The sequence below is a fragment of the Prosopis cineraria genome, unplaced genomic scaffold, assembly GCF_029017545.1.
Source record: "Prosopis cineraria cultivar Desert tree isolate PC_DT_omini unplaced genomic scaffold, ASM2901754v1 PC10, whole genome shotgun sequence".
Taxonomy (NCBI): domain Eukaryota; kingdom Viridiplantae; phylum Streptophyta; class Magnoliopsida; order Fabales; family Fabaceae; genus Prosopis; species Prosopis cineraria.
In genome coordinates, this window is record NW_026555341.1 from 2041303 (window position 1) to 2143242 (window position 101940).

At 33.8% G+C, this 101940-nt stretch overlaps 8 protein-coding genes, 2 long non-coding RNA genes and 1 pseudogene across 12 annotated transcripts; 2 read left to right on the plus strand and 9 right to left on the minus strand.

Moving 5' to 3' along the window:
- Positions 1-4520: 4520 nt before the first annotated feature.
- On the minus strand, positions 4521-7987 carry LOC129322143 (acidic leucine-rich nuclear phosphoprotein 32-related protein). Its single transcript, XM_054968226.1, has 2 exons — positions 6490-7987; positions 4521-5086 (listed from the first exon to the last, which is right to left on the minus strand). Exons 1-2 carry the CDS (start codon positions 7582-7584, stop codon positions 4790-4792), a joined length of 1392 nt encoding a protein of 463 aa, XP_054824201.1. The 5' UTR covers positions 7585-7987; the 3' UTR covers positions 4521-4789.
- Positions 7988-11689: 3702 nt separating this feature from the next.
- LOC129321327 (plant-specific TFIIB-related protein 1) lies at positions 11690-16801 on the minus strand. The gene is made up of 3 exons (XM_054967068.1): positions 16082-16801; positions 13232-13390; positions 11690-12691 (listed from the first exon to the last, which is right to left on the minus strand). The coding sequence occupies exons 1-3, from the start codon at positions 16757-16759 to the stop codon at positions 11963-11965; spliced, it is 1566 nt and encodes a 521-aa protein (XP_054823043.1). The 5' UTR covers positions 16760-16801; the 3' UTR covers positions 11690-11962.
- A 2859-nt stretch (positions 16802-19660) lies between these two features.
- On the minus strand, positions 19661-22768 carry LOC129322821 (uncharacterized). Its single transcript, XM_054969228.1, has 3 exons — positions 22288-22768; positions 21988-22203; positions 19661-20072 (listed from the first exon to the last, which is right to left on the minus strand). The coding sequence occupies exons 1-3, from the start codon at positions 22513-22515 to the stop codon at positions 19998-20000; spliced, it is 519 nt and encodes a 172-aa protein (XP_054825203.1). The 5' UTR covers positions 22516-22768; the 3' UTR covers positions 19661-19997.
- A 669-nt stretch (positions 22769-23437) lies between these two features.
- LOC129322820 (probable polyol transporter 6) lies at positions 23438-25398 on the minus strand. Its single transcript, XM_054969227.1, has 2 exons — positions 25250-25398; positions 23438-25003 (listed from the first exon to the last, which is right to left on the minus strand). Exons 1-2 carry the CDS (start codon positions 25356-25358, stop codon positions 23604-23606), a joined length of 1509 nt encoding a protein of 502 aa, XP_054825202.1. The 5' UTR covers positions 25359-25398; the 3' UTR covers positions 23438-23603.
- A 2228-nt stretch (positions 25399-27626) lies between these two features.
- Positions 27627-29321, minus strand: LOC129321968 (probable polyol transporter 3; annotated as a pseudogene).
- A 2413-nt stretch (positions 29322-31734) lies between these two features.
- On the plus strand, positions 31735-35171 carry LOC129284379 (uncharacterized). The gene is made up of 3 exons (XR_008586852.1): positions 31735-31912; positions 32033-33555; positions 33660-35171. It is a non-coding gene; the product is annotated as an uncharacterized LOC129284379 (long non-coding RNA).
- A 7213-nt stretch (positions 35172-42384) lies between these two features.
- Positions 42385-44356, minus strand: LOC129321970 (probable polyol transporter 6). The gene is made up of 3 exons (XM_054967987.1): positions 44218-44356; positions 43354-44000; positions 42385-43246 (listed from the first exon to the last, which is right to left on the minus strand). The coding sequence occupies exons 1-3, from the start codon at positions 44354-44356 to the stop codon at positions 42506-42508; spliced, it is 1527 nt and encodes a 508-aa protein (XP_054823962.1). The 3' UTR covers positions 42385-42505.
- A 5460-nt stretch (positions 44357-49816) lies between these two features.
- On the plus strand, positions 49817-51201 carry LOC129284640 (transcription repressor OFP7-like). Of its 2 annotated transcripts, none has more exons than XR_008586900.1 (2): positions 49817-50936; positions 51085-51114. XR_008586900.1 is itself a non-coding variant. In XM_054920164.1 (2 exons), exon 1 carries the CDS (start codon positions 49842-49844, stop codon positions 50841-50843), a length of 1002 nt encoding a protein of 333 aa, XP_054776139.1. In that variant the 5' UTR covers positions 49817-49841; the 3' UTR covers positions 50844-50846; positions 51085-51201. The 2 variants fall into 2 exon arrangements, 1 of the variants encoding a protein (XP_054776139.1); XM_054920164.1 differs by having other exon boundaries at positions 49817-50846; positions 51085-51201.
- Positions 51202-61616: 10415 nt separating this feature from the next.
- On the minus strand, positions 61617-63195 carry LOC129322760 (pentatricopeptide repeat-containing protein At4g36680, mitochondrial). The gene has a single exon (XM_054969130.1). It carries the CDS (start codon positions 63113-63115, stop codon positions 61922-61924), a length of 1194 nt encoding a protein of 397 aa, XP_054825105.1. The 5' UTR covers positions 63116-63195; the 3' UTR covers positions 61617-61921.
- A 768-nt stretch (positions 63196-63963) lies between these two features.
- Positions 63964-79459, minus strand: LOC129321352 (uncharacterized). 2 transcript variants are annotated; one of them, XR_008595982.1, is made up of 14 exons: positions 78849-79459; positions 78699-78767; positions 78465-78572; positions 77894-77962; positions 77235-77399; positions 76530-76577; positions 76023-76129; positions 75870-75938; positions 75118-75169; positions 67149-67783; positions 66289-66486; positions 66053-66173; positions 64852-65157; positions 63964-64492 (listed from the first exon to the last, which is right to left on the minus strand). XR_008595982.1 is itself a non-coding variant. In XM_054967090.1 (13 exons), the coding sequence occupies exons 1-13, from the start codon at positions 79206-79208 to the stop codon at positions 64424-64426; spliced, it is 2070 nt and encodes a 689-aa protein (XP_054823065.1). In that variant the 5' UTR covers positions 79209-79458; the 3' UTR covers positions 63964-64423. The 2 variants fall into 2 exon arrangements, 1 of the variants encoding a protein (XP_054823065.1); XM_054967090.1 differs by lacking the exon at positions 64852-65157 and having other exon boundaries at positions 78849-79458.
- A 1083-nt stretch (positions 79460-80542) lies between these two features.
- On the minus strand, positions 80543-81333 carry LOC129321650 (uncharacterized). The gene is made up of 2 exons (XR_008596053.1): positions 81266-81333; positions 80543-80716 (listed from the first exon to the last, which is right to left on the minus strand). It is a non-coding gene; the product is annotated as an uncharacterized LOC129321650 (long non-coding RNA).
- Between the last annotated feature and the right edge of the window lie 20607 nt (positions 81334-101940).

Below are 101940 nucleotides of genomic sequence, written 5' to 3' on the forward strand. Positions count from 1 at the left end.
GACATTTGTGACGGTGGGAGTTCTGTGGGAGAAGATAAAGATGAAGAGACACGAGAGATAGCCATTCATGCTTATAAATAGGGCATGTCATCTATATTGTAAATGTGGAAGAGAATATAGAAAATGCTATCCTTATTTCCGTTATCTCTATTCCTCCCCCTCCTCCTCCTTATCTTCTCATTTCCATTCTCTCTATATTTTATTCACAACATATTTGGCATTTCAAGTTAATGGAATTAAAATTTCTTATGTGAAATTAATTAAGAAAAATAACAATAAAATCTATTTAAATTATGTAAATGATAAATTAATGGATCCCCTGGAGTCTTAAGGGATGTTTTTATTATTAGAGAATTATAAGAAACGATACTTTTGCCCTTTATTTAAATTAAAAAAATTCACAACTTTTTATTTATAACTTTTGTTTATATATTAACAACTTTGGTTTCTAAATTTACAACAACTTAATAGATAATTGTAATTCTTGATCTACGGGTCCTGATATGTATTAGGTGTTAAAAATTTATAATTTTTTATTCACAACTTTTATTCCTATATTAATAACTTTTATTTGTAAATTCATAACAATTCAATAGTCATTCGCAACTCTACATTTACAGGTTCTGATATACATCAGGTGTTGAAAATTCATAACTTTATATTCACAACTTTTGTTCACATATTAATAATTTTTATTTCTAAATTTATGATAATTCAACAGTCATTCATAACTCCGAATATATAGGTTCTAATATGCATCAAATTTTAAAAATTCATAACTTTTCATTCACAACTTTTGTTCCTAAATTAATAATTTTTATCCCTAAATTCGCAACAATATAATAAAGAATTGTAATTTATCAATACCTTATATAAATTGATCAAATTAACAAAAATGAATTACCACTATAATTTAAGAAATAACAACTTTCATTCAGTTAAATGATAAAAAAATTTAAAAAGTGACAACTATTTAAGGTTTTGTTATTAGTTATATGATCTACAACTTGCATCAAAATACAAACAATCCTTTTGACAAAAATATATGAAGGGTTGAATCTTCTAATGTCATCCCAACATGTCAACCATTCTCATGCCAACCTGAAATAATAAAATAATCATTCATCAACATATCTATTTTCCAAACATCATAATCATATATCTGTTATGCTTAATCTAACAATAACTATTCTTTTTTATATTTACGACTTTGTATTAGTCGTTTATAATTTTGGTTTATGCATTTACAACACAACTAAAAATAATATATTATTTATTATTTATCATTTATCCATGAGTAAGCATCCATCCCACGTACAACAAAGAAAATCAGAAAACGAAGATCTTAGTCATGAAGAGAAAATGAAGATCTTAATCATTTATACACATTAACCCACATCAACTTCAACTATCACATATGAGAGGAGAAATTTTTAAAGAGAAAAAGAAATTTATCCACATACTGCACAGCTAATAGAGGAATCCATATATAGAAATTCAAAAAGAAATAAAACAGATGAGAAGGAGAGGGAGAAGAAAGAGAAGGAGGAGAAGGAGAAGGAGGAGGAGGAGGAGAAGAAAGAGACAGACCGGAAGAAGAGAAGAGGAGGAGAACAAGAAGACAAAGCAGATTGATTTACATTCAGGATTGAGATTTTTGTTTTATTTGGGAGTAATTTGGTCATTTTTTTATTCCCTAATGACAGAAAAATTTTATGAAACTCTAAGAAAATTATGCTATTTCATGGGATCAATCTTTATTTATATAATTTAAATAAATTTTTTTGTCATTTTCCCAATTAGTTATGGCAAGTGATAGGTTTTAGTTTTTAATTTATTAATAAATAATAAATTATAAATGAACTAAAATCACCAGTAACAGAATATTGCCTCGAGGAATCCTTTGAGAAGCGTTGACTAATACTTAAGGTGCCTGTGTCGCAAGAAAATTTAAGGTCGTTTTTCGCCCAAAAAAAAAAATCTCTTCAAAATATATAAATAATAATTAGATATCATTTCAATAATTCTTCTCTAATCTTTAAAAGGTTTTTGACATTGATATTTTGAATGGAATGCCTACAATGCCACCCATTTAAAATAAAGAAGGTAACTGATATGATCCTAAGGTCATATTTGCTCGTTACCAAAAAATAAAATCAAATTGATTAAAAATATAAAAGTAAAAATAATATGATTAAAGAAAATATGTGAACACATTTATAAAAAGAAGGAATAATTTAATTCATAAAGTTAAAAATAATGAATTATAAGATTTTTAAAGGGTATGATGACATTTATAATATATATTAATACGTTTTATTATACTTCCTGTAAAAAAAAAGATAATTTAATTTATTTTATTATTAATCATTTTAATCTATTTCATTTTATTCTAACAATCACACCTACTTTATTTTCCTTATTTACCTCCGTGTCTCTCCCTTTCATGGCTGCGTCTCCATCTTCTTCACTCCTCGAGACGAGAGTTGGGATGCACACTTTTGGAGACTGAAAAGTCCGGCCAAGCGAATGGGAATTCAAAAGAACTTGGCATTTACCCAGATGAAAATTTAAGGAATGAGGATCTACTGTGGAAAATATACCATCACTGCAAAGGACAAAGATGAAAATTTCATTACAGTTTCACAAAAATCCGAGAGAATGCATTCACAGAGAAGGAAAGAAAAACCTTGTTGACTGTTGTGAGCCTCCTGGGTTAGACACATCGTCACTGCAAAGGAGGATTTTAATTTCAGTGGCACAGGGGAAATTGAGAGGTATTATTCTTTTGGTTTAAGTCATAGCATCGGATAACTGTCAGGATATTGCTCATCAATTTATAATTAGGAGAATCACATTTAGCCTCCTTCAAAAACATTAATCACAAATAAAGATTAATATGAAATAAATTATTGTTAAAATGAAAAAATAACTTTTTTGTTAATGAGACTTGTTATTAATCCTTATTTGTGATTAATTTTCTTGAGGAAAGTTGGATGCAATATTTCTTTCATAACTTCACTTGAATGTTCGAGCATTGAATTAATAACTCGATGATCAATAAAAGACCTATAACTAAAACCACTTCCTCTGGGTAAATGCCAAGTTTCTTCGAATTCCCATTTGCTTGGCTGGATTTTTCATTCTCAACCAGCGCGCAAACCCTCTTTCCACACTAATCTGGGCACATCCCAAGTTTCGTCTTGAGGAATGAAGATGGAGACGGAGCCCTGAAAGGAAGAGAAACAGTGGAAAACAGGAGATCAGATAAGTTTACCGTCTTTATTTTAAATAAAAGGCATTATAATCATTTCATTCAAAAATTTGATGTCAGTCTCAAGAAATTTAAAAAGAATTATCTAACTATCGTTTGTATATTTCAAAGATTTTTTTTTTATCATTCTTCCTATTTTTAAATTTTTTAAAATCATTTTACTTTATTATTTACAAATCCATGTAGCTTAACAACAGAATATTGTCCAAACTCTTAACAAAAATGGCTAGTCATTTATAATATGATAAATTAAAATTTAAATTTTTGTTGAGAACAATACCCATATTTAATATCCAATTATATTTTGAATAGAATTATTTTCAATAAAAAAAACCTACAAGTAATTTAAAAAATAAAGAATACTGTTCTTACAACTTTTCTCATACTTGCAAATTTTACACATAACTTTGTTTTTTTTTTTTTAATCTTTTTAAGGAAAAGAATCCCCCCAATGCGGGGTCCGCCACTGAAAGGGCCGTGCACGTCCAGGTCTCTCAACAAGGAATACTAATAAAGCAGAAGTAACGGAATGTTCCGTTACCGTGCGATGCCTCCTTCCATCGTTTCCTTGAAGAGAGAGGAGGTAGGGAAAAAAGGCTGGCAGCCAAAAACAGGGGCCGAGGCCGGTGAAGCCGCTCAAGAGAGACAGCGTGGTCCAAGCCCAGCCAACCTCAAAGATTGGCATTATCCATCCTGATCCTCAATTCGTAGTGGCTCCCAACATGAAAATGCCAATCTGCCGTACATCACCGTCCGTTCCAAGCTTAAATGCTTCCTTCCTACCCACGTGGCAAAATCCAAATTCTCCTGAATTATTATATATGCATGCATACCAAGGCATCAGATTCTCGTTTGGGATTTATTTAAAACATAAAAATCCATCAAAGGCGGGTCGGATTAAAAAGATGCCATACCTAGCCGAGGGCCCCATTCGTCACCTGACTTGGCACTCCACCAAGCTCCATGAGTACACTTGAACTCGAAACTCGAAGAAATAATTCTTCGTCAAGTTGCAACAATTTATGGGCGCGCCACGTCATTACTACGGATCACCCGCTTTGATTGATCGAATCATTTCATAAAAACTATCTACAACTGTTTTACACGCTTCAATTCTTCAAGGCGGGACAAATAAATAAAAAACAAAAATGAGAAAACAGGGTGAAAAGGGCTTCCCCCACCCACCCCTACTCGCGGTCTTTCTTCCCCAACAAATCAAGTCCACCCCCATATGCCAACATCTGCATCGAGAAAATGGGCGGCAAAACCCATGTAACTGTCATTTGAATATGAGTAACGGCTATATGTGAAAGGCCAGCGGGAAAACGCTAACGACTTTTTGAACTGAACATGTGCCACCCAACATACAATTCCTTTCCCTAATATATCTTATGTCCAGGAGTTCTAAATCCCTAGAGACTAACCATCATTCTATCCAAAAGGAGAAGTTCCCTGCTTCCAATACTTGGAAGACATCAAAACAACATGAACATTGAGACAAGTTAGAATGGCGCCTCAGTGATGCTTCTTTGATGACTTACTGCATGCCACCCCATCATCATCATCATTGTTCTCGCCATCATCCTCATCCCCATCATCGTCCCTCTTCCTCTTGAGGTTTGAAGAAGCTGGAGGCAACACTTGAACATCCTCGTCGTCGTCGTCAACTTCCTCCTCTTCGCAATCATCGTCATCTACTTCTTCCTCATTCTCACCATCATCATTTCCCCCATCCATCTCACCACTCGCGGTGTTAACTGCCTCAGCCTGTCCCACAGGCTGAACAAGATATCCTGCACCGTAATCTTCTTCCTGAGACTCAAGAAAATTTAACATTCATTAACAAAAGGACATTTTAATATTAATATTCATTATTTATATAATCGGTCATTAAAAAAGTAGCTAAAAATTCTAGTAAAAGCAAAATAACACAGCTTCACGGTTGCATCAATTTCCTATAACAGAGTCAGCAATAACCCAAGTATTCAAGAAACTCTAATTGAGCATTCTTTAATCATCCACTAATTGTGAAAAACAATTAAAAGCCTACATAACAAAATTACAATATTCGGTGATGATTTTCTAGTAAAACCTTCAGAAGACCGAAACTTAAAGGAGACACTTTCAAAAATATAAATAAGGACGGGATACCATAAGCACAGAAAATAAAATAGACAAGAAATTTCCAATTATCACATGACACCACATAACTACCAATTTACCAACAAAATAAATTTACCAAGTTCCAGGACATGCACCCTACGTTACGTTACAATATAAAACATAAAAAAAAGTCACCAGTCACTGGCCCATATCTGATCAGAATAAGAGCATTAATACGACTAAAGCAAATCCCCAGCCTGTGTCCCACCTTATTCCTAGAGACCAGTATACAAGCCAGGTCGCAGGACAACAGGCATATCCTGGAAATTATTGCATTAGGCATGCTCTAAAAACATGCAAGCAGACCAAAAAACTCATCCAGCCAAGGGATAACGAAATAAGAACAAGTATTTAAACTACAATAGCACCATCAACTGCTAGGACGTTTATCTTATTTTCCAAAGTAGATGCTCCCATTTGGATTATCTGAGTCATATGATAGTTTAAGACCAACCCCAAGAAACCACACAATATAGCACCAAAAAAAATTAAAAAAAAAACAAACAAAGAATAAAATACAGAATTTGGAAGGCTTAAGCACACGAAATAAGGTCTACTTTAGCTACTGAGTGACAGGTAAGTCACCGCCTGAAGCAATCTGCGTAGCTATGTATAACTAAGACACACAATACAGCTCTCAAAAAAATACAAAGAAAGAATAAAAACACATAATTTTGAAGGTTAGAGCACCGGAAAAAAGGTCTACTTTATCTGGCGGGTGACCGGGACGAGCTGAAGCAATCTGTAAAGCCATGCATAATCGAAAAAGTCTTCCAAAAACAAAAAAACAAAACAAGAAACAGAAGTTAACAAAACGGTGCTTAAATTTAGTTAGCAGCCAGCAGTCAATACAATTTTATCACAATCAGTGGCAAAAAAACAATCTTCTTCTCTTGAAACAATCAGGCATCAATCATCATCATCAATCAATCAATAAATCCAACAGAGAAACTAGCATCAAGAAAAGATAACCAACCATTCAAGCACATGCAAGTAATAAATAAATAGCATGCACGGTGAGAGAGAAAGTTCAAGCAGAAGGGCTATATTACTTCATCATCATCTTCAAATTCTCCATCATCTTCAACCCCTACCTCGTCTTCACCAGTCTCTCCATTGTCATCTTCATCTCCAACATCCTCCCCTTGCTCATGCCCATCAATCTCCCCTTCCGTGCTAGTCAAGCGGCCAGTACTCTCAGGCACGGCAAAATCCCCATCATCATTGTCCACTTCCTCTTCCTCATCTTCGTCGTCCTCATCGTCCTCATCATATTCAACTCCATCCTCTTCGTCATCACTGTCTTCAATTTCATGAACCTCAACCACATCATCATCATCCCCCTCCTCCTCATCAATCTCTTCCCCTGAATCATTCTCTTCTTCCTCATCACCATCCTCGTCATCCTCCTCAACATCATCACCCACAACCGGTGCAACCCGAAATCCATTAGCTTGATGGCTCAAGCCATTTGTCCTCCTTGAGGTTTCGGTCTCCTCCTCATCAGCGTCACTCTCTTCATCCTCCTCAGCATCCACAACCCCATCAACCCCCTCGCTATGTCCATTGTTTATTCCAAATGGACGATCTTCCCCATCAATTTCTCCACTTCCAGGGTCATCCTCATCGTCCTCATCCTCCTCTTCCTCGTCATCAGACTCGGGTCTCTCGTTCTCTTCTGCATCCATCTTATCCAAGTACTTAAGCGATTTAATCAACCCAAAAACCCTAGATCGGTAATCCTTGACCCGCGTGACAGGACACTCGTACAGATCCAGTGAAACAAGCTTCAGCTGCGCAAGTGGCGCAAGATCTTCAATATATTGAATCCGATTATTCGAAAGATCTAGATCTCGCAGTGAATCAAGCCCTGCTTGAACAAGAAATTCGAGGCCTCCAGCAATTCGGTTGTCGGAAAGGATCAACTTCTGAAGATTCTGAAGCCTTGGGAACTGCTCAAGCGACGAGACGCCTATGTTGGCAATAGAAAGGTGCTGAAGGTTCTGAAATCTCTCTAGCAGGCTCGGAGGCGGCAACCGACCTTGTATGCACTTAACTGCACCGTCAAGGGTTAGGGTTCGAGCAGAGGCGTGGTCCGCCTCCCCCTCTAAAGCTGTCTCCACAGCCCTCTCCCAGATCTCATCCATCAAATAGGAAATCCTCTATCTCATACAAAGCGACAACCACAAATAGAAACGCTTAAATATGGAGCCTCTACACAAATCAACTAAGTAATTCTAATAATCTTAAGAATCGCAGGAATCTAAACTGCAGCTACGAAATTTGTATAAACCAACGAGCTTCCACAGAGCAAAAATCTAAACCAAAGCGGCGGTTCAATAGAAGCCAGAAAAGGGAAACCCTAAATTTTGCAGAGGGTACGGTCTCTACGATGGAAATTCAAATAGTCGGAGAGGAAACACAATAATTTGCATACACAAACCTTCTCTCTCTCTCTCTCTCTCTCTCCCACCCTCCTATTGGCAAAGGAAGACGGGACGGGATAAACCTCTGGGGCAACGGACTCGCGGTTCGGGTCTAGGGTTCTTGGGGACAAAGGCTAGGCCGTGTGGTTCTAGGCGTTAGTGTCTGATTGAAGACCTGTAAGAGCCGATGGATTTTCCATGCCACAGATCGGTGACGTGGAAAACAATGTACGGCTGCGATTCAAGGTTTGTGTGTTTGTTTTCGAGAACGGTGTAGGCTGTGCAAAAGCCGCGGATCAGGGTCGCCTTCGACACGTCATCGAGGATACAAATATCCGTAAAGGTACATAACATATATGCCTCAGCGTCTAACTAAATTTACGATATTGCCATGACCGTCGAAACCAAACTGGACCATACGCTGCGCGTGAATGAAAGCCTGGGGGAAGAAACCGTGACGACTCCACTTTTGAAGGCCACAATCAAAATTTAACATGCGTTTGATTTTTAATTCATCAAAAATTTATTTATTAAAAATTAATTTAGTAAAATTTAATTGTAAAAAATTTTAAGTTTAAATTTATTTTTTAAAAGTAATTTTAATAAATTAAAAATTATTTATATACTTTTGAATGTGAAATGATAAAAAAGAACATTGATTTATAATATTTTATAATTTTTATTATATAAATATATTATATTAGAAATGTTTGAAAAATGTGAACAAAATTTAAAATAATATAAAATTTAATATGTTAAATAATAAGAATAAAAAAATATAAGCATGATGGTCATTTATAAAAGTATGTATAAAATTATTCTCCTCATAATTGCTTTAAATTTCTGTTTGCAATTTAAAATCCACCATAAAATAGAGTTTGCAAATTCACATTTTAAATTCTATCTTAACCTACATTTAAAAATTCATTTTGCTCATTTAAAAATCACCCAAACAGCTTTTAACAATTAAAAAGTTGAAAATTGGATTTCAGATGCTAAATATTGATGACCTAAACGCAACCTTAATTTTTTGCCCGGTAACGAGTCCGCTAAACAAGAACACATATTTATTTTGATTTAATAAAAAAATAATTTATTTAAGAGAAATGACAATGAAGTTGTGTCAAATTATATAAATGATAATTTAATTTTTTAAAATATAATAATTTTATTGAAATCTTTAGAGACTTATGTATCACTAAATTTTAAAGTGAAGAGATCATTTTAATCCTTATTAAATATAATAAACCTCAATCATAACTTTTATTTAAGAAATAATAACTTTTGTTGTGTGAATCATAAGAGTTGAACAAAAAACTACAACTCATAAAATGTAATTTTTATTATTAAAAACAAGTTCTCAAAATATTAAATCTCAATAACAACTTTTGCTTAAGAAATAATCATTTTTAATCTGTAAATTGTAAATGTTGAATTAAAAATTACAACTTATCAAATGTAATTTTTCATATTAAAAAAATAAGTTCTTAAAGTAACAAGTCTCGATTACAACTTTTATTTTAGAAATAACAATTTTTATTCAAAGAATTATAAAAATTGAATAAGAAATCATAACTTTGTAATAAGGATAAAATTATTTTTTTAATTTAAAATTTATTGATATAAAAGTCTGTAAAAATTTCATTTGAATTATGACACTTTGAAGGATTAGATTGTAATTTAGATAATTTAAAAATAATATTATTATTATTATTATTTTTAATCCCAGGAAAAAGATAACATGATGCATAATTTCCTCGGCGAGAAATTAATTCGAAAAATGTGAAATTTGAGAACCCCTGACATGGATGCATATTATTATAGTTTTTAGTAAAATTTCAATCTTAAAGTCTAGAATATGAATAAAATTATAACTCTTCCATTGAAACATATTAACTATTCCAGATAGCAAAATCTGATAAATATAATGTTAATGAATAATTTGTTTAGACTGAAACAACAATAACAATAAGCCTTTATCTCACTAGGTGGGGTCAGCTATATGAATTGCAAGATGTTATTGTGCTCTATCATTTATCAAGCTTTTAGAAATATTATTAATTAAGAGATCGTATTTAATAACTTTTAAGAGTGTTCTCTTAGGCCTTCCTCTACCCCTCTTAATTGAGCTCAAAGTTATATATTTCACTCTTCTCATTGGTCCCTCCCGTGGTCTTCTTTGTATATGCCCAAACCATCTCAGTCGATTTTCTATCATTTTTTTCTCAATAGGTGCTACCCTCATTTTTTCGCATACGTGTTCACTTCGAATTTTATTTTTATGTATATGTCCGCACATCTATCATAACATTCTCATCTCTACTACTTCAATTTTATGTTTTTGCTGTCTTGTTAGAGCCCGACATTTACTACTATATAACATGGCTGGTCTGATAGCAGTACAATAAAACTTTCCTTTAAATTTATTAGGTACTTTACGGTCGCAAATAACTCTTTTAGCTTTTCTTCAATTAAACCACCCAACTCGAATCCTATGTGAAATATCTCCACTGATTTCGTCATCATTTTAAATAATGGCTTCCAAATATATAAACTTTTTCACTTGAGGTATAATTTGATCTCTCAATTTTACTTTCAAATTACTGTCGACTAGTCTCTTATCAAATTTACAATATAAATATTCCGTCTTACTCCTATTCAGACAGAAATCTTTCGACTTTAATGTCTTTCTCCATAACTCAAGTTTATAATTAACCTCTTTTCTTGTCTCTGCTATTTTAAATTTGTTTAGACTGAAACAAACTTAAAATTTAATCTAGTATTCTATCAATCAAACTAAATAGTCTAAAAACTAAATTATATCTATCTATTATATAAGTATAGTATAATAATAAATTTAAAAATCTCACAAAATTATATATGAATAATATAATTTATTATAAACAATCAATATAGCCGACTCACTTTGTGAGATAAAATTTATTGTTATTTTTGTATAATTTATCATGAACAACATGTATTTAAGTCTATTTGTTTTGATTTGTTTTAAATAAAGAATATGTTGGATGTAATGTTTTCGTTGATGACAAATCATTAAGTTGGAGGTACAAACACAGTTTTGCTTACAAACACACACACACACACACACACACACGCATGATTTTCGTCAAATGCTCGTTTGACTGTTTTAACTAAATTAGATTTCTCAGACTGAATTTTCCCAGCACCAATTTCCACGACTCTATTTCAGTTACTAAATTTCTATCATATACAAATGAATAGGTATATTTAACTTGCGTTTGTATAAAATTCGAAATTAATCATACTTATCATACTCATGAAGTGCATAGCTTTTTATATTTTGTATTAATTAATGCTAATTGACAACATTATTCATTATTATTATATTAATGACTAATCCTGACAAAAGGCGCATCCCTAACTAGTGATGCTTTTAATGTAAACTTTTGAGCAAGTGAAATGGGAGAGGAGCAACTCCCTATCTTTTATCTCCTCTCTGAATCCTCACCATTCATCAAATTTGTAATCAAACTAAATTTATTAAATCAAATCAAATCAATAGCGGGGATAGGGAAAAGGGGGAAAAAAGGAGAGAAAATAAAAGGAACCCCTCTCTCTCTCTATCGAGTGAAATTGGGTTCAACTAAAATCTCATTTCAAGTACTATATATTTCAATATTTGCGATGTACTCACGTAATGTATCCAAAAAAAAAAAAATCCGATAAACAATCTATCTTGATAATGGATAAAAGTAATAGCATTGTTTCGCTACTTTTAAAGAACTCTTTATATTTTCTATTGATAATTATTGATGATATTAACTGATGAACGATAGTAATCAAATTTAGAAAAAGTACCTATGCAAAATGAGATTAGAGTCAATTCCATACTCAAGAAGGATCTGCACCGACAACGTGACTTCCTACAACTTCTACAATTATATATAGATAAGGATATAGAGATATCGATTTTAATCAAACAGGTGACAGCCCAGAAATAAATTGAAGGGTTTATACAACATACTATACACCGGAAGAACAATAGCCATTCCATCTTGACAAGGCATCTGCATATCCCAGTTCCTTTGTGCGCAGTATGACAAGGCATCTGCATTGATCAAACATTTGGAGGCGCAGATGAAGGCAAAGCCGAATAGGGCTTCATAACAGGGCCAGCAGACGACGCAGAAGGACTGCTAAGATGGTTGGGATTTTGAAAAGGATTAATATTAATACCATTTGTGTCTTCAGACTTCTGTTCAGGCTGTAGGTGGTTATGCTGCTGTCCCTCAATGTCCATTCCTTGCAAAACATTTCGACCTTTTTCTCCTGTAATTTTATGATTACACGCCCCAATAGGAAGCTGGGATTGCCACGAAGCTGACTGCTGATTCAGTGTCGAGTGGGTCACGCAAGCATTGCTCTTACTTTCAACATCATCTTTCCCCCTGAGCTGATGTACCATGACTGGAACGTCATTCGATTTGCTAGGTTTGATTTCTATTAGCTTGTCTCTGTCCAAAGCAGAATTAACATCTATTGCATCAACCTTAGTTGCTGATGAACGACCTGAAGCAATTACAGTAGTAGGAAATGCCCTCTCGGGAGGAACAGCTGGTGTATAATTAGAGGGAAGCAAATCATCCCAATTCTCTAGAAGTTCCTTGTACACTTTACGAAGAGTGACTTCAGTAAGACCGGTCACCTTGCAGATTTCTGCCTGGGTTTTACGCTTGTCTTCAAGTTGGCAGGCCAGGTATATAGCAGCGGCTGAAATGCTAATAGGATTCCTGCGTGTGCAGAAGCATTTGTTGATCACAACCTCTCCTATGTGAGTAGCCAGTTCCTAAAATGCAACAAGAACACAGTTTCTCATAAGTGCGTTTCCATGTTCATTCTAATATTTTGTTTTCGGGGCGCGGGGATTCCCATATTAGGCCTAAACTGGGAAGTCGCTTCCACAACTTCAGCTAAGAAACTCAGCCCAGAGCCCCACTTTGTCGAACTAAACAAGAGGGAAATGAATGTCAAATACCCTCCTATAAATATATAGTAACAGTATAAAACACGTCAGTGACAGAAAGCTCATTAACGGTCAAGAGAAAAAGCTGCTCTCCGAATAAGAAATTTGATACTGGAGAAAAGGGGGGTGTTCTCTGGAGGAACGAAAACCAATTTGGAGTTGTTATTAAAGTTAAAATTGTCCTTCTTCACCAAAAACAATCCTTATAAGTAACACCAAAAGCACTTCTGACCTTTGTTTAAGAAAAGCTCGTCCAAACAGACAGCTATTCTGCATACTCATGATTCCAACTTTATCAATCTTTTCAATTAACACTATCACGTTAAATGTCTCAATTCTCAAAGTAACGGTATTGATAACTACCTGAGCAGATTTATTAAGCTGTAGAAGGGTACAAAATCTAGGCATATGGACTGAGATAGAATTGCTATTAATAGGTTGACTGAGCTGCAAAGCCTCCCCTAATATCTTGATGTATTTCCCAATTTCCTTTTGTGGCACATTGGCTGCAATTGAAATTTCCTGTCATAGAAAATATACAAAACTTAGAGAAAAACCGAGAACTCATGTGATAACCGTAAAACAAGGTCAGACAGAAAAAACGATGCTTTATACCTAAACTATCCAGTTTCATTTTTTATATCCCGATAGTACAATATTAACTATGGGTAATCTGGAGAACATTCTACCACAAACTAGAGAGCTTATCACAGGGGCGAGTCAGCAACCACAACATTATTGTTTGTGAGTGATGTAAATGCAGGATAACTAGAAAAACATTGCAAAATTTAAATTTGATTTCCTCTAAACGAAAAGTTGTCCAAATTGGTCTCATATAAAATCATAACTTTGTAATAGGCATGGTTATTTAATTGCAATATTTGGCCAAGTTATTAGTAATACTAAGCTTTTGTAAGCATTTACAAATTTCAAATTAAGGAATAAATAGAAAATTTTTCTCTTAAAGGAAATTGAACTGCAGTATCACCCCAAATTCTATCACAAGTAAATAGCTCTTGTAGGGTGTACCTTCGTTATTAAATAATTTGCAGGCAACTTGCTATCTTCTTTAAGTGGTACAATGGTATCATCAGCTTCATTTATGTTTATAGACAAAATGTAAGAGAACAAAATTTTAAGTAGTTACAGAGGAATAGCGTGCTAATATATATCTTTTTGGTGGACGAAAGAAAGGCTAATGCCAAAAGGTACAACAGTGGGTTGGTCAAGGACCCTACAACACCATTGAGCACAAGAGCTCCCACTTTATCCAGAGCTACACCATAACCCCAGATATTAGCCCATGATTGTTCAGTGTTGTTGCCAATCTCTTTCATAAAATTAAGATGAGGCCACCCCTTCAACTTGATGCTTAAAAAAAAAACATATAACCGAGCTGGCTTTATCAAGCTAAGCGAAACCTCCTTCACAAGAAAGAAATCATGCAAAACATGGAGTGTCTTCCTCAAAATCAATACAGCATTAGCAGAAAGAAGGAGATAAAGACCAAGTACTCCTTTTATTTGACAACAACCAAATTCTAAAAGGCAAGCCAGAGAAAAAACTGCAGTTTCTCGAATCTATTCCTCTTCCAGATGGCCTCCTATGGACCCTCTTGAGCTAGGACAGCGTCACTGGTAAGCCATTTATATGCATTAGCAACAGAGACTACCCCGTTACTGTTCATACCCCCACTCTAACAACCTCACCAAATGAGAATCAGGGGGTGCAAGACTCTAATATGATCAATGACAGAAGCCAACAAGCAAGCACACATTCACAAAAAGTTTATTCACCTAAATCATTGACCCTGTCCTTAATTAAGCTTGAGTTGAGGACTTCCCCCTCAACTCCATGGCAAGCATCTAAGTCTTAGGTGCGGTGAAGCCCACTCATCCTAAAAGATGAGAATGGTCCCATCTTTGACGGTCCACCAATTTCCAGCATCAACAAGCGGTTTTTGTTGGCATATGAATCTTCAAAGAGGCGAATCCCCATTCTAATAAGTCGGATTATTTCAAATTCCCTCTTCATTTCACTTTACTCATGTAAGATCCATCTACCCATAAACCATTCCAGGACATATAAGAAATATACTTTAAGGCTTCTTGTTTAGGAAGGTGAGATACTGATAAGGCCCCACGCCATTTACTCACCTATAGCAAGCGTAGAAAGAGGACTAGGGCTCAAGGGGATAGCAGAGATGGGAGATGCAGCATGTGAGAAAGTGGGAGAATAAGGGCAGTTACCTTCAAGTCATTACCCATAGCACCACCTATTATGGTAGTTTATGAGAAGTTATTATGCTGTAATCTAGGTGCAGTTATCAGCAGTTACACTGCATGTATATTTTATAAATAGTAGCATGGGACACGATAGTGTTCAGACTTGTCATTGACCTTTGTATTTGGAGATTCTCCTTAGTGCCTGCTTGGTTCAGCAGCGAAAGCCCATATAACCTTGTTTAAACCCATATAAGTGATTATGAAGCCCATTTGCACCGTATGGGTAATTTTCTGAAAACCCTGATCAATCATGATTTGGATTCTTTGCGTCATGTTGAATAGAAGCTAGTAGGGGGTGCTTCTGTGTCGAAAAATCATGATTGGGTCTTTGCAACTGGAATTTCTCCAATCTACCCCCCGCCCTTGTCTCCTACTCTCTCTCTCTCAACCCATTTTCCTTTAGTCTATTGAAACAACCGCTTTTTTAGACTCTTATTATTTTCTTCAATAGAATCTCTCTATATTTCCCTTTTTTTCGGCCAGACCCCGTCATTTGGTATCAGTGTCCTCTGGTCCAACCATTAGTTCTAGTCACTTACCCATTGTTCCTAAAGAATCCATAACTTCACTAGGCATCTCATCATACACTTCATCCACTGATAATATATGGTTACATTTATCTTATAGCACATCTTGACTTGGCATCACTAATGCTACAATTGCTATACTACAAACCCCTGGAAATAACTCCCAAGCTGGGCAAACTACCACAATAATCCAATCAATCAAAGGCAGAGGTAACCAAATACAACCGCCAATAAAATCTTACTACCGCAAATTTAAACAGAGAATAGATTTTACACTCGGAAAGAATAAACAAACCTTATAAATTTGAAATGTAAAAGACGACGCTAAAGATTTCCGTCGAAGTCGAAACAAGAGGGAAGGGGGAATACAAATATATGAGAGCACAAATTAGAAATCTCACCTGAAGGGTTCGAGGTTCTTGAGCCTCTCTAATTGCCTGAACAAGAGCAGCAGTGGCAAGCGCTTCGACACTCCGATTTCTCAAACAAGTAGCCGAACAACAATCCCTGAATAATTGAAACGCATGGTCCGAGATATCGTAGTCCAACCCAAGTATCGACGCGACATCAATAATCTGCATGTACGCCCTCAAATTGTCAACCACAACCGTCGACGAAGTTGAAGACGATGGTGTCGAGGACGAGGATGAAGACGAGGACGACTCGAGAACCCTCTCAAGCTCGGCGAGGTGACCAGAGAATGAGAGACAGGACTGGAGGTAGAGAGGGCTGGGCTCGAGGGACCAAGTGGAAAATGCAGTGATGAAGCCTGTGGGCTCGAAGGGGTCATCATCGTCCTGGCTCTGATGGAAGGATTGGATGGAGGGGAGGTCCGGAGTGACAAGACAGAGAGGATTGTCTTGTGCGCGGAGGTGGAAGAGATGGTGAGGATGGGATTGTCGCTCTTCAACAACTCGGCCGCAAGATGTGCACTCTGATATGAAGCGGGCAGAGCTGGTGGTGGCGCTACGCCCTTGAGCCGCCGCACAGTAAGGGCACTTCATTTTCTTCCTTTCCTCTTTCTCCAAATGGATCCTCTGAGGCCTGTGCTCTATCTGTGCTGCCAGTGGATTGCGCATTTCAAAGTATAAATGTTTTAATTTCAATTTTTTTTACTGAAATTAATTACTAATACTTTATGATATGGTGATTAATACTTGAATGTTTTTCAAAATTCGTCATACTTTTTGTATGATATCTAAACCGTGCGTTCCGCAGGATTCAGTCTAGTTGTATCTTAATCTTTGTAATCGTTGTGAGGGATCTTCCCCGGACATCGGACCATGTAAGTCTAAAAATTGACTCCCGCTCACAAGTTCTTCTGGTAAGAGAAGAATCTTACCGTTTTCGAATTTAATAGAAGCCATGGAAAATATAAAAAAAAAAAGATATTATGAGATATTAAGAAAAAAGTTGGAAAGATATTAGGAAAATACTCATAGAATATTAAAAGATATCGTAAAATCATTTATTTCGAAAGTAAATGCTTATATTGATTAGTTTGTACGAAATGCATACAGTTTAATCCAACAATTAAGCGTAATAACGAAACCATCTATAAAGCGTATGGCCCTTACGGGCTACGATCTTAATCATGGTCCTATAAGTGTAGATTAATTTATCATCATCGTCATCATCCAACCTCTTATCTTTTTGCACGTAATTCAACTATACGCACATGATACATGTAGTTACTAGCATGAGTGTGTGTAATCAAATTTTGTGCTAATGTGATTGTTGATTTGATTTTCTTTTTTTTAGATCAATTATCATTTCCTCAAGAATAAATAAATTCTCATATTTTTGGCCAATGAGAAAAAATAACTTTCGCAATGGGGAGAATTTTCTCTCTTTTTCATGGAGAGCCTTTGTCTATCTTATTTGCTCTAGCCATCTTCTTTGCCCTTGTCGTTTGTCTTTTGCCAGAGATCAGTTTGTCTCTTTTCTCTTGCTCCATCTCCTTCTATCTTTGGTGTGTTCCTTTTTTTCTTCTTTCCCTGTTTCCTTCTTTTTGGTTTTTCCTTGTTCTTTTTATGTCTCTTCTTTTTCTTTCGTTTTCTTCCCATTGATTCTATTTTCTTTCGCCATAATATCTTTGTTCTAGTTTTTCCTTTTAATCCCTTTTCAATCTTCACCAACCGAATTTATCTTTTGTCGTTCATCTTTTTCCCATATCACTGCCTCAAGATGTATTCTTCTATCCTTCAAACACTGTCATTTTCATCCACCTTTGTTTTACTCTGCCCCTCGTTCCTGACTACTGAGCTGGGTCTTCTCTTGTTGTTGTCCCTTTGGAATCCCAACTTGGAGTTCATTAATTTTCTCAATCCTTTTCTTCTTTTGCTTGACAGTTTCTTTTTATCCATGATATGAGTGACGTCATAGATATGAGCTCTTCGTTCTATGGGAAACATAAAATGGATAGTGCTATGTTTCTCTGTCTCTTTTGTTAGGCTACTCGTTTATGTGTTCCAATAATAGTCAACCCTGTCTTTGGATTCTTGTTCGAGGGAGAAGTTGTGGCCTTAAGACCTCTAGCTGCCTTGTGCAAAGCTCTGGTTTTAATTTGCTACTTTCTGGTTTTATGCCTTCTCGAGAACTTTGAATTCTTTGGTCGGTACCTTTTTGGTACGTTCTCTCTTTAAGACAGCGTTTGAATGCTCACATCTAATACTAGTTGGTCTTCACTTTATGAGCAACTAGTACTCTCTCTCTCTCTCTCTCTCTCTCTCTCTCTCTCTCTCTCTCTCTCTCTCTCTCTCTCTCTCTCTCTCTCACACACACACACACACACACACACACACACACAGACTCACTTTATTTTCATCCTATTAAAAAAATAAAAAAATGAGTAAATTATTTTATACTCTTTTTATTAAAAAATGTAAGGTATTTTTAATTGAATCTTACCCCTTAATAAAGTAATCTTTTTTTAAACTAATTTTATTTTTTATATTTATCCTTATTAAATACCCTATAATAAATATAAAATCATTCATCAATAGAGACACTTGAAAAAAAAAACAATAATTACACATTAAAAAATTAAAAATATCTTACATTTTTTTACATCAGACTCTTTAAAAAATAATTTACATTTTTGAATGAAGAATGCCTTTCAAGATAGTTAAATAACCCTTAAATTCTAAAAATCTCACTACTTTATCATTAGAAAAAACACACACACGGAGGTATATATTCATATATGTTAAAATTCATCTTAGATTGAATTCCAAACCTTGGCACTTAACATATTTTATAAGTACATGTTGCTCGGTCAATTATAAAAAGGTTGCAATTATAATGTATCAAAAAAGTAAATTGAATTGCTATTTCATTTCTCTTTGCTCTCCATGTTCCTTTTTTCCCTTTTTTTTTTGGGTAGTGATGGCCTTAGTTTGCAGGAAAAATGTCAACGAAGGATTATCAGTTAAAATTTATATCAATTAAAAATTATTTATTATCAAAACCAAAATAAATACTTATTAATTTAAGTTAATCTTTTATCAATAAATATCTATTTAAATTTTAACAACCAATTTTAAATTAATAACAGTTCATTAAGACTTTTTTTTCATTTAAATTTTGACAACCAATTATTGATTAATATAAATCTCATTTAATAGTCCTTCATTACTATTTTCCCTAGTTTTTATTATCTCTGTATGATTTAAAGTAAATTATAATTTTCATGTTCAGTTAAATAATGTGTTTAAGACAAATTTCAAATATTAAGATCGTCAAATATATTTTTTTCTTTTTGCTCGCTGAAATATGCATGCACATCCATACTGATAAAAAAACATAATTTTTCAAACAGAGCAAAGTATTAAGTATGATTTAATCATTCACCAAATGCCTCCTCTTATGCTAGCAGCTTGATAAGTATTTTGTGACAGCTACAAGAATCAAGGAACAGTTTTTACCTACAGGAAGGATTAAGAACTAAGAGAGGAAATGTTAATCTGGCAAACAAAAAGTGAAGCAGTAATGATTGATTAAGTATCCAGGAGACTCCTGACCATCTTTTGTCAAAAGAAAATAGAAAATAGTGGAGTTTGCTATGATTTTAACGAGCTGAACCTCGAAAAATATTTTTTGGCATGAAGCAATCTGTCCAAGAGGTCGTGCTTCAATTTACTAACCCTCACATTGTGAAGATGTTGAATGACCGCAAAATTTGGAAAAATACAACCTATAATAATAAAAATGCATAATTTACCCAATCATAGAAGCATTGATAAACGAAGTATGGCTTGGCCGATCACTATCTCTTCACAAACTTCTCACCTTGGATGCTCCACATTCTTCTCACCCTTAAGCACGAGTAATTGTTGCCGCTTCTTTACCTTTTTTATCTTGCTTGAGGCTCTTGCTAAATTCTTGTGCTCTCTGCAGTGGTTATACAAAGTGAAAAAAATATAAGGTCATAACAGAAGCATTAATCAGATCTCAAATTATGTTAGGGCAGCTGAAAAGCTTGTATAAATTAGCATCTTCAAGGTTACAATCACAATGCCTTCTGATATAACATATAAATCAGCAAAACTTGCGGTCTCATCAAGATATGTTAGATTGTCAACACGGGGATGTTTATTATTTATGTAACACATTAACATTCTGATAAACTTCAATTGGAACATCATCTGATTCTCCTTCCCTTCAATGTGATGGACTAACTTTCATCAGGACCTTACCCTCACTGGCTCGCTTCCAAACACAAATACATCAAGGTAATCAAACTTGGAAGAAACAACTTAAATACATCAAGGGACCAGCACAATCATGTGAGCTACACCGTTACAATTACAATCACAACTCAATCTCAACTCATCATGAAGGACTAAAACCTTAAAAAGAGAAATACAAGTCTAGCAAATCACCTTGATAAATTATGGTAATTTTCAGAAATACAAAAAGAAACAATGATCACAAGGTACTTAAAAGTTACAATGAGTTCCTACAGAAAAATAGTGAATCACGCATTAATAAGTGTTTTCAATAGCCAAACGAGTATAAAGCGCATCTTTCTTAGCGTGCTCACTTTTCTGCAGTTACACTCTCATCTGTACAGAAGCATAAATAAATAGCCTTGAGCTGAACCTCTAAAGCTGAGCACCATTTAAAGAATGTTGATGAAAAAATCTCAAGAGGGTTACAATAAAGAAGAGCTGCTGGAAAATTAACAATCTCCAAACGTCATAATAAGAATTTCTTCTTCTCTACTTAATATACTGTTAAAGAATCAATTCACGCACTTATCTGGATGCTACTGATAGTACTTGCACGGGGTAGGAATCACTGAAATGTCAATGTTGAATGTTCACACAACCTTTGGAAAGAGTTTAGCCCAACTCTTCTGAGATAGAAAAATTAATTATCTACAGAACTGTAATTTGTGTGAAGGATTTCAACTTTCTAAACAACCAAACCAAAAAGTGGAAAGGGAGGGGGGTGTGTCTATGTGTTAGAGGGAGTACAAAGAAACCAGGCTTAAACACCAGATAACTAGCATTCCAGTTTCCGAAAAACATAAGACAAAAACCATTACAAGTGCAACATTATTATTATACTGAAACGAAATAATTCACATTCAGTCACTTGGGAAGACATGCACACATATCAAAATTTTATAGATTAAAAAGCGGACTGATGTTTTATGAGATGGTCACACCAACAAACAAGTCCAAATCCAAGATAGCAAAACGTCAGTTCATGACAACTGAATATGATAAAGAAAGATGAAAAAATGGCATAGATCTGTTGTCAATTTGGCATGAATCACTTACTTAAAACTAGCTGTGACAACAGCGCGATAAGTAAAATTAACAACAAGAATAAATGCAATAGTACCCTAGAAATGCTACATAAGTCATATCCTGGCATCAATCTCCTGATCAACCTGCTCTTCCAGCATTTATCAGAAGAACAGAATTCAAGATGGCACTAATAACAAGTTAAGCGAGTTCCATTAAGCCCAACAAAAATTCTGCACAATACAACTCCATACGAACTATATCTGATAAAAGATTCGAGCGGATTTTTTGTTTCTTTTAATGTCACCAAGAATTTTGACGTCCTCCGCGAAAAAAAAAAAAATACTAAGGAAAAAGGAAATCTAAGTAACCCCTCTAGAATTAACTACAATCTATTTACTAATAACGACACGATCGTACAGAGGTTTAAGCTTTTGCCTATAGTATAAGACCATACCACAAAACCAATATTATACAAACAATCCAGTAAAGAAACTTAAAAAGAGGTCCTGCAAAAGAGGTCAACATGAAGGTTACTAAAAAGCACCAACCGTTGATCGGATGGGAGGGGAGTCGAAATCAATGGAGTGCACAGACATCTTGGCGATCTCCGTGATGGCGGCCTCTCTGACCCCAGGCACGTCATTCGCCAACACTTCATAGGCGGCCTCGAGTGCCTCCCGCCAGAATCGCGGTAATCTGATCCGACGGCTGTTGGTATATACATCCCACATGTGTTTCACCACCTTCTCCCTCTCTTCCATTTCCTGGACCACAAACCAAAATTTCAAATAACTCCCTCATATTACGCATGAAATTCATAGAGAGATTCAGAGGGGCGAAAAACTTACAAGGACGTCAAGGTCGTCATGGATGGGAGTATCGAGGTCATTAGACAAACTGTTGAGACTTCCTGACCACCGAAGAGATACAGTGCCGGTGAACATGGACCAAAATGCGAGAATCAAAATGGCAGCCAATGCCCAGAATTTATACTTCCCTTTGCCAAAAAGACCCGAATCGGCACTTTCCTTCTTCGTAAAGGCTGTGGTTGTTGGAAGTGCGTCGTCATCTTGCATTTCTTCGATCCGAAGAGAGATTCGAGGTCGATTTTAATTCAATTCTGATATTAAAGGATGGAAGCTTCCTGCTTCCTCAGATTTGCGAGATGGAAAATGAGTCCGATCTGATATGTGAGCGTGTTTGTTGTTACTGCGATGCACCACTAAACGAGAGAGGCAAAGAATTTATCTGTAGAAGTGGTTCAATAGAGCTTACTCCAATAATGATGCCGCGGAGGACCAAGCGACGTATTTTCAGCCAACATGGACACCGCATTAAAGTGTATGGCTTTTGATTACGACTTCCATCAGACGGGGAATAACAGTGACCCTCGATTTTGGAAGGGCAGCTAACTTTGCCAGACGTCGTAGGGCAGCCGACATCGAACGGCACCGTTTGATAGGCAAGTTTTATTTTTCGTTTTTATCTGGTCAATTCCCATCATGTCTGCGTGCGGCGGTTAGATTGTTAGCCGAGAACTTTACACAAAACCTAAAATAAATTATATATATATATATATATATATAGCAATAAATAGAAATGTGAAATTATAAGTATTTTGACATGGATGGTGACATTCTTCGGGATTTTTAATGCCAAATGGCATTCCCCGAATTTACTGAATTCTTTTGGACAATTTGGTGTCTTGTGGAGTTTTGGTATATTAAAATGTTCAAGTGATGGCATGTTTGGACCAAGAAATCAAAAGTTTTGGCCAAGTTCTTGTTAATTTTATGGTTTAGATGTATTGTATTTAATAATTCATAGCTTTCACTTTGGTAAATTATTTTTTTCAAGGGTGAATTACCGCTGCGCTTTTCTTAAATCAATTTTTCGAAATTTGTATTTGGAAACAGTTCTATTATCAAGAATAACTTTGTTGAAATAAAGACCAGTGGTACTTGGTGTGATTAAAGTGTATACTATTGATACTAATAATATAAAAAGTAATATTATCAAATATCGATACAATCAATGCATATCAAGAGTGGGGAAAAAAACTTCGTTGGAACAATTGCCGTCACAGACCTCTACCCGTGCTTGCCCCCGCTTGCTGTCTCAATTGCAGAAATATTAAAAGGTTCCTTCTCACCAAGGAAACTCGTTAAACATTTTGTGTTGGATCAGTTTCAGAGGCTACATTCCTACAATTATTATTATTATTTTTAGTGAAAAGTTTCTCCATCTCTTCCAATGACCTGCCTTTGGTTTCTGGTAGGAAAAAGAAGAAGAAGGCCCAAGCCAATGCAGATATTCCAGCAAACATGAAGAAGCTCCCACCAATAGTAATTGTCTTGTTAATTGAAATAAAACTCATAGAAACTGTCGCATTCACCACCCTGTTCACGGCTACTCCAATACTCGCCCCTTGTGCCCTCAACTTCAAAGGAAATATCTCTGAGCTGTACACCCAAGTGACCGGCCCAAGCCCAATGTTAAAGAACCCAACTGTAGTGTAAGTGGCCGCTATGCTGAGACCCAAGGCCCATACGAGCATCTCTGCAGCATGATCTGCCATCGTCAAGCTCAGTCCCAGGACTGAAAGTGCACAGATCATTCCCCCCAGACTGATTAACAGGAGGCGTCTTCTTCCGACTTTGTCCAGCAACACTGTCGCTATGATCAAACAGACAACCTTTGTAACACCGATTCCGATCACTGTGAGCAAAAGCTTGTCCTTAGAGGTGACGCCAGCTTGCTTGAAGATTCTTGGGCTATATAACATCACGGCCTCTATGCCAGTCGCGTGCTCAAAAAAGTGAATCCCCACGGCTGTAATCAGCATCCATCGAACGCAAGGCGAAGGCCTTAAGATCAACTCTTTCCAAACACCTTCACCTTGGGACTGTGAAGAAACCTGAACAACGTCCTCTTGGCAAGCCTCGTCAATGCCGGCAGCGACTTTTATATCCTTGAAGCGGAGTTCAGCTTCTTCTGTGGTATTAGAAATCTGCAACAAGACTTTCATGGCTTTTCCTAGATTGCCTCGCATGACCAACCACCTCGGGGATTCTGGCATTCTCAGGATGCCAAGAGCTAGAGCAAGGGAAGGAATGGCTGCGATACCCAGCATCAATCTCCAACCAAGTTTTAAAGGTAATTTGCCGAAGAAGTAGTTTGAGACGTAGCCGAGAAGGATGCCTGCACCGAGACAGAGCTCGGGAAGGGAGGTGAGAAAACCACGGGACGACGCAGAAGAAATTTCTGCAGAGTAAAGAGGGGCCACGAGAAGGGCAAAGCCTACTCCAATACCAGCAGTGCACCTTCCCACCATTAGAACGGAGTAGTTTGGGCCGTAGCCCATGAGAAGTGAACCGAGCAGGAAGAGGATGGAGGCGAGGGCGATGGAGTACCTGCGACCTATGTAATCAGAGGTTCTTCCAGCAGTTAAAGTTCCTACTAATGCGCACAAGTTAAGGATTCCTGCTAGAACCTCCACTTGAGTGTCGCTGATTTTCAGGTCTTCCTTTATGAATATCATAGCTCCACTCATAACACCCGTATCTGAAGTCATGTATCGCAATCTTGCATGAGCTTTTTTTCTTTTTGAAGTGCAAGGGAATGTAACTGATAAAGTCATATTTTAATTGAAGAGTTTAATCACAGATACTTTATACTATAGTAATAACAGAAGGAGTTCTTTTTTCTTTTTTCTTTTTCTTTTTCTTTTGACAAAAATAACAGAAGGAGTTCTAATTGAGGTTAATTCATATTTGAAAGAGAGAAGAGAGGATTGATAGAATTTAATACCATAGCCGAATATAATGGATATCATGGAAGCGACCAAAGCACAGGCAGAAGCATATTTGTTGAAGCTGCTGTCATCTTCTCCGCCACCTTTCTTCATTGCATTCACCATACTTAGGCTTTTTGCTCTCTCTTCCTTTCTGTATCTTGAGTTGCTTCCCATGTGTTTACGTCTTTGCCTGACTTGAGACCGTCGTATATATAGTGGATTGGGTGGATTAAAAAAGTATTTTCTCCTTAATGGGCGAATAGTTCCAGTGGTTCCCACTGTCCCAAGACACGCTATCGGAATATATTATTGAATGAGACACATAATCTCAAATCAGCCAGATTGTACCATTGTATTTGTGGTAAGAAAAAGTGTATAATGACTCTGAAATCTCAATCAATTTTATCATTTAACGATCCTCGTAAATCATAATTAGCATCCCAAATCTTGACGGGTGTAATAAAACTGTTCAAGTATTAATTAGTTCAGATACGACTTGACCAAATCGGACCTGTTTCTTGATCTGATCCGTTTCGCTGGATATGTGCCTCAGCTCAGGAGGCATCCAACTCTGATTTAGGTACGCAAAATGTTAACACTTGAATAATACATTCATCCGTTGGATAAAAACATAAAAAAATATCATTAGCATGCACCATCCTAGATATCATGCTTGGACAATCAAGGGAGCCTCTAGAATTTTTCAGTCCGTGCATGGGAGAGGATGTTATGCGCCGTCATTTTCAATAAAATGGGATTGAACAGTCATGGGCAACAAGAACGGAGTAATACTATCACTATGAACAATTATTTCCATTTTTTTCTCAAACGAGTCGCTCCTGTGCTGATCATTTGACGTGAAAATTAACTCTGATAATGTATTACTTGCTAAATATAGGGAGTTGGTGGATACTACAGAATTACCAGAGACACGCGAAACACGTAATACAAATGCACCTAAAAGTAATTAAACAGGTCATGCATGCGATCTTATCACTATATCTGGCATGTGTTATTGCTCAAATGACTTATAGGAACCAGCCTTGCCCTTTCAGCTTTCCACCATGGATAGTGGAAGCACTAGACAATGGTTCGATGAAGATTTAGGTAGTACCTGGGGGGGTATATAACTAGGGACAATTTCCATGCAATTCATCTGATGAACTTATCAGAAAGAGACTTGACATGCTTGTGTGGAGCCAATTATTATTGTTTTGAACTTAAGTTCCCACTACATAGGCTCCCAATATTAATGTGTGTGTCATAATCTGACATCACTGTTGTGCAGGACACAAAATCGTGAAAGGGAACTACCACAGGAACTACTAAGGGACGAAGCATCGGTTCTTGATTGATTAGGCCTTTGATCGATGAACTCAATGCTGGATAAAACCTTAAAGGAAAGTTCCCGAGTAAAGAGGATGGTTCGGCCGGTGAAGGTTGTTTTCAAAGAGGCTTAGTGCGTTCACAATCCATGATAAAGAGGGGCCGAGAATATAGTGGGCCAACCGCATCATTTATTTCCTGTCTGTGTGAAGTATAAGGGCTATCAAAATTGACTTGTATTGTAATATCTGAATTCAGGAAAACAAATCCATCCAACCTATCAATGCGTGGATGCCACTGACAATAAAAAATTACAACTTTTATCCTCCAATATTGTTTGACGCACGTATTTGATTTGACAAAAAAAATGCCTCCAACCAGCACATGTACCAAGAGCTGACCAGTTTTGTAGACTTCTATTGACCGAATTGATGGACATGGGCGGTTCATCTAACTACCATATTGAGTCCATCATATTGGCAGTGGCTTGGCAATAATCCCCAAAACACGTTGCGAATTTGCAAGAAATATTTGAGACCAATTTCCGAATACATAAGCTTTTGTTATCCAACTTTTCAGTCAAGTCTTTGAATAGTTATTGTACACAATCAAGAACTGGATCGTCCTTACCTGGTTACAATGTAAGATCCTCCTAAATAGCACAAATAAGCTAAGAATCTGAACGATGACAACATCGGTGAAAAACCTCCACACCAACAAAATAACGAACACAGCTAGGCACGCGCGCAGATCAGTTAGAGCACTTTTCTTTGTTTTTTTCTCAATTAAACTCTTAAGTTTATCAAATGGATATATTCAATATGGGGCCGGGAGGAAAATTAAACTAGAGAGAAGGCATATTTCCCAATAATTACAATCCTTTCTTTAATTCCAAAATTGAAGCTTGATATCAGCACAATCACGAAATTGATCATTACGAACCCCTTCATGTTCATGCATTTTAAATATATATGCATTGATATTGGCATAATAATTTGCTCATATGTAGACCAACACACACACAGATGAACCCGCGGTATGCTAAATACTATATATCATCTGTAACTATGGGTCGGTGTTGCACTCTGCTGATATGTTCATTTTATCAACCTCCGACTTACGATGTCTGCCAAAGATGATGCCCATGTCTTCCAACGATCTTCCCTTGATCTCAGGCAAGAAGACATAGCAGAAGCACCAAGTTAACACAGTGATACAAGTAAACATAAAGAAAGTCCCATTCATGGCGGTTATTTTCTTATAAATTGTTACAAAACTCAATCACTGCCACCCTCGAGATTCTGCTCACGACTGCACAGATTCCAATCCCTCGTGACAGGCCCCCACCCAAGAGACATCAAAGCCACAAAGGCATAAACGGAGACGATAATTACTTGTCGGCCACAATAGCTTCACTCTGGAATGCCCAACCACGGTCAAGCAAATACTCAATCCTATCAACCTGACAGCCATACCCCCTGAGCTGATGAGCAGCAGAACCCTTCTCCCTAATCTATCCAACAAGAACCCCGAAATGAATGTAAATATAAGTTTGCTTATTCCCATTCCAAGCGTGGCCAGAAGCAGCTTGCTCTTGCCAGTGATTCCAGCTCTCTCGAGGATTCTGGGACTGTGGAGAACAGTGGCATCGATTCCGCACAGACGCTGGAAAGCGTGGATTACTACGCCTGCAATTAGAATTCTTCGTACTGATGGTGAAAGCTTACACAAGAGTCCTTTTGAAGCTCCTCCTCCACTCCTGGTTATCTTCGCTACCTGGTTAGTGGTTATGCATGAAAACAAACTCGAGTTTTGAATTAATAGTCATATACTTGTCAAATATGAGAACGGATCTCCAAGTACTGTTTATGGTATTAATTACAGGAACAACGTCTGGTCGCAATTTTCATCGAACCCAGCTGCGATTTTTATAGTCCGCAAGCGCTTTTCGTCTGCATGGTCGAAATTAGAGACGAGTAAAAGCACCTTTCTGGCCTCACCAACACGACCTTGCATGGCCAGCCACCTCGGAGACTCCACCGTTTTTAACATGAGAGAGACTAGCGAAGGGATTGCAGCAAGGCCAAGCATCATCCTCCATCCGAGCCTGAGGCTCAGGGTTTTGAAGGAGTAGTTTGAAACGTAGCCAACCAAGAGTCCCACGTTCATGGAGATGCTTTTGAATGACGTCAGAAGCCTCTGGAGGAAGGAGGTGAGATCTCTGCGCAGAAAACAGGTGCTATCACCAATGAAAAGCCCGTCCCAATTCCTGAAGTGCATCTGCCCATTATTAGGATTGGATATGATACGCCGTAGCCCATCAGGATGGAGCCCGACATGGAGATGAGGGAAGCTGCGTTGATAGTGTAGCGCCGACCTATGACGTCAGAGATTCTGCCGGCGGCCAAGGGTCCTGGAAGCGCACAAGCATTTAAGATGCCTGCTAGGAGCTGTACTTGTTGGTCACTGATTTAAAGCTCCTCCTTTATGAATAATTGAACTCCGGACATAACACTCGTCACTGAGAAGAAGATTAATTTGTTATTAGCGAATGTTTGAATTTGGTCGCTGATACTCTCGAGCAAGATAGCGTTGCTTTGCCCGCGCGCGCGCGTGAGAGAGAGAGAGTAATCAGTGGAGAGGGGGAAACTCACTGTAACCACGTATAATTGAGATAATGGTGGCAACTATAACAGGAGCGCAAGCATACTTGTTAAGCTTTTTCAGACCTTGATTATCGACACTGATAACGTTCTCCATTGGTTCTGTGAAGTGTCTTTTGTGTTTCTCTTGCCCCGGACATCTTGCGATCAACTAAATTCTTACATGGAATTACGTTGTCGTTGATTTTTATGCAGGGGAGAGATGTTCTCTAGTTTCACAATAAGACAAAGATTTTTTTTTTTTAGAAGATGGAATGTGAATGAAAATTAATTAATTTTATTTGGGATTAGTCTATTAAGATTGTTTGAATAAGTACACTGAATATCCACTAGATTATTTGGATTTGATTTAGTATTTAGAATTTAATATTATTTGATTTAGTATTTATAATTTATTTTTGACTTTACCAAATAAAATCAAATATCTAGACTAGCTTAATATTTTTTCGCCATCTTTTATATTATGTAAGGTATTGAAAATTGAAATGATTATTAAATCGATAGAGATAAAGGGTCAAGGGTTCAATCAAAAGTTAAATCAAAATTAAATTGATCATAATAAAATAATATAATTCAAATAAAAACTCATTAATCCTCAATACTTTCATCCATATCTTTAATATATCATATGCCATACAATAAAGTTTAACAATGAGAAAAAAAATTCACATGATAATAAAATTAAAGTGACAAAAATAATAATAAAATATAAACATATAATTAAAAAAGAAATAAGAATACAAAATTTACAAGTTAAAACGTAATAAAAATACATGTAAATAATTAAATATATAATTTTAATTAATGAAAAATTAAAATATGTGAATCATGTAGTCAGTAGTGACAACTAGAAAACCCAGGTCAAAAAAAAAAAAGTGACAACTAGAAAACGTGTATTGGGAGATGGGATGAACTTATGAAGTGATGCATCTGACATCTCATTTCAATAAAAAAATTTAATAAAATTATTGTGGTCCGTTATGGGTGGAAACTTTCAATAGCAGTGTAGTGTAATTAGCCTGAGTCGTTCCATCTCTATGTTTGCCTCGATGGAAGGAGGACGCAGAGAGAACCAGTAAACGCTGAAATGAGAACGCTGAAGGAAGGGGGAGAGAGAAGCTGCACCTAAATTGAGTGGGGAAAGAGAGCAGTTTGTCACAATTTATGTTTAGATATAAGAAAACTCATTAAATTATCAAACTTTTGGAGATCTTTAGGATAATGAAAAAAAAATTTCAAAGTTTTTAAGAAGAATTCAGTATATTTTAGAATGTTTTAAAAATATCTAAAATAATCTAGAATTATTTAGAGAAAAAGATTTAAAAGTTTCTGAAAAATTTTAAAAACTTATGGAGGAATGTGAAAATATCTAAAATATTCTATAATGTTTTAGAATATTTCAGACATATTTTAAAGGTTAATCTCTAAAAACATCCTTGCAAAATATTTAAATATTTATTGTAAATATTTTTATAGAACACTTTAGAAGATGTATGTAAATTGTAGGATTAAGTTGATCTCCACCGTCCATTAAGGAGTTAAAAATTTTTTAGAAAAAGAGATAGACTTATAAATATCCCCACAACTTTCATTTATAAACAAGCAAAACAATCAAAGCAAGCATATTAATACAGCTCTCAAGTAAATTGACCTCCTCTCTTTCTTTTTCTTTCCCTTCTCTTTTTCACTTCCAATTTTATATCATTGATACTAGAGTTAGAATACATTTAAAAAAATCCCCATACCCCTAATTTGTCCAAACCATCAAATTTTGTTATCAATGACATTACTACAAAATAGGCCTACTAAAACAGGCATATAGGAGCTCCAATTTTAAAAGGCAGAACATACTAGAACTATTAAAAAAAAAAAACACTTTGATAAGCTTGGCCTATGAGAGCTTTTTAATTAATAAAATTTAAAATAGCACTTCAATAAGCTTGGCCTATGAGAGCTTTTTAGTTAATAAAATGCTCTTGTATGTAATTTTTATGTTATGGGAGCGTTTTTACATGCAACAGCTACTGTTAATTACTTAAATAAAAACAATTAAATAAAAAATTGAGAATTTAAAATACTTATAAAATATAAATGATTATTTTGCAAAGGAAAGTGATATTATCTAATTAAATTTATTTTGAAAAAGTAAATAATTATACTTTCAAAATATTATCTTTGCTATTATATATATAAAAAATAAATGATAATACAAAAATAATATTTATCATAAGATTTTAAATTATAAAATTCATAATAATTGTTAATTTTAAATTATTTATAAAAAATTGAAACATTTTTTAATTGAAAAAGCTCTTTGGGAATGGGAGAATACCGGTGCGCTTTCCCATAAATAGTTCACGCTTGTTGCAGTCTTTTTTTTGTTTTATTTTAAAATTTTTGAATATTTATCAAAGCTTTTCTAATATAAAAAGCCCCCATAGATAAAAGTTAATAGGAGCTATTTCTCTTTAAAAAGCTCCCACATCCTCTTGTTTATTTATTTATTTTAATTTCATTTCTTCAAATACAAACTAGCTCCATCTTCGACCTCATTTGGATATGAGTTTGGGTGCTGCTTGCTTGAGGTTCAATGCTAAAGTTTCAAGCTGGAGGTCCGTCATTAAGATCTGGAAGTCCGTTGTCCATCATCTGCATGATGCTCAAGTCCATGATTCAAGCTCAACCCAGGTATGTTATAAAATCTTACCTCAAATACAGGGTCGAAGATGCATACTGAAGGAGAAGTGAACCCATTTGTGTTTAAGCTCTTTAATATGACTACTTTTGCTGCTCCAATTTTGATTTCAGGCCGATGACCCCTTTATTTCCATTTCCGAGCCTCTCGCTTTACCTGACCCTTTAATTCCTCCCGCATTCAGCTTCATGGAGCCACATTGAGTGCATCTAGGGTATTTCTATCGTGTTGTATGATTTATCTCCTAGATGCCCATTTTGTTTTGATCTTTTGCAAATGAGCTAATTATACAACCATTACTATGGCAGATCTTTAGCTTTAAACTAGAAACATGAGTTAACCCATTTGAGATTGTTGAAGGGTTTGAGGTGAATGCTCAACTTTCCCTTAGTATCTACTCAAAGTTAATTATTATTGTTAAATTGCTTACTGTTAAACTTAATTGAACTGAGATTGAGCATGACACCTAAAAACAAAAGGGGGATAGGAAAACCCAAAGACAGAGATTTCAGCATTAGGAAGCTTAAATTTAAAGCACTGAGATGATCAAGTAAAAAGTTAACAACAGAAATTTAAATTTTTTAGAACAATCTGGAATTATTCGAAAAGCTGTATTAATTTGCACATGCTAAAATCCTGTGAATATTTTTCCTAACTAGTGGACTTCTTAATCTTTAAAACGAGACAAACACCATCTTAAAATGGATATGTATTCAATTAGTTATGAATTTCTAAAGATAGGAAAAATTCCGGAAAAAAATAGTTGTGGTTAGAACAAGGTGTGTTCATTTATTGAATTGTATTGACTGAACAACTATTGGAGGTTTGGATTATTATTTTTATTTCAAACAAGACTTTTAGAGCTAAGACCACACAATCCAATACTCATATCCTTATATCCCTTTAACAACATGTGTCCAAATGCCACACACTGCCTTTGAATATGCCTTGGAAATTAAATGGAATCCATTATTCTCAAATGGAATTTTGAAAAGAGCATTAATTTAGTGGTTTTTTTCTTGCTGTAAGTCAAAGGCTTTGTCTGGGCTTTAGAAAATACATTTTTTTTACCTGTAAAATATAATAAATTATAGAGTAGATGGATTATTGCAATTCCAAAAGAAATGGCACGTAAATAAAAATGGTATTTTGTGGTAGGTTGTGAGTATACTTGGATTAAAATTGTGAAATCTTTTTTACTTTGTTTTCGTTGAATTTGGCTGTTGTTGCATGATTGCAATGTTAATATTTTAGATAGGACTTTGCTGAATTTCTGTCATAATTTATTAGAATTCTAAGTTGTTGAATTGTCTTGACTAGTGTAGAATTGTGAGGAGTTACAATTCTTGGGGTTCTCTAAAATTTTGAAAGTAATTGATTGATATGGATCAAGTATGGATGTCTGCCAATTATTTGTCTAGGGAATATGAAAATGGAGTTAATGGGTTTACTGAATTTGCATTTTGTCATGATGAATACTCTTATGGAGTCATATGCCCTTGTCTAAAATGCTCTCAATGTAATTGTATGAAATCAAGGTTTGGCTGAACATGATATTGATTTTGAAGAGGGCTCTTTGGAAAAGTCACAAGAGATAAGTTAGGCGCAAAACCTATAGTAGATATCCCCACAAAAGGTTGGCTAAATGCCATGATCATTAATATTTATATCAAGTAGGTCTTATTAGTTATAGATTTGGTTTTGATATATGTAGTGACATGGTCTATTCTTTCATTTCAGGTATCTATATAGTGACTTTATGGTGAGGGTTCAATGATGAATAAATTTTAATTCATCAAACATCTATAGCACTTATGAATAAATCACCATTCTGTTCAAATTAGTGATACTGACCAAAAAAAAATTAGAGCAATATTTTATTCTTAGCTCTTCATAATTTGGGGTAAGTTATTGTATTTTTATATCTTGAAATCTAATTGAAATTTGATTTAATATAATATTTTAATTTTTAGGGACCATTAGGTGCTAATATATATCAATCCATACATTCTTGAGTTTTATTATATTAACTCGACTCATAGTAATCCCGATCATTGCAAACCTATGAAGAGATTAAATAATCAATAAGAATCCTAATATTTACTTGTGATATATGTGTAATATAACAATCAAGCATAATTTAAGCTAGCTAATATATCTTTTGTTAGGGTTGTGGAGTGTTTTGAGGAAATAAGGGACTCTTGTACCAAATTAGAAAACCTGATATAGCTGATTACAAGTAGATAAGAAAAAAGGTATTTATCATTTTATTACTTCTAAATGATTGTTTGATGATATTTTAAATATTTTTCTCTCCAACTATGTTATTTTGGGTTGCTGTAGAATTACTGGGATACTGAAATGTCCATCTTCTAAACGGAGACTCTATTGGATTTCTTCCAATTTTTTGTAGGATTTCATAGATAACTTCTCTCTGAATGATCCATCTAGTGTATTAATTAATATTTGTTAAATTTTAATTTGGTTTATAACATGACAAAACTTAAGCATTCATTTTTGTTTTCATTTTTACGGGGCCAAAACAAATTGACTATTGGGAGTGCAAATACTACACCATGAAATTCATGAAAGATGTTATCATGCATGGAGAAATAGTCATTCCAACAAATGTAAGTATTTTAAAATTAGTTTCATTAAATGTAATTAAGTAATTTAATTGATGCATGTTATTTTATCTTATAGTTTGAAAATGTTTGATGCAAGTCTTACAAGATAGGAGAATCAGATGAGTTGATAAAGGAGTAGTCAAAATATGTTATGAGATGTTTATACACATTGCATTCAAAGTAGTTGGAATTTGTAGTATAGGTATAGGTGTAGAAATATTATGAAAACTATATTATTTAGTTGCTTGAGTTTTGGTATGTGAAAAAAAATACTTTGACCTTTAGTTATAGTTGTTCTTTAAAATTGAATGATAATTAATTTGTTAAAGTCTGTATTGTCTTTTTTGTATTGTTGTGCTTCTAGATTTTATCTAAAATATTGGTCATGACATGCAATATAATGATGAAATGGAGAAAAGAAAACAAAAAATATAAAAAATACCTACAAGAACATTTGATGAAAGAAAAGCTCATGTAGGGTAGACCTATGAGAGCTTTTCATAATATGAACATTCTTATAAATCTTCCCTGTCAGAGCAGCTTTTAAACGCTCCCTTACATTGTAAAGGACATCGTAAATTAGAACTTAAATCATTACACTAATTATGGTTAATCAAGGACTAATCTAAAAGGATTATTCAATACAAAAGTAACTTAAATAAATTTTTAATATGTATTTTCATAAACAATTCAAAGCAAAGGAATTTCAAGTCTTTAAAATATTTCAAAAATTCATATTATTCAATTAAATATATGCGAAAGCATGATGAAAGAGATATATCTTAACATAGGAGGAAAGCTTCCCTTTTATTATCTCTCTATGCCTTACTCCACCATATATATATTTACAACATAACATTTGGTCGCTCAAACCTTTCTATAATTAATAGTGGGGGGTTAAGGTCTTAATCACGTTTATCACAATGACTATTACCTTATCATTATATTCTATATATCATCTATTCATCAATAGTCCATCATATGTATGATTTTTTTTTTTCATTCACATATAATTAATATTAACTGCTCACCCTTGGACATCAAAAACATAAGGGGAGACCATAACAACATTCAAGTTCTCAAATTAAATAGATAATAATTATTTTTACTTGCACAAATATTTTGGCCCATTAATATAACACAAGTATCAAATCACATTCTCAAGGGTCTAAAATACATATCCACCCAACACAAAACCCATAATGCAAATAGATCAAGAATATATTATTTTAGTTAGTAATATCATAAACTAAATATACACATCAAAATAAAAAAAGAAAGACCTACAGAAGTGATTATTATCACTTAGCCTAATATTTTTTTCTTTGTTCTTCTCAAATAAGCTAGCTCCTGTAATATGATAAAAGAGAGAGATGAATACAACTATTCAATAATCAAGGTACATTTAAGTTATACAAATGAATGATAATTAATCATGAATGTAAGTGGCTAATAAATTTATCAAGATGACCATGTAAACAATCACATTGATAACATGTTAATCATATTAACATCTAACTCATATGAATAATCTTAAGAATAAAGTCAAGTATAAAATTTGCACAAATGGCTACATATACATTATTCACATAATTACTACATGTTCTCATTTTTACAATTATAATCATATTCTCAACGTAGCCATTAATCACTCAAATGATATAATAATAATAATATGCATGATCAATCTCTTCCTTACATTCTCCTTTATTTTCTCTTACATGAAATTCGTGAGCCAACAAATCAGAAGGGATCGTCTATGTGATGAGACCACTTAAGGCTTTAATCATATTGTGAAGGGCTACCGAGTTAGGGTTACCTTACTCACTTATAAACATAGTTTCCCCCAAATCACATACTATGGGGTGTTATACCAAAACTAGCTTTGCTTAAAACTCTAGGTAGGCTAGTAGGGTCAAACAACTTCATAGGAACAATGTTACAGTATCTTACAAGGTAAGTAGCAACTATAATTTTTAGAATTATTGATTAATAGCCAAGTATCATATGAATTTTGCCTAAACGCTAACTCCTTTACTTAGGCCAACTCCCGCCATATGATTATACTCATGAGAAAAATGCATTTCAAAAACTTAGATACATAATTCACAAGTATCCCATATGCTCATCAACTTTCTTATTCAACAAGCATCAAGAATAATCATTTTTCAATCATGCCTCTTGCATCAAATTTTATATTACCACATAAACCACGTTAGCATCATATAAAGCTCAATATGCTCATATACAATTCACCACTATACATAATTCATAATTTATAATTAAGAGTGTGCACATCATCATCAACCATCAATTCCATTACTCACATCAAGTCATAATTAACTTGGTCACAATTATAAGGTCTCAACAAAGCCACATATGCATTTCAAACAACTATTTCATAATATATATATATATATATATTCTTTTATTTCACCAAAATAAATAATTAATTAATATATAAATGTATAAAATAGAGTTTTCCTGATTACCTCAACCTTTAAGAAGTCAAAAGCCCCTCAAGTTACAACACTTTCAAAGCTTTTTAAAGCTTGAATGGTGTCAAAAAAAATTAATCTATAATTGATCATATCCCAATATATTAATAATATATTAATATAATTTTTACTCATACTCTAACACTTAAGTATTTATTTTATTTTTTTCATTTTTACGACCTTTTTAACGTTTCTTTAGTTTCTTCTTATTTAACTTTATGTTTTTGAACCTATCTATTTAGTTCAATAGTCTCCTTCACAATAATTTCATTGAAGTTTGGCCGAAAACATCACTAAAATAATTTTCAAATATCAAAATCTCCTTTTTTATTCCAAAAATTTGCACCAGAAAAATATTCAAAAATTAAAAACTTGATCTCAAACCTAGAATCATTATTATATATTCATAATAATTTATTTTTCGTCTTAAATAATTATATAAACATTAACAAATCAATTTATATTTTTAGATTTAACCAAAAATTTACCCATAAAGATCTAAAGATAAACTCAAAGGCCTTAAATTCTAATTCTATTAATAAAATAATATTTTAAAATATTTATTACATTATTAACAACCTCAATAATCAGATTTACTCATAAAAAATTCATCCTTCTTTCAAACCCTAAGTTTTCATAATCTGCAAATCAGAAACTTAAGGAAACATCTAACTAAGAAAAATATTTGAGATACTTATATAGTTTTAGAATACTTAAAATCTTAACTGAAATATCCTATTATAGAACTTCACCTTCTAAATCAATCTCCACTGTCGATGACTCCCACACACTTTCGCTCTCTGTTCGGTGTTCAGGCACACAGAGTGAAAAAGGAAGAGAAATGAAAAGGGCAAGAGAAGTGTGTTGGTTTTAAAATAAAGAGTGGGTCTCACATTAAATTCATGCCTCTTTCTCACTTTTGTCTTCTTAAATTTTGCGCATGCACAAATCCGCTCTTTCCTTTTTTTTTGCACTATTTACACATCAGCACACACACAAAAGCAAAAATTACTTCCCTTCTCTTCAAATTTTTTTTTATGTTCATTTTCCTTCTTCATTCTTTCTTCTTTTTTTATAATATTATTATTACTATTTCTTATTTCTATAAAATCATAATTTAAGATTTAAATTTTTGCTAAATTAAATTCAACAATAATTTTCTAACAAAAAATTATTTGTCTCTAAATATTTTTTCAAAATTACTCACTTACTTTTAATTAACTTAATTAATTTTGGATTAAATTTTTAAAATGTTACATACATACCAAAGTTAAAACGCTTTGAAAGCATCAAAACGAAATGCTTCAAAAAGCTTTTTAGTTGTTGATCTTCTTGTAGTGCTACCACCAAATGCTTCCTTATGTGTTACTATCTCTTTCTACGTGTGGATTTCAATTGTAGCACATGTTTTCTCCTTTCTCTCTCTCTCTTGACCTCCTCTCTTTCTCTCTCTTCCCTTTTTTGCTTCTCGTTTTATATCACTTGGTATGCTAGAAAATCTAAGAGTATTACCACCTTATACTCAAACTAATCCAAATCCCTATTGTCTGAGATCATGGTTGCTAATGTTGACGATACGTTAGGAATATCTTGGACACAATTATTTAATGTGATTGTATATTTTAGAACTTGAAATTGAGATCTCAAGATAAGTTAATTCTAATATTTATTTATATAAACTCCAATGGTTTTATGGAGTACCATAATGTAAAAGAAGGCTTTTATTTAAAAAATTGTAACTCTTGTACAGGACTGAAGGCCTATATCGTTATACTCAAGTGTATGAATATTACTCCTCATTTTTCCCTAATTATTTTTTGTGTTCTTCATTTATTTCATCTCAATCTTTTATTTCTCTAGTTTTATTTATAAAGTAAAGATAGAATATTTTCTTTAATCCTATTTATAGGACATCTCAATGATTATTATCTCTTATTTTTAGAGTAGATATATTTAATAGGGGTAAAGTTAAAAATTCATTGAATATTTAGAAAAAATTAATTAGGTTTAAAATTTTTTTAATCCCAATAAAAAATATTAAAAATAACTTTATAAATAGAATTAAAAAAGATATATTCTTATTTTCATAACAAAGAAATCGTCATCTCCAGGTTGTGCAATAGCTCGTTTAATTATTAGAGTCTTTATAATAAATGACTATTCAAGGTGATTGGAGAGGTACTAACTACCGATTGGGGATACTAAATGACAAGATACATTAAACGAAATTTCTAAAAAAGTATCCTGTTTTTCTATCAAATTTATCCAATTGTTTGTTTCAAAAAAGTCACATTACCTGGATTAATTTATGATATTATTATAGCACATTTCATGAATCGAGGTTTCTAATGTCAAAGAATATAAACAATATTGTAGATTTAGCATTTACCTTAATCATTAGTCGCTGATCACCAGTGGTTGAAGAACCTCTAGTATTTTCGTAACTATGAATACACGTATCATTTAACTATATTACTCCTGTGATTTTATTTATAAGGTAGAAAGAAAGAAAAAAAAATTAATCTTATTTATAAGATATTTGTCAATTCTCATTCATGATTTGAAAAACTAAATCGGATCGACCAGTCGAATCTACGAATCGGTGATTCGGCTACATGTCCAGTTCAGTTTACTACATAGATTGGACGAAACTCAACCCAGATTGATTCAAAAAAAACCTAGAGCAACCCATTCAACCCCACGAGTTGGGTGGGTTGAACAGGTCACTTTTTTCTCCTTCCAATGGCTCTAAAACGATGCTGGAAAAGAGCAACGGTGAAGAAGAAGCTAGCGGCGAAGATATGCTACTCCATTCTAGATATAAACGACAAGCAAATATGAGCAACAAGATATTGAGTAGATCTAGAACAAATATAAAGGACAAACAACTACAAGTTGACAAATCAAGGATAGAAAGATAGCAAGAAGCAAATCTAAAAACATAAATATAGAATGCTGAACAGCTAGAAGAAGAAAGAGTGAAACATTGAAACCTGAAAACTCAAGCGGGTGTGGCTTCGACTAGCATTCTAGGAGTGGGAGAGGAAGAGATTTTTTTTTTAATTTTCATTTAAAATAAATGATGGTACATATCTTGTCATTTCTTGACTGACATTGTTTACTGCTGCTACACGTCTGCTTCGCACCTTTCTAAACAATGTTAAAATTCAATTTTTGAAAAAGGTGCTCCTGGCTATTTTATTTTATTTTTATAATCTTGAACTTTATATATGTTAATGGCTTTACGCGCTCTATTATTTTACATTAGATATTTATTTTTTAATTTTAAATGATTATTTATATCTCTTTTTAATTATATCTATATTTTAATTTTTAAAATTGTATTCCTATTATTTTTTAAGAAAATTTTTTACTATTATATTTTCTACCAAATATTATTATCGCTTAAATTATTATTTTATATTACATAAGATATCAAGTCTTGGATATGGCTAAATATATCAAGAATTAAGGTGTTTTTTTAAATTATATTATTTTATTATGACCGGTTTGATTTCAATTTAACTCCTGGTTCAACCTCAGTTGAACCTTTGACCTTTAACCTAGTGTCTCAACCAGTTCAATGACCGATTCAATTTTTAATACCTTGATTCTCAATGCTCATATTTATATTTTTATCCTTATTAAATAATTTAAATAAAAATATAAGTAATGAGATTTAAGAACATTTATTGAGGATAAAAATAAAAACTTGCTAAATTTTAGAACAAAGTTAATGAGGTTTAAAATTTTTTTAAATTTTAGTAAAACATATTGAAAGTAACTTGTAAATAAAATTGGAGAAAGCAATATATAGTATATTTATATAAGTGTAGATTTTCAAAATAGATCTAGCCAGAAAAAATTATAATATTGCTTTTTAATTTTTCATCCCTTCAAATAAACAAAATGCATCTATAAAATTTGAAAATGACAAATAATCAAGACAACAAAGTAGATCCTTTTTTATGGTTGGAATATTTATTTCATTTAATTAATTACCATTAATGTCATCATAATAATGACAATGGCCTGAATGTGTTTGAAATCACGTTGAAAAGTGATTGAAAAACTAAATTTTGGTGTGCAAAAATATAGATTTGAATTTGATGACTGTACTTATTATAGATATTGAATGTCTATATCATATGAATTGTTAAAATATAAATCAACGATTCACATAAACTCGTTCATTCATTAATTTTAAGTGGAATATGAATTTAAAATTATTAATCTAAATTTTAACGGTTTAAATAATATAGACACTCAATACTTGTATTAATTATAGCTACTAAACTCAAATGCCAAAGGCACACAAATCTCAAGGTGAACATGTTTTGCGAACCTGCAAAACAAACATCAATTTTCTTTTAATTAAGTTCTCTGGTTTTTTTTTTTTTTTTACCAGACGTTTAATTAAGCACTTGTCATGAACCTTTCAAGTGGAATGTGTGCGGATCCTTACTCAGGTCCTGTCTGTCATCACAGATCCGAGCTTAAAGAAAAGAGTTTTAGATGCATTTGCACACGCATAGCACAGGCCTCTGACTCACTCAGACGTCAATGAACTGGGTCTATAACTGTCGGCCCACATTTCATGAACTCAACCCAGATACTCGCGCTATAAGGCCATGTAAGATCCCGTCAGGCCTTTGACGTAGGCGTGAAAGTGCGAAACAGATAAGCCAGTCCAAGACGAACAAATAATTTTGCACGGAAAGGGAATAGACTACCCCAAGCAACTACGAAGGCAGCTTGAAGTACGCACAGACTACAAAACAGAGGAAGCAAAATAGGAGTGATTTCCATTTTTCACGCTCGTGCCATGTCATTATTTCATAGAGGGTACAATTTAAATGGTCACTTTTAAAACTTAAATTAATAAGAATCACAGTTATATTATTCAATGAAAATTAAATTATATCCCCCCCTTTAATCCGTCTTTATCTTTAGGCGATGAATTATTCGTGTTCTTTTAAAACTCACTTTATCTAATTGTTTTACCATGTTCACAAAAAGAACAAAGTCTCACGTTATGAAGAATGGCATTGACTTCCCGTGGACGCTGGAACGCGTGGAGTTTCACGGCTGCAATTAGAATTCTTTGTGGGGAATGCGAAGGCTCACGCGGGAGTCCTTTCAAAGAGAAATTCACTCTAGACCGACTCCTCTGCAAGTGGCGTGGGTTGGACTTGACTGCACCATATCAAATAGGAGAAACTACAGGCAGATATCTGATTCCCAATAGTAAAGAGAACTAGTTTTGCCAAAAGGCTAGATTTCATTGTATATCTTTATGTATACAAGCTCAACAGATGCTCTAGGTCTTGTATTCGACAAATAGTCTAATCACCGCCCCTTAAATAATATTCTTAATAAGAAGATGAGAAGAATTATGATGTAAGATTGGTAGTTAGATTCTTATAAGCATGTCTTTAAACATGTCATCTGTAACAAGCAACTATGAATGATTGGAATCAGGTGGTTGAAGCTTGGAGGCAGGACATTTCCCAAAGACGGCCTCCATGTCCTCCAGCGACCTTCCCTTGGTCTCAGGCAAGAAAAGGTAGTAGAACCACCAAGCAGTGGCAGTAGCCCCTGTGAACACACAGAACAACGCACCCATGGTTATCTTTTCATACACTGTTATAAACGTCATCACCACTGCCACCCCCGTAACACTGTTCACCACCGAACAGATTCCAAGCCCCTGCGCTCTCAGCCTCAGGGGGAATATCTCCGAGCCGTAAACCCACGTCACTGGCCCCAATCCTATCCCCATAAAACCCACAAAGCCATAAACGGCCACGATGCTGACGCCCTCTGCCCACTCTTGCTCCTCTCTAGAGTGTTCCACCATTGTCAAGCACACGCTCAATCCTACCAAGCTGACCACTATACCTCCTGAGCTGATGAGCAGCAGAACCCTCCTCCCTGCTCTATCCAGCAAGAACGCCGCCACGAATGTGAATATTAATTTGGTGATTCCCATTCCCACCGTGGCTAGCAGCACCTTGCTCTTATCGGACATGCCTGCTTTCCCGAATATTCTTGGAGTGTATACCAAAAACGCATGGAATCCACTTAGCTGCAGAAATAAGTGTACTCCTACTGCTGCAATAAGAATTCTCCGTACTGAATGTGAAGGCCTATACAATAGCGCTTTCAAAGCTCCTGCTCCACCCCCCGTCTTCTTTGGCACCTGAAAATCAAGCAACACATTTTCTAATAAAGATAAACACGATCATTAAGCATTTAAATGAAAACTTTTCTGTATCGGTAAACCAAAAGGCATGTGGTATCCATTACCGGAACAGTGTCTTGGTCGCAATTTTCATCGATACCAGCAGCGATTTTGATACCCCGCAAGCGCTCTGTGGCTTCAAGGTCAGAATTAGAGACGAGTAAAAGCACCTTTCTGGCCTCACCCACACGGCCTTGCATGACCAGCCACCTCAGAGACTCCACCATTTTTAACATGAGAATGGCCAGACCTAGCGAAGGGATCGCTGTAACACCTACCATCAACTTCCATCCGAGTCTGAGGCTCAGCTTTCCGAAACAGTAGTTTGAAGCGTGGCCGAGCAGGAGTCCCACGTTGATGGACAATTCTGGAACGGACGTTAGTAAGCCTCTGGAAGAAGGTGGCGAGATCTCTGCACAGTAAACAGGTGCTGTCAGCAATGCAAAGCCCGCCCCAAATCCTGAAACGCATCTTCCGATCATTAGGATTGGATATGATGGGCCGTAGCCCATCAAGATGGAGCCCGCCAAGAATAAGAGGGAAGCCACAATAATGGTGTAGCGCCGCCCCATGACGTCGGAGATTCTGCCGGAGGCCAACGATCCTAGAAGTGCGCAAGCGTTTAAGATGCCTGCCAGAAGCTGTACTTGCGGGTCACTGATTTTAAGATCCTCCTTTATGAATAATAGAGCTCCGGACATTACTGCGATGGCTGAAAAGACGCCATGGAGTTAGCAAATTTTTGTATTCGGTTTCCAGTGTTATTCTCGAGCACTGTCGGCAAAAATTTTCAATTCCGTAATAAATTCATTGAAACGATATCGATGCTCTCATGGTTTCTTTTTTGTTTCGACTTATTTTTTAATTCAAAGTATGGGGTGTGAACTTGTTGGTCATATAATAATAATGATGATATAATGAGAACTTACTGTAGCCATATATCATGGAGATGATAGAGGCAACTACCACAGAAGCGCAAGCATGCTTGTTGAGCTTCTTCGGACTTTCTTCAGTTTCATTGATACCAGGCGTCTGGAATTGTACGGCCTTCTCTTTTGCCGCTGACATTATTTGTTGCCGTTGTGCTTTTGTGATCTCTTTAACATTACAGTCATATATGATCTTTATATAGAGTTAATTTTGCCATCTGGGCAGTCTTAATCTCTAGAAGAAATCGTTTATTGTTTAATATGTAGTAAAAGTTATCGATCCAATATCTGAGAGATTATTTATAAACAAGAGAAGTATGCATGTGAGCTGCCTCTTCTACCATACGTGATTATTTTCCCCCCTGAAATTCTCTTGGTGGGATGACTCTTCAAGGTAATTAAAGAGCTATTCGTGCTGGCCATTCTAACCAATTTTGTGATAAAAATTTTAGATGTTTTCCCCTTTGGAACCATACCAAACTGCTACTAAAAAAAAAATATAAAACTATATTTAACCAGACCGAATGAAATCAAATATTAATTTCACGCACGCATGTATGAATAGTGTTTTTTTTAAAAGATGGTACATGTTATATAAATATAGAAAAAAATTAATATTTTAATCTTTTGACTTTTTAACTCATTTATAATTCACTCATTTAAGTATGACTTGTTGCGAATTAATTTTTCAATTTTTGACTTATTTATAACTAAATTCCTCAATTTTTATTAGTTTTCTTTTTTCATACTAGCTTAGATTTCATATCGAAGAATGAGAGAAAAATATTTTAGAGTAAGATATAAGCATTTTTTTCCCTTTATTTGATAAGGATAATTTTAAAAAAAATTAAAAAATAACGATAGAGTTATAAGTGAGTCAAAAATTGATGAATTAAATTTCAACAAGTCATAGTTGAGGCACTTATCAATTGCAACGAGTTATAATTGAGGGATTGAGTTATAAGTGAGTTAAAAATTGAAGGATTATATTAAAAAATTAATTTTCCTTATAAATAAAGTATTCAATGATGTCATCTAATTTTACATCGCAGCACGCGCTTCATTTAAGTGTGTTTATATAAGTTTAGTCTTTCATGGATAGATTCTTCCACTGTTTATATATAGCTTCAAATATCCAAAATTTCGTTAACTTATAACTTATTTGCAACGGAGTTCTCCTATTTACAACTTATCTTGGACCATTTATAATTAAATTATGTGTCAATTATATTGGAGCATTTTTTTTACTATTTACTTCTTTTTAAAAAATTTGACCCTTCTCTAAAATTTTAAGAAAATGACTTTCTTGCATGGTCCTATGGTGTCTTTCTCCCTGTGGAAACAGACACGCAAAGTCGATATTGTTCCCCTGGATCCCCACCTCCATCTGCTTCGAGGGCAGCTTCTAATTTTAATTTCGTTTTTTATTTTTATTAATATAATTAATATATATTAATTAAATTAAATAAAAAATAAAATAAATAATGATAATGATAATTACTTTTTTAATTAATTAATAATATTAAGAAGAAATGAAAAAAGAAATCACAAAAAATATATGGATCGCCTTTTCTATTGCTTGGCCAATAATATATCCAGAGGTTCAATGCACAACCCACGATGCCAGGTCCCACGCACGCTTTGAACAAAGGGGCTTGTTTTGCCCTTGAACATAGAAAATATAATTATTAATATTTATAATTTTATCAAATTTTATTTTTTTAATTCTTATAGTTTTTATTTTTTGTAGTGTTTTTAGTCTCCAACACCAAAACTATGAGGATTTGAGTAATAAGTGTCATCAAATTTTGTAGAAATTATAAATATTGAAAATACTAAAAATATCATAAGGATTAAAAACAAGACTCAATAAAACTATGAGAAACAATGATTATGTTTTCCTTTAAAAATATCAATATAATATATATATATATATATATATTTATATATCAAAAATTCTATAACTATTATATATAATCTACGATACACATCTAACTTTTTCATACTTTTTAATTTTTATTTGTTAATTTTTTAAATATGATATGGTAAAAAAAAGTAAAGAACTGTTATAAAAAAAAAGTGAAGAATACTACGAGCATAGCAGTAAAAGAGGTATATATAAGATCTATAAAAAAAAAATTGTTAACATGAAACTTGTAATTGAAAGAGAATAAAATATTCTGACCTCCTCTTTATTTTATCTTAATTAATTAATGATACTTTTTTTATTTTTAAAATCTATACAAACCTTTTTTAATATGTTTAGTTACAAAAACACAAAGATTCCTTTCATTTTAAGATTTTATTTTCATCCATCTAACTATTAGTTAATCTTTATGTTATATGTGTCAGATTAAAATATTCTTTTTAAATATAAATATTTTCTAAAAATCATTTAAATTAAAAAAATTATTTTTTATTATTTAAATGTATTTATTTTGTAATTTTTTTAAAAATTAAATATATAAATTGGATAAAATAACATTCAAACGAGCAGTTAATGGACTCAAAAAGAGAAAAATAAAATAAAATATTATTTCACAATTGATATGGTTAAATTGGCTTGAATAAACCCAAAAGTGAGAAATATAAAGTCAAGGTCTAGCTCAGCTCTAAATTTTTTACATATTTAAGTATTTTAAACTCAATATAAATTGATGCTCTAAAGGGAAAGAAGAGAATGATAAATTTTAATAAATTTGATTTTAAAAAATAGGAGTAGGGTGGTTTAAAATTTTTTAATTAATTTTATGGCAAAAATTTTTAATTAATTTCACTTAAGTTTTCCTTTACAATTTGTTTATATTAAAAATTTTCAATCTCGTTTATCTTTTTTTTTTTCAAAAAAATTCGATTGATTAAAATATGTTTTCTTTATTTTATGTTATCTAATTTGATTAATATTTCGGCGTATTGAGTATAAAATCTAGTTAATTAGTAAACAAGTTCATGATGGACGGTCCAGAGGTGCTTTTGCTTTCCCACATGACTGTCTTCTTTAAGACTTCTTATCATCTACTCTCTCTTGTGTGGTTATTGTATAACATTTTCAATTATTTTATATATTTTTTTAAAAAATAATTTATTCATATTATACATTTATTTTTATTTTTATTTTTAAATTATAATATAATTATATTAAATATTTTTATGTTAATCAATAGAGAGTAAAATTAAAAAAATAATTTAATTATTTTAAACTAAAAACTGTTAATATAAGACAGAAAGGAGTATGGCCCATGCACAGATAACGATAATTGTGCATTGAACGAAAAGCAGTGAAACAGTGCAGGATGAGTATTACAGCTTGGGTGTTTATAATATTTAGGCACGTGACACCATGCTGCGCTGCGTTTAACTAATAGCACGTACATCTTAAGTAACTCAAGCTAATAACCTAGTTACCACGGCAATTGGCAAGTTATCCCGAGCACTGGTATAAAAATTTACAATGGCGTTAGAAAGTTTGAAATTGGTTGTGGCCACTTAAATACAAAGTCCTGATTTAAGTCCATGTAATATTTTTGGAGAGCTATTTTTAATTAAATTTGATAATATTTAAATCTAAAACTAAAACTTATGGAGATAGTCTCGCCGAGGAATCGGCGTGGGCTATGAACAGACCAATCGGAAAATGACATATTTTAATTAATTATTTTTTTTAAAAAATAAGGCTAGCTCTAAATGTTGAAAATGAAAAGCCTAAAACTTTGTCAAACAAACGAAGACTAGATGTCTCTTAAAAGCACAAATAACAAAAAAGACGTGCAGAGATGATTTTGTTCCCTTGGATCCCCACCTCCATGTGCTTTGGAAGAGGTGCTTCTTTGGATTGACTTTTCTTCTGTCCAGCCAACATCTTCAACATTCTACAAACCACAAAGCTATGTAGGCCCCAAGTTTTGAATGAAGGCCTGGATTTTTCTTTGCACAATATTATCATCATTTATCAGTATTCATTCCGGTTACAATGATGAAATAAGGACGAGAAGTGCTTTTGCTTTCCCTTGGGAAAACATTATGAATGAACTGCGAGATTTTCAAGCATCATGAAGGCGACCACTCTTGCGACTTCTGATCAATTTTATGGTTCAGGTGCTTTCAGAGTTCTGAGCTTTCCATTGACGGCCCCCACTGCGTATCCATACATATATATTTACCAGTGTGCCTTCACTTTCAACCCTCCCTTCTTAGCCTCAGCTGATAATTAGCCTTTCTTCGCCACTTTAAAACATCCAAAAATATGACGTCAATTATTAAATTAATAACTGATTCGTGTGTTGGAATGGATATTTTGAGGCATGCTAGCTAATACATTTATACTTGTAGGGGCCCCGTTAACTTCTAGATCTTGTGGAATCATGGTTGCTCTGCACAGCAATGATGTTCTGTCCAATAATTCCCAGCCTCCTGGCATTTACCGCCCTAGTTCTGTTTTGCCTTTTCCTTCAAAATTAAACCCGGGAAAGGAAAAAAAGAAAACTGAGAACGATTGAATTGGACCGGAAAAAAATAAGTGAATGAAAGTGTTAAGTGACTTGTGTGTGTCATGTTCGGAGCTCTGGCAGCGTTCGCTGGAAAGTGATCCAAAACGTGGAATTCTGTTGAAGAAATAAATCAAGATTTGTCGCGACATTATTGACTTAAGCAATTACGTTCAGTAACATATAGTGAAGAAACCAATATATATAATACGTGGCTGGATAAACAGAAGCAAAAATTGCAGGCTCTGAATTTTAATTTGTTGGACAACGACGACAAAAGGGAAGGCCCCAGACGCAGAATGGGAGTACAACAGATCATGTTTTATTCTCTGTTTTTCTTTCACCAGCCAAAGAATCCTTCCGAGTACGGCTTGATGCATGCGCTCTTAAATTTAGAGCATAGATCGTCTTCATCACTACAATAATCTCTCTCCTTTCAACCCCGCCTTTGAAAATCCTCTTATTTTTGCGTTAAATAAAATTTTAATTTTTTCTTCATTTGAATATTATAATTTGGCCGTCAAATGAACATATTTTCCATACCCATGACAAATAAAAGGAATGTGATCAACATGCTGAAATAGAAGCCTGCAGCTAATTATTCTTCATGCATGATATATGCTATAGCTTATAAACTACATGCACATATATAAACACATGCAATCCCATTTTGACGCTAATTCATGTGATGAAGGGTCGAATAGAGTATGACAAATAGCTCGATCGGGGTTCAAATGCATTTCATTAACAGATGCATGTCCAACTCAACCATTCAAGCTAACTATATATAAGTTTAATATTTATCGATCAAGTTTCATTACTTTGCAGATGCTGTCATGCGGTAAATATTCAATTATTCATATTGAAGACCTTGATTCTTTCTTCTTCCCCAACATTTCTTTAGTTCATTTTGTTAGCATCATTTATTCTATTCAGCCTATCAGTGTACAAAAATTAGCCATGAGATATATATGACACCCACACCTCTCGCGCCGCGCCGACACCACTACCCCCTCCCCAGAGTTAGAGTTTTCATTTTCATTTTTGGGGACAAATTTATAAAGGCGGCACGAAATGGGTCAGCCTCTACTATATAAGAGAGGAATCTCCTTTTCACAGGAAAAGAGCTCAGAGAGAAAAATGGCGAAACGTTTCAAGTTTCGAATCTGCCGCGTCTTTCAATCTTGCCGATCCAAAGACCCCTCCGCGCTTCCCTCAAACCCAGTCCCCTCCTTCCTGCCACCCACACCTCCCAAACCCCCTCGCTCCTCCCTCAAGCGCCACGTTACTTATGCGTTTGAATCTGTCGGCTGCGTCTTCAGATCAAGGCCCACCCTCTCCGACGCCGATGACTGTCATCACGAACCCCAAGTCTTCCGCTGGGAACAGCAAGACAAATGGCACGTGGTCGCCAAGGTCTGCGCCCCCGACAACTGTACAACACCTCGCCGCAAAATCTACAGTTCCTCGGTCTCCGGTGCCTCCGATGACGATGACGACGTCTTGCCTCTCCCGCCGCCACCTCGTGTGAGGAAGAAGAAAGGACGGGTCAAGAAGAAGAAAACAACGCCCAGGTTTCGCATGAGCACCTCCTCCGCTGACAGCTGTGGATTGTTTAGCAGCGATGGCTACGACGATATGGACGAAGAAGAAACAGAAACCCTAGTTTCGTCTTCTAGGAGCTTCTCCACGGACTCTTCTTCCTTCGAGTTGAACCCTCAGTTGGAGAGCATTTGCGAGACGCCAAGTCAGCACCATCGAGTTATGAAGATCAAGCCAAATTCAAAAAAGAAGAAGAACAAGAAGAAGAACAAGAAGAACAAGAAAGACAGAAGAGCGAGCTGTTCATCGTCGCCGGCGAGGGTGTCGATGTTATTACGGCTGGTACCATGCAGCGTGGAGGGGAAGGTGAGGGACAGCTTTGCGGTGGTGAAGAGATCGGAGGATCCTTACGAGGATTTCAGGAGGTCGATGATGGAGATGATTTTGGAGAAGCAGATTTTTGAGGACACGGATTTGGAGCAGCTCTTACATTGCTTCTTGTCTCTTAATTCCAGCGAACATCATGGGGTTATTGTCCAGGTTTTCGCTGAGATTTGGCAGGCTTTGTTCACTGCTGCACCAGCAACATTTAGAGAATGAAATGTAACTCCCACGTTCTACAGCAGTATTTTAAGTTTCATTATCATTTTATTATTGTAACTTCTCGTCCAAGGATGAAACCGATTATCGGAGGTAGGAGTACTCTTAACTTTTGGTAAAGTTTCACTACTCAAGAAATCTCCATCTTTGCGTTTTCATCCTTAATATATATCACGATTATAAATGGGAACTGAACGACAAAATAGTGTGCTGAATCCAGATATCGTTAAATTTTCTCTAGGACTCGACGAAGATTATGGAGCATGGGGTAAGCAGAGGGGTTGACCCAACAGTGGTGAGTGACTGCTCAATCTATTAAATCGATCGTGAATTTTCTTCACATTAAAGATCCCATCACATAGGAACCTATATATAAAATTAGGTTATATCACCTGTCTCTGAACTAAGTATAGTGTCTATATGTACTATAATGATAAAAATGCTAGTCTCCGTTTTATCATATATTTAGTATAGTGTAATCATGCATATAGGAAGATATTTGTTTTTTTTTTTTTTTTGCCCCCTCTTTTCGCGAGAGAGAGACGCGTGAACGAGGGCCAGAGACAGCGCGAGGTCAGTTGGATCCCAGATCTACCTCCACTTTTGTTCGAGACTAATATTCATTTCGTTCTTTTTTCAAGGTCGGTTCACCTTGATGATAGGTTCTCGTTTTAAGTCCAAACTCTGCCACTGATGATCGCTGGGAGTCATTTAATTTGTTTGGTTACTTCCATTTTTTGGGCCCTGATTGACCTAGATCTTCATTTTACATACTCTCTTTTTAGCGGGCCTCTTCATCTTGACTAATCCACATGATTTCGGATCAATCATCAAATGCTCCCAGGTCCCAGTAGATCCCCTCACGCGCGCACATATATAAAGTATATATATCTTTTCATATATAGAGATTCATCGGCAACAAACATGATCTACAATACATGTAAAACCCGTGCAAGCTTGGGGCTTTGAGCTGGCCATTCCCCTAGCTAGAGGTTTCCTTCCTCGATACTTCATCGTTGCTGGGTGGTCGGATGTATCGTACGCCGTGCATATCTATCACTGTCCCTTTACCTTCTGTACAAAAAAAAAAAAAAGCAATCTAAAAGATCATCTCCACCTCTAATCAGTTTTTCGTGAAGTTCACGTCATCGAAACAAAACAAAACATCAAAGCATGCCATTGATGCACCTTACTGGAAGAAGTAAAATTCAGTGAATTCCTCGCTCCCACGGTATCAGACGTTTCTTGCTATGAGAACAATAAATGGCGCACTTATTCCCGAATAAACGACAAGTTTCTTTACAGTCCGCGACGAGCATGAGATTAGAGCATGGGAAGAGAGAGATAGACACTGATGATGTTATTGGAGATCAGAGATGGCTGTTTTGCGTCATGCGTACGACGGTGTGCCTGGTGGATTCTTTGTCGCATCAGACAGCATGCGGTTTCCTTCTCTCTTCTTATTGTTCAATCAATGGGCCTACGAGTCAGTGGTGAGTCACAGTATCCTGGAGATTCAGTCCTCTTTCCACCCTTCGATGCAACCTAACACACCTACGCATCGGGATTTGTCTCTGTCATGAATTTCGTTTCGAGTTGAGGGAATCAGAAGGAGAAGCTTTATTAATTTTCTTGTGGTGGACGGCTTCTCTTTCGCAGGCTCGCTTGCTGAGCCAAAAATGGGAACTTTGAGTTGATGTTATTTTGTAGGGAAAATCTCTGGAACATTTTATTTATAAAGAAGAATTAAATGATTCTGAATTCATGTTGTTAGATTAAGGCATTAAAATTTTTAATGTGAAAAGATAAAATTATTACTCATTTAAGAAAAAGTTAAACTGTATTTTTATCCTTAAAATATTTTCTTAAGAACACCCAACACTTTAATATTTTTGTTGGAATAATTTTACCTTTTAAGTTTTAAAATAGAGCATTTTTGTATTTTTTTTCAAAATTTTAATATTAATTTCAAATGTTGACTGTTAAAAAATTTGATAAAAAAAACAAAAATATTTCGTTTTAATAATTTTATAGGCAAAATTACTCTAATAAAAATGTTAAGATGCTAGGTGCTCTTCAAAAAATACTTTAAGAGTAAAAATATACTTTTGCCCTTTAAGGAAAAAAAAAAAATCTCCTAACTATCATTAGCCTCCAAAACTTTGGCACTAATGAGGCAAGAGAGATAGAACCCACATCTTTTTGGCCATCAAAAGGATAGGTATCTACTAAGCTAATAGTTCCTTTTAATCATATAATGTAAATTTTTACACACACACATATCTAACTTTGTTTTTACTTTTCATGTCAATATTTATCAGGAGTTTAATAATTGTATGTCATTTTATAAATAATTACTTATTAAACTATTAATGAAACTTGTTAAAAAATTTAATATGCGCTGATTTTTATAAATGTTTACCTATTTGTATTATCAGGAATGGTAAGTCTCCATAAGTAATTTAATAAGTAATTATTTGTGAAATAAAAAGTCCCATTACTAGCTTTTAATTTTTTTTTGATAATTTGATGAGTAAATTTTAGTGAAATAACAAATTTATATGAACTTTTGATATGTAAAATTTTAGTAATAAAAAAAAGTAAAAAATTACAAAAATTACTTTATATTAAAATTTCTTAACAAGTCCCCTTTGATAATTTAATAAGTAATGATTTGTGAAATGACAGGTCCTTATTGCTGGCTTTGAAAATTTCTCTTAAAAATTTGACAAGTAAATTTTAGCAAAAATAATAAGTTCATGTGAGCTTTTGACATGTAAAATTTTAGTAATAAAAATAAGAAAATATTTATAAAAATGAGTCCATATTAAATTTTTTTAACAAGTCCTCATTAATAATTTAATAAATAACCTTTTGTAAAATGACAAATCCTGTTACTAGCTTTTAAATTTTTTGTTGATAATTTGACGTGTAAATTTTAATAAAATAAAAAGTTCACATAAGCTTTTAACATGTAAAATTTCAGTAATAAAAATAAGTAAACATTTATAAAAATTATTTTATATTAAATTTCTTCAACAAGTCCTCATTGATAATTTAATAGGTAACTATTTGTAAAATGATAAGTTTTGTTATTGGCTTTAAAAATTACTCTTGATAATTTGATGAGTAAATTTGCAAAATAACAAGCTTATATGATCTTTTGACATGTAAGCTTTTAGTGATAAAAATAAGTAAACATTTATGAAAAAATCATTCCATATGAAATTTATTTAATAAGTTCTCATTAATAATTTAACAAGTAACCATTTATGAAATAACAAATCTCATTGTTAGCTCTTAAAATTTTTCTTGATAACTTAAGAAGTAAATTTTAGCCAATAACAAGTTCACATGAGCTTTTGACAAGTAAAATTTGAGTAATAAAAATAAGTAAACAATTATAAAAATCACTTCATATTAAATTTTCTTAACGAGTCCGCTTTGATAATTTAACAGGCAATGATTTGTGAAATAACAAGTTCTGTTATTGGTTTTGAAAATGTCTCTTAATAATTTGACAAGTAAATTTTAGCAAAATAATAAGTTCACATAAACTTTTAACATATAAAATTTTAGTAATAAAAACAAGTAAATATTTATAAAACCACTCAATATTAAATTTCTTTAACAAGTCCCTATTAATAATTTAATAAGTGGTCATTTGTGAAATAACAAGTCCCATTACAAGCTTTCAAAATTTCTCTTAATAATTTGACGTGTAAATTTTAGTAAAATATCAAATTTATATGAGCTTTTGACATATAAAATTTTAACAATAAAAAATTAAATATTTATAAAAATTACTCTATATTAAATTTTTTCAACAAGTCTCGATTGATAATTTAACATGTAATGATTTGGAAAATGACTAGTTCCATTTTTGGCTTTGAAAAGCTCATGTGGTGAAGTTAAGAAGTACAACTTAGAGACAACTTTTTGTTTAGTGATTAAAAGACCAGGCATAGATAGGCCACCTAAGTTTAAGAGAATATATGAGCGCATAAGAGCTATGAAGTATGGTTTTATAACTGGTTGTAGACCTGTTATTGACTCAGATGGATATTTTTTGAAGGGTCCATATGGAGGAATGTTACTTATGGCTGTTGTATATGATCCTAATGACCAATACTTCCCTTTAGCTTGGGCAATAGTTGAGAGAGAGAATAAAGATTCATGGATCTGCTTTTAAAAAATTATCTTTGATGACATTGGAAGTGTTCAACAAAAAAGATGGTTGTTCATATATGGTCAATAAAAGGTATTTTATTCTACATGTATTTATTTATTTTATTCCCCTATTTGCTTTTTTTTAATTTCATCTTATTGTCATTATTCATTGATCAATTATGTGTAGGGCCTAGTTCTTGCTTTTAAAGAGTTACTTGAAGGTGTAGAGCATTGCTTTTGTGTGTGCTATTTATATGCAAATATCAAGGCAAAATATGGAGGAGCCACCATAGTTCGTGACTTAGTACTTCATGTGATAAAAGCCACATATGAAGCAAAAAGGAAGTAGTGAATGGATGAGTTGAGAGTAGTTTCAAAGGAAGCCCATGATAATTTAATGGGATTTCCTCTTAGCTGTTAGACCAAGTCTCATTTTAGAGAACATTGCAAATGTGATGCAGTCACTAACAATATTTTAGAGTTATTCAATGGGAGATTGTTGAAGGCAAGATAACTTCCATTTGTCAACATGCTTGATTAGATTTGAACATATCTCATGACACAATCTATTAAAAATTGTATAAAGGTTGAAAAGTATCGAGACAAGGGGACTATGTGTCCAAGACCCCACAAAAGGTTAGACAAAGAGGTGCAAGAATCAAGGAAGTGGATGGTTAGATATGCAGAGCATAATCAATATAAGGCTTTATATCTCTCATAAAAGTTCAAGGTTGATCTAACTAATAAAGGTGTACTTACAATTAGTGGCAATTGAATGGTATTCCTTGTAGGTAATTTTAACAAAACTTTGCATTATAAGCAACTCCCTCCATTTCTATTTGTAGGAGAAAAAAATTTTATCACACAATTTAATAAAATTAATTAATTATATTAATTGTGTCTGAAAATAAAATAATTAAACTATAATACCCTTCATTAATTGTATTAATCAAGTATTCATTAATTATTTTTTATGACTATGAATGATAATATTGTAAGGGGTAATTTAGAAAGTTTGTAATAATTGTTTATTGAAAAATGTGATTTTACTTATATAAAAAAAACTAAGTGTTAATTTTTCTTATAAATAAAAACAGGGGGAGTATTTTTTTTAAATCTTTTCTATCTTTCATTAATACTTGTGATGCAAACATGTAGTTATGTAATATCCTCCTTCTCTAACCATGATTGACTCTAAATCTCAAGTAATTAAAAGATTTGATTAAGATAAAAAAACAAGTTTATCAATTTTGTAAGTCAATAGTAAAGTTGAGATTCTAAGTTTTCAAAACCAAAACCATTCCCAATGTCTTTAAAAAAAAAACAAATCAAAGTTCATATTTATGCAAAAGCATGAGATCATTTCAAATATTAGTGCATTTGTAAAAGAATAATAAAAAACAAAGTGATTCTGTAAAAATTGGTGCGTGCACCGTGGCTCGTTAAACATACACTGTGGCATGTTCGCCTTTATGCCATACACTGTGGCTCATGGTACCACACGCCGTGGCGCATTGCACATTCTATGACAGTAAACTCTACTATCAATTTTATAGCTTTTAGGGCAACCTTCGTCACGCCCCATTCCTCCGTTCGATGCTTAATTGATGCAAACTAGGTGTCTACGAAAAACTCTTTCTAAGAACTAATTAATAGCTTTGGTTTCATAATCAAATTATCACACATTTAAAAGCCTCACATTCTTCGAACTAGTCTCATGGTGAGAATAAGGAGGTAAGCCTTCATCAGCAGATTGGCTCGCATTGAATACCTTGGTATGGCTTCCTTCTTGTTGGCCATTTCCCTCTCGGTTGTCATTCTCCTTATATTGTCTTTGGACACTCTTTTCAAAACTTGCACCTTTTCAACTTTTTCACAAACTAAGTGTTTAACTCATTTACTAAAAGCCAAAAGCCATTGATATCATTTAGACCACATGCAATATACTAAAACTAACACGTGCAATGCACCACATCATACCAAACACTTATAATGCATAATTTCAATACTCAATTCCTTAATTCAAAAATATAGAAGGGGGAGTTTGATAATTTATTTCATCAAGTATATCATAAACATCACATAGTATGCCCAAAGCTTACTTGCATTAGTATTTTGGCCCTATCACATATATCACATTTTATAAACTGACTCCCTAAAGCCCAAAATACACTCTCAACTCATAAAACACATAATGCAGGTAAAAATCAAAATGGACTATTCTTAGTTGACAATTTCAATTATCATGTATATATAAATACTCAAAAATAAAGAGGCCTATTAAATAGGATCACAATCCTGAGCCTCTAGTTGTTCTCCTCTGTGTGATCTTCTTGAGCTATTTTCTGTAATATTGAAGATAGTGGGATAAGTACAACCGTTTAGTAACCAAATCCAACTAACTTATACTAATGTATGTCAATTAATTTAAATGCAAGTGGAAAGTACAATCAATCTCCAAACCATGTAAAATGCTCAAGAGTATAAATTCACATTTCTAGGGATAATAGCACATGCTCATGAAATAATATTTTTTAACAACTTTCATATAAGAGAGTTTGTCACACAATCAATTGACATATACTCGAAAAGAATTAAGACTTAATTCATGATTTTCATTATTAAGGCCATAATAAAGACAACCAAGTGCCACTTTTTATTATATGCATGATCACACCTCCCTTATATTTTTCTTATTCTTCTGACATGAAATTGTAGGCTATAGCATACCAAGACAGTTTATAATCCGAGACTTCCTTAGCCTAAATACTTGTGAGGGGATTACCTGGCTAAGGTTTATTCAACTCACCTGTGAAACATAGTTTCCCCAATTTTCTCACACTATGAGTTGTCATACTCTCTAAACTAATTTCCTCATTAAACTAGTGGATAACTAGCTAGGTTCGAGTTCTTCGTTGAACCAGTGGGACAATCTCTTGTTGAACAAGTAAGACAATATGAATATAATCAATTCAGGCAAGCCATCAACTCAAATAGAAGTCTTACCAAGTGGATTTAATTCTCTACTTCTTTTCCTAGATAAACTCCTACATTTCATGATCATGTAATGCATAGGTATGCAATAACTTACATTTAACACACATTATGAAACTTCACAATACATATGTCATTAAACTCTTCAAGTACATAGTCATTGTACTCTATCACAATTCACATTGTTGAACTCCAAATAAAACAAGTCATTAAACTCTATATTTTTATAGTCATTGTATCTCACCTATTTACAATCATTGAACTCTATTATTTTACACATCATTGAACTCTTCATAAACACATATCCTCATAGAACTTCATTAACAAGAAATCATTGTATTCCACTAACCACAAAATGATTGAACTTATAATAAATCACAATACAAAAATTCACTAATATTATTTTTAAAAAATTCACATAACAAGTCATTGGACTCACAAAAATTAACCTAGTAGATTCTCAAGCAATTCATGCCACACTTGCATTTCATTTGATTTTTCACATTTCAATGATCAATTATTAATCAATCAATCAATTAACACATAAAAGTATAAGATAAAATTTTACTGGTTACATCAAACCTTTGAGAGGTCAAAAGTTTCACCCCTTAATTACTTACTTTTAAATCTTTTAAGAAGCTTGAATGGTGCCAAAGATAGTCACTTTACAAGCATTCATAATGAAGTTCATCAATATCCACTTTCGGACTAATTTTCACTCAAAATTTAACACTTCTTCATAGTCAAGATTCATTTTCTACTCAGATAAAAATACCCATAAAATTTCTTAGCTTTCTTTTACCCTTATTAACATCATTGAGCTCTTTAACGGTCATTAATGGAATTACATTATTCCCAACCAACACATTTATGGTGAAATTCGCATATTAAATGCTCTCCAACTATCAATCATCATAAATTCATAAATATCAAGTTTCATTAGCTCAATCTACTCCCATTAACTTTATTTATGTCAATGGGTTCGGACCTATAGCATATATGGATCGAAATTCATCACCACCAACTAAACCCTAACTTCTACTACCAAGAAAATGGAAGAAGAGAAGAGGATTTAGGTGTAAGAAGTTTACATTTGATATTTATGAGCTCCAAAACACTCATAATAGTTGAACTCTTCAAGCCTTAACACAGCTCTTTAGATGTTCTTTCAAATTTCTCCCTTTTCTCTCATTTTTGTGAACTGCAGACAGACTTCTTTCTATAAAAAAGTGTCCATGTATCACGGCAAATGCACTATGCACCATGATGCATGGCACAGAGAAAACTTCCCCAAATGTGTCAACATACTTGTGCCGTGGCAACCTGATCCACAAGTTGCGGCACATGGCAGATAACCTTGCCCTTCAGATTTCTTCCTTTTCTCATTCTTAGGTGACTCAATTCTCCTTTGGACCCGCTTTTAGGGCTAGAATTGAAATCAAACATGCCTGTTAGGCTTCTTTGGTCACACACCTCATTAATACACTTAATTAATCTAATTAGGCTTAATTAATTCGATTTAAAAATTGAGGATGCTACAGTTGCTTGTATATGTAATAAAAGGAAGGATTCACGTGAATATGTGGATCATTACTTAAGTTTGTAAGCATTTGTGGCTTGTCACTCACTTGTCATAGAGCCCCTAAATGGAGACAATATATAATAGAAAGCTAATGGAGACCCTATTGATCCCTCAGTGTATCACAAGCATCCTGGTTGGCAAAAAAAGAAATGAAAAGGAGGGGTAGATGAGGATGCAATATCAACAAAGGTAAGGAGAGAAAATCCAAGCATTAAGTGTTTAGGTTGTGAGAAGTATAGAGATAATCAAAGCACTTGCAAGGATCCTAATAAGCAACTTGCAAAAATGAAGAGGCGTGTTAAACTACGTACCAAAAGTACAAAAAAAAAACAACTTATACACAAGAGTCCACTAATGCAACTCCTCCTAAAAGCAGTCAACCTTGATTTAGATTTGAACTTCTTGTAGTTATGAATCTATGGGATTTTCTTTTTAACATGTTTTATACACGGGATTTGACTTCTGTAAGTTTTGGGGATGTGACTTGAATGGTTTTTTGGGATGGCTTTATGTACTGCTCATCACTATATTAAGACAAATTATATGGTAAATATTTTATTTTGACTTGGTGTACTAAAATATGGGATATATGAGCATATTGGGTCCCTTGTTTTGACTTCGTTTATATCAATGGATACAAATATTTTGGCTTGATAGATTATAATCTTTTTGGCATATATTTATGAGCATATGGGGTCCCATGTTTCACATGCAATAAGCAATATGTGGTTCCCTGTTTCTGTTGATGATTTTGCTCTTATTTGTAAGTGCAGGCTTCACTGAGGGACTGTGGTGTCCCCTCCAGATTGGAGATTTTGTGATCCTGAATTATGTACTCATTTTGTGGTCCTAAATTTTAGCTTGTGTGTCTCATGCTGTTTCGAGTTTTTTGAATTGTCTCCCTTTCTAACAACTCGAGCTTCATTACTGCTGTGTCAAGCCTGTGAATGTCTCTCTTATAGGGGAGTATTATCACCTTGTACAAGAGATTTGCTCAGCCCAATCATGTGTCAAGTCCATGGATGTCTCCATTATGGGCTTCATTTCCAGCGTCGTTCAGTTCAAGGTGTCTCTCTTCTCCGGTGTCATGAGGGTCTCTTTGGGCGTCATTTCTGGCGTTGTTCAGTTTAGGGGAGTCGCTCTTCTCCAAGTGAGCACATGATGTGACCTTTTTCGACGTCCTCCAACACCCTGTTCCGATGTCGTGGCTATGGGGTCTCTAGGTCCTTTTGTTTTTCTTGTCCAGATCGTTTTCTTCTGATCATGGAGAAAGGCCCTAAGTCAGGCTTTTCATTTCACATGACGTGGCTTTTTTTTTTATTTAATGGTTATTAAAAAATTCATACCAACACCTAATCACATAATTAACAGTGTTAGAATCATGTCAACATAATTAACATTGTTTATGTCACATCAACATTCCTTTAAAAATAAAAATGTAAGTACTAAAGTTGTAAATGAAAAAAAAAAATTTGAGAACCTAAAATGTAAATAAAAAATGCAAAGATTTATAATTAAACTTGAATAAAGTAAAGAGACTCAAAGTAGTATTTTTCTTTTTAAGAATGAGAATTGGAATGTTTAAATTATGGTCTTCCACCTATTCTTCCATTGATGCTAAATATAACACATTGATAAGTGATAACAAGGAAAGAAACAGGGCCGATGTGACAGTTAAAGATCCAATTGTCAATTTTAAAAATTTAAAGTGAATCAAAAAAAAAAAAAAGTGAATCAAAGAAAATAGGACTCTGCATTTCCCCAACTTATTAACGCGCGCAGGCTGCAGGATTGCTTCAAATTGCAGCGCTTCGAGTAGTCAAGTGCTAAAGCTGATAGTCTCTCCCCTAACTTCATCTACGAAGACAAAGGACCAACAGAGGTAACCTTTGACCTCCAATCTTTCCAACAATCACGATTATGCAAGGTTTGGTAATCGCGTAGTGTGACGCTCGTGAGTCAAGCCTGATTCTGAACCAAAAAGATGCAGAAACTACGGGGACGCAACAGAGAAGACACCGCCAAGATTGAAAATATAAAGCTGTCATGAAAGATTATTAAAGCACAAAACAATTGTCGAAAATATAATACAAAAGAGGAAGATTTGTACGAGTCATGGTGTATTGTATTGAGCTTTCACCCTCTTTCAAGCTCATCATCAATGAAGATTTGCCAGCCCCTAAAATTGATATTTGATTTCCAGAATCAAGATATGGAGAAACATGGCTGCCCGGCGGGTTCCTTAACCCACAATCCAATTAAAGCTGTGGCCCGCGTAGAGACAAGGTTCCCCTTGGTGACCTGTGACTATGATGAGAATCCACAACATACCTTAAGCTAAAGCTTTTTCAGCCTCATCAGACTCGGCACTAGGAGGGGTCAGATTAAGATCTTTCTCAACCTTTCCCCATGCTTTCAACATGTGAGGAGGAAACTTCTTCTTCATAGTTCGAACCAGTCCTTTAGCCTCCTTCTTCCTTCCTTTATTCACTAAGCCTTCCGCCAGAATCTTCAGCGTATTAAAATCTGGAATCTTGTGCATTTCTACGCTCTTCTTAAAAACTTTATATCCCGCCTCGCAATACCCGTTTCTACACAAATGATATACCAGAGATTTAAATGTTGTAGCGTTGGGTTTGCACCCATTATCGCGCAGTCCCTTATAAACGACCATCGCTTCATCCACCATCCCAGACTTAAGATAACAAGTCATCAGGTAATTGTAAGTGATAGTGTCAGCTTTAATGCCAGCATTTGTCATTTCATCGATCGTAGCTTTTACGTCTTCTGGCTTCCCCTTTTGCTCAAACATAAGCCTAACATTATAAGCCGCAGCATCCATACAACCCTTCTTAGCCATCAAATTCCACAGTTTCTCAGCTTCGTCACTTTTCCCCTTCCTGTAGAAAGCATCCAATATTGTAGTATATGTAACTACCGTTATCTCCATGCCCTTCTTGTCCGCCTCTTTCACAAGCTCAAGTGCCTCCTCGGGTTTGCTCACTTCGCAAAATGACTTCACCAAAATGCCATAAGAAATCTTGTCAGGCACCACACCATACTTTTTGGGAATTTCTTCGAACAGTAACGGCACCTTACCAAAGAGTTTCGATTCAACACACGCTGACAAGAGGGTGTTGAAGGAAAGAGCGGACCTTGGAGTGCCCAAATCGTCCATTTGATTATAAGTATTCAATGCATGGTCGAACATACCTGCTCGACCATAGGAACGAATCAAGATGGATAAGAATGGCTCCTGGGTGACTTCGGGGTCATTCTTGCGAGACTCAATGAGATTCTCGACATCAGAGAAGCGGCCAGACTTGGCCAGACAGCGTACCGTGAGATCTTGTGCGTGGCGGGAGGATTCAGGGGAGGCGAATTTTTTGGAAACGGAAGAGAATAATTTGAGAGCCTCGTCTGGGTCATACTCCGGCCGAAGCTTGGATTTTGCTTCCGAGATTGAAGTGCAGAAGGTGGTGGAAAAATGGCAAATGCGGCGGATCATAGCAGCCTTGTGCGACATGTTTAGGGTTTAGCAGCGGAACAATAACGGAACCGGGATGAACAAGGCGTAACAGAGAGGTGTCATGTAGTCGCGTCGCGATGTGAAGATGCTGTTGGGGTTTTACAGCCGAAGTCAGCCAGTGTGCCACTACCCGCTCTCCCGCGGGCCCAGAACAAGTTTTTTTTTTTTTTTTGTTTTTTGGCCAACCAGAAATAGTGTATATGATATATCACATATCAAAGGCCTCAACTTAATATTATTTATTCCATCTTAAATTATAAAATATTTTTAAATAAAATTTTATATATTAATAAATTTTATTTAATACATTTTATAATATTATTTTTTAAAATATAAATATAAATTTTTTAAAAATACCTTCATTTAATATTTCATTACAATCCTTGATAGAGAGAGTATATAATAACAGAAAAACACTTAAATAGACTGAATGCCCCACATTATTTATAATTTATTTAATAAAAATATAACATTTAAATAATATTAAATATAAATTAATTTAATATTAATGATAATAAAAAGAGAAATGCAAGAAATCAATTGTATACTTTGTTGTAAAAATAAAATTAATTAAAAAATATCACACAATTTTAATTGAATAAATTATAAATAATGTGATACACATTATTTAATTTAATGCTCAATACAGTGACAACATTGCTCTTTTTCATTAATTACATCACAATCCTAACTATTTCTTGCGAGTTTTAATAAGATGAAATTTTTCGGGAGCATCCCATAGACAAATAGAGAGCTTATTTGAAAGTGAGTTTTCATAACAATTTTTTTAAATAAATAAATAAATTGCTTGGCTGCCCGCCATGCGTTAAACTTGACACGATGCGTTGCATGCCGCAAGTAAATGATACATGATTATGAATAAACGAATATTTCCATTTCTCGTATTACTAAGCAACTACAGAAATTAAGAAAAACAATGGTATAAATAATGGCTAGTTGGCCATCCATTACCACTAACATATTGCTAGGTTCTGCTGTTTTAATTGATTGACACCAAGGTTTATGAACATTCTAAAGGTTAGTACATCAATGAACAATGAGTTAAGAAGAAGTGCAGGCTTGAGCTCAATGTCTTCACCGTAACTTCAAATCACGCTCGACGCAGCAAACAGATGAAGCAGAAAGTATGACCATATATCACTTGATCAAATTTATCCTGTCAATCGGTGAATATGATCCGTCACCGGGCAGCTATATAATATATTTCAATATGCTTCATCAGGAGGTCCACGCAAGAGCTCGATAATATTTTTCAATATGCTTCATCAGGAGGGCCTACAATTTTTACAAAGTTCGATCGTGTGTTTTCAAGACCCAAACAGAACCCCTTGAGACACATAACTCGGTCATGACCTGAAACAAACGAATAAAACAACTTAATAATAAAACAAGACTTATTATTTTGTTATGACAGTAACTTCTGAAATTAAATGAGATAACACAATTAATTTGAAAGGATAAAGACCTTCTGCAACATTAAAGAAACAGAACAGAAAAGATAGCACAGTAGAAATAAATGAAGGGAAATCCTGAGGTCTTGATATCAATGATCAAAAGAAAACCAATCAATATACAAAGCTCGCATTGATGCTAGCCAAAACCCATTCCCCACTACATCCAACTCAGCAATGATCAAACACAAAATACAAGTAACACAGAAAGACAACACATGAGCACTTTACTGGCATTCAAGAGACCAGAACTCTCCTTACCACACTCAGTATCTATAAGGGAAAGGAAGTGATGGACTAGTGGGACGCTAGGCGCAGTCATGGGGCATGGGCTGTGTATATCTTATCACACAAGACTGGAGCGGACATTGCATTCGCAGCAGGCATGGTCAGCCATCCCAATCTGATAGAGAAATATCATAAAGCGGTGTACAAAATTCTGAGGTATCTGAAAGGCACACTTGGAAGAGGTTGCCATGCAAGAACTAAGAAGTCATGTGAGTCTGGCATAGCTCTCAAGATGATAGCTGATCTATATCAGGGCACTGCACGTTTGTATGGGGCAACCTTGTGACATGTAGAAGCAAGAAACAAAATGTGATATCTAGTAGTTTGAAGTGGACATGCATTTCATCAAAGACAAGATTGAAGGGGGACTGATCTGCATCACCTATATGCCATCAGGAGATCAAACTGCACATATATTCACTAAAGGCCTATGCAAGCAGAAGTTTGAAGACTTCGTAGGCATGTTGAATATGGTAAATATTTATAATCCAACTTGAAGGGGAGTATTGATATCTTTGTTTTTATTACTCTTCATTGTAAATATATTGGATAGCGTTTACATATATATACATATATATATACATACATCCATACATACATATAATATATGCTTGTACAATCCCCTTCAAATCACTAGAATTAATAATTTTTTTCCACAAATGTGGAATTAATCCACAAAAACCAGCAGCTCTATCAAAGGATTTTACATCATCTTCTAGCATTCAAAACATTTTGAGATGATTTTCCAATATTTCATTGGATATGGCCATGCAACTTAACCATCCTGTCTAAAGCCACCAGTTTTATCTAACAGCAAGGACTGGTATTAGTCATTTACATTCCTCAAAACCAGTTCAAGCCTTTAAAACTGCAACATGTTTAATTTCCTTACAACTTTCATCCTTTGCAGCAGTGTGCTCCTTCTTCCCCATGCCATTAAGAATTATCCGCCACACCAGATGCAAATTTCACACTAAAAACTATACGATCGATATGTATATTTGGTATAAAAGTTCCTCGTTTCACACATCATAGACTATTGTTACCATTTATCCCCAAAAATAAAAGCTCAATCAAAAGCCAGTAATTTGACAATCAAATTAGCAAAATATATTATAGCAACCATGTACATTTAATCAAGAAAACATGGAGCCATTAAAATAATATTACATACCTTGTTATACTCACTGTTAGTCACCTCCCTATTGAGTTTTCTTCTGGCAGCTTCAAGTACCTCAGCTCTCCTTAGCTTGGCATTGGGTCCACTTCCACGCAGCATATCAATTACAACATCCCTGCAAGAAAGAACTAAATGAATTTTGCAACAAAAATTTCTAAAACATACAGCGGATCATCAACAACATTCATTCTCTCTATTTCCTGTGGGGTGGTGTTAGGAGAAAGAGCAACCTAAAATGCTCATCCTGTGATGACTTCAGGACATAAAAACCATGGATATTGCATGCAGTTTCGCTTATGATGGCCTGCAGTTCTTCTGGTGGAGCATCAAGTCCAAGTGCTGCATCTCTAACAATTTTAGCATCTGACTTTGGAAGCATAGATTTAGAAAGCGCCATTCCACGCAATTCTTTGCATATTGTTTGAAAGCTGGCAAAATAAAGGAAAATGAGACAATTCAATTGTCATCCAAAGCACCAAGATGAAAATAGATACCTTCTAGCAATAGAAATTTACATCCCTAAAGAAAGCAGGATCCATGGACTGACATCTAAAATGAAGTCAAGATAGATATTCTATATTATAAAAAATGATAGAATAATAATATGCAGTGAAAAGGACCAGTGCAGGGATTACACTCCATCCATAAGCAAGATCTCACTGCTGATGAGAGCACAAAGCCATAGGCCTTGCCTCCTTCCTCCATCCCAAACTACTAAAACGAGCATATAGCAATTGTTGCAAAACTTCATATTAACATTTATTGAACAGTTGAACAAAACTTGCTATAAATACATTTTCTATAATTGAGTTCCCTAGGAAATAACTTAAGGAGAATCAGAGCTAGACCAATTAACAAATTTCAGGGAAATATTCTGGATTTATTATATCATACATGCTAGCTTCCTAAAAATAAATGCAGGGGAAAGCAAAGAAGGTGATGAGTTTCAGCTTCAAAGCTTGTCAGCTTGAAAATTGTGTTTAGGAAATATTTCATAAAATTATTCTCTAAAATAATAAAACCAAAACAGAACTGCTGTCCACTAGGCAGACATCCAAAGATTGAAGATTCTATAAGGCTATAACCATACCTGCAAACTGCTTGAGTTTGGAAGAGTTTTTTAAGGGCAATTGGCAGAGCTTGTCGGGTGTCACTTGACATGGTCATCCTCTCAGGAGCAACTCTGCCCACACTAGTTGCACGTTTATCAGAAGTCACAAGCTGTCCAGGCTTACTGCTTTGGCCAAGCTTTGGTACAGCCTTTTTACCAGGTTCACCTTTTCCAACTTTATAAACAGCACCATATACCTGCTCTTCCATGCCTTCCAAAGTGAATTTACACTTTGCAACAATATGGGGATGGCGTTTGATGAATGATTCATCAGGCTGCTCTCTGAACTTCCAATAGACAATGGGTTGCACACTAGATTTCCAGTTTTCAATTCTTTCCTCACCAAATATATTCAGAAAGTTTTTTATATGTTTACTAAGTTCAGGTCGAATATTCAATTGGGAAAGCTGAACTTTCAAATTCCTACTAAACAGGATCAGTGCATAATCTCTGGCCAAATTTTCCACACCACCCTGTGGATATAGCAATGCACCTTTTGGAGCCCAAAGTCCTTGAACTAGTAATGCGTGTTGCTGCAGGAATTCCAGCAGTTCACCTTCAGAGTATTCAGGAGCAAAGTGCTTAACAGCACTAAAACGGTGTAGTGAAGAGCCCTATCAGAAAAAGAAAAGGCAAACAAATGGATGGAATATTACACAGCTCTGCTGAGAACACTGCAAATGTACGCACTTCAATTTTTCTTACTTCCTTCTCTTTCATATTGCCACAAGCAGCATTCTATGAGAGAAATATGAATTAAAAAAAAACAGCAACCAAATAGTAATTTGAATTGAGATTTGAGAAATATTCTTAAGGGGGGAAAATGCTGAAGCTTTGGTGTTTGGCATGTTATAAATGAGGAACTTCATCCATCTGTCAATTTACTCACCAATAGATATGGTTACTCAATGATCATGTTCCGCTATTGGCAAATGAGAAGTGACAAACTTTCACAACAAAGATTAAAAAAGTTTGGTGCTTTCAAAGCCAATTGCTGAAACTCGGTTGCAATAAAAAAGATGTTGACTCCATCCTTTCATAGGATGGTAATGAAGGCAATGAATAGTCCGTTGGTAAAAAATGGGTATTGAATATTTATGTTGATGGAAATGCTGATGACATTGCTCTTGGCAAAGAGACAAGGGGGAATATGGCAAGGGCAGTACTTGTGAGAGAAGTAAAGAGCCAGGTCAATGTTATGATTTTATAATAATGACAATAATTAGTTATATTAGTTATTGGGTTATGTTTTAATAATTTAGAATTAGAATGTATGATGTATGCATTGGCTGTTAGTAGCCGCTAGGAGTGTATTCCTATTTCTATAAATAGGCTACAACTTAGAATGTAATGCTATGGATGATCAATAATAAACCCAGTGTACTTTTCAGCCTACCCTCTCTTATTTCTCTCTAACTTTCTCATTCCTCTCTGTTCTTCTTCTCTAATTCCTCTTATCTCTTCTACCTTCACTGTTCTTCCCTCTATTTCTCCCTGTTCCTTTCAATCTCTCTATATCAGAATTATACTGATATAACAGTCAACTAAAAGCTCAAATTCATATCATAATATTAAAGATAATAGAGGCAGATTCAAATAGCGCAGAAAATGTTAAAGATATTCAATGGAGAAGATGGAAAGAGATGACATCCACAGAATTAAATCTACTGATTAATTAATGGTCCCTAATGTTGTATAGTGTTTACTATTCTTTGAGAAAAACAAGGTAATATATAATGTGAACGTTAGAATTGTAAATAAGAACTGATGGGTCAATTTTTTACAAGCGAAAACCAAACAATCAAGTAAGTGTGATGATACAGAACGTGATGACATTTCTTTTATTAATTTAATTATGTAACAAATTTATTATTATTTGACAATACAGGTAACTTCAGATGCAATTAGGGATTCAAATATTTAATTGAGGATTTGAATAAAGCATCTGGGCTTTGGATCATGTCTGCATATTGGACCTAGGATTAGGTCAGACCATACATTTCCTTTAAATGTGTTGAGTCAATTCTAGAGAAAAACTCTTGATTGTTGAATATTGAATCAAAATCTGAAGTTTGTCCCCTTTTGTTTCTTTCCGACTTAGTCCCCTTCACATTCAGAACAAAATTGGAATCTAGTTTTTTTTTTTTTTTTCAATCTTCAGGCGTAAGATAGTTGCCACATGGGTTCTTAAATATAATTCTCCCTTAAGAATATTGATAGAGCCCCTCATTATTTTACTAAGACTTATCAAAGGAAGTCAAAGGGGAAGAATGACTCTAGTAGAATAATGGTGACTGGTCCAGAGGTTTATCCTTCGGTCTCTAGCCGTAAGGAACAGTAGCGTGGGATCTTTGACCATAACTAAGATCTTTTGGGAGGTATGGGCTAGGGGGGAAGCCATGCTGTCCATGCTGTGGGTATATTTTATCTTTTTGCTTGTATTGTGGGGATATCCGGGGGGAAAAGAAGAGAAGGGAGAGGAGAGACTGGCCTCTCGAATGCCAGAAGGAGTGAACCCTCTTGTGAGGTTTGAGCTCGTAATGTTGTTACTTTTGTGATCATTCAGGGGAGATGGGGTTTTGGCCAGAATCAGAGGAAGACTTGTAACTCTGATTCGGTTTCTCTCAATTTATTAATATCAAAACCTCAGCATTTTCCCCTCATTTATTGTTATTATTGTCTTTATTGCTGTTTCTGTGGAGATATTGGTTCGGGTCATATTAATTGGTATCAGAGCAGTACGAATTCTAGGTAGTTAAGAGAAGTTATGGCGGAAGAAGTGCAGTATTCTGAGCGAGAAGTACAAGAGTTGAAGGAGGCAGTCGGGGTATTGAATAAGGATGTAAGTGACATCAAGGGAACCTTGAAGACTATTAGTGATACTCTGGTACAACTGGAAAAGAAGGTGGCAAGGCCACGTGAGGAAGAACAAGAAGGCACTCATCATGCAGAGTCTTCTGAGAATAATACAGGGGGTGGGACAGAGGGAGGAAGGTTTCGGAAACTGGAACTGTATTCTCAGGCGAGGATCCTCTCGGGTGGCTTTTCAGAGTGGAACGATACTTTCACGTCAACTCCATAGCTGAACATGAGAAGCTCGAAGTAGCAATAGTATGTCTGGAGGGAAAAGCAGTGAACTGGTACCAGTGGCTTGATACGCGGGTACCATTGAGTAATTGGTCAGAATTTAAAAGGGAGTTGCTGCGGCGATTCCACGCTTCACAACCCGACGGTGAATATGAACGACTATTTACAGCTAAGCAAGAGAAGTCTGTGCTAGAATTTGTAGAGGAATTTGAACTATTATCGGCGCCATTAAAGGAAGCTTCCGAGGAGTGTTTGATCGGTGCATTTAGGTCTGGACTCAAGACAGAGGTTAGGGCTGAACTGAAGGTGACGAAGGCGGCGACTCTGCGGGAACTGATGGAAATGGCAGTATGTATTGAAGAAAGAAACCGGATGCTGGAAGACTGCAGAGACACGAGAGGAACCCGAGTTCGGCGGACCCATCTCGGATCCAAACCCGACCCGACCCAGGTCACTTATTTTCCACGCGTGACTCACGTGACTGAAGGAGGAAGGAACGCCAGTGTGGTCGCGTCTTCTCCCGCGTCCAGTGCGAAGAAAAATGACATTGGAACAGAACCTTCGAAGGCTGGGAGCAGCACAAATTCTGGAACCACAGCGAGGAGAGGAGGAAATTCTCGTCGACTCCCTGATTCTGAAATTGCAAGACGCAGAGAGCTTGGGCTTTGTTTCAAATGTGGAGACAAATACAGCCCCACTCATCAATGTAAAAATAAGAACCTTCAAGTGTTGATAATGGAGTTAGGAGCCAACACAGAAGGCGAAGAAGATGATTCAGCACTCGAAAATGACGGTGGATATTCTGAACCTACTGAGGACGGTACGCAAATGGAATTATCTCTTAATTCCATGGCTGGGTTTGGTGATAACCACACCATGAAAGTCAAGGGAAAGATTGGAGACACACAGATAATCATTCTCATTGACAGTGGTGCCACCCATAATTTCATTGCTGAAGATCTGCACAGTAAGTTAAGTCTACCCTCTGATGAAATATCTGAATACACCATTACAGTAAGGGATGGGTATGCTATAAAAGGGAAGAGGCGTTGTAAGGATCTATGTTTAAGTGTTCAGAATCTTAATATAGTCCAAACTTTCTACCCTTTTAAGCTGAGTGGAGTTGATGCAGTGCTGGGAATGGAATGGCTGAAATCCTTAGGAGATGTAAAGGTTAACTGGAACCAATTAACGATGAAAATTGGCAACAACGATAAGAGAGTATGCTTGCAAGGGGACCCCTCCCTTACTAGAGCCCAAACCACATTCAGGTCTCTAATTCGTTCAGTAGGTAAGAAAGGAGAAGGGTTTCTAATTGAATATAGACGGATTACTAGCAGCACTGAAGATACAACAGTCTTGAGCCCAGAAATTCAGAATTTACTAGAAAAATTTCCTACAGTCTGCGAGGTTTTGGAAGGCCTACCCCCTCCGCGAGCACAAGACCACGCTATCATAATTAAGCCAAGGGAGCAGCCACCAAATATCAGGCCTTACCGGTACCCTCATTTGCAAAAGAATGAAATAGAAAACTTGGTGACAGATATGCTAAAGTAAGGAATTATTCAGCCAAGTACTAGTCCTTATTCAAGCCCGGTACTGTTAGTTAAGAAGAAAAACGGAAGTTGGAGGTTCTGTGTTGATTATAGAGGCTTAAATAAAATTACTGTTTCGGATAAGTTCCCAATCCCAGCCATTGACGAGTTGCTAGATGAATTGAAGGGAGCTACAATTTTTTCCAAGCTGGATTTAAAATCTGGGTACCACCAAATACGAATCAAGGCTGGGGATGAGCCTAAAACAGCATTCCGAACACATGAGGGGCACTATGAATTTAAGGTGATGCCTTTCGGATTAACTAATGCTCCTTCCACTTTTCAATCATTGATGAATGAGGTATTTCGAGAGTACTTGCGCAAGTTTGTGTTGGTGTTTTTTGATGACATTCTCATATATAGTGATGGCCTAACCTCACATTTGAAGCATTTGGAGACTGTTTTCCCTATTTTGAAGGAAAACCAGCTGGTTATTAATTTAAAGAAATGCAGTTTTGTGCAACCAAAGATTGAATATTTAGGCCATTTAATATCAAAAGAAGGGGTGCAAGCCGATCCAAGCAAGATAGAAAGCATGGTGAATTGGCCTAAACGTAAGAATGTAAAATCATTAAGGGGATTCCTAGGGCTGACTGGATACTATCGACGATTTGTCAAGAATTATGGGAAAATCGCTAGTCCTCTTACTGAACTACTCAAGAAGGATTCTTTTAAATGGTCCCAAGAAGCAGAAAAAGCTTTTGATCAACTCAAAACAACCATGACTACACTACCCGTGCTTGCTATGCCTGATCTCTCCATTCCTTTTGAGTTAGAAACTGATGCATCAGGAACGGGAGTAGGGGCTGTTTTGATGCAACAAGGCAGACCAGTGGCTTATTATAGTCAAAAGCTTTCAAATAGGGCTCAACAATGCTCTATTTACGAAAGGGAGCTTATGGCTATTGTAATGGCAGTCAAGAAGTGGCGTCATTATCTTTGGGGGCACAAATTTACCATCCGCACTGATCAAAAGGCTCTGAAATACCTGCTGGAGCAAAGAGTAGTTGACGAAAACCAGCAAAAATGGGTCTCCAGATTGATGGGATTCAAATTTGAAATTGTGTATAAGCCCGGGAAGGAGAATAGGGCTGCTGATGCTCTGTCTAGGCAAGATGAGTCACTTGAACTAATGGGATTTTCATCATGGCAGTATGATGATGCGGAAGAATGGGAAAGAGAGGTACTAGTTGACCCGAAATTGAGCAAAATTCTGCAGCAACTCATTACCAATAAAGAGGGGGTAGAAGGTTACAGCTTGATACATGGATGTCTACACTACAAGGAGAGGTTAGTTCTACCAAGGGAGTCCACCAGAATTCCTTTGCTCCTCAAAGAATATCATGACTCCCCAATGGGGGGCCATTCGGGCTACTTACGCACCTACAAGCGGCTGTCCAATGTAGTGTATTGGGAGGGAATGAAAAGAGATGTCCTGCAATATGTGGCAAGTTGTGAGGTGTGCCAGAAGAATAAATACCAAGCTTTATCCCCGGCTGGACTGCTGCAACCATTGCCCATTCCACAAAATGTGTGGGAGGATATTAGCATGGATTTTATTACTGGACTTCCTAAATCCAAGAGGTATGACACAATACTAGTTGTGGTGGACAGACTTACCAAATATGGCCATTTTTTCCCATTATCCCACCCTTTTTCTGCCAAAGATGTTGCTGAAAGCTTTATAAGGGAGATTGTCAAGTTGCATGGGTTTCCTAAAACTATTGTTTCAGATCGGGACAGGGTTTTTATAAGCCACTTTTGGCAGGAATTGTTCAAGCAAGCCGGCACACAACTCTGTCTCAGTTCCTCTTACCATCCAGAATCAGATGGACAGACTGAGGTGATCAATAGAAGCTTGGAAACTTACTTGCGTTGCTTTGCAAACGAGAAGCCTTCACAATGGGCTAAATGGCTATCTTGGCCTGAGTATTGATATAATACTTCCTATCATGGGGCAGCTGGTATGACACCCTTTAAAGCGGTGTATGGTCGGGATCCTCCAACATTCTTGAAGTTGAGTGGTGAACCCTCAGCTATAGAGGATGTAAACGAGCAAATTCAGGTTCGGAATCAGATCATCTCCCTTTTGCGGGATAATTTGGCTAAGGCTCAAAGCAAAATGAAAGAGCAAGCCAATAAACATAGAAGAGATGTCCAGTTCAATGTTGGAGATTTTGTCTTTGTGAAATTGAGACCCTACAGGCTGAAAACATTGGCTAAGAGAGTCAATGAAAAGTTGAGCCCTCGTTTTTATGGCCCTTTCAAGGTTCTTGCGAAAGTTGGGAATGTAGCCTACAAACTGGAATTGCCACCCACAGCTCGTATTCACCCGGTTTTTCATGTTTCACAACTGAAACAATCTGTGCCTTCGATGGTGGTGAACCCTACCATTCCTCCGGCCCTTTCTAGTGAACTAGAACTACAGGTGCAGCCCGAAGATATTCGAAGAGTTCGTCGGCTTATGAATGGACAGCAAGAAGTGCTGGTTAAATGGCACGATTTACCTGAATTTGAAAATTCCTGGGAAGGTGCAGGCCTGATTTGCAAGCAATTTCCAGCATTTCCCCTTGAGGACAAGGTGAAACTTTTAGAGGAAGGTAATGATAGAGCCCCTCATTATTTTACTAAGACTTATCAAAGGAAGTCAAAGGGGAAGAATGACTCTAGTAGAATAATGGTGACTGGTCCAGAGGTTTATCCTTCGGTCTCTAGCCGTAAGGAACAGTAGCGTGGGATCTTTGACCATAACTAAGATCTTTTGGGAGGTATGGGCTAGGGGGGAAGCCATGCTGTCCATGCTGTGGGTATATTTTATCTTTTTGCTTGTATTGTGGGGATATCCGGGGGGAAAAGAAGAGAAGGGAGAGGAGAGACTGGCCTCTCGAATGCCAGAAGCAGTGAACCCTCTTGTGAGGTTTGAGCTCGTAATGTTGTTACTTTTGTGATCATTCAGGGGAGATGGGGTTTTGGCCAGAATCAGAGGAAGACTTGTAACTCTGATTCGGTTTCTCTCAATTTATTAATATCAAAACCTCAGCATTTTCCCCTCATTTATTGTTATTATTGTCTTTATTGCTGTTTCTGTGGAGATATTGGTTCAGGTCATATTAAATATCTGCCAAGCAAAAATGAATGCAATCAAAAGAATCAAGAATTACCCTAAAAAAACAAGCATAGACAGTATGATACCCAACCGTTTTAGTTTTTAATGCTACATTACAGAAGAAAGATAGAGATTATACTAGACCAAGTTTAGAACAAACCTCGACAAGTAATTTCTTAAGACGTTCTTCTGGAGGTAATGATAGCAGATACCTGAAATAGCACCCATTCATAATAGTAAAACTAGCAAACTCACATTGCAATATCAGCAACAAACGGCATCAAAGCAGTAAGGGTAGTCTAAGGCAAATCAACATGCTACATTGGAAAACAAAGCACCTAAAGAAAAAAGTAATACATAGATCCACACAAGAAGGATAAGCACAATCAAGATCATAGAGAACGTACTTGTATTGAATAGGTAAACAATATTTCCAGGATGGTTTCTTTTAGTCATCTTGGGTGTATATGAAAACAATAAAGCCAATCAATTCCCAAGAATTTGGGGAAAGTAACTATCCGACAACTTGACATGAATTTTAAAATATCAACTATCTAATTAAAGCCAATAAAATGCGATTATTACTCAATGCATTAAAAAATATAGTTTTATAATTAATCTTGACTCGCAGGCAAGTCCCCTAGTGCAATGACATTTTATCTTTATTAAGGCTTGAATGACTGGCAAAATTCTGCCAGATCGGCTGGCTTGCTGAGCTCTCAAGATAGGCACAAGAAGGAAAGTGAAGTGGGCAGAAGATATAAAAGAAAAAATATGAGAACAGAAACAAAAAGGGAAGCATGCTCGTGCAGGTATATGGGAACTGAGCACATGAGCAATTCACAACAGATCACTGAGTCAGTACCACATACCATGAAACTAAATACACTGGATGTGAGGGGAAGACCATACCTTCTAGAAGGACCCCTGGGTAACATGCTGTTGCTCACTCCAGGACATAGTGAAGTAACATAATCGTACCTTTAAGTCATTAACAGAACTTTACAAACAAAGAAAATTTACAAATTAAAACGAAGACTGAGTCCATAGGAGACAAATTCTTACGGGCTCATTGTAAATTTTATGGGAGAACTTTCTAGTGTTGCCATTTGCTGCAAATATCTAGAGGAGATATCACTTTTGGAGCTATGGTACTTGAGAGGAACCCAGTACTGGACAAGAAAAGGAGAAAATGATTGATAACAAAATGGATAAAAAGCACATTAAAAAATCAGATCATAAACAATACTAGACACAACCCATGCAGCTGACATACAGAAAATAAAGGAACAGTGAACTTCTTCAGTCCCACCATTTTTTAGGTCAGCGATTCAATTATAGCAAAAATAGACCAAACATCTGTAGATGGAAAACATAAATATAAATGGTTCCAACTTTTAAAAGAGAGTGTTAGAAGATTAGCAAAAGCTAAACATCTGATGACAAGTCTGCATCACATCCTAATTCATGATTAATTAAAATGAATAACTGATACATTAATCATAATTTATAAGATAACCAAAACAAGACTACAGAATCTAAATGACATTACAGTTTCCATAACTGCTTTACCTCATCACCGTCACTTTTTTGCCCAATTGAAGATTCCATCTGCTTATTCTGCAATAAAATAAAATAAAATAGTTCTAAGAACCAATTGGAAATCACCAAATATGTTGCAATAGAGAAGCAGAAAATACATTGACAATAAACTTTGAAGAAGAAATACAGCAACCTTGTAATAAGTAAGACAACTTATGAATGAGCCTTTTAATGAGATACCACAGTATAAAATCTATTTTCAAACAAATTTTGGCACAAAAGGCAACTCGTGTTGATATCCAAATTGAAGTACTTCATGAATAATAGCCAAAGACCTATATAAGTATATAACACCAAGCAAACTAAAGTAGGGGAGAAGGGAGCAGCATAAACACCAAGCAAAGATGCCTTTAGGAATTTATCATATCTATTCCTTTAGATTACTGCAAAGTAAGGTTAACTTTATTACAACCCAGACATTCCGACACCTATATTTTAAGGGAGGGGGGAAGCACATTGTACATAAGTCCTCACTTGAATTTTGTCAAGTCAATTGTTCATTCTGATGAAAATAATAATAGTACGCTAAACTCTAAAAAGTGTTAGCCACTGAAAATTAAATGTGTATGTGTGTTTAAAAATAAAAAATCCCTTATGCTACTACATCTTATTGGATGTTGATAATACAAAGTTACAGTAAACCTAATTTCCTGCAGGTAATTAACAGTTAAATACCTGCTTCTTTGATGCAGCAACAGACTTTTCTTCAGCAGAATTCTCAATTTTAATAGCGGCATTACTGCCAGTAGAGATATTGGCCTTTCTTTTTGAACCACCAGAGTTAAGATGTCCTAATGATGGTCTTAGCTGCACAACTGCATGGATAGGATGCAGGTGTAACTGCAAACAAAAGGAGGCGGGCAAATTCACAAAACTTATCAAGTAATAGACAGATAATGGGCTTCGTAATATATAAACAAAAAAGGTTAAGCAGTGCTTCTCCTTGTCATCAAAGAATTAAGATATGATGTTTGTATGGCTTCCAATGTGACGCCAAACACTTAAGATCTCATACAAGCCAAGAAGAAGTACATCCTAAAAAACAGTCAGTAAAAGTTACTTTCAATACCTATGAAACAACTAACACCAGAAAAACTAGGCACCTAACGTAATAATTTTCAGTTAAGGTAGCTCCCATTACCTCAAGCAATCACTGGTGAAAAATTGAAGCGAACCGGTGGCTTCAGATTATCAGATACCAAAAGAGCATATTACTGGGGAATTATTAAAGCTAGGGGTTCTCAACAATAAAACAACATACATGCCTAACACAATGCAGTTCAATCATCTCACCTAAAACTAAAAGGTCAAAATAGATTATGAGACTTGAATACCTTATTACCCATAAGAAGCCCAACAGCATATCCATCGGTACAAGGTGGCTTCCACGAAGTTGATAAAGTCTGAATAGAAATTTAAAAAAAAATGAATTAAAAAAATAGTAGACACCACACAGTGATGTATGTGGATCCAACAATTGAGTACTATTCTGGTGCTGATTTTACAAATATTAGTCCGCAAATTATTGAGCTGCACAGATATGCCTTTAAGCCCTGGACTCTTAGTTATAGAGTGATTATTATTCACCAGGCACTATTGATGATTGAGATACAGAACAAAAATACACAATTATGTGGTTCAATCTAATTCCAATTTATACATTGATTTAGGAGCATCTTTGGGTTAACAACCTAACGATTTCCGAAAGATATGAGTCAGATTACTCTCGAGATATGAGGAGGGGCATATTATATGTACAACAGAGACGAGGCTGCAAAAACTTACCTCGACCCACGAAATGCCAATTACGGAATATTAATTTCGTAAACTTTGTGTATAAATATGGCATTAGAAACCTAACTACAGCTGATATTCTTTAGAGAAATAATAGGATGACGTAAAGACCTGTTTCGTCATCTTGAGTTTGCTAGCAAACTCCTTGTCATGATTACTAGACTCGATGTCAATAGATAAATCAACCTCTACTTCTGAACTATCAGGCTTCAACCTGACCTACACAAAGAAAAGAAAACCATATAAAACAAAGTTAAACGAATTGTACTAGTACACACAGACAGGACTCCCCATTTTCACGAAAGACATGAACATATTAGTCTACAAACACGCAAAATATCGCACCTCTTCACATCGATCGTCTAATTCGTACGGTCTCCAGCAAGGTCTCAAAGGATATTGCAAAACATATAACTGAAATGACAAACCAGAAGTAGACACTGAAGAAATCAATATGTGTGTGTAAACAATCCAAAAAGAAACGCACTAGCAGACCTGAGTGTCGGCGGCAATAGAAGGAGTGAAGAAGACGTCGATTTCGCGCACAATTGTATCTTCGGCGCTGTCTTCATCCATAGGATCATCTTGTTTTGGTTCATCTTCAGCCTCTGACTTGGGGTCCACGTCCATTTTCATGGCGCCATTGGGAGCCGAGAATTCTTCCTCTTTCGTTTTGGCAGTCACTGAATCAAAATCTCGCGGTTCTTCTTTAGACAATGATTCTGGGGCTTCAGTCTTGGGAGCAGATTCTTGTGGTTCCAATTTGGGTTTTAATTTAAGCTTTGATGATTTAGGGGCGAATCTGGAGACTCGGGAAGGAACCTTGCTTGGCGCGTCCATGTCTTCAAGGTCCATATTGGAACTCCACTTCGATGCCACTCCTGTCCACTGTCCCCCCCCCCGGTCGCACCCTTCTGGCGGAGAATCGGCGGGAAACCGCTACCGAAAAGAAAGGTGGTGCTCGGAGGTTTTTGGCGAGGTTTTTAGTTAGTGGATGGCCGCGAATCGAATTAACAGTCTTCTCTTTTTCCCTGGCCGAACTGTCGAGACCAAGCGCAAAAGAGAGAGAGAGAGAAAACAAAAGTACAAATGCGTTGGTGCCGTTGCACTGTTGCGTCGAGTAAACTAAATATGGGAATTCGGATTCAGACTCAGTTTCTTTCACGCGTTCTCCTAAACCTAATCAATTTTAGGGCCGTGACTCACTGGAAATCATAACAATAATTAAAGCCTCATGAATAGTTTTTGATAAAATTAAAATTAAAATCAAAATTAAAATTAAAATTAAAATTAAAATTAAATTTTAAAAATATATTTAGTATATTAAAAAAATAAATAAAATTTTTATATTATTTTTGTTTAGTATGTAAGACAGAAAATGAAATTATATTTAAAAAATAAAAATAACCCTAAAAATTAAAATCAAAATTAAAATGTATTAATATTGTGATTTAATTTCTCATATACTATTTAATATACAAATGAAATATTATATAGATGATGGATATTAAAAATAAGTAAAATATTTTTTAAATGAAATATTATAAATATTTAAATTATATATAAACACACACACATGATAATTTATATATATAAAAATTTGAATTGTCTGAGTTGGACATTTTGAATTAGACATATATATATATATATATATATATAAATGAAAGCACGAGTTGAGCATTTTCAATTGTTCACTGTACAGCTGTCTGCATGCTCAATTTTTTCGGCATTAATCACAAATGAACAAGGGCATAGTTGTCTTCTCTATTTTTATATGAGGATAAAATTGCCTTTAAAAAGTATAATTCTATAGAATTGCTCCAATTTCATAGCTTCCATTAAAGAATTCAATTCAGCCTTTTTTGCTTGAATCAAGATTCTTGAAAATTTAAATTCACATGTATCAAACATCATTGTTTTATGATTCCAGCTTCAATTCCTTTTCCATACTTGTAATTCCACTCTACCAAACACAGTGTAACACCCTCAAAAATACAAACCAATTTTTCGCAAATTATTAAAACCATTATCATGGTAGAAAATTTTCTTACCATGATACATCCAAAACAATATACCACAGGTCTTAAAATATCTCAAAAAAAGCAATTAGAACAATGAGGGACAGTCAAGATCCTCATAGCATGATATTTAAATTAGGTCATGAATCAATAGAGACAAACATAATCCTCTTGGTCAAATAAATACTTTTAATAAAAAGGATTAGAGTTTACATGCTTCACAAAGAAGATATGTCTTAAGTTGGCACAAGATACATTGTATAATCCAAAATAAGAGGCAACGTAAAAGATGGTGTTTCATACACCATAGTTACACCTCTGGTGCTTTCTCGGCCGGACTCGCTCCTGTAAAAATATTAACCACGGGGAATGAGACTTAAAAGTCCCAGTAACCAAAAATTAATATGTAATGATGCATGCGATTGTAACTAATCATGCGATTGCTAAATGGGCACACAAAACATTTAACCGAACAATATTTTCAAACAAACCAAACAAGTATTTAATTTACATGACTGCACCTTATATCCTCCTTTCGCCATGCTCGGACGCCAAATCACCCGGCCAAAGGTGAGTTGGACCAAGCGACACGCCACTCATTGGGTCCAATGAGGGCTTACCACGTGGTAATAATTAACCGAACAGAAATTCCCATTAACACCATACATTAAAATACCCTGACAAGTCATGCATCATTCAAATATCCAAACAGGAATATATCCGAACAATAATATCTCATCATGATAAACAAAAATAAATTTTTAACCCACTTGGCAATAATTTCAAACAAGTATATACAGTATTTATTTTTAATAATTCATAATTTTTTCAAACAACAAAACAACACATAACCATTCACAAACACACTTGTCACAACACATTAACAATGGTTACCTTGTGTCTTGAATAACAAGTTCCTCTTCACAACTCCTTTTTTACCACTATCTTTGTCAATATAATCTACATAATTATTTCACAATACTATATATTAATTTTACATTAAAATAAATAACTCTAATTTAAAGAGTTAGAAAGTCTTAGATTTATAGTCCATATTAACACTAATTTAAGATTTATGCCTCATTTAACTTCCCAAATTTTTTTCTAAAATTCTCGTACCCTAATGAACTATTTTTTTTTATCCTCGACTCACTTCTAGTATCATAATTTCATCCTTTTATATTCTAAAAATTCATCCAAAAATAAATAAAAAATTTTAGAATTATCCTGAAGCCTCAAATCACCTTTCTATAACCTCAAAAATACCTATTCATACTTAAATAAATATTTAATAATCATAGGTTTATTCCTACGTCTCAGATTCCACATAAATTCAACCATATAGATCTAGATTTTAACTCAAAAATTCTTAAACATGAGTTTCAACCTTAAGAAAATATTCTATAATACTTTTTATATCCCAAAGAATTTTAACCTATATTTTTAATCCATCATATCATCAGATTAACTATCCTATAGAAAAATTCTAATCAAAATATTTACTCTATCCTACAAAATAATCATATCACTAGAAAGCTAATATTATTTAGAAAATAACTATAAAATTAATTTTGTAATTAAATAAATTTTTAAATGCTAATCTAAACAGGAAAGTTAGAACATATCTGAAGAAAAAGAAAATAATCCCCCCTTGGGAGAAAACGCCGAGCAACGTGAGAGGAAGAGAGAAAAATAATATAAAAATGGGATTGTGAGTCCCAAAATTATATTAAAAAAAACTATAAGTCTGAATTTAATTATTCAAACCTTTGGGCCATAAGTTGCAATTTTCTTTAAATTGCATCTTAGCCTCTCATGCTTCCTAATACACACCCCCCTCTTTTTTATACATGAAGGCACCTCTTCTCTTCCCTCATCTAACCAATGTGGGACTTAGAAACAACAACCTTCCACCCCTTTTTTTTTTCTTCTACCTTCTCTCTTTTTTTTTTAACACACACATAAAAAAAAATTATTTATGTATTATATCTTAACTAAATATTGCTTATGTGGTTTTAAATTTAAATTTTTAAATTCATAATTAAATACCTAACCATAATATTATTTCTAAATAATCTCAAATAATATAAATTCCTATTATTATCATTTTTTTTTTCCTCAAAACGTAAATTTCACAATTTCTTTATTATATAAAAATCAGGATGTTACACACAGCCTAAGGCTTATTTAGGCCTATTTTATTTATTTTTTAAATATTTTTGTAATAAAGATAATGGAAGAAATATGATGATTAAATATAATTGATCATTTCGGTAAAAGGAGCAAAAAGTTTATTTAAAAAACCCGGCTAACAAGTTGGCTTGCTAAACTAAATGTCTGTTTAAGTAACTTTCAGAAATACGTTTAAACCATAATTAGAATGTGCTTTTATCACATTTGACAAATCGATTAACGTACTTTTACCATATATGAATTAAAAACTAGACACAAACTAAATGGTTTATTTGGACTGAACGGGTTTAGCTTGTGTGAATTGCTAACTCTGTAATAAGCACCTCAATCCCTAAAATTGTTATTATCTTTTTATCATAGAAAAATACTATTTATTGTATTGAGACAATAATATGCGTCCACATCATTTTAATAATGTACCAAATCAATGGCGTGCCTTCAAACTTGAAGATCAGGTTATCAGTTATATTTAAATTTAATTATAATATAAACAATTGATTAGTTAAGGTAGAGCCGGTAATTTGGGCCGAGCCCGACGGGCCAGCCCGAACCCGCCCGAAAAATTTAGGGCGAAGCCCGAAAAAAATATTATTTTTTATTGTTCGGGCCTATTCGGGCGGCCCGAATAGGCCCGAGAAAATTCGGGCCAAGCCCGATCGGGTTCGGGCTTGGCCCGAATACCCGAATAAAAAAAAATAATTTTTTTAAAAAAATATAAAATATGATAAATATTAATTAATTTTTCAAATTTTATATCATTTTATATCAAAATACTATATATATAAGTGTTTTAATGTAGTTATTTTTTAAAAAAAATTAAAATAGTTATATTTCATATTTTTATTATTTTTAATCAATAAAATATCTCAAAATAATATTTAAAATATATTTTAATATTGATTTTAATATTTTAAGACCCAATTTTTGTTAACAAAAATTTTGAGTCCTATAAATCATTTGCATGCAAAAAAATAATTTTATATTTTTTATAAATTAAGAGAATTAATTTTAAAGTAAAAATAAAATTGAAAATAATTTTAAAAATAAAATTTAGGCATGTACGAATTTCTGACTCTACTACTAGATAAACATAATAAATAGAATAATATTCTTAAATAATTACTTGGTTATTGTCCATGCTAGATTTGGTTAAAAATTAAGAGTAAATTAGAGTAAGAATCTCTTTTATATAAGAGTTAAACAATATAAAAAGTTAAAGAAAAATGATTTCAAAAAAAATAATATTTTACTCATAATTAAATAATTTTTTATATAATATAATGATGGTAATTTTTTTATATTCATAAAAATGAAAAGTATAATTTACCAAAAAGTTATTTAAAACTTTGAACTAATCGAAACAATAATTTTAAGTTAGTAGTCTAACTGTGATTGAATTGGAATCAGCTTAATCATAATTAAAATAATATAATTTAATTAAAATATATAAAATATTTATATATGACTATGATAAGAGCAATATTTAAAAAATTAAGACATTAATTTACAAGTAAAGGAAACATTCATGAATAAATTATAAATAATACAACAAAATAATAACAGAGCTACTTAAATACAAAGTTGATAAATTATTTTTTATTTTATTCTTTTAAAATTAAGATAATATTTTATGATTAATAGAATTATTTAAAAATTAAAATTGGTTCAAAAAATACAGAAAAAATATTTTTAAAAAGTTTCGGGTATTCGGGCCAGCCCGAATAAGCCCGAAGCCCGAAGGTGTTAGGGCCGGGCTTGGCTATATGGGCTTTTTAAAAGAGGTAGGATGCTTTAAGCCCGATCCGAATAAGCCCGCCCCGAATAAGCCCGGCCCGCCCGAATTACCGGCTCTAAGTTAAGGCTTATTAAATTTAATTAAAATTGTGAATGACAATAACATTATTAGATTTCATTATTTTCATTCATGACCACACGATAATAGAGACCCATTTAGTATTTGCAAAAATGAAAAATTTGATTCGATTTTTTTCGTATCTTTTGACAAGAAAACAAATGATAATTTCTGTCTTGGGCATTTTATGCTTAACTCTCCCGTCTTGTCCACCACCACCAACAGGCCCTAGATAGGTAGCACACGGATATGTTTCCTTGTTGCCCTATGTGTCCGGTTAAATATGGTGAGAACAAGAGAAGGGCCCAAAACTGCCAAGTGGCTGCATCTTGGATTTGGACTAGAGCCGGTAATTTGGGCCGAGCCCGACGGGCCAGCCCGAACCCGCCTGAAAAATTTAGGGCCAAGCCCGAAAAAATATTATTTTTTTATTGTTCGGGCCTATTCGGGCCGCCCGAATAGGCCCGAGGAAATTCGGGCCAAGCCCGATCGGGTTCGGGCTTGGCCCGAATACCCGAATAAAAAAATTAAATTTTTAAAAAAATATATAAAATATGATAAAAATTAATTAATTTTTCAAATTTTATATCATTTTATACCAAAATACTATATATATAAGTGTTTTAATGTAGTTATTTTTTAAAAAAAATTAAAATAGTTGTATTTCATATTTTTATTATTTTTAATCAATAAAATATCTCAAAATAATATTTAAAATATATTTTAATATTGATTTTAATATTTTAAGACCCAGTTTTTGTTAAAAAAAATTTTGAGTCCTATAAATCATTTTCATGTAAAAAAATAATTTTATATTTTTTTATAAATTAAGAGAATTAATTTTAAAGTAAAAATAAAATTGAAAATAATTTTAAAAATAAAATTTAGGCATGCACGAATTTCTGACTCTACTACTAGATAAACATGATAAATAGAATAATATTTTTGAATAATTACTTGGTTATTGTCCATGCTACATTTGGTTAAAAATTAAGAGTAAACTAGAGTAAGAATTTCTTTTATATAAGAGTTAAACAATATAAAAAGTTAAAGAAAAATGATTTCAAAAAAAATAATATTTTACTCATAATTAAATAATTTTGTATATAATATAATGATGGCAATTTTTTTATATTCATAAAAATGAAAAGTATAATTTACCTAAAAGTTATTTAAAACTTTGAACTAATCGAAATAATAATTTTAAGTTAGTAGTCTAACTGTGATTGAATTGGGATCAGCTTAATCATAATTAAAATAATATAATTTAATTAAAATATATAAAATATTTATATATGACTATGATAAGAGCAATATTTAAACAATTAAGACATTAATTTACAAGTAAAGGAAACATTCATGAATAAATTATACATAATACAACAAAATAATAACAGAGCTACTTAAATACAAAGTTGATAAATTATTTTTTATTTTATTCTTTTAAAATTAAGATAATATTTTACGATTAATAGAATTATTTAAAAATTAAAATTGGTTCAAAATATATAGAAAAAATATTTTTAAAAAGTTTCGGGTATCCGGGCCAGCCCGAATAAGCCCGAAGCCCGAAGGTGTTAGGGCCGGGCTTGGCTATATGGGCTTTTTAGAAGGGGTAGGATGCTTTAAGCCCGATCCGAATAAGCCCGGCCCGAATTGAGCCCGGCCCGAATAAGCCCGGCCCGCCCGAATTACCGGCTCTAATTTGGGCTACCTCGTCCCGCCAGGCTCCTGAATTCTTGTTGAGAGTTTATCGCTGCATTGGGCCACAATAAAGTAAGAGTAATTATATGTTAGATTTACACGTTATGTTTTCAAGTGGTAATTTTTAAAAAAATTTATTAATTTTTATTGAAAAAAATATTTTCCGACACAATCTCTTTGAGATTTTATTTTAGTATTTTTTGTTATCAATTAAGTGCAGTGAATTTAAATTTATTCCAAGTTCATAAAACCAGCTATTTTTATATTGGTCCATACGCCAGAACATGTTAAATGTCCAATATATTTAAGGATGTGTAGGTAAAAATAAATGTGAGTATGATGTATTAGAAAAATAATTATAATCTTTTTTTACCACCTTGGATGTAATGCGAGCTGAATTTTTTTCGTGCTGAAGAGAAGTTCTACTCTTTCCAGTTCTTTAAAAATAGATATTTCTAAATGCAACTTTTGTATTGTTACGTTATTATCACTCTTTCAATTATCATTTCAGAATCACAGGATTGATGGCTTAAGATATCAACTAGTCGTATAGAGATCGGGAAGAGGCTAACGCTGAGGATTCTTTATTTGTGGCGATGGTGTATTCCAAGCCAAACCCTACTTCTCGTTTTCACACTTAACCATTCTATTAATTTTTTTTTTCTTTGGAAACATAACGTACACTGCATGGTGCAAAAGTAGTAGCAGTTACTTATTTTTTATGGATAGAAGGCTATGAATCAACAGCCGAAGAAGACTAGGTTTAGTTAAAAAAGTTAAATTTTTATAATATAATAAATCAATGTTTGAAACTTTACTTTAAAATATATTTATATTTAATGTTGAAGTGTATCTTGAATGTTACTATTTCAAGGATGTTTATAAACAAATTTAAAAACAAAAAAAAAACAAAAAGGCTCCAGATCCACCTCTTCACCACGATACGGCCCAATTCTGCCTGCAACAGAGGGATCGATGATAAGAACAAACATATCCCCTGTAGCAAAATAAATAAATAAATAAACAAGTCCTTTTCACTTTCCAGCCTTCAATCTCCGAACGATAAAGCGAATCACACGTCTGAAAATCACGAAAAAGGAAATAAAATTTCATAAAGGGCATAGATGATTTGCTTGCCGAGACTGATTATTCTTTATTCATGCGTCTAATCAAGGACGGAGGCCGATTGAGGTTGGCTTCACAGTGAAGAATATACTGCTGATACAGCTGAGCTGACAATGGATGCCGCGCAAATTATTACAAACGTGGGCCATTGTTGAAACTAACTAGGGTCACCCCCAGAGTCCCCCATATCGCTTCTCAAAAAAAAAAAAAAAAACAACAGCAGCAGCAACAAGAAAGAAACAATCATAATCATAATGGAATGACCCATTTTCACAAGTTTCTGTTGACCAGGAGATTTGCAAAAGATGGCTACATCACGATCTCACCGTCCATAACCTCTCCACTCTTATCCATCTTCGGAGTGGGGAGCCCCACTCGTAAACGTGACAGGGCCAGTCTCTGACATGTCATTCTTTTAGGCAGCTTCTGACCTGGAAATACGCATTTGATTAAAGCGAGTGTGAAAAAGGCAAGAGTAAAAAGACGTTGCTGCACATACAGATTTGATCGCCTTATATGGGTTTCATTTCTTTCTTTCTTTCTCTTCCCGCGATTAATTGCCATACTTGGAAAGGAAAATAATATACAGTACACACAACAAAGCGAAGGTGATGATAGCAGCGGTAAAAGATGTTCATGATCTAATTATACCTTTAACCTAATTGTCAACCATCAAGGCTTTGACGGAATTTTTATTTCCTCTTTCGGGCAAACTAAGAGGAAAAGGCGAGCATTTTTTGCATATACTGTTCTTTCGTGGGGGGCGGTTTAAAGTTTTTCAATGAATCGTGCGTAGGAGGAAATACCAATCATCTTTATGGCGTGCGGTGCGAGGGTGAGAAAGGGACACTTGAAATTAATAGCATCCGATTCTCAAACCGAGTTGCTCGCCCCGTTCATTCTTTATGTCGCTGTAATAGGAGTGCCCAGATCCGGCCTCATAACTTGCGCACTTACGTTTCCTTGTAAAGTTTGAACTTTTCCTCCTATACTCATATTCCTAACATAGAATACTGATAATGATGACACTCCAGAATTTTCTTCGTTATGCGCTAAAAGGAGTTCGTTGGCATAATTGCTCCCACATCTCGTGCACCAGATTCAACATTGTTGTGATATTTTTCAATAAGCGTGACCCCCTTACTTCAATGTGAATGGCCTTACCGAGGATACTTGTAGGGAGACTATACTTTATCTGCTCCCTCCCGCATGTAGATCTAGATCTTATGAATTCAGGAGATAGCTAGGAACCAAAAAGAAAGACGCGGGGCAGTGTTTTTAAAGAATAAAAACGATGATGTATTTCACTTTAATTAGTCGATTGCTTGTGACTGTGAAAAGAATCCATCCAATTCTATCCTAACGCAACGTGCATAAATTAGAGATTTAAAATCCAGAATCCAAAGTGATTTAAATACATGCACCGCATCTTTTACATCAAGGCCTTGATTAATTCTGAGCTCAATTACGACGAGCCACCGTTCGCTATTGAGCAAAGGTAGAAAAATTGGTGAGTTTGTCCTTACAAGTTCAGCCCTTAAGAGTTCAAGTTTTTGAGTTCAATTTTTTAAAAAATAATTAATTTTTTAAATCCAATCTTTATTTGAAGGGCTTAGGATAGGGTAAATAAGCTTTTTTTATTTTTTTAAAATAAAAAACATAAAATAAATAAATATAAATAAAGATATAGAATCTTAATTAAATTTTAAAATGAAGGTAAAAATTTTCAATTCATATCAACTTTATCAAATCTGATAAATATAAAAAAATTGTGTATCATAAAGTACAACATTAATCAAAATCAAAAAATAAACTTTACAAAGTAATCGTGTTTAAAAAATTAATAAAAAATCTGTTAATATTGTGTTAAAATAAATGACATAAAAACCAACATCAATTAATTTAACAACATAATACTTGAAAAATCATACATTTTTTAAGAACTAAGATTTAAAGAACTGTCCAAACTTTTTTTTTAAGACCTATCAAGGTCAGGCTTAGAAGTTTGATTTTTCAAAAAATCACCAACTTTTTAAACCTAAATTTTTATTTAAATAGAGTTTTCAAGTATTTATTTTTAACTATACTGAGTGCGTGCACAACACGAGCATGGTGATGTCAGAAAATTTTTTTAGTGCAACGTTTTCTCTTAATATCTTAATATTAAAAAACCGCGCAATATTATCAATCCTCACCCTTAAAAAAGATTAATGAATTTTATCGTGGAATCATTTTGTTTGAACAAAATATCTGCTTCCAATCTGTTTGATTTTAGCGAAGATGGGTTTCGAAAAAATCCATCTTTAGCAAACAATAACTTTATTATTATTATTATTGGCCAATAACTGTTTTCTATGGAGGCGGCGATGATAACTAGTCAAAGTTAACACTTTTAATAATAGAAGGCCAACATTGTAACTTTTTTAAATGTTACAAGAAAATATTGCATATACCAAAACATTTTCATAAATAATTAAGGGACAAAAATAATTTTTAAATCTTCAAGTCTGGGAGTATATAAAAAAAAACAAATAGGAACTTATAAAAAGTTTTGATAATAAATGGATGATTAAACAGAGTTGAGCAGAATCAATTTACAGTTCACTTGCATAGATTGATGCCTTTGGAAATCAATTCCACTGCCTGCGGCAAAATAAATCGGAAAATAATGCGGCACGTGTTTTGAACTACAAAAGAAATGCTATTTCTGTTTATATAAGTCGACGGTCACATGATGAAGTTTGCAGACAGGAACGGGAGAAAAAAATAATCAATAGAACATAAAACAACGAACGTGCCGGCTTCTTGGTTGTATACTAAGACTTCAATTAAGCATTGATCTGTCTCTCTAACTCGAGCCTTATTTTCGTTTCATGCGTATTAATTAAAACGAATAAATATTCAAGCCCGCAGTTATAGTATAGCATTGTCTGTGTGACGTGTCAATGAGTGGAGAATAATATAATTTTGGCATACAATGTCAAGCGCACCACAAAAACTCTCGCCTGCTGGTCTCTTTAATTTAAGGGACGATAATAATTAAGGACTTATTAAAAATATTAATTTTAATTATGGACCGTAAAATTTAGAAATCTCAATTAAGGATCAATTGTGATTAAAAAATGTAATTTGTGAGGTGAGATTTAATATTGTTATTTAGAAATTTACTAATCCAATTTGAGAAAATTTGTAACGTATATTGTGAAAATATCGAACCTCACTTGAAAATTGAATGTTTAACAAAAAGCACCACTTGAGAATTTACTAACTCGATTTGAAAAAATTTTTAATGTATATTGTGAAAACATGAAACTTCACTTAAAAATTGATTGTTTAATAAAAAATATCAATTTGGACAAGTCACTTTTTATTAATGATTCTCAAGTGAGGTTTTGTTTTTTCACAATATATGTTAGAAATTTTTTGAAGTCTAATTAGTGAATTTTTAAGTGGCGCTTTTTGTTAAACATTCCATTTTCAAGTGGGATTTTATATTTTCACAATGTACATTATTAATTTTTTCAAGTTGAGTTAGTGAATTCTCAAGTCGCGTTAGTGAATTTCACCTCATAAATTATATTTTTTTATCACAATTAAAGACCATGATCTTTAACTCTAATTTTAAAATTTTATGAGTTGTAATTAGAATTAATATTCTTAATAGATTTTTAATTGTCATTCTTCCTTAATTTAACCAAGTGCTATGGATTCTGTTAAAGGGACCGCCTTGAAAAGGACGGCAAAACCAATCCCGAGAGGAGCAGTGCCAATTTAAATTCGCAACGCGTGCGTGCTTAGTCTCTTTGTGAGGCTATGTTCTTAATTTCTGTTTTCTTTTTTTGTTTTTGATAATCGGCCGTGTTCTTAGTTTCTAGTTTAAAGCAGAATTGATAATTTACAGTAATATTTTTTTTATACATTCAAATAAAAAATACTTACATAAACATGCCGACTTTTTTCAAGTGAGAAAAAAGATGTTATTATTAGCGTAACTTGCCATTCACAGTAGGTGATGATGGGCGGTGATATTTATTTATTCTTTTTATTTCTTCCCTTTTTTAAAATTAATTGTTACTTTTCGTGCAGCAATGTTTTTAAAATTAAATCAGATATTAAACTAAAATTGATAGCAGTTTACAATTCGTACAATCTAATTAAGTTAGATCAATGGTCGAATTAATGACATAATAATTAAATTAAAAAAACTATATATGCATATAATAATTTAAATATAAAAATAAATATAAAATTATTACTTAACTTAAAAATAAAACTAAGTATTTTAAATTTATCATGATTTAACAAGCAACATGATGCAATATAACATTAAATAATTAAAAAAATTGGTCATTTTATAAAAAAAATTGAGAAAAAATGGGGACAAAAAATAAAAAGGGTGTTTTTTTAATAGTCTGATTTTTAAAAATTGAATCCAATTTTCAACTTAATCCTAATTCTTGGTCTGACTATCGGTCCAAGTGACCCAACCTTCTAAATGGTTTTTCCATGTTAATTAATCTGAAATTCAAACCAATCAATTGTTCAAACATTTCGTTCGATCCAAATTTTTAATCATTACCATATAGTACCCCTTTTTCACCCTATGCACCATACCTTTTAATAATAATAAAAAATATTGATTTGTAGTTTCAAGACTTTTTGGTAGGATTTCTTGGAGTTTCCTTAAAATTGTTATGACAAGGGTGAATTTTCTCACAGCATAAATCCAGCTAATCTTACATTACCAATTAAGGTTCAATAACACCTTATCAGCTTCATTCAATCCAGTGAGAGGAATTTGGCAAGCTCACCTTATCACCTTATCATTTTTTAAAATATTCAAATTTGAAATTCAAACTGTCAAAAACTAATGTCTTCAGATAAGCAACATTAAATAAATTAATAATTTTTTTACAAAATAATTATAGTAAAAGAACTCAATATCTCTTTAACTCACGCACAACAGGGCGAATCAGCTGTTTTCAATTGTAATTACCCTGCGTATGCCTATCTCATGCATATAAGCCCACTCCTCCTCGAAACTCATTTACTAACTCATTTTCATTGCTTAGCATATATATAGACTAAGAGCTCTATTTATGTAGGCAATATTAGACTTTTCCTTTTAACACACTCACTCAATAATTAAAACACAAAGTGGACTTGGTATTCAACCAGCAGCACAGGTTAATAAACCCTTATTTGCTAAACAACTTTGGAGACTTCTCAATGTTGACTCCCATTCCTCGTTGTTTAGAAATTCGAGGGTGAAATATATCAATGTCGACTTTAGTCCTATAGTAAAAAAAGCCATACATAACTCATCATGGTTGGAAAGGCATTTTCTCTTTTGTTGCTAAACTAATTCTTTCAAAGTTCAGATAGAAATTGAAGGTGGTTCTGATATCCTGATTAATCACTCAGAGTGGGTTCCCACCCGTGATTGTTTCGTGCGTCTTGATCACACAATGTAATTTACTATCAGAAACTTGACAATTCAAAATACTATTTGTTGGTATGCTAATTCATGGAATGAAACTCATCCGTTCTCTCTGCAATAGCCAGGTTGCTTTTACCATTCTTAACTACCCTTTGTCCTTTTTTGAGCACAAAGACTCATTATACTCATCAGGCTCTACATCTGAGGAATATACAATAAAAGACTGTCCTCGTCTTCTCATCAATCAAATTAAACCAGCTTCCATCGTCATCTGGTTCACAAGGATTTATGGTCCTTTTTATGGAAATTAAAGTTGCCCATGAAGTACATTCTACTAACATAGAAGTTTCTTCATTAAGCCTTGCCCGAACGAGATGTTTTGCAAAAACATCATTTATCCAGTAGAACTCAATGCCTTCTTGGTTGATAAAAAAATACATAGCTTAAGATAGCGTTTGAATTGACATGTTTAAATTTGAATTTGAGATAAAAAATTTTCGTGTCTAAAGTCTATCTGAACAAGAGATAAGAGAAGAAATGGGAACGAAAATACTAATAGTAAAAATGTTAAAAAAAAAAACGACCGAATTTGAGTAGTTATAATTTCAAATAATTAGAGTGGACATAGAATTTGAAATTACAATATGAGGTTATAATAAAAAAAGAATAAATCTAAATTTATAAACTTTTATAAATTTCAGTGGGAGATTTGGTTTCCATCCAAATTCAAATCTCCATTAGTGCGAATACAAAGTAAGGGACTCAACTTTACTGACAGAAACTTGACGTTCTGCGTTCAAGCTTGTGGACGAGCACTTGGGAACCGGTAGCTTGAAGTCAATTGTGCTTGTCAATCACTATGCACAAAACAAAATGCTTCTTCGACTTTTGTCAATTTCATTCGAAAATAGTGCTTTTAAACACCCAAACCCAAGGCAAATATCTTCAAGGCACTGTATTGCGATCTTGTACCCCCTTAGTGCTTCAATGTCAACAAGATACTTTAATAGAATAAATAAATTGTTATCTACTTTGATTATTTTTCCCTAAAAATGGTTAAGTCAAGTCATTAAATAACTAATTTTTTCATTACATTGTCTGATATCTTAAAGAAGTTTGGAGGTGTTATTACTTATTCCCCCAACCAAACTAAAGTAGAAAGTGGTGGAGCCCCATGAAAGCCCCCTTGCTAGCTAAGTGGAAAAAAATTTACTCCCTCAGTTTTGATTTATAAAATATTTTTAAAGAGATTTAATATCTTAAAATATAAACTATTTTGATAAAAATATAATTTTATTAATTATTATTTTAATATTATCCTTCCTATTAATTATACTTTCTCTTAGATATTTTTTTTACAAATGGAGTATTAAATAAAGAACGTTTATGAAAGTTTATATTTTTATTTTAAAAAATAAAGTTATAAAATGTATTTATTAAAACTTATTATTGATTATATTTTTATCTAAAGAGTCTTATAAATTGGGATAGGGGTAGTACATATTAGGGAAGTTTTTATATTTTGCATCCACTCCTTATATTTTTCCCCTTCATCTTGACATTTTAAATTTTAAACACAATTGAGTCTTAAATGGCAACAAACTAAAGGTTCAAGGAATCCAGAATATGAAACAAGGCAGATAAAATTTATAAGATATATAATTAATCATTAATTAATTTGTTAAATTTTAATTATTGAATTATTTTTCAATTATTAACCTTCAAATAAATTCTTCTTCCTAACCTAAGGTCATAGCTCCACTGCCGAATCTAAACCTCTATGGTGTGAGATTGTTATTACCAATATGGCAATTTGACAAGTACTTTAAGGATACCCTTGACTTAATGCGGTTATATCTCATTGGAATCAAATAAAAAATCATTCAGTAAGCTCATTCAATTCTACTGATTAGTTGAATTAAATGCTCATTAGTTAAATAACCATTCATTCATTTTTTTAAAGACATTAATTTGATTTTCTAAACATTTTTATCTTGTTCAGATGATCTCTAACGAAAAGGGTTACAAATACTTTTAAAATAGCATTTTGAAATAAAAAAAAGAGAGAGGACTTTTTCTAGCTAAAAAAATGAAGATAGAATATTTATTCTATGTTAAATGAAATTATTTATCTGTTTTATAAAAATTTATAATAAATTAAATTATAGTTTGTTTTAAATATTGCCCTGTCTCTTTCAAAATGTTGATTGTTATTGTTTGTTGTTATACTAGAACGAATATTAAGCCTAAAAAAACTGCCATGAAGAGGAAAAAATTTTTGAGTAAGAAAGAAATGAAGAGTGCAAGTTATATTAATGGAAGGCTTATGAGGAAACATACTCAAGATGCAACCCGGTTTCCTTTCCACTACGTAAGGGATGCTCTTTGGTAGATTAATTAATTCCTTTTGTATTCATCACGAACTTTCTAACAGTGCAGTTCAAATCAATAGTATTCATAAGCAATATTTTTCCCTGACAGCATTCTCCGGTCACAGTTTCAACACTGTTATCTTGGACAATAATAATTTGCTCCTTAAGTTTCAACACCGTCATTTTCAAGTTGTCCAGGAAATTTTATTTTTCTCTGTATTTGGCTTTTCTCCTTGTTTTTTTTTTTGGGTAATATTTTAACTTTATGACTTTTTCTTGTACATTAGGTTTATGTTAACTTTTCACTTAATAACAAAATAATAATAATAAAGGATACTCGTAAGTTCTTAGGGAAAAGAGTGTGAAGAAAATAGGGCTAAGATTAAGAGGTGTATTTATTTACACTTAACATCATTAAAGTTTAAGGTCAGATTTATATTACATAGCTCGATGGGCAACGGAAAGTGGCCTTAATTCTAGTAATTCCCATAAAATTACGTGTGATAGATCACTAGGCCAAATTCATTGACAAATATATACTCCCTATGCTCCATGCTGCAGGACACTTTCTAAAAACCTTTTTTTTTTTGTCTTTACTACAAGGCACGTTATAGGATATTAAATACATTTTTTAATGTTTGCCTTGTTTAAACTCACTAATTGTAAGAAAAAATGTGATGCAAATTTAATTTTTTTATTTAAATAAGGGTAAAATTGTAATTTTATTTTATTTTATATAAAATTAATAATAATTACCTATTTTTGTTCCAGTGAAGTAGTTCGAAGTATTTTATGATAGAAATTGGAAGGAGCATATTCCCCCAATCTTATTTATAAGCAATAAAGAATTTTTTTTATCTTATTCAAAAAGCATGTCATTTATTTTTTATTGCAAGTTTCTTTTTCTATTTTATTAAATGTTGATGAGAAAGATATTTTTAAAATAAATATTTAATAAAAATAAGGTTAAGAAAATATTAAATTTTTAGATAAAGTTAAAAGGTGTTAGCATGATTTTGGGATTTGGGTACAGAGCGTTGTGCCCCTTGCTGTGCCAGGTATGCCAAATGAATAGATCCCCAATGTGAGTAGTGTTATCAATTGAATGTGGGTTCTCAAGATCCTTTACTGTAATTTTCTTGGAGTGTTAGAGCTAATTGAGAAATGAAGGAGACACTAAAGAATGTACGAAGTCAGATTGTGTCATTGGGAAGTAAGTATGAAAGGTGCTTCAGTAATCAAAGGGAAAAGTAAGGTAAAAGGCTTGGGATGTTTAAACTATAATGATAAAAATGGTCATACTAGGTGAACTTAAGGCGATGCAGGGTTAGTTTGTCTTTGACCTAGGCAAGTGAATTTAGAGTTGAGTTATTAAAGTGTTTGAGAGAGCCTTCATAGTTATGGGCTTGTTGCTTTTTATGAAGGAAAGCAATAATGCACTCCTTTAAATTTGAATTTTGATGCCAAAAAGAGCCATAATTGTTTGTGTTGTCTTAAGGAGCTTTGGTGTGCCTTGTCACGGGAGAAAAGTGAGGTTGGTGCACCGAGTTTTATGGGAAAATGAGAGAAGTGGTGCAAGATTGGGTGATGCTTTATTAAACCATATCGTTTCACTTAACTGTTCACAAGACTAGCTTTTATTGAACTATCTATCATCTTTTCCTAATGGCCTTGTTATATTTGTCAATTGGCCCAATGTGCCAAATCTAGTACAAGCAATAGATTTTTACATTTTCATTAGTCCAATGAAATATGTATATTAAAAAATACTTATGAATAAAATTGGAAAGAGTAGTCGTTGCTTTTAAAATAACACTCTTAGGGCACAATTAGAAAAAATTATAAAAACTAAATATTATCCTATATTTTAGATTAAATAGAGTTTTAAATAATTCCTTCTTTTATCAGACATTAAAAGGTACCACGACATCTAGTTCGAATATTATTGGAAAATCATCGTACAAACATGAATACAATTCTTGTTTCCAATAAATGTATGGATCCAAGCTGCTTCTCTCTCCATTCAACGATATTGGCTGGAACGTGGCATACTAAGTCACCGGTCACGTTGCAATTTGCAAATAACGTACAATAGCATGTATCTGCAACTTGCGACTGTCCATTAAATATGTGGTGGCCTACTTCTCCATATTGGCCAACTGGGCCACAAACGTATAAATATAAATACACATGCATTAAAATTTCATACACGCTTACCTTTTTCCTTGTATTTCGAAATCAGAATGAAAGTTCGGATTAAAAAAAATTCAGAACACAACAAATTATTATTGTTATGTGTAAGAAAATGAAAATAATTTTTAAATTGAATGTGAGAAAATGCAACTAAATCATTATGCACTACTTTTTTAACGGATTATTGTTAGGAAAAATTGCCAAAAAAGACCTGATTAAATATAAGTTTGTTTAAAAGGACTTGGAAGAGATTCTAAATTGAGGTCCTTCACTAGCATTAATTTAGAGTTCTAAATGACTAAATTATCCTTATGATTAAAAAAACAAAAGTTGAGCAAGGTTCTTCACTATTAATAATTCGATGACAATACATAAAACAAGGATCCCTCAATGTCAATATATTTACCAAGTTGTAAATTTTCAAGATATGAAAGCTGATTGTATTTTCTTGAAGAGTGCTTGCATATCGTAGAAGAAAAGTCACATATGGTTGAAGATACTTGGATATTGCCTTAAAACATGACACTAATGTTTTGTTTAATTGGGAAGAAAATATGGGAGGAAAGAAAACATGAAGAGAAAATAGGAGAAAAATAAATTTTTTCCTGTTTGGATAAGGAAGAAAAAAACGAGAGGAAAGAAAAATTTAGAAGAAAATAGGGTATAGGACCCATTATATTTTTCTTTCAACTTTTCTCTCCAAAAGTAGAGAGATTTTGAGAATAAAATTTTTTTCCATCATCTACCCTACTTCCCTCTCTTAACTATTTTGTGCTCTGACTCACAAAACACTATTTAATTACATTAATTTAATTTAAATTAAATAATTTGGTGTATAATTTTTAACTTTTATGGTTATGAATGACATTAATTTAACTATTTACTTAAATAATTTAGCCATTGGCTGGTTCAAATATCCAGATTTACTTGACAGAGAACATCATCATCATGTCAATAACTCTAGCGTTCAAGGGAGAGGTGTTCTTCCTTTTGTTAATTTTGTAAACATCTCTTTTTTGACAGTTAATGATTCTTAATTAGCTTTGATGAAAGTCATTCATTTTGTGATTTTTGAATTTCAACACAAAACTATGAAATTTTCAATTTCATGAGAGCTATTGTTTTGTTTCATGCTGCAATTTAATGCTACTGATTACCAAAATATGCAAGTACATAATCTCATGAGGTTGTACAATGATATTAATGTTCCTCCTCAATGCCTATGATTTAAAATTTCTTCAACGTGACAAGTGAGTAATATTGCAAATTGAATTTGTTACGATGGCTTTGAGTTAAACTTCATAAGCCATTGAATTTATGGCCTATTTTTTGTTTATTTTTCATTTTAGTGAATAGAGGCTATAAAGTTGCTTGAATTTAAGGGTATACAAACACATTTAACTTTTTGTTTATATTATTTCATTATCAATGTATTGGAGATTTTGTGTTTACAATTACCATGTTTAATTTTATTAGTGCCCACTTTTAATTTTAAAATGTGAAAATAACATATTTTATTAAATTATTTGATTTTAAATTAATTTGATTGTGTTTATTTTAATATAAATTTTGTATTTTTACAAATATAATTACATGAAACATGATATATTTTGATATAAAGACATTATAGTCATTATGATATTCGTTCATTTTTTTCCTCCCTATTTTCTCCTGTCCATTCAAATAGGAAGAGTGATAATATTCTTTTTTTCAATTTTCTTTTCTTTTCATTTTCTTTCCTTTCAACTTTTCTTCCCATCCAAATCGAGGGTAAGTGTAAATTTCAAGATGTCCAAAATGCATATTTGAACAAATGGAAGTCAATTTGCATTTCCTAAAAGGATGCTTGCATATCATGGAAAAAGGGTTGTACATGGTTAAAGATACATGCATTTGGTCTTAAAACATGACATTAAGTGTAAATTTTTAAAATATTCAAAATACAGATTCAAATAAATGAAAGTTAAATTGCAGTTTCAAGCTATGCAATCTCATATTCAAATAAATTGAGAGTCAATAAGTGAAACATAACCTCTGTTACCCTAATTTTCAAGATATCTGTATTTTATATTTGAATATGGCTTAGAACTTGGAATTAGGATGTTGTACCATCGTTGTGTTTTTAGGATATCATAAATGTATATTCTAAAATTTTTTCCATTTTTCATAAAACACCAAAAGATATTATGAAAATGAAAATAGATGTTATGAAAATTTTCTTATTTTTCATGAAAACACTTATGGGTATTCTAAAAACACAAATGCATATTTTAAAAATTTGCTCATTTTTCATTAAAACACTAAAGAATATTCTCAGTGATCATTATTATTGTATGTAAAGTTTAATCACACCAACTTAAAATATAAAGAACAACAAATGAGCACCAATAAGTCCATTTATCATTAAATAGTAATATGTTTTTACATCCGTTAACAACATAAACTATATTACTTTATAACAAGACAATACATAATAAATCCACTTAATTACATGTTAGAAGTCCTAAACAACTACAACAATCAAAGCAATTAACAATTGCGTAAGCAAGTCATTCTTCCATGTACGATCTCCAAAGCCTTCAAATATTTCAAACTTATTAGCTTCTTCCAATTGATGACACTTAAAGTTTGGATGACAAATACATAATAAAAGTAAGAAGGCCTAATGGCAGCTTCAAGAAGGGTTCTATGTGTTATATATTTGAGCAATCATCAAGAGGGCTCCCTTTAATATCTAAAGAGAAAAAGTCTAATTCAATTTCCTTATCATTTTCAAGAGAACCATCTAGAGCGATAATGTAAGAAGTGTTTCAAGTAAATTTGCATTTTCTTTCTCATTTTCCTAAATTACTTTTGAAACTAATTTTTTAGAAAATCCCGTTGCTAAATTTGAAGATGAAGATTGAAAATTTTCAATTTTTAGCCCATCTTCAGTATTCCACTCATAATTGTTACTCTTTAAACCATAATTATCCCCATCCATCTTCATCATTATATAAGCAATCTACAAGAAAAGACAATATTTTTATACAATCTTCTATGCAAATAACATACAAGACATCAATATATGAAATGCAACATCTTAAAATTTTAGAACTTAAACTTGAGGAGTTAATAAGGGTAAATTAATAAATTAGTACATTTAATAAATTAATCATGTTTTTGAATCCTTAACATGCTTGTTGGAAATTTGAACATCCTTTGAATTGGACTAGGATGGAGTTTGGATTAGCCAGGCCTAAGAGCAAGGCCAAAATTTGGGTTGGCCTTGCTGCAGTAGATGAAAATATATTTTAGTTAAATCTATTGTGAGAGCAACATGAAAATAGAAAGGTAGGAGAAAGAAATTGATGAAATGTGAACTTTGGTTACTAGAGTTTCACATTTTGACTTCTTTGGATGCAATCTAAATTAGAAAAACATTTGGGTAAGCTTCCTAACTCTCCCTCTTCCTTTCTACTCAAATTTTTTGAGATTTTGGAAAAGTTTTGATGATGATTTCATCTCCCTTTAGGTTATGGCCAAATCCATTGAATTATTTGAGTTTACAGGAAGTTAGTTTAAGCTTTTATATTTAGGTTAGTGAATTTATAAAGATTTAAAATTTTGGGTTAATTTGAATTGAAGGTTTAGGAGTAATGTGGGTTGTAATTTAGCATTGTCTAAGTTTATGAATGTTAAATAAAGTTAATAGATTGTGGTTGGAGTAGTGGTTAGGCTAATGTAAATTTTGGAGAGTGTTGGTAACATATTTAAGCCTAAAAGTGTATTATTTATTAAAGTTGTAATTGAATTATTAATGTTTAAACTTTGTAGATTAATTATTGATCAGATCCCTTAGAGCTAGTAAGAGTTAAGAGAGTAGATAATTGCCACAGGTAACCTTTTTTATGATAAAAGGGTTGAAATAATCTAATCATTTTGCTTGTTTACTTGGATGGTTGTGAATGTTTGTGAAATTATATTATATTGTCTTTATTAGGTAACGTATAAGATGAACATCTCTTCGTGGTTTTAGAAATTGATGTGAAGTGTGGTATATTTTAAACGATATGTTTATACCAAAAATGAATGTTTATCCTCTGCAGCATGTCCTATATAAATCATGGCGCATGGTCATTTTTCAGAATAAGTGGGAGCCTCTTCAGTTTGAAAAAACATAAGAAGAAGAATAAGGGAGAAAAAGAAGAGTACACACAAAGCTCTACTAGAGTTTAGATTTTTGAATGTTTGGGAACAATTTGAAGCTTGTAAACATCTAGAGTAAGTTTTCTAATCCTCCACCTTCCCTTATTTATTCCTTTTGATAGTTTTAGATTTAGGGCTTCTTCTTAGAAAGTGATTTTTGGACTTTTGAGGCTAGATGTCCTAACCTATTGATTTAAATAAAGATAATAGAAATTGTTCAAGTTATCTAAACTTATGTTTGAGGATTTAATGCTCCCTTTTAGGTTGGGCTTGCATTTATGGCTGAAAAATGATATTAATATGGTGGCTGGGAGTTATTAAGTGCCATTAATGGTGAATAAATGGTGTAATGAGGTTAATTTAGGCTAATAATAGCTATTAAATCCAAGAGTTGAAAATATTAAGGTATTCAAGTGTTAAGATTGAAATATTAGGATTTAGTTAATGGCAATATTAATAATTATGGGTATGAATAATTATAGAATTAATCATCTTTGGCACC

What these genes read in the sequence shown, in the direction of transcription:
- LOC129322760 (XM_054969130.1), bottom strand. Translation starts at nt 63,115, where the DNA reads ATGTCGCACAAGGCTGCTATGATCCGCCGCATTTGCCATTTTTCCACC.
- LOC129322820 (XM_054969227.1), bottom strand. Translation starts at nt 25,358, where the DNA reads ATGGTGAATGCAATGAAGAAAGGTGGCGGAGAAGATGACAGCAGCTTC. An exon ending in ATCCATTATATTCGGCTATG is followed by an intron (nt 25,004 to 25,249) that starts GTATTAAATTCT and finishes ACATGACTTCAG; the next exon opens with ATACGGGTGTTATGAGTGGA.
- LOC129321327 (XM_054967068.1), bottom strand. Translation starts at nt 16,759, where the DNA reads ATGCGCAATCCACTGGCAGCACAGATAGAGCACAGGCCTCAGAGGATC. An exon ending in AAGAACCTCGAACCCTTCAG is followed by an intron (nt 13,391 to 16,081) that starts GTGAGATTTCTA and finishes TTTCTATGACAG; the next exon opens with GAAATTTCAATTGCAGCCAA. An exon ending in AGCTTAATAAATCTGCTCAG is followed by an intron (nt 12,692 to 13,231) that starts GTAGTTATCAAT and finishes GTTGCATTTTAG; the next exon opens with GAACTGGCTACTCACATAGG.
- LOC129321352 (XM_054967090.1), bottom strand. Translation starts at nt 79,208, where the DNA reads ATGGACCTTGAAGACATGGACGCGCCAAGCAAGGTTCCTTCCCGAGTC. An exon ending in CAAACTCAAGCAGTTTGCAG is followed by an intron (nt 66,487 to 67,148) that starts GTATGGTTATAG and finishes TTATTTTGCCAG; the next exon opens with CTTTCAAACAATATGCAAAG. An exon ending in CTAACAGTGAGTATAACAAG is followed by an intron (nt 64,493 to 66,052) that starts GTATGTAATATT and finishes CGTTTGTTTCAG; the next exon opens with GTCATGACCGAGTTATGTGT.
- LOC129322143 (XM_054968226.1), bottom strand. Translation starts at nt 7,584, where the DNA reads ATGGATGAGATCTGGGAGAGGGCTGTGGAGACAGCTTTAGAGGGGGAG. An exon ending in AATTTGAAGATGATGATGAA is followed by an intron (nt 5,087 to 6,489) that starts GTAATATAGCCC and finishes CTTGAGTCTCAG; the next exon opens with GAAGAAGATTACGGTGCAGG.
- LOC129322821 (XM_054969228.1), bottom strand. Translation starts at nt 22,515, where the DNA reads ATGCAAGATGACGACGCACTTCCAACAACCACAGCCTTTACGAAGAAG. An exon ending in ATGACGACCTTGACGTCCTT is followed by an intron (nt 22,204 to 22,287) that starts GTAAGTTTTTCG and finishes TTTGTGGTCCAG; the next exon opens with GAAATGGAAGAGAGGGAGAA. An exon ending in CCCCTCCCATCCGATCAACG is followed by an intron (nt 20,073 to 21,987) that starts GTTGGTGCTTTT and finishes TAACCACTGCAG; the next exon opens with AGAGCACAAGAATTTAGCAA.
- LOC129321970 (XM_054967987.1), bottom strand. Translation starts at nt 44,356, where the DNA reads ATGTCAGCGGCAAAAGAGAAGGCCGTACAATTCCAGACGCCTGGTATC. An exon ending in CTCCATGATATATGGCTACA is followed by an intron (nt 44,001 to 44,217) that starts GTAAGTTCTCAT and finishes GCGTCTTTTCAG; the next exon opens with CCATCGCAGTAATGTCCGGA. An exon ending in GCGACCAAGACACTGTTCCG is followed by an intron (nt 43,247 to 43,353) that starts GTAATGGATACC and finishes CTTGATTTTCAG; the next exon opens with GTGCCAAAGAAGACGGGGGG.
- LOC129284640 (XM_054920164.1), top strand. Translation starts at nt 49,842, where the DNA reads ATGGCGAAACGTTTCAAGTTTCGAATCTGCCGCGTCTTTCAATCTTGC.